The sequence below is a fragment of the Ixodes scapularis genome, unplaced genomic scaffold (assembly GCF_016920785.2).
Source record: "Ixodes scapularis isolate PalLabHiFi unplaced genomic scaffold, ASM1692078v2 PGA_scaffold8__174_contigs__length_109621045, whole genome shotgun sequence".
NCBI classification, from domain to species: Eukaryota; Metazoa; Arthropoda; class Arachnida; order Ixodida; family Ixodidae; genus Ixodes; species Ixodes scapularis.
In genome coordinates this window covers 62,001,072-62,119,223 of record NW_024609883.1, presented here as the reverse complement: position 1 = coordinate 62,119,223, position 118,152 = coordinate 62,001,072, and the positions used below count along the sequence as shown (strand labels likewise).

The following is a 118,152-nucleotide window of genomic DNA, read 5'->3' as shown; positions in this document are numbered from 1 at the left end:
TAAAGAAATGCAGACACCGAACTCTGGACACCTACCGCCATCTATGAGTGACGGCGGCAAGCCACGTGTCTGGTCGCCGCCGTCGCTCATATATGGCGGCAGCCTTTCCACTCTGGCTTACCGACTTGCGGCCGACCATTACTTTCCACTGTACAGCTCCGCTGGTCTTCATTCTTCACCAGAGTAGAAAGGCTGAACGTTTTTCTGATGGTTTGTTTGTAAAAACAAACCATCAGACCATCCCAAACCATCATTTGGTTTGTAAAAAGTTATATTTTTCCGCCTAATGATTATCGTTCGGCTGGTGTAACTGACATTAAGGAAAACTTAGAAGTAATTGCTTACCCTTCCCGCCGTAAAAATGGTCGTCTCTGTTTATTTCACAAGCATTACTACCTCAACTCATTCCTCCACCAGAGAGTTACGTTTGAATAATTTTATAGTTAATCTCGTCTCGATGACATTTACAAGGTTGGCATACCAAGCGTTAACCCATAAACATTCAACACATAAATCCTACCTTGAACTTAAAATATCAAAAATTATCTTCCCGCTTGAATTTCTGCAATAACTTGTGCTAGTCTTCTTGGGAAACTCATGGAGCCCGTAATTTAGTGATCATTTCTGTACTACCTTCCATCTGTAATGTACTTTGCTTCCTAATGGTAAATGAATAAATGAACTATTAAACAGTCAGTGGCATTTGAGCTTTTCAAAGCGGTTTCAGAGGAGAGAGAATATCATCCCGCGTTAAACTTCGCTCTCTTAGGCTGACACTCCAATCAACTGAGTAAGGAACTGCCAAATATTTGAAAAATAATCCCAAGCTTCTCTATACAGTTTCTCCGTTATCCCTGCAAAGATGCTGGAGAAAAACTGACTTTATCAAGATTTACAGCAATATTCGATAAAAGAACTGTGTTTAAGGAAACGAAGATATTACATTAAATAAAGAACAACATTGAATCACACTTTAAAATGCTTTCAAGTCTGGCTCCTATTAAGCTTTAAAACATAGTTTACACAAATCAATATTAAAACAAACTCAGCATATCCAAATCAAAATGACTTACGAAGATGCTATTTTGGTCACGTCGAATTGTAGGTGCTGCAGAAAGAAATTTTTGATTAAGTGCAACAACAGACATTATATTAGTTGCTTGTTTCTGCTCAAAGGAATACCAAATTCCCAAATTCCTTGATTTTATTAGAACAAAATTTCAGTCTCTATATAAACGTTTTAATATTACGTTCTGACACGAATAAATTGCATGAGCACTGTAAAACTACGAGTACCTATAGTAATGTACAGGTTAAGAAGGTTGCGGCAAATGCCCCTCAAACGGAATCATGTATCCCTCCGCCACCTACGCATCCGATAGCGTCCCATCCTTTCCGTGACGTCGCAGCCAACGCGCGTTCAGGGTTTTGCCTTTCTGTATATACTTGCTCTATCTTTCGACTTTGACTTAGCATTGTGGAAGCCACAAGAGGGAGATTAGAGTTTCGCCCCTCCGATGAAAAGAAATATGACTTTCGGGGATTAGCTTGCACCTCCGATGGATACAAAGGCTGCTTTCAGGGGCTCGGTTCCCCCTCCAATGAATGCAAAGGTCGCTTTCTTAAAGAGTGGGGGTCGGAGACAAGTTGGCACCACTCTGTAGCCATTATCTATCCATTGAAGCGGAACAAGGAGCGTTTCCAGTGAACCTTTTCGACTGCGGAGGGATTTGAAACGGGCACATCACGCTTGTGGGAGGAGCTTCTCCTACCTTCTTGACTTGAATATAGAAATATATTTTATCACGAGGACAATCATGCAAATAAGGCTAGATAAGCAAAGGTAAATTTATCATTGACCTGAATTTGAATTTGCGATAGTTAAAATTGGGATTTATATCCAGTAGACGCATGATGCACGACGCATTGAAAATAACATCTCAATGATTACTTTTTTAATAGCTCCTACATTTTTAGAGCGTTTGGCGACTATGCTGCACAACAAATGTCACAATGTGTTTCCTTCTATGAAACCATGCTAGCATCTGCTATCTATTACCTCAAGAGAACTATTGCAACAATTGCCTTTTTAACCTACAAGCGGGTGCCCGGGTATGGTTCGGCAGAAATACTGAGACAATCAAATGCATATATCCTCTCGACAACTTTTCGAAGCGTTTCAATAAATATCCGAAATTGTAAGAAACAATTCAGAAGTCTTTCCAGTTTATTTTCTCTCAGTCGACAACGTGTATATTAGCAAAATGTGTGATTATTGGGGCACATGCTTTATTTAAGTTTTTTATGAAATAAAAAAACGCCAGATATCGGTTAAATTTTTCTTTTCTAACACTAACACATACACTCAATTTATACTGCACTGAGCCTAGATATTAACCTGGAGCACTGGTTTATATAGTCAGAAGTGAAACATAAAAGGACGGAATACTAAATCATGTGGGCACTAAAGTGTGATAAACATTTATAAAATGTTGTGTACAAAATTATGAAATCCTACGCCGAAGACAATTCGCTTTTTATTTTTAGCTCAACTTCCTAGGGCCCGGCTGTTAAAATTCAATTCCAGTTACAGTACACTTACACCATTTTTGAAGTTGAATTTGTCTGTGGAAGGTTAATGTTGTTTTTATAGGGCAAAATGTTTTTTACTGAAGCTACACATAACTGTTTATTCTGTCTCTTCTGTGGAATTTAGAGTTTAGTGTGCCACAAACTTACTCAAAACACATACCAAATTCTTTAAATATTTATGTAGACGTGACAAATTATACTAACTAACACCAACAAATTCAACAAGAGCCAAACATTGAATTTGAGCAATAACAACAACCAAAATGTTTTCAAAGGTTTTGAACTGAATGTCGCCTTGCACGTGAAACGTCGCTACCCTAGAGTGCTGTTTCATCAGGCGTCGGTCACCAAGACGTGCGCGAAGAGTCCGATATCTTGCCCAATTTCACTCGAGAAGCAGGGCACAAACATTCCGAACGGTATGTTCATAGCAACAATTTTCTTTCACAATATTTCTGCTATACTCAATCTGTCCTGACTGATGATTCCTATAAATTGAAATGTTCAGCGAAACCAATTGGTAAGGTGACTTGACATGAACCAAGTCAAATTCAAGAGTCTCCGTAAATATCTTATAAAGTCCTAATAGTCAAGACACCGCACCCGACGAGGGAAATTAGGAAGACACTAATTTTGATATTTAGGAAAAAGGTGCATGGCTCGTAGGATTCAGAATATTCAGGACCAAAACTTTCTAACCGATTGGGTGAGATTATTGCCCATTAAGTAGGAGTGTCATTTCTGTAAATGTTGAAAACAAATACAAAATTCACAGTTACTGATCAGATTGACTCTCTTTGGGTAATTTGGTAACGTGGCTTTCCGCCATTATTGTGAAGATATCGGTGAGGAATAAATCGCCTCGAATACTACTTCAGCTGGTAGAATGCCCGCTTTTTTCGCCATTTCACTGAACAGCGACTTTTCATCGGCAAGCAGCTGACACACTGGCCCGTATTCCAGTACTCTGCCGTCGCCCATAACCAGGATCCTGAAAAAAACAATGAGAGTTTTGCAAATTCTGGATGTGGGATTGATTAACTCACGCTCTTGGAACGAATCTCTCCAACATATGTCGTATTTGTCTCGGGGAGCTACATATCAAGAAAATAGAAAAGGCACTCACTTATCGTAGTCCAGGACGGTGTTGATGCGATGCGCAATGGCCAGAATTGTGCATCTGGCAAAGCTTTCTCTCAGCGTTGCCTGGATCAAGCGGTCCGTGTCCCCGTCCATTTGGGATGTGGCTTCATCCAAGAGCAGCACCTTCGTATTCCGGATTAGGGCCCTGGCCAGGCACACCAATTGTCTTTGTCCGACGCTGCAGAATAATTGACACAACGCTTTTTTTGTGTTGAACAATGTACAAGCAGTTTTGCTCGCCCTAATCTACATTGTGCTACCAGCACGAAAAAGCACTACTGTATCCGCCGCCGCACCATCGAAGAAGTCACTTTCATGTGACTTGTGCGCTTGACCGGCATGTCTGGATAAATGATTTGGGTTAAAAATAAATATGTGCAATACAAAAAACGCATGCGCTAGGTCTGGTTACGAGCATCAGTTAGAAAGCTCGAGGTCATGAAAGTTATACCGTAATTACTAACGCCAGCATTGTAAAAAATTGTGGATGCGGTATGAGACGTGTTTCCGCGAATACGTCGGTGATGGGACTACCCAATGAAGTAATGTATTGGTAGATTAGCTTAAAATTTATAAACGTGAAAGCGAAAACCCGTTCTCACTAGGATGCCCAAGCTTGCTATTAACTCGGACCATAAAACGCTAGCCCTGGTTACGCAAATCGAAGTTTATCATGAGCGTTTCTCTGGAGAAGTTTGAACGCTGTGTTGCTAGTAACGTTTCGTGTTGTCTTTTTTTAACATGTTCTTTCAGTCGTCGTGGACGATTACAAATTCTGCGGCTTGCAGGTCTTCATCCCAGCCTTCAATACTGCTGACTGGATTGCAGTGTTTTGGTTTCACGATAGATGGCGGCACTTTCCACTCATCATCTATCTTTTTTCAGTATGGTGTGTTTCCGCTTATTAACAGACGGTGCCACGTTCCCGCCATCTCTTATTTCGGTAATGTGATTTGCGCTGTATGTTTTCTCTGTTTTGTGTTACGACCCATAATGGAGTTCTTTAATTGTCCACACCGGAGTATTTTCTCTCTTTCTTTGACTCTCTGAGCCGACCGTTCCATGACGGTCGGCTCAGGTTCGGCATTGACCACCGGCATCAAACGATGAAATCTATAACTAGGGTCTTTCTATCGTAAGGCGGTCGCCGGGCGCACTGGTAATCTTCTATTCAGTTTTGGGGGTTCCTTCGCTATTCTTAGCGGGTAATTACAAGTCGGTACACGTCCTCTCCGCTCACTTCTGCGGTGTATCGGAACTCGGACAGGGGCCTCGAGCACGGAGGAGAACTGTTCTGAAATACAAAATAAAGTATTCTTATTTTTTTGTCCCGGGCAAAGCACGGCGAAAGCGCTTACTTTTAACTGGCTAATGTTTTAAATTTTCAATTTTTCTGACTTTAATTCACAGTTTTAGAAGAATTCAGTGTACAACTTCCTTGGATGAGAATCAAAGGCCGTCGTTTCCTTCATTGAGATAAACTTACTAGTTCTATGTCCCGATTGTTGCATCTTAAAAAAAATTAGGGGAAGTCTTATACGCATTTGCTTTTAAACACAGCCTGGACTTCACCGGGCTTAATAAAAATCACCAGGAGCACCACGTTTATTATTTTAGTAATTGCAGCCAGTAAATGAATGCTCCCAGCATATAAAATGGGTATGAATGTGTCTTTACGGTGTTAATGCAAAACAAAATTATGCAGTCCTAAGAAGCTCATAATTTATAAGCCTAACTCAAATTTAAAAAAAATGAAAACAAACCACTATACACAAATAAAATAAACTTAGGCAAGCTTCTACTGGAAATCATTTTGTCAAATTATCCTTGACAACGAGTCATTTTGTTAAGATTGTGCATTTAAACTGACATATCATTTGATCGATAGCTAACGCTTCAATGACAGCCATTTGAGACATTGCGCAGATGTAGATGTGACGCGATGACCGGAATGACATTAACTAAAAAAGAAAATTTTGTGATATCCTTTACATCTGATGTGCGAGTGAAAATATTACTTTTGCGGTTCAGTTATAATTTCTGCCAATAAGACGCAACAAGCACTGGGATCACGTCCAGATTTTGGGACGCTACAGAAAAGCCGGTGTTGTCTGTAACCATCTGTAGCATCGAAACGGCAGTTGAATTCCCATTGGCCAGAAGCACGGCAGTTGAATTCCCATTGGCCGAAAGCACGACAATTGAATTTCCATTGGCTGAAAGCACGGCAGTTGAATTCCCATTGGCCAAAAGCAGAGCAACGGGGATGAACCGTCACGGAAGCCGTGGAGCCGGCGGGATTCGCCACGCCTGCGCAGTGGGGGAGCGTGATGTCACCGCTGGAGCGCGTATGGCTCCGTAGCAACGGCGTCATCGTATCTAAGGAGTCACCCGAACTGCTGGCGGCGCATTGGGAGGTGCGGGACGCTGGAGCACCGTGTGCGAAAGGAAGACGTGGCGCGCTGCGTGTAGAAATGCTTTAGCATTTCTACACGTAAGAAGTCTTAAGTGTCCTGCTGTAAAATTTTTTTTTCTTGCTGGCCATAAGCCGTCTAGAATAATGAACACTCATAGTACTGAACATAAACGTTTAAAAACGTACTTTTTGTTACGCCGCAACTATTGCACCTGAACACATCGCGGCAGCTAGTGCGCCATAAGAAAGGCAAGACTTCTTCAAATGTGGGATCCTCGGTACTTGATTTGTTGAACAGACACAGAAGCGTTCTTTTGTTTCGGATCATCATAAACAAGGATGTTCGTTCTTTCAACTTTGTAGCGCGGCAGTTCACGCGAACGACAAGTAGAAAGAAATTTGGCTGCGGAGGAAAAGGAAGTCGGAATACCGGATTATCATTGGCGCCGAGTCCCACCGTGCAGTGGAATCCGTACGGGGAACGAAACAGACCATCGCGAAGAAAAGCAAAACATAATACAAAATGCAACATGATTCGTCGGTAAATTTTCTGCGAAGTGGTTCAAGCACACAATCGCACTTGCATACCCCTCTTTTGCCTGTTTTAGTACAATATGTACTTCCCTATTTGTTTTTCTCTCGAATATGGAAGCAAAAGTATACCTTTTTTCCGTTGCGTATGTTGTGTTAACGCTGAGAAGAAAAAAACAAACTACCGCACCGCGTCCGGAAGTGAACAATCACCGTACCGCCATGGTGCGCACGACGTAAACAAACCGGGCATCCTCACAATCCGTGTATCACGTGACATTTACGTGCTGCTCAGTGATACCCCCCAGCGTCGTTCTCGTCGCAAATTGGCTTCTAGCCAGTCTTACCTTAGGTTTGAACCTCCGTCACCTACTTCCAAGAGGAGATTGCTCCGTTGCGAGGCCACGAAGTCAGCCAGGTGGGCTTCTCGCAATGCTTGCCACAGTTCTTCGTCTTTATGGCTCCCTGTGGCATCCAGGTTATCTCGGAGGCTGCCCCGCACTAGGCTGGGGTCCTTTATCAAGCAGAATAAATGCGCCGGGAGGTACTAATTAGTAAACTGACATTCCAGTTTTACCGAAGGGCACATTTTTTTAACACCGCGAAGAAAGCCTAGATCAGGTAGAAACAGAAACAAAACAGAGAAGCAAGCAAACTTGTTGTTTGGTCTCCAGTTGTTTTTCAGCTAAAATTTGGGCAGTAAACCTACACGCGCGGTGCTGTGTTAAGTTTCAGTGTTGGGCAGTATCATTGTATGAAACCATCTTGACATAATTTTATAAATTTATTTTATTTGTTTTTCTATATCGCGACACAATCTTTAAACCGTTTCTTTAGTTATCTAGTGAGATATATCTTCGGGAGCTTCTCAGTAATCGTGAAAGAGTATTCGGGCGAAATATTTCGTTACAATTTTCAAGGATAAATGGCGGAAATAATAAAAATTAAGCTCTTAATGGTCCGTGAAAACATTTTTACGGTTCATGGAACTTTGTAATGACCCATCAGATATTGATCATCCATCGCACTTCCTTGATGATTAATTCAATTATTTTATGGTCCGTTAGATTCTAGTGACGGTGTCTAATGGACCATACAATTATCTTATTGTGGCTGACATACAATCAAAGGCTTTTTATAGGGTTGGCGAACCCTCCATGCAATACTGGTGGGGGCTAAAATACCATAAAAAAAGTGAAAGCCGTTTACAAATCCCTGTAACGCCGAATTGGAGCGCAGCTCTTGAGGAGGAGGAGTGAAGGGTACTGAGGGGAGGGTAGACCCCTCCTCCTCCCCTCATTCTTTAATATGCTCCGGGGGGGCGGTCACGTGACCTCGGGGGGGGGGGTGTCACGTGACTTCGGGGAGGGGGGTCACGTGACCTCAGAGGAATCACGTGACCTCAGAGGGGTCACGTGACCTGGGGGTCACCTTGGGGTCACGTGACCTTGAGATGACCTTGGGAGGGGTCACGTGACCTTGGGGGTCACGTGACCTTGGGGAGGAGACCACGTGACCTCGGGGGTCACGTGACCTCAGAGGGGTCACGTGACTTGGGGGTCACGTGACCTTCAAAGGGTCACGTGGGGTCTTGGGGTCACGTGACCTTGAGATGACCTTGAGAGGGGTCACGTGACCTCAAGGGGTCACGTGACCTTGGGAGTCACGTGGGGTCACGTGACCTTGAGATGGCCTTGGGAGGGGTCACGTGACCTGGAGGGGTCACGTGACCTTGGGGGTCACGTGACCTTGGGATGACCTTGGTTACGCCGACGGCGACGGCGACGGCGACGGCGACGCCGCTCAAGCCGGGAACGGGCCCCTAAGAGCTGCGCTCTAAAAAACTTTTCTTATATCGCATGCATGAGACCACCAGGATCCTCCACTCCGGAGTTGGAGTGATTCTGGAAACATTCAGCACTACCATGAGCCCAGAGTGGAATTGAAGTAGAAGGGCGGTAGCGCAGGAATAAATGGATTGAGAGTCTAATTATATGCCTCTTGCCCGAAATGAAGTGGGAAAAAAATGGGCTTGCTTCTAAAACGGCGTGCTGGAAGAACTCTAGCCCACGGTCAAAGTGGTTATTTAAACAGCATCCTTGAACTTAATTATGTGACCGGCTTATGTTCCTTCGATGATGAAAGTGGCGGCCCTGTCAACAACTAAAGCTTAAAATTTCCAAACGGAAAGATTTTCCTGGTGCCGAGGGACGTGACGAAATGGCGGTTGTTACAATGCCAGATCACAGCATCGTTCATAGGCCATCAGGAAATTAGAAGACCACTCCGCCCGCTTTTCTCGTATGCCAGGCTTCTCGCTTTAGAGGCTCGCGTGGAACAAAAACTGTCGTAACTAGGTTTTTGTGACACGAACAGCCGCTGGCTGATTCCCCGACGAGCGTTTCATCACTAAAGCGCCCATGTACGCTTTACCTTACTATTGGCCGCAACGGATGCTACGAGTGACCTCAGTATATTCACGACTGTGAATGTATCACGTAGAAAATGGAGCAATTTAATAGAAAAATTCAGCTACTCCAGGGAGTTGAATATAATTGAGTCATCGGACAGTCAAATTCTCCGGAATAAAGTTGAACTGGAATGAAATGCTAATTCCGGAACTCTGCAGGATACCTGTATACCTTGATGGACTTTCATAACCTCCAAAATCTCAAGTTTCTCCTCACAACGTGGCGCGTGCTGGTAGAAGCCTGCCTATCATCATGATGCGCGGTTCCGGGCCGAGAGGTGGCGCCAAATCTTTTGCGGTGACGCATGTGTGAATTACTTCCGCCATGGAAACCTAACAGCTGTGTGTCTGAACAACCGTGTTATAAATTCTTAATGAACCGCCAAAAATAATATTCTAGGATATTCGGGACTCCTTTTTGCAACCGAAGTTTGGTTTTTAAAGATAGCTACGTTTGTCAGTGAAACGCATTGTCAATCCGCTTTGTGTGTCAAAGACATACTCTGCTCAGTCGCAAAAGGATTTGCTTACAGACAGGTTGTGTGAACTAAATATGCGCGAAATAACAACGGTCACACGGATGTAGATTCTAACGGCAAAACGAGGCTTACCGGGTTTTTTTAGCGTGACAATGCTAAGTGCGTTTTACTTTGTCGCCCAATGCAATCACGCCCAGAAATGTGGGCAAAGAGAGAGTGTAGATATCGGTACCGCTAAGCTGGAACATTGCGGAGCCTAGAAAGTACCTACTGGATTATGCCACCTCCTGTTTTTGTGCTGTTTATTGCCTGCAGAACTTGTACATGCAGCTTCAACCTGTGACCCCAGTATCACCTTGCTTCTGCAGTAGAATCTATTCGAAATTTCTCTGCTTTGTTTTTCTTTTATATGACCGCACGGTTAGTGTTACCTCTATGAAAGCAACCATGTTCTTGTCAAAAATATCCATTCGTAGAGAATTATCTCGTCTATGTTTCTTTCACACGACATATCAATCTAAGCTAAAACTTTGAAGAGCGCTATTCACAGTATCATCCTACAAGTCGTCACGCACCAATCATAGACTAAAATTTAGGATTCCTCTTTTCAGCACATCTACTGTTATTCATGGTATCTAAAACCTGAGATCGGGAAGGAAATTTGAAAAATAAATTTTAAGGTACAGAAGAAAGGTGACTGACAAGCGTCTCAAACTCAGTTAACAAAATCTATTTTATATAACTCTTTCATACACCTATCTCAATGTCGTTCACAACGACAAAAAGAGCAAGCTTTGTTTTCAAGGTGACCCAACTTTTAAAGTGTGTTCGCTGCGAACACACCAACGCAGAAACAAAACAGCCAATGTAAATGGAACCCGGCCGAAACAGTCCAAAGATAACTTAGTGCTTTGGCACACGGTCACATAGAGGAATGGAAAAAAAAAAGTGATTTGAGATCGCCGAATTCTCCGCATAGCCTCCCCCCCCCCCCCCCCCCCCGCCAAAAAAAAAAGATTTAAGGCGCTTTAAATTTTAAGTTAGTTTGTGCATCAGAAAGCACTAACAATAGGCCGAAGTAGGTACCGAACCGAAACAATTGAACAAAATTAAGCCCTTTGACACATAGGTACACAACTAAATAGAAGAATGGCGCTTGCAATTCCCTGGTTTATCGCCTAAAGATAATGCAAACCCACAAAAAAATTAGAGTCTACTTTTAATCCTCAAATAAAAAAACAGCAAAATAATAATAAAAAAAAACATGAGTCAAACAATTTAGTTACTATCTGAGAAACATTATAGAATACGTTCCGAGTTGCATTCAAATTGTCTGATGCAATTGCCTGACATATGTAACCTAACCGTTTCTTTCGCTACACGTTTCATGTCATTAGACTCTCTGCAAAGTACCTCTGTTCCTCGCCAATCAACTCTACAATCGTTATATTCCTGAGGGAACAGGTCCACTCGTCTCAGCCAACTCGTAATAGAAAAAACTGGTTGTAGGTGAACTGGCAAACCAGGGTGTCTCGTTCTTGGTGATCCCGTAGTAGGTAAAGTGGTCACACTGACATCGTCATAGGAAAAGTGGTCCAACATTTCCAGTTCGTTCGTCACATTTCTCATTTCATTTTCACGTTTTTCGCTAAATAGTCTAGAATCCCACAAGGGGGCGCACTTTTTAAGGGGAATGCTAAGGTTCAAACGAAGAAATGTTTTTGTTGGACTGATTAAGGAGAGCGTGTTGAAATGTAGATACTAGCACTTTAAAGAACAATTAGACGTAGGACGAGGACGAGTCAACAACACTTTTATTTAGCGATGACGTCTGACTATTCAAGCAAAAATCCGCACTGTGCCTGAGATTACCCTGATAAGGGAATGTTAAAGAGAGGGTGAAATGGTGGAGGGAAACATGGAAAGGTAGTTAACGAGGAGGCAAGAAAGGAGGAACCGGGATTGCCCAATTTCTACGCGGATCTATGGCTGTCCAATTTCTACGGGGAGTTGCATATTGTTTCCGATTCCGGCCTGAGAAATGTGACTTCACGTCTTAGTAGAGTTAATTATCCCCATGAGACGTTTTTGTTTATTTTTTAATGAGGAATGACTCTATTTCGCGTCCATAGCGGTCTCGGTGTGCCCCCTTTATCTTGGTACTGGCCAAGTCAGGTGCGAATACGAAGTAAGCTTTTGCGTAAACATTCATGGTTTTACTCTTCCAATTTTAAGAAATGATTTTTTTTATTTTTGTTCACCTCTTCGAATTTGGACAAGCGAAGTGCACACTTGGTAGAGCGCGGGCTTGAAGCATAATTACCTATAAGAACAAGTGTTTTAACTCTCAACTGAACACCAACAGGACGTACGATAGAGCTAACGAAAATCCAGCGCGGAGCAACCATGCTGCTGTACAAAAGCAATTCATAAAGTACGTGTAGCCAAAAAGACTCGGAGGCTTCGTACTGGGTCTGCAGAAATAGCGGATACTGTAAAGCTAAAATCACCACGGAAAAGATGATTTCCCGTGTTACAAAGGAACAGGAGACTACTCTCATCCCGGAGATCCGACCACCATCAATCTTCTAAATGTCCGTTCTACGATGAAAGTAAAAGCTGGCAAGTGAACTTGTTTTGGTTTCTTCACTATCTGTCACGTTTTAACAGCATAAATTTGATGTAGCCGTTTACCGGTTTTATTTTCTGAAGTTCAAGGAACTCCAGGATTCCAGCAGATCCTGTTCGAGCATGCAGCTAGTGGGAGGGAATGCATGGCTTCACAAATGCAACAAACACGCACGATGCGCCGAACCATAAGGAAACAGCGGCAGCAGGGTTGCGACCCATACTCTACAGTTGCAGCACGCGAAGAAGTCGCCCGTCTTTCTTTTAGTCTAAAAAAACACTGTGCTAATTTCGCCTTTGTATTCAATCTGGGTGCAAGCATTATTGGTTTTCTGTTCGCAGGTTTCACTCAAGCGAGAAGCTTTCGTCGCCCACGACAGCGGATTTCGCGACCGCAACCCATCTTAGTTTTTTTCCACTCAACGTAATTTTGATTCTCTGCGGAAGTTCAAAGCTTTGTTTCTGGACGGAACGTCAAAAGTTACGCCATCTCTTTTATTTCAAGTGCGTACTGTGCATGGAATGTAGAAGTACGCGGAAATTCCCTTTCTGTACGCTCGCCTGCCACACAAAATCGGATAGACCTTTCAAATGTATAATTCGTAATAGGGTTAAGTTTAAAAGTGTAAATCGGTAAAATCATCTGGCTCATTAAGACGGCAGACGCTTTTTCAGGCTTTTTGCAGTACTTGCAAGTCTTATGACAGTCTGCAGTGAAGATGGTGTACTGTGACTTTGAGTGTGCCACTATCATCGCCACTGGCAATATTTTCCCGCAAGTACGGATTCAAAGATGTTTCTTTCATCTATGCCAGGCCGTGCACCGCAAACTGTGCAAGTTTAGCTTCCAAACACGCTATGGTAGAGGCGAAAATTTCGCGGTTTTGGCAAGTTCGGACATTCGACCGCATGATATAAATACTATATTAATTAATATATAAAAATTCGTACTCAATCTCATATGATGATGCTGCCTGCGTTAGCACTTCTGCCACCTGCAGAGGTTCCAGATCCATTCGAGGATTTCGTGTCACTGTTTTCAACGGATGCGATGTCCCTTGCACTAATTGAAAGACACACACATCGGACGTCGTCGACGGAACGAATTGATATCTGCTATGTTTCCGACAAGTGTCTGGTCCGTCGACGCATCTCTCCTGGAAGGCGTTAGAAGCATATCCAACGCCGCCGAAGCTTGGCGCCGCAGCTTCCAGACTTGCGCGATATACTATGCCTGGAGCAACCGTTTTTTATTAGTAGTGTTTTAACCACTTTGATTCTTTTCAGAAAACACCAACAACAGCGGGCCCAACGGTCGTTCCTCGGATGTCCTCAGAAAGAGTGGTCTGTGCATGAAAGGAAGATCGCCCAGCTGGACGCTGGTGAGCCTCCGTCCGGCTTGGTAGCAAAGTACCGTGACCTCAGTTAGCACATCGCACAAATCGTGTTTGATCACGCCGCAGCTCAGCCGCTCTCAACACCGAAATATATCACACGCAATGTATGGCTCTAAGTCAACTTGGGACATTCGTTCCCAGCAAATCATTTGTCACAATTTCCAAATAAAAGATGTTTTGATTGAGTTTTTATAGATTTGGCAATGATCAATATTCCTGCGGCTTTGTGCGCATATTATGCACCACGTTTCCCGAAGGGTGTACTTAAATTTGTATACTCACCAGCCATGTAGACACTATTTCCTTGAACAAAAAGTCCCAGGGGGAGGAATCACTAGCGGAACCGTCATCGCGCAAACCGAGTGCAAGGCAAACGCCGCAAGAATAGCACACACGAGCAGCATCATCCCACTTCTGACACCATGTCGTGTGCCTTGCGGCGCGAGGAAGGGAAAGACAGAAACGTAGTTCCCAGCAGCACGAACCCCTTTGTTTATTCCATGCGCCGTATATATTGCCACCTGCCGTACATCCGATAAGAGGCTAGCGAACGCGGGCATGCGCACAGGTCGGTTAGTATGACAGATCAGTGATGACACAACAGCGTGGCAACACGGTCAGGATGACACCACAGTTACTTTGTACCAGAATAGCTCCTGGGCGCTCGTGAGAAATATGAACATGTCATTCAGCTTGTGATTGAGCACCCCTCGTCTAGTTTTTTGTGATCCGCCGTTCACATGGTGAAGGGCGAAGAAAAATAAACGATAGGTGACTGGCACCCATGCTGCGACTATCGCGACCTCAACGGGGATACAGTACCTAAACGCTACCCTATTTTAAATGTCCACAACTACACTTTATTGCTGCCGGACATGAATACATATTTTAATATCAACGCCACTAACGCGCATCATTAGATTTTCGCTGAGCCCGCCAATATACAAAACACTGCAATAACAACAATTTGTTTGTTGTTTCGAAAATGTTCGGATGCTGTTTCGGTTTCATAATACGGCCCGAAAAAAATGTATAACTCTTGTGGGAGACAAATTCCCACTCCCTCCACGCAGTTCAACATCTAATGCTCAAAGGGCCATCCTGCTTGCACGCTGAGACGCGTCTCTGCAATAGCAGTTCTCACCAGTTCAGAATGCAGCCGCAACCGCCCGGCCAGAGCATTTGAAAGAATGGCGCTCAGAACCATGGCTGTAATGCGGAAGTTTGCGCTCAGAACCATGGGGAATTGTGTGCGTAAGAGCGGCACCTACTGCCAGTTCCCCAACTGAGCCGGTACACTAACTCTGTTCAAACCTATTTTCGCGCGATGCATTGGGTGTTTCACCTGAGGAATCACGGTGACCGCGTTCCTGAGCCTCCTCAGCGGCACCGTGTTGATGTCGACGCCATCAATGCGGATGCTGCCCCGCGAGCTCCTGAGGACCCGGAGGAGCGCGAGCACCAGGGAAGACTTGCCGGCTCCTGTTCTTCCTACGACACCCACCTTCAGAAAGAAAGACACACAACTCCTTGGGTTCTAAAGTAAATCAAACAATTGAAGAGCTGCTTTTCCGCCACCCTTATCGCTGCATGTTTGAGGTGTTTGTTTAGCTCGTACCTTATACACATGGGAAAAAAAGCACGCACCGTAAGGAACTAACGTCAACGATTTTTCTTCTGCTACGGAGAAATGGCGGAAAATAATTGAAAATGATTGTGGGATTGTTAAAGGAGCACAAGAAGCTGTTACTAGAGTTATATCATTGCGAGACGAACCGCTTAACCTCCTTCCGTATAAAGGACAATCTCCTAAAAGAAGAATGAGTTCGTGTTACAAGCCACCTAAATGCTCCTTTTCCAATAGCATCCTTTTCGGGAAAGGACCTCGCTAACGTCTTTTAGTCCAAAAAAAATATACTGTTGACAGTAGGCGCTAACGGCACTGGAGGTGAGGTGGTGCATTATTTCGTATCCCTGGGGTCATAACTTTGAAAGGCTGATCTCAATAATGTTTTCTTCAGGCATCGTCTGACGATACTGTACCCTTGAAAAGCTTTCGTTGATAATTCGGACCTGAACTGTGTCAAAGACACTGATTTCTATGACTAGTTTCTGGGTTACGTTTGCACGTTTCGCGAATGACGTCACGGTCGGCCATTTTTTTGGTAGAGATATCATCTCTAGTGATACCAGAGTTGTGTGGTGGCGCAATGTATCGCCCGTTAGATAGGGTACACGTTTTTCACCCACAGATGAAGGGTCGCGGTGCGACTTCGTTGAAAACTTGGGAAAAGGCAAATGTTTTTCACCGAGCGTATCGCTGCGCGCCAAGGTAGTAACAAAACACTGAATACTTACTGATGGTAAGTTGTAGTGTTTTAGCGATCGGGGAGATTTGAGCAGCGCGCCACACAAAATGATGGCATAGTCGACTTTCCTCGGTCGCATACCGTGTTTAAAAAATCTGCTTTGTCGAGCGTCTTCAATGAAAAAGTAAATATTGCCCGCGGCACAGTGTACTAGACCCACGGATATTTTTATGGCAGCCTGCAGCCGCAGCGCTGTCCGCCATATTATTATGATTGCTATAGTTAATATAACTCTACCAAAAAGACGGGCCACCGTGGCCACATTCTCGTGCATAGGCAGGGCTAGGAAAATGTGACCCAGCAGATAGTCACAGAGGTCAGTTGTCATATGAAAACTGTATCTTCTTCCTCGTCACGCGTTTCGGGTTATTCAACAACTCGCCAGCGCGCTGACTCCTCTTTCGGGTATTGCGGGTATAAACCCTTAAAATTGGATGTAAATAAGTTTGAGATTTTAACTATGAGAAGATACTAGTTTCAAATTATTTAGACGTTGCAGTAAGGAGGCAATAATTCAGTGCACTGTAAATTTAGTATACTCTCGTGGTTTCCAGTGTCTGGCTACGACACGAAAGCGTCTTGTGAATGTTTCCTTTCATTATTATTTGAGTGATTCGCGCTTCAAAAGTCGCCCGTAAAAGAAGTATTAACTTCTAATGTTTTTAACGATTATAAATCTTCAGAGTATTATTTTGAGTTTCGGTTTTATCTTCGTCTGCCCAGTCCCAAAGAAATACATAAAGGTGATGAATAGCATTTTGCCGGCCGTGTGACAGCAGCTCCTGTATCAGAATGTCCTTTAGCGGAAAGCATAGTTCATGAAAAGAAGGTTTGACGCTCGTTGTCTGACAGGGGAATTAGTGTCACATCGCGATAAATTGTTTTAGAACTGTGTGACGAATATTGTTCCCCAACATCACGCAGACAAAAGCAAATGCCAGCCACTAGAAACCAAAAGCGGAACGTCATCGCGTAACAATTTTAGAACCTTTCGATGGTGAGATATACGCTAATAAAACACATTTTTCACGCAGAACGCTGGCAGTCAACAAAAGCGTCACTGCCAGTATTGAAAAAATAAAAACGGTCACCTACCACGCTTTGTCTTACGTTTTATCAAATCACGCAATGCTTTATAATAAAACACCCTACTTCCAGAATTCTGCACGTCCACCTCTCTGTCCGTATGTCCGCGCATACCTCATGGCAGGGCGTGCCAGAACAATTGGTTTGCATGCAAAAGCAACATAACAAACAATGTGTAAACATAAACAGACATACTTGTATTTATTCAAATATACCCATTCTCACAAAGCACCAGAAATATAACACAATATCTCGGTACCAGCCCGGAGCTCTACCTCTATGTAAGCTGGAGAACTCTCTACGTGCGCTGGCGAAGGTATGTGTCCTACATCTCTTTTTAAGTTAACATATACTAATACTATCGGTAGTGCAAGGTCAACCTGTAGAAAAAGGTAATCGAAATCAATTAAGAATACACAATTCTTCACTCCCTGATGTAACTCTTTGATGTTTTCTAAAACAAAATGGTCGTCCATGTATTATGCAGTTTATGCTATATAGAAAACTTCGCAGATAAATTACGTAGCCAATTTTAACGTTTGGTATATTCGCCACACTTATAGATTCGTTTCGTTTCTTGTGCATTTATAAGACATATAGGAGCCGGCAGAGAGTCAAGGTGGAGTGGTAGAATGTTTAGCACACCCCACCGGACATTTGGAGTGCCAGAGTTCAAGCACTGGCTCCTCCGTTTATTTTGGCTTTCGGCGGTTTCGTACAACATTCATTCTTTTGAGTACGGTTCATTCATATTCATATTTCAATTATTTTCTCTTTGAAGACCACGTACGACGATAAAAATTTCCCGTGATATGTTCAAACGTGGTTCTTGATTCTCGCAAATGGTGATTACACCGTGTCTCTAAAGCTCATAAACAATATTATTACACGTACACGTGACGAGATAAACACTGAGAGAATTTCTGGAGCACAACGAGCCCGTACCACATGCCGGCAAAGATAAAGTTGAAAATGATAGGGTATTTTTCATAGAGGTGACGCTAGCATTACGGTTGTAGTTCGTGAAAATGAAAGAAGCGTATCTTTTCTGATTGGCTTCCAATGCAGATACAAGAGTGACGACTGGAATCCCAGAGAGATGTTGCATATTGTAAATTCAAGCGAATTCAAACTTTGTAAAGCGAATTCAAACTTTGTGTGTTTGTGATATTGAGTGAAATTGGGACAACAAAAAATTTCGCTTGATATAACGTTACGTGCGGTTGGCATTATTTGAGATACGACGAAGAAGTGTATTGCACGCGAGGTCAAAAGGTATATCCTCACCGAAATATTTGTATGAAGACAAAGGTTCTAAACTAGCACTATTAATGAACTAGCTATGCGTTTGTCTCGCCAGTTTCACGTCGGTGAAACGGGCGAGACTTACGCATAGCCTTGCATTTGTTAGTGTTAAACTTTATAGACCATGAGTTGAAAAAAATTATAGGTAGAATTAATCAGGATTTGGAGTCTGTTAGCATCTTTATGATATAGAATCTCCCCGGCAAATTAAAGAATTATCACTCAAAAGAACAATAGATAAGAAAACTATGGTGGGGAGGTAGTAAATATAAATTGAAAATAGTAAATGTCTTAAGACTTATCCTCGCGGACCCCCCAAGCAACGAAAAGAGGGTGTGTTATTGATATTCACAGCGACGGGTTGTGACTGGCGAGTTGAGAAGTATTAAATCTATGCAAGAACGTTAAGTTATAGGTTAAGCTTGGAATGTTTTAGAAGCAGAATATAGTGGGAAACTTTGTCAGTGCGTTTGTAGAATCCAGGGAAGGGCAGACAACATGTGATCCTAGGTCTGAAATCTAAATCACAAGTGAAATTAAATTAAATATTTATTTAGAACTGAATAATCACAAGAAAATATATTTTTCGAAAAACAAGCTGAGTAATGCCGAAAAGTTTGCTTTCAAGAGACTGACAAGGTGTGAACGTACGAGAAGTTTACAAGGAGCACTGGTTATTGAGATTGGACGGTTTTTAATGAAATAATGCTTATCACCGCCCTTGTGATTGAGTACCACCTTCTTTACCTTCCCGTTCGATAAACGAATATCATCTTGCTAAGATAATAGAGAAGTAAGGCTTAGTATTTTTTTTAATTTCGAAACATTACCGTTTGCCCCTGCTGATGAGGAAAATTTTAGTTTTTAGATAATAAGCACAATATCAACATAATCAGTAAAAATTGGATTCGTGGGAAAATAATCCGGAAAATCTAACGATGGGAAGTCAGGCGTATCATCTGCAAAAAATGAGTCTGCCAAAGTACTAATTCAAAAAATGCACACAGTCTTCTATGGACATACTATCACCGCTTGCTGTATTTTGCACAATAGAGGACTGCGGTATTTTGTTCATTATATTCTATAGTTGTTTTGTTAACCAACATTGCTGGTAACATATGGGACATTCATTCTTGTTTAGCATTATTAATACCGTTATTTTACACTTTGGCAGCCGCGCGATAGCGGGACCAATGATACTGCACGTGGAAGATTTCGCGGTGCGAAAAATATTATTTTTATCAGAAATGCTTTAGGGTTCTGGTGAACCAAGTGACTGAGAGCTCCCATAACTGTACTTAAAAATGTGGTGGCTGAGTAGTTTGTTGAGTTAAAGTTTGATAAGGTGCCAATTTTCTTCACTGAACGCCAAGGGAGGCGTGAAAATATTCGGAGAGTGTTGCAAGGTCGTAATTGATTTTCTCGGAAGCAACTTTTGGCGTAATCACAAATTTAGTTAATATTAGGATGGTTTGGGCGCTGCTACTTTTACATAGACATGTAAAATAGAATGATCGCTAAGTTATGAAATATATGTTATGGTGAAACAAGTTCAAGAGGAGTTGTCAGGACAGGACCCAACACGGACGTTTGCTGATAATGGGGTCACTCTGGTGCGTCTCTGTCACTCCGCGACAGAGACGCACTGTTAAAAATGTTGGTAAAAGACAGTAACTATAGCAGGTACTGATAATCATAGCTATGCGCGAGCCTACTTTACATGTTCTAAAAAGCCACAGAATGTTGTTCGTGAGTATAATGTTGCAGCGGAAGAGCTATGTTATGGCCTAAGAAACGCAGAGCAGCAGGTAGGTATATCGACTGTGGCAATTAATTATAGCGGGAATGGTTTCTTTTTACTAAGAGTCATTCCTTGAGCCTTCAAAGCAAATTTTGGCGAACGACGTTAGTGAAAGAGAATCAGAATTCTGTTAAAGCTTTTTATTTCTGAGGTGATCATTGTGGAAAGCGACGACTTAAAAATGGCGAATATACGTAAAAGGCGGAAAAGTAATTGACTTATCTATAGTGATTGGTGTAGCGTGTTTTCTTATTAGTGTTTTCGTCTGCTCCGTTTGTACGTATAACCTGTATATGTGATGTGTTTAACCAATTGGCGACGCCTGTAATGTGTTCGTAATAAACGTGTTGTGGATGTACCAATTTTTTATAGAACATGAGACGGTAGAGAACAATAATAATTCAAAGTGGAAGAGAAATAAATAGAATTACAGATGGAAACGTCCTAAAACTCAACTGTCTTTTTTATTCAGTAGCATCTTTATATATACATCACTCTCAAAATTTCCCTAGCAACTCTCCACATAAAAACACGCACACAAGTTAAGAAAACACACACAAATGATCTGGCATGCATCCTAGGACTCTTCATCCACTAAAACGCTACAGTACATTTGCTTTCTCTACTCTAACTACTGCACACAACAATTACACTATGACAAAAAAATACTTTAGTGACACAAAAATATTTTGAACTTGTGTTTACTTATGTTAGCGACCTTGAGATTTCATGAATACACAAATCAGCTTAGTTTGGGACGTTGCTTCCTGTCGCTCTGTTCTCTTCTCTCCCGCTTTTGATTCTTCTCGCTCGGCACCCGCTGTGTTAAGATTTTTAAGAATATGGTAAATCCAGACCAGCTCGGCTGCGCCATTTCTGTTTTATTGTAGGAGACGGGAATCTATATGCGTGAGCAATGCAAATATTTTTGAAGCCCTTAAATTCGGAAATAGCTAGCGCCACCTAGCTTCTTAAGCCAAGTGGCTACAAAACTTTTATTTTTATTTTTTTGCGGCGGTTGGTATCCGTTTTTCAATCAACGTAGTGGTTTTTACGAGGTTTTGAGATTCAAGCTAGTTCCCCTTACTAACTCCCTTGTTTAGTAACCATTTCGAACCCTCCCGTTACAAGCTGCATTTACCACGAGGTTTCTAACATATGCGACAAGCAGTTACTAACCTTCAGTTATTAAGTACTGTGACCTTTTTTTACTAAAAGCGTGGGTTGATAGGTGGAAGCAAGCCCGGCTAATCTTACACCAACAATGGCGGCTCTTCGGCACCATCCCCTTTCAACTTTTCTTCTCCACTCGCCCCAGCACTCGGTTGCAGTGTTGTTTCGGCGCGCAAGCCGGAAGCAGAGTTACGGCGAATGTTTATTTGACAGTGTTGTCACGTCTATGGATGTAACTAAAGAAAATAATTCAAACACGTATATTTTATGCTGCCTTCATCCGAGTTCTAGTATTTTAATTTTCGGTTCCGAGAACCTGCACAGCTATTCTACATGCATATTTTCTTCTTAACCAAAAAAAAAAAAAAAGGGTTTGGCTTGTGATCGAATTTTCGCCATGTTATGATTGCAATAATCGTGTTTTGACGTCGGTCTAGCAAAGGAAAGTCACATGCATGAATTAAACAAAATTTACCGTACCTTTTCTTGCGGTTGAACAACGAATGTGACTTCTTTCAGGACATCTCTTAAGACCCCGGGCCGGTAAGACGTGGCATAGTCCTGGAACTCCAACCTGCCTTCCGAAGGCCATTTCTGATTCACGGGCAGAACCGAAAGGGCCTCCGGTAGATCCTTGTTTTCCTGGTCTTGTTCTTGAACGTCCACAACGGGCTGATACCAATAATAGACATCATGACTGATGGAACATGTTTTACTTCCGTTTCAATTATACTTTTATATAGTTTGTAATACTCGAAGAATTTGACCACATCTGCTCGGTTACCCATGTTGCATAGAAATCAGCTTAGTTACAAAGCGACGAATCAATCCGCACCAATTAATAAGGACGAGGTGCCGCATCTTCTAGAAGTGCGCTCTGATAATTGATTGCTTTATTAGTCATTTGAAAATTTGGACCACCCACATAATAGCGTGTTAATTTACCTTTGGAAAGCAAAGCCGTTGCAAGGGTCGTCTGCTACAGACTCCCAATCCAACGAAGTCCGATAAGCTGTGTGCTCAGAAAAAAAACTTGTACCTTGATCTGCATTGTATCTAGCTGTCGGTTGAACCCGCTTCCCCAAGAGGGAACGACCCGCACCTCCGCGTTCTGTGATAAGGCATCGATGTACAACACCTAGGCGTCTACTGCAGTTTCACGGTCATTCTTCCACTTTTACTTGGTACTAATGACGGCAGCTTGCACACCCATGACGAGCTTTGCAGCTTCTGAGACACTTGTTGCAAGCCATCATGTCATCACGATCTGCCCTTTGTCAAAGTCGCCTAATTCAGCAGCCTTTCCAGCTACATGCTAACCAAGCCAACAATATCATTCTTCTGTATCCCTAGCATCCGCATCAGCCGGTTGTGGATAACGCGGATGGTGCGTCAGGGAAGCACGCACATTTACAAAATATAAAGGTAGTCACGATGTTTTAGGTGAATTAGCAAGTAAATATAATATAAGTGTGTTTTCGTTTGTAATTAAATATGGGTGTCGGAGTTAGTATGTTGAGATTAAATCAAAATTCTACATATAATAGTTCCCTTTCTGTAATGAACAAAGACACACTTCAAAGCTTTTTAGAGAAATGCTTTTCTCCGAAAATATTCCGAGGTTGGGCAAGGTGAAATGCTACACTTTGTAAAAAAAGTGGAAAGGAGATGACGACCGACTAAATCGCGTCTCGCACCGGCAATATTGCTCTATATATTTATTTTTTCGCGTAAACTAATTTATTTTGACACGCGTGTTTCAACCAGGCGTTTTAAAGTTTGACACGCAATTCTGTTGGTTGTTATAAATAGATAAAAACGAAAACACTTACTGTAATTTTTCTTGTAATGTATGATTTCTGGCCTTTTTTTTTCTTTTTTTTTACAATTTACTGATTTGACATATATCATGCCAAAAATGAAATAAATGACCAAGGTCGTATTTTGACGCTTTGGTGACATATTTCGAGTTTTATATCTTAGGACTCAATATGCATATCGCATACGAAATTTTATTCGTCTGTAGGCGAACACATGTGCTATCGACTGGTACAATACTAGTCTAGTGGTCTATTTTAGATAACATTTAAATTTTGTAAATACTAAAGTGAGACATAATTTGAGCCTGCTATTGCTAAAACGGGTCATTTTTTTTTTATCCTTTCTACTGATCCCAACAATCTTAAATGTCTATCGGCCTAATCAAGCGTGTTCCCCCTTTTTGTTGTGTATTTCTTTAAGTGCTCAGAAACATCTGCACGCACCCGAATCAACACAATGGTACTTTCGCAAGTTGGCTTTACTGCAAGGGATTAGCCGTAAATGTTAAAGTTCTGCCCCCATTTAGTGAAATAATGTTTGCCCTTAGTTTTTGGCTATGCCGACAACATTACTGGTAACGCGTGTCATTATTTTTTTTTTTGGGGGGGGGGGGGGGGGGCAGGGGGTGAGGGGCTTTTTTAATTACGACGCTTGAGTCGGTCTGAATATTTTGGTTTCTCTCAAAATATTCGTTTATCTCTCATTCGCGGTATATTTTTCCGCATCTTGTATTTTCCCCTTCCGAAGACCACACCGCCTCTATCTTAAGGGATGCAAATACAATCAGGCGGGATCTGCAACAGGCAGTCTTTGTGTTGCAGCTATCTTCCAGTCCTCTGCTCGAGCGTTTTACATTTTCAGTTTCTTGAGTCCAGCTTTATAAATGGCTGTCGTTCACAGATGTGGTCGAGTCTGCTTAAGATGTTCGACATAAAAAGAAAAGATATATAAATGAATATTTTCATTTCTTGAAAAAGCGTTTCGACATGGGTCTGGCGAAGTCATTTTTGCACTCTCACAGCGCTGCTGCGATGAGGAATGCTAACGTGCCATGGTCAGAATTACTCCGGATGCCTGGCCAAAAGCTTTCTGTGTGACATGCTAGTCAATTGAGCTCATGTTTATGCCCAAGTGTATTTTCCGAGCATGTTACTTTTGAAGAGGCTAACGAAGGCATTCTTGGCGGCGTACTAGGCCTGACTCCACGTAGATTCCTGTCGTGTAATAACTAAAAAAGATCTAATCCTCAGCGCTGAAAATAAAGTAAGAAAAACGAAAAAGTCGCATCCAGTTCAAAATTGTTTTGAAAGTTTGGTAGTGCCTATCAGTCAGAACCAAACTGAGTCTTATCACCCATATTGATCCTCCTTAGCGTGTGGTGAGTCGTGGCTCAATGTCCGTAAAGGTTTTACAAATCCTTGCCCAGTCACGTGAGATGGCAGCTTCATTATACACAGTTTGTCAGCGTTTAGTGAACTTAAGTTATATTACCCTAAGCATAAAAATACATGCTGTGAAAACGGACACAACTGTAGACTAAATTCGGTGTGTGAAATTTTGAGATTTTTACCGTGGGTGGAAGGTTGGCGTGTGGATACTTAACTTGGTCAGTGAGTACAACACAATGACGATCTTCAATGTTTTATTCTTAGCCCAGACATAAAACTTGCTGCGAAAGCCATTAAGGACCGCAACAAGAAAGTCGCAGTCAGAATATACATCATAAGATTTACTTTGGTGACCTACCGGTGTGTCCGAAAGGCAGAACGGAGATTGCAGCATTTTAATCACTCCGTCTAAAATAACCCCTAAGCAAACAGTATGGGCTTACTTGAGATACTGCCACTTTCTGCTACAGTCTTTGCATTCGCTCAAGTATAATATGACAAAGCCAGAAATGATCTCCATGAGTCTTTCGCGAAGCTTACCGCAGCTGATCCACGTTGAGGTGATTCATGAAGTGAAAGCGTTCATTCTTATATACCGTATTTTTATGTCGACCACTAGACAGACGTAAGTTCAAATGCAAAATTCTGGAGCAGCTAGGTTACTGGAAGGCTAGCAACGAAACGAGGTTTCCCGGTTCTACATCTCCTTTACTGGGTTTACTCAGTCAGCATTTAGAATCGAGTTGGTACACTTTTGGCAGAGACTCAAAACGTTCGTAGATACTAAACTGAGATAAACAACAATATGCATACCGAACCAGGTTACGTAATATAAACAATATTAATAAAGCGTTGCCAGTAACGTTGTAAATGCAGTGGGGTAGGGACAGATATTTGTTTCCTAATGTTTCCCACATAACCCTCTGCACTCCCCCATTCTCCACCGCCACACACCGTCATCCCCAAAGGCTCCCAATATGACACCAATACTTCGAAGGTGCGATACTTGTACCTTTTTATTTCTGGCATGAAATTTGCCAAAGCAGTTTAGTTTCAAGGAAAAATAGGTGATGCGTCATATGTTTAAAAGAAAAATGACTGTGGGTGTTTCCGTATTTTTGTATATATTAAATCAACAGAACTGGACAGAAAAATCAACCAGTCAAAATGTGGCATTTCACCTTGCTCCACTTCAAAATTGTCCGGGAAAAAATATATTTAAACATTTCAAAAATGTTTTTTATTACGAAAATAAGACGATAATCTATCATTTTCAGGCAGATCAATACACCCATGACAACACGCGTGTTGGATTTCAAATAAAACCAACCATAAAAGACCAGGAACGCTGCCAAGGCGGAAGCGGTTTTATATGTAATGGACAAAACAATAACAGCCCGTAGGCGCGCTAAATGAAGACGTTTGGTACAAGTCGAGATGAATAACATTGTTCATCAAAAATCTCACGATAGTGTGGAACTCGAGCCAAAAAAGTATTAAACACCTCTTTTTAAGGTAAAGCGTACCTCTTGCGGCAGTTCTGTGTACTCCAGAGCCCGTTCGAAGGCCACCAAGTGTTGCAAGGAGGGGAAAAGCGCAGTGCACAGAGTCATCATGATCAGAGGAATCTGCACGAAAGATGTTTAGCCAGGTGATTTATTAGGGTGTGGGAAGACTACCCAATGAATGTTTTGCTACAGAGTCAGGTATATTTTTAATAAAGCCAAAAAAACGCAACTGTTCCAAACCAAAACCGAAATCTGCGCACGGAGTTCAGAGGAGTAGAAAGGAGAGAGTGAGTGGCGCAAGTCACGTGGCTACACCCGACTGCGCGCTTTTTTGTTTTCCCCCAAGTTCTTTTTTTTTAGATTTTTTTTTTGGGCCGCTCACAGCACACGGCAATTGGCAATTGTTGGGGGAATTATTTGCCGTAGGATTATTTTGCAGTTGTGTTTGTTCTGCTCGCTGTTCTGCGCTTCAAGATCTGTTGTTTTGTACATTGAAGAGTTGGAAATGAGAAATGAGTCCCTGTGGTGAATTCCCGTGATCGGCTCCGTAAAGAATACTCCCACGATGTTGCGCGAAGAGCTGCCTACATGTCCTGCATCCGAAAAAAGTGGGATTGTGCGGCAGTCTGTGCAATTTTCCGAAAGATCAGATGGGTCAGGGCCAATGACTGGCTGCAATTCCTGTAGAACATTTACGGGCACCTCGAAAAGCGGACGCTACCCGATTTATATGCTCCTCACATTTTGTGGAAAGTGATTACATTGAGTTTGCAGGTGGCTAAAAGGAAATTTCATAACATTTAGTTCAACGACGTTTCGTCCACATTTGTTTTAGTGATAAGTGTAATAAACGAATTTTAAACATCGAAAAATGCTCGACACACAAAAAAAGAAAAACAGTACGGCTACATTTGGGATTGAACCTGAGCTCACTGCGTGTGAAGCGGACACCTTTCCACTGAGCTACTGGGGCAACTCCCGTTCGTAGTAATGAAGCCGGTCGACTGTAGGTTGGAAAGTGAAAGTTTGCTGCCGATTTCTCTCCAACAAAAGCGCTCCTGGGTCGAAGTCGGGCACCACTACGCATTGGTGACATTCGCACCTAGTAAAGAAATCGTACGCGTGCATATTCAACTCGAAGCACGCACTTCGTGCTTGACGATTGCGCGAGTGATGTCTTCAGCCACGAGAAGGGGGCGACGGGCGACGTTTTCGCGCAAATCGGCTTGGTGGTCGGGGATGGCGTACCGGATGAATACCGATACGTTTGATCGGTACAAAATCCCTCGTTCATAAGAAGACAGAATTCGCCGGTAACGCGAACGACAGCTCTGATGTAGAGGTCCCACGCCGTCGTTCGCTGTCATCGCCGTTTAGCCCGCGAGCACCGCGAGTCCCGCGATATGCGAAACGACGCCATGCTGAGAGTTACACAGTGAACGCAGAGAAGTCTTCCGGTTCTCTGTTAATTTTTTTTTTTGAAATCAACGCATTTGCAGTGCCTAAACGCCACAAAAAAAAAATCTGTTTAATTTTTTTTTTCTATTTTAATATTCAATGGTCCACGAATTTGACTAAATTTGGTGGTTGTGTCTAGACCTTAGAAAATGGCCCGTGACCACGGAAATGAGTGAGTGCGACTCAAACTGGGCAGTTTTCGGTCGGCGGTTTTCGGGCGGAAAGAAACCAAATTCGAGCCGCAAAATCTGTTCTGGGTAGTTGGGCTCTCATACGTCACGTACAACTAAAAACCTCGCCGAGTATAAATGCCCTGTCAGTGTCCCTTTAAAAACTTACCAATACTCTTCCTGGCGTCCTTAATTTTAGTATCGTTTTTCACGGACGATATCATCAGCGACCTATATGCATACTTCAATGCTTAAATTGTACGCGGTGCAGACTTTCTGCTGACTCGAACTATGCAAGAATCTTGATTTTTCAAGATTGTTTATTACATTGAAACATAACGATTTTTGTTAATGGCAGGGTATATAAATGATGACTTTTTGTGATGCAGGTCTTTTTGTGATATAATAAAGCAGGCATTTCTTAAGGTGAGCAGTTCATGACACTTTTTTTACATGGGGATGGCATACCAACTACGAGCTACCTAAGAAAAAAAATTCAAATATTTTTGATATTATAATTTCTAAATATCTACCATAGACTTTGGTGCGAAAAACGATACCTTATTATTTAATCCTGTCTGGTTTTAAGGTTTTAGTCCAGTTAGTTCAACTGAAACTCGCCGTTTTTCAAGTCCTTTTAATCGGTACACCGGATATACAGAGGCAATAAGAAACATATAATATGCTCAATTAGACTCGAGGGTGCCATTATGTTTCAACATATGAGATAGTCTGCTGCATGTTATTTAAAAGCAAGCTTAGGAAGGAAATTAAGCATAACGTCGTTTTTGTTTTTAATTGGATCCTTATAATATTTGGAAGTGGCGACCGAATACCTCTAACTCCGTTTTCTTCTTTAATTGAAATTTATTACGGTAAGAATTCGTATTTTAATTTCAATTAAAAGTGTTCAGCTTTCAACAAAGCGCAAAGTTAGAAAATATTTTTTGTTGTTGTTTCTGAAAAAACTTGCGTTTCAAGCTTTACTTTTCAATAAAAGAAAATTGCGAGATGTCGCATCATTTGTTTGAAAGTTGCATCATTACAAAATTTCGATTGGGAACGCATTGAAGGCCTCTAGTTGATATTTGCATTTTAATAGACGATTGAAAGGTGTAATGGTCCATACGACAATGCTTGATTGCCCTGCGAAATTCCCTCAGGTTTGAGTGAGATCGCACAAAATTAAGAACTGGTTGATTTTTCAAAGGATATTTCTTTCTACATATATGAGCTCCTATTTCTGAAGAAAACTGCCCGCTCAATACTGCACTTCTGACCGGTTTGTAGGTAAACGCAAAGCATGTTTGTTCATACGATTCTCCCCCCTTTCAATCCTCTGCTACAATGCCTTTCTACCATCACCTCCATCTGTCTTTGTTAAATCGCCTATTGGCGGCTTCTTTTCTTGTCTCAACGCCCACCTACATCCTAGGGTGTCGGTTAGATTGGGCAAGATATCTTTTTTTTATTTCTGCTTTTTTCTTCAGCTACGGGAATATTTTCTACGGGCGTTTACGGAACTAGTGATAATATAGGATAAGTTTCGTCGCATCTGGCCTCCGCTATAGGGTTGCAGTCTGTTTAAGCATTTCGTTGGTCATTTGGCATAATGATCCTTTAGGAATGCTGCAACATATTGTGTCAAACACCAGGGACTTGACATCAATCAAGAAATTCGAAATTATTAACGTTGATGATCGTCTTCAACGCTGCTTGGAGATTGTCATCTAAAACAAATATGGAGCGCCTGAAAATAGAGCGTTTCATTTGATGAGCACGAAATACCCAACTTCAACAAAGCAATCTTGACATTTTTTTGTTTGCTAATTTGACAGTTTGTTTGTAAACAGTCATCAACGACAACACTATTAAATTTTTTATTTTCGCTCGGAGATTGAAGATTTTGTATCCATTAAAAACGAGGTTGTCTAAAATTCCATGCTAGCGGAAACTGGCCACCTTCATGACTACGCGAGATCCCGCGAATTATTGTTTTTCGGAGTAGTGAGGCACGCACTTTGTCAACGAGAACAGGAATCGTCAACATTACCTTTGACTGTAGCGTAAACACTCCATATAAAATAAGCTACCATCCAAGGTCCAGCTCGAGAGTGTCCATGGTGACACCGGTGCATAGTAGAGTATGTTAGAGCACTTCTCTTATGAAGTACACAAAACCAAAAGAGCTCTGAGATGCCAGAAGTTTTAGTATTCGATGAGACCCGTCAACAGATACGCAACTGCAGCTATCACAGGTATTCTAGCCAATGACGACAATTTACAATGACGCGATCGAAATTCCTTCTGGGCAAGGTGACGGAACAATCATCAATCAGATCACGTGGCGAAACCACTAAAACATACACAACATTGTCAAATGAAACGCACATGTCTACGGCTGATGCACGGTTATATCTAAATTGACATGTGTGAACTAAAATCTTTTGCTGTTAGAGCGGACACATATGTTAGGATTTTTTAAGTTTGCTAAGAATAGAACGTAGGAACCAATTTTTTACAGACGTTTTGCCGGAAGGTGAAAACTGCGCATTGTCTGTAAGAACTGAGCAGCTTCAGCGGGTCTCCCCGATTAAAAGATCAACAGAAAGTTTTGGTGGTCCATAAAACTTTCTTGATGACCTATCAGACCTTTCTCATGGACCATCAAACCTTCTTAATGGACCAGCACACTTTCTTGACGGACCATCACACATTCTTGATCGTCCAAAAGACCCTCTTTGTTGGCAAAACAGACCTTTTTGATGGCCCTTCAGACTTATTTGATGGTCTGACAGGCTTACTTGATGGTGTCTGATGGGCCATCAAACATGTTCTGATGGTGGCTGATGGACCATTAAGGGCTTATGTTTGTAGATCAGAGACCATTATAACGATTCTTGTAGTGACTGACGAACCATCGAAATGTTTTGATGTTGCATAAATGAGACCATCAGGATATCTAGATAAACTATCAGAACACAAAAAGTCTGATGGTGCTTCTCATGATATATTTGGCGACCCTATTGAAAATTCCATCAAGCTACGTAATTTGGGACACTGACTGCCAGTCAACAGCGTTGGTGGAACGTGATGGACCATCAGACGTCATCTGATGGTCCATCAGATGACGTCTGACTGCTACTGCCAAGGGAATTTCATCAACAAGGGCAGCATTTATATAAGAGTAAAGCTATACGCATTCATAAATATCGCCAAATGCCTCGATAAAACAAAATGTTCGAAAAAACAAAAAAAAAAATAAAAAAAAAGCACCACCGCGCATCGAACCCGCGACCACATGCGTACAAATCGGATATCTTAACCGCTATGCTACGCCACCGTTAGAGAAATTCGATTTGACTATTCGTTTTATACGAAATGCTTTGGCTGCAAATGCAGTTAAGTCGTCAGCATGTTATGCAAAGCACACGTACATCACTCGCCGTACTTCAGTTCTACTCACCTGCCATGTAGAGTACTTTCGCGTCGTAGGACGATCCTTTTGTTCGCGCATCACCGGCCCAGTAGACCTGGTACACCCTGTCGTCTTCAACTACACCGCTAAAGTCCCTTACATCGTCGGAACTCACAACAGGCTGGGTCTTGTCGAGTAGAAATTCTACTAAAACATAAGACATTGTAGAGCCCGGGCAGGATCGACAGGTTGGAGCGAGCGGGCAAACAAAACGAGTCGAGAGCGATCGTTCATGAAAGCTCGGCGAAGCCTCTATGGGCGAAGCGAAGTGCGAAGTGTCGTGTTCGGCGCTTTGGCGGGCTTCTGATCAAGGTTGTCGGTCGGTTGCGTGTCATATCTCTAACGTCAGCGGTTTTATGGGCTCACGTCCCAAAATCGTTTTCTCGTGCATAGATTACTTTTCGTATTAATAGATTTGACGAAATAGTGGTATCCGAACGAACTTTACGTCCTTTGACCGTACGTCTGTCTGCACGTCAAAGCTTTCTGACGTACAGTCAGAGACAATCGATGTACAGTCAGAATCACCACCAAGACATCCTGATGGCATTTCGCGGCGGCCGACTGCCACCAGAAAACCATCAGAAAGCCGACAAGCGGGGTCTGACTGGAGTTTGACTGTCGGTCAGAGTAACTTGTTGGCCAATCAGACATGCTTGACGTACAGTCAGGCACAGTCAGCGGTCCACTAGAAAACATTGACTGCCAAACAGGGTTACATTGATGGATTTTTCCTTCGGGGATGCAAAGAACCTAACTATATTCGGGAGGTTCCAGCAGTGGCCTAGAGGAGGCGCTACTGATCTCCCGTCGTCGTGCATGCGTGAATTACATTCGGTGTAGAAAGCTGACAGCTTCGTGGCCCGAAAATAATGTGTTCAATTCGTAATATTCCGCCTCAACAATTGTCCTAGTACACTCGAAGGGTGATGAAGACACCTTATAGATTCAGGTATGTTTTTCCAACCATAGCTTTGTTTTGAATTGTGTTTCTGTTCGTTGGTGAAACAATTTGTTAATCTGCTTTTCTGTCAAGTGGATCATGTTTACGTCCTAAGTGGCAAAGAATGTACCAAAAAACCGCACTTTGCTTGATAGTAAATTCATGTACTAGGCGTACGTGTGCGGTGAACTAAATGTTTGCGACAACAAATGTTTGCAAAGCCGCGAATGCGGTAATACGAGGCTTACAGTATTCTCGGGCCGATGTGGTTTTGTGTATTCGTCGCTGTCACACGAAGCCCTCGTGCCCAGTATCGACGATGGGGAAAAAGTGTAAATAGCCACGCAACGGACACCGATAGAGTTGCTGCTCGTCGTAGAGTCTCGAAAGCGGCGAGTGAATTAATCGCATTTTCTATTTCTTTTGTTTTTGTTGTTTAATAATTCAACGTTCAAGTCTTCGAAATAGAAATATTAACCTTCCATGACCAAAATACAAACTTTATTTCAGGCTTCTACGGGGATTGCGGAAGGTACCCTAAAGCTCCCGTGTTCCTTTTTTGAAATCATAATGGGCGAAGAATAAAGTTTATAGTGGACGCTAATGAATTATATTTTTTTTTCGCCGGTACATATGTCTGATTAGAAATTCAAACCGGAAATTAGACAAACAGACCATCAAACCATTAGGCCGTCAGATGTCCCCATATACCACAGATCATTGCACCATCACACCATTAAGCCATCAGTATCCCAAAATACGACAGACTATAAAACCATCACACTACCAGGCCATCAGACCATCAATGTCCCAAAATACGACACACCATCAGCCTGATGAATCCTCAGAAATTTTTTTATGGTTCTTTTTGATAGGATCTCATTTAGCGTGAACTTTTTTTTTTTTCTAGGATAGTGTTTGAATTTTTTTTTCACGCTTACAATGCTTAAGTGCATTCATTTCGAGTAACAGGACAGCCGGTTACGACTCAACCGGACTTAGCAACACGTACTAGATAACAAAGCCATTGTGCTGTATGAGATGACGTCATCAGCGAAGGCCAACTCTGGTCACAGATCGGACACGCCGATTGCGTCACCGTTCGGCTCAAACATGACTCAAAGCCGAGTGGTGACGCAACACTCGTTTCCAATCTGCGTCCAGCGCTGGTCTTTGCCGGTGAGGCAAGAAGGGCAGCACTACGGCCTTGTCTTCTGGGCGGTGTTGGCCTTAGAGGCGTACAGCGACGCAATCTCTTCCTCATCATTACTGAACACACACATTTAGCCGAGTCGCGATATGGAAGACAACCACGGCGAGTTTCAGCTTGTCATCCCAAGCATTATGCACACTCACTCTGTGGAAAGTGCGAATCCAGCAGTCATTACATTCGCTTCAACACCGGCGAAGGTAGGAGAATCACACTCACGGCAAGAAACAGGGATTAAGTAAATACCGGGGCGTACCTACTTGATCACCGACGGACATGACGGGAATGAATAGCAGACGATTGCTTCAAAGAAGCGTAATGAAAAGGCGTGCAGAGCTGGGCAGAGGAGGATCAAACCTCCGCCGAGATATGTTAGGTTGTTATATGGATCGAAGGCAAAGGGAGGGATTTAAATGTTTCGTTCAAAAATCATCAGCCATTCCCATTTGTGAAGGTGGATGGCTAATTTAGCCGATGACAGCAAGCACCCAGACAATAGGCGCGGCGACGATAACGTTTTGGTGCTGCTTGAGTTACGTCACTGGTTCGTGGCGTCGCCTGCATTAGGACTTATTGTGAAGAAGAGTGTAGCTGCCTTAAAGGGACACTGACACCTACCCATAATTTATTTTAGAGCGCAGCTCCTAGGCGCCCGTTTCCGGCTTGAGCGGCGTCGCCGTCGGCATCGGCGTAACAGCGCGCGTTGCATTATGGGAATAATTCTAGTGAGCGTAACCGCGCGTGGCATTATGAGAAAATTTCTCCGCTAAAATTAGCAGGGAAATTTTTGCCAAATTTAGCGGGAAATTTAGCGTAAAGCTTCCGCTAAATGGGAGGGAAGCAGGAGAGGAGGAGGGGAGGGTACGGAGGTGAAGGAGGGGCATACCCTCTGCTTCGTACCCTCTTGTCCTCCTCCTCAAGAGCTGCACGCGAATTCGGCATTACAGAGAACTGTAAACGTCTTTAATTTTTTTATCTTTTTTTAGGCGATTCATTTTGGTGTAAGAAGACTACCTAATAAATATGTTGCTACAGCGTCATGTATATTTTTAATAAAGTAAAAAAAAACACAACTGCTCGAAACCGAAACCCGACTGCGGTGGAAGGAGAAATATGGAGGGGAAAAGTGTTGCAAAATCACGTGGCTGTGCAACTTTTTGTTTTTTTCAATAAACATTTTTGCAGCTTTAAGAAACCGCAAAAAAAAATTAAAAAATCATTTTTTTTATATTGAGTGTGTGCTTTCAATGGCCCACGACTTTTTTTTACTTTTGGTGGTTGTGTCTAAACCATAGAAAACGGCACGTGTCCACAGAGAAGAAAGTGAGCGCGACACAAACCGGCCAGTGCTCGATCGGCGGTTTTTGGGTTCAAAGAAACCGAATTTTGAGCCACAAAATGTGTTCTGAGCAGTTGGCCTTTTATATATCATGTAAAATAAAAACCTTAGTGAGCATAAATAACCTGTTAGTGTCCATTTAAATCCGAAGAAACTTTTTTTTTTGCACTTGTCACATAAGGGGCCTCCTCAGTCAAACAGATTTTGGTTATGCTTGGCGCATTTGCGATTCCAAACTCTAAAATATGCAATACGAACAAATATGGCTACTGTGACGATGTCCAGATTGTTCACTCACGGACAGGGAAGAGGTGAGAGTGAGACCAACGCTACTCGCGTCGTTCGTGGTAGAAACCACAGCCACGACGAGGGTGGTCAACACGATGGCGAAGCCGACGATGCCGACCAGTGCCCGGCTGACCCTGGAGCAGCACATCCAGGCGTTGTAGGCCAGCATGCTGGAGTCCACGAGGCGACAGAAGTAGCCGCAGAAGCGTTCCACCATATCGTAGGACCGGACGCTGCTCAGAGAGTCCACGGTCTCCGTGACGTGTTGTAGCACTCTTGACATGAGCGCGCCTTCTACGAAGCGGGCATTGTTGGTGGCCCGGATGATGAGATGCTGCTCGAAACCAACGCGAAAAGGGGAATAATCAGTTCGCGTACGAGCCGGGAGATACTATGGTCACTAAACTCCGTTTCAACTTACGTCCAACCGAGGCCCACGCTACCATCCATTACATCCAACGTTACTCAAACACTCAGTTGGGAAACTCGCCCTTGAAATCCGGACCGCTCGCGTCCACCGAGACCAAACTAAATACGATAATAGCGCCACCCTTTAGCGACTTGTCAAAACATGAAAGTTCTTTTATATTGCTACTGCGAAATGCCAGTGCGCGATGGCGCCACCGGCCCTTGCGCGACACAACCTGAACCAATACGTGCAGACGTGCAGTTCCTGAAGTGGCCGCTGCAGGAGAAATGGCGGCGTTGCGATCGCCATTAGTTCTCTTCTCGGGTACGGATCGAAGCCACTTTTCATGTGAATGCATTAACTGTCCCATGGAGCAAACCGACGTCATCAGCTTTGAAGCAGGGACTCAAGCCGAAAAATTTAACGTTTGGGTTACGGTTACGGTTACCACTTCCTGGTGATAACGGTTTCGTATCGTTTTTTTTACGGTTTCGGTTACCGGTTGCACTTTTTTCAAATTCATTTATTTCGGTTTTTTAGCAATTTGTTCAATTAAAATGCTAGGGCAGCCGTTTGATAATAAACTGTCTAAAGTAGTCCTAGATCCAAAAAAGGCAACATTCAAGGAAGTTTGAAATGTCTTAATACTTCTAATTTGTCGAAAGTTGCACATGTTTCTAGCTCCACCGCGTGTTCACTACATCTACTTGAATTATATACTATGATGCCCGAGCATACATGTTACTTCCACCACTCAGAAATCATTGCATTCTATGTAATAAAAATGTTGTTCGGCAGTGTTTGTAAACAACCCTAACAAAGTTCCCATTGGCTGCTGGAAGAACCATTCGCACCTTTTCGTCGCCATAGTTTATTCAACCTAATACGTGCAGACGAGTCTTCGCCCACACTGAAGGAAGGAACAAAACTATAGCCATGCATCCTTTAATAAGATACTGCTAAATTAAATAAAGTAATACAATTGAGAGCTGGGCTAGTTGGTGAAAGTCAAACATAATGTAAACGCAATAGCCCGAACAAGAAAGACTAAGGAGTGGGACGAACAGCACAGTAACAACACAGAAAGCTGTAAAAATATGTCATGTGTTGATTGTTCGTTTCCATGGTGTTCGTTCTTGTGCCATGCTACACCTTCGTCATGTTTTCTATTTCTAAGCTATTGCCTATGGTTATCCAAGCGCACGTTTCTCGCAGGCCGATTCCGTGTGCATTTATATATAAAAAAATGGTGCATTTCTATATAAAAAAAATAAAAAAGGTGCGGACGCAAAAAATGTAAACAAAGTGCGAACGTACATTATATATATATATACTTGAAAATATGCAGATGAATGAACAGTACTTCATAGAATTAATTAATGTTAACCGCTGAAAGCCAAAATAAACGGCGGCGCCAGGATTTGAGCTCTGGGCCTCCTTGTGTCCGGTCGGGTGTGATTATATTATTATATTATAGTATAGTATAATATATGGGCGGCGGGATACTTGGCCTTTCACATTTCTCTTTATGACTCTGGGTTTTTTCTCCTTCGTCCCCTGTTAAACAGAGTTTTAGACTAAATTCCTCTTTCACCCAATTGACTTCCCTTTCTTCTGCGTGTTAGGTGGACTTTGCCGCACTGCCCACCGCTCCACCTACCCTCTCTACCCGACAGCGCATGGGCAGATGCCTCCGAAATCTGTTTTGGAGTATTTGTAGGGACTGTGCGCAGGCAATCATAGCTCCTCTGCCGAGGCCAATACGCCTCTGGGAAGGACTCGCCGTGTTCTGGTGCGCGTGCAATGGCGAGAAAGGGACTCTTCCTCACACGGACAACACAGCTTTTGCTTTAGCGCTGCACCGCAGCCATGAACGAGCTTTGTCTTGGGCTAATGCCAGTGGCGTATCTCTTATTTTCTTAATTAAGATATGTCAATAAATTGGGTACCGTCGGTCATGAGCCCCGTTGACCTGCCGTTGCGCGCTTGCCGTTGCGAGTGCGAGCCGGCGGGCCATCGAGTCCTCGTGCTATCGGCGCGAGACATATTTTCCTTCTCGTGCTGAGGGCGGCGGAAGGATCGAGGAGTCGTCAGAAAGGATTCCCGAGGTTTTTCAATATATGACAATAAAGAAATTAAGAAAAATGACACTGGCAATAGCCAAAGGCAAAGCTCGCTCATGGCCACGGCGCAGCGCGAGAGCCGAAGCTCTCTTCTCCGTGTGTAGAAGAGTCCCTTTCTCGGAAATACACGCGCACCCCAACACGGTGAGTTCTTCCCGGAGGTATATTGACCTCGGCAGAGGGGCCGTCATTGGCTGGGCACAGTCCCCAACATCTACGTAGTAGCCAACTCCATGCGCTGTTGGGTAGCAGGGGGAAGGGGGAGCGGTTCGCAATGCTGTAAAGTCGACCAAACGCGCAAAGAAAAGGAAGTCAGTTGGGCGAAAAGGAATTTCATCTCAAACTTTGCCAAACAGGGGATGAAGAAGGAAAAAACCCAGAGCCACAGAGAGAAAAGTAAGATGCCAAGTAGCCCGCCGCCCCCTGGAGCGCCTTGAGGGGAAGCGGACGCTCCAGCGAGCGAAGGGCACAAGGAATGACTCAGAGCCGTTCTGGCGCGTGCGAAATGGTGTAATCGACTGTGTCGAGCCTGAACCCAAGGAAACCCACGCGTCGCGTGGGCTCTGCCCGTGTCTCTTAGGCTTAAGCGAACTCCCGACCGCAGCAAGTGCTCTGCGAAGAGGCGCACCGTAGACGCCAACTTGTCTGGGTCAGGATGGGCGCACAAGAAGTTGTCTATGTGAGACCAAGCCCAGAGCCCAAGCGCGCGCATTTCCCTGGCAACGGTTGTTGCCAAGAGATGCTTGTAAAATGGCACCGGGTGTATCACGTAGGGCATACTGCAAAAACGGTAGTAACTGCGGCCTACTATAAATGTGGTCAGGTTACCAGAGGAAGGATGAATCGTAATATGGAAAAAGGTCTCGGCAATGGTCGAGCTTCACCATATACGCTTTGGGCGGGAGGGGATTTGCTTTGATGGCCTGGGGTAAGCTGAAAAAGGCGGAACTTAGGTGCCTGGAGGTAAGGAGTCAGTGCGGCGCAGTGTAAAACTAACCGGGACCCCATGGCTGACTGGGATACGGAGAAGACAGGGTTGCGGTTGTGGGCGGTTCTTTAACACCCCTTCCTCAAGTGGACACGACACTCGCTCTAGGTTAACTGTTTATTAGCCCAACAATGTTTACGAGGCAAGCCTTACGTCAATGTCCACGCGGTCAGCGGGTGGCGCGCAAACGCCGTCATGGGTTGGCTTCCCGATGATCTCGCGGCAGGCAAACGTCGTTCATGGGAAGCTGTGGTTCCGGGCAAGTGGCCGTGTTGGTTTTGACGGGCACTGTCATCCGGGGGGGGGGGGCGTAGCTCCTGGCACGTCGCTGGCTTGCGGCGGCAATCAAAACACCATGGTGCAGAAGCCAGGCAGTCATCTTCCATCGGGGGCCGCAGTTCCGGGAAGGCCGCAATTCCGCGGTCAAGAAGCTAGGCATCCGTTGTCGTTCGTCCCGCGCAGACGAGAGCAGTAACCGTCGTCTCCCAGTCTCTTTTGTAGCTTGAAATCCTCGGGCAGCGCCGCTGTGGCCACGAGATTGTCCACTTCGGCAACGTCCTTCGGTGTTATCGCCACATAGCGTCAGCAACGCACGATGCGGTGGGAAGGAACACCATGGGTTCCCACAAGGTACGGACCACGTGAGGAGCGTTCGATGGTGCCACCATGTTGGCTACAGTGGCATTGATCGTTGGGACTTGGTCAGGGAGAGGGGAGTGGGCCGTGTAGCAAGAAGCCTTTGTGCAGCGAATGGAAAGTGCGCCGAAGTCGGCTGGTCCATGAAAACTACATTCTCACTAAACACTGCCCAGTCGACTTGAGGTGCCTGCTGGGTCGGGTGGACAAGCGGCGGAGGTCCCGTCGTTTCTGACTTGTAGGCAGCGCTACCAAGGTCCAACTCAGAGTCTTTGACGTCGTTTTGTTTGTTTGTAGTGTATCCCTTAGAAATTAAAGATTAAAACAGCGCAAGGACACGGACAAGAACAAGAAGGTCCGTGCCCTTGCGCTGTTTTAATCTTTAATCATGAAATACCAACTAGCCCAAACTTCTACTTTAGTATTCCTTAGTGTTGGTGTGGTTTTCCGCCTAGCCATCGTACAGATCGCGACACTGTTAGCGCGAACACGACATCGGCGCATATTCGCATTTTATTTCTGCATAGTATCAGCGAGCACGAAATTTTATTGCTTACGTTACAGAGCTAAATGAGCTCCTTCCGTAGCAATAATAACTTGGATGACATTTCTTGGTTTCATAGAGAAAAACTGGAAAAACCGGCGATCGCTTGTTCGCGCTAACAGTGTCGCGCTCTGTACGTGTCGAAGGGGTCGTCATCGGCGTGGGGCTCGACGTGGGGCTCGATGACACTGTCGGTCCTGCTTAGCCACTTCAGGATTCGCTCGGCGGCGGTGACCGTCGAGTCCGGATCCAATGGGTCGTTTTCTTCGGTCCAAGATCAAACACGGGCAAGGTCGGCCGAGACGCTAGCCTTGCAAAATGCATGGGCGAGAACGTCCTCGACCAGGAAAACGCCCAGGAGTGTCGAGGAGACGACTGTGCCGTCGTTGACGGCACTGGTGGGTCTCGAAGACTCAGGGTAGCTGCCGGACTCAGTTAGGACTAGGGGACGCGGACGCCGCACGTCTCGCGCGACCACGAGTGTGCGGCGTCCGCGTCGAGGCTGGTTGGGCACCTGGTCGGGGGGCCTTCTGAAAACCTCGAACTCGAGCCTGAACGTCTGGGATAGGATAGCCGTCCTCCAGTTCCCCCTGGCGACAACGTGGAAGAGTTTCAGTCTATCGAAAATGAGGTGCTTGCGCTTGGGGAGCATGGCATCCATGGCATCCCAGTAGAACCGATGCGGGTGGAGATGCCGGATCTCATGGACATCTTTCGTGGACAAACTTCTGATGTTCTGAGTAAAGTCGCACAGAATGCCGTTGGCCTGACGGACCCTCACGACGGAAATGGGCGGTAACGGCTCCACCGGAGGTTGTCAGATCGCGTTGGTGGCTCCGGTAGAAGTGATTCCCCTAGAACCCATACCACTGGCGGAAGCTGGGCGAGGGCTCCGGCGATGCTCGAAGCGATCTCTTGGCACATCTGTGGATGTTCGAGCTCGCCGTGCCGACGTTCAAATAGCTCTCGTTCAGAATTCTGCGACAGGGACTGCTGAGATTGCTGGCCGTGTGGGGGGAGGCCGGCCAGGGCATCCACGATTGAAAGCGGGGCAGCTCCCAAGGTTGAGGCGAAGGAGGCAGAAATGGCATTCCCTGTCTGTTGGACGAGGGCGGCTCCGTCATCGGCGGCCAAGTGCGGTGGCGCTTTCGACGACGAGGCATCCTTTCCTTGGCTTTTTCTCTTGTTGTGCTGAGATGCATGGCGATGCCGGCGGCTGCCACGCATACAAAACGCCAATGTCATGCCTCTGACATTTTCTTTTCTCTTTTTCTGTTGTTTCAAAATTGTCACTCGCGACAGGTTTCAGACTAAATGAATACCAGGTTTTCTTTTCCGCCAGCTCTGCATGATGGTCAATTTACCTCGTTTCTTCATGCAGGCTACTGCATGTCAGGAACATCGGTGGTTTTGATGGAACCGAGTTGAATGGACATCTGAGAATTCTAACATGCAGCGATGTAGGAGTGTGGCAGATTTACAAGTAGACTTTTTTATTATAAGCATGACCACTGATTTCAACTAAGTATTCTTAATCGTAAAGTTAGATGTAACGGAAATGTATTACCGGGCGCACCACTCGCTGACAATAACTCTGTCAAATGGCCACGACGTTTCAAGATCACTCCTCCAGGTCATACTTGAAAAAAACTAATATTTCTATTTTTCGGTTAATATTGGTTAAAATCGGTGACCGGTAAATAATTCACAGTTACGGTTACGGTTACGGTTTTTATAACTTTCAGATAACGGTTTCGTTCCGGTTCCGGTTACTGAAAAAATTTTGTTTCTAAACGGGTTTTGGTTTCGGTTACGGTAGCAGTTTGAGTCCCTGCTTCGAAGCCGCGCCAGACGTGCCCTTCAACTGTCTCAACGTCGTCTGTAGCAGAAATATGATAGATAGGCCCCCATTGGCTGGCGCGCGTCATCAAAGAACGAGGCTCCCATTGGATCTCGTGCTGCGTAGTTCCAAGAAAGACCACCAGAGAAGCCCTTTCCGTGGCGGCGCAGGGCACGCAGCGACCAGGCCGCCGGTAAGAGGGTGCGGTGGCCGACGGTGACGGCAGAGTCTGTTCGAGCAAACTCCGGAGCGGGTGTATGGCCGAGCGCGGCACGGCCACTTGATGAGAGCGCGCTCTGGGCCGTCGGCCGGCGAAACATGGCCGTCCATGCCACCACGCCGCAGACAAACTAGGGGAGCGGAATAACGGCATTCGTGCTTTCGCATTCACAACTAATAGAACGTGCTTAAGTGTCCTCGGACTTTTTCAAAGCAGGCTCTATGGCAGTTTCCCAATGGAGTTGTTCTAGCAACGTTCGTTAATGCAACTAAACGGTGCGGAAAGTGAATCGTCATGGTGCTCCCAATTTACGTGCCTTTGCGATGGCGGGCTATCCCAATCGCCCACAACGCGGCCAAATTCTAGGTTTTTTTTTTTTGTTGTTGTTGCTTTAGCAGGTCATACCAAACGCACAAAACGGACGAGCGAAATGACAATGCCCATTCTGGAGCTGCTTGAACGATTTTATTGAATCGTTGGCTATGGTCGGACTTGACGTGAAACGGTGTACAAGAACTGAAGGCAAGCGAGGCGTGTCAAGCCTAGCGCATCTCTTAATCGCTCCTCTGCTAATGAGATTTCTGCGTAACTCAATGAACACCAAAAAACAAATCACAAAGCAAGAAGCAGGACCGTAATCAGTAACGCCCTGCGTCTATCCAGCTGTTATTGAGTCCCTAGAATTTCGGCGGCACACACATGCGGTTCCATCTCGTGAGCCAAGATTTGCCTCGTCGTTACTGGCAGTACTGGACTCGCCGAGAGCCGACCCATGGGCAGGCATTACCGGTATAGAGGAAGTCATTGTTTGGCCAATCGCAAATGCTAACTGCTGCGACGCTTTAAGTGGTGCACGTCGGTAAAGAATATTATGATCATTGTGATACATTTTGAACGTCACCTATAGAGCGCGTAGGCATGTGCTCTAGTAGTGGTTACAGTGGTTACAAAAAAGGTGACAACTGTTAATTTTTGCTTCATGTATTGAGAGTCAACTGCTTGGTAGCTCACTTAGGGTGTCCCTCTAGTCTATGAGATGTACCAGGATTGAATTCCAGACTAGGTATATTTTTTCAGCTGCCAACCTAGAGGGCGCGAGGGGAGCTTAGTTTTAGGAGCAAGTCAACATTATTTTTGTGAGATTCTTCTCCATCACGGACACTTTCTCTAGATTGTTTTATATAACTTTGAGGTGTGTTGACATACCATTCCGAAGACAAAGATGACGGCTCCCACACCGCCTATTCCGAGAACTACAGGACTCTGGGTTGCGACGACGGACAGCTTGGAGATGGCCAGGAGGGCGTTCTGGATAGACGTCTTCAGAGTGACGTAGTAGCGGACGTCGATCATATCAAAGTCGATCGAGAACCTGTTCAACACCCTTCCTCGAGGCGTCGAGTCGAAGAAGCTAACGGGGCTGGACAGGACATGACTCAGCATGTCATAGTGCAGGGCCCGGGAAAGTTGCCGGGTGCTCACAGCCAGCAGGGCACCGCCAGAACACCGGAAAAGCACTGCGATGAGGAAAGAGCATCCCGGTTACTGAGCCCTACGCAACACTAATAAAAATAAGCCTGCCGAAAATTATAATTTGGCAGTCGCCTTTAGAGCGTTAATTCAGGTCCTGGCAAAAGAGGAAGGTTCTCAAAATTTGTCCTCACAAACTTCACACAGAACCTCCCGGTAACTCCAAATTGGCACTAGCAGAATTGCTAAGAAGGTATTAAAGGAAACACAGGCTTCAGCTTGCTGACCTTTCAGACGAAATTATTGGAAATATCGAGTTTTTATTTTAAAGATACTAAACAAAGTTATATTTTCATGCAACGTTTTTCACTGGTAGCGTTTAATGCACTGTACTCATACTACTTTTCATTCAAGACTGGACACGAAAGACGCAGCATAATTTCCGGAGAGGGCATGGCTTCTCCTTTTCTTATTAATCTCTTGTAAGCCGCTATTTGCTAAATATTGAAGTAAATTTTTAATCGACGTTAAGAAGAATGTCAATATTTGTGAAATTAACGGATTGTTTTTTTTTTCCTGCCACCACGAGAGAACAGAACACGACAAAACACTAGGCGACAAACCAGCACCTTCGAAACATAATTCGTCAAAACACCACCGCGTCAATACACCACAGTGACATAACAGCACGAGTCAAAACAGCAGGCGAACAAACAGTACGGCGTCAAAACAGCAGAGCGACAAAAGAGCATCGGGCAAAACAGCAGGCGACAAAACCTCGCATCAGCGAAACAGCGCTCACGTAAATGCGTGCATGTGATTTCGCTCTATGACACACTTTTAGCAGCACGCGCCTGAATTAAGTACCTGCTGCTAACGTGCTGAGCATATCATGTCTATGGACGTTGTAATTTATTATCCACCGTTTTATGACTTTGTAGTACTACTTACGCCTATTATATTTTATTGCATATTTATAGCTTTTCGTGCATGTTCCAGTAATATAAAAAACAAACTTCACACCGCTCACACCGTAAGCCACTTTCAATTTCGTTTCTTGATAAAAACGAATGCTCGATTTTCGCAGAATCTAAAGACATCTAGGACCATGTCAGCAACCAGGATGACACCACGTCATCGTTGTTTAAGTACTTCAGCGTACGTCTATTGGCGTACCCTGCGTGAGAAACGGCACCGAGCTAGGAGGCACACTTTAACGGCAGAGGCGATGGAACCTCAAGCAACGACGCTCACGCCGGATTGGCCGGTCGGCTACGCGTGGTAACTGAAATTTTGGATTCGGACGGCGCGTGTGCCACTCAGGAGCGTGTTAAAAGGATACTGAAGCAAAAAATTTTTTTCGCGAAATAAGGCCGCAGAGGCGTTGAACCGGACGCCACGGACTCCAAAACAACACTCATATATCGATATTTCAAACGGATGGCCATACTTTTGGAAAAGAAGGGCGCGATCAGGCGAGGTCTTGGACTTCTTTGCCCTCCGGGAGAATTTGAGAATGAGGGAGAGCGGCTTTGCTTCCTTCTCTGCTCCTCGCTTCGATCCACCAGTTCGAAGGGACGAACGAGGAGGAGAGGGAATGGATATCGTAACGTGACTTGTCTCGTCGGCCTCGTCGGCCGTGTTCAGTCGCGCATTTCTTTTCCAAAAAAGCAGCGATCCGTTAGAGATACCGCTATGTGAGTGAAGTTTTTTGGGGTTTGGCAGCGTCCCGCCTATCTGTCCAGCATTGTTTTGTGAGGTCGAAATTTCGGTTTAGTATCCTTTTAATCCATCCCCATTCATTTGACGCGGCGAAAGTATGCGGTTGCTAATTACAAAATTATTAACCCCCTTTCCCCCCTCCATATAATAAAAACTCCATATAATAAAAAAAGTTTTGTAGATAATACCATGTTTTTGAAGTAGATATATTTATGTTAGAAAGATAAGGTTTACAGAAAACTTACGCTTTATCGAGCAGTTTTTAGCGCAATCTCCTATCTTTTTACAAGTCCCCATTGACATCACGCTGCGTGGTTCTTACGGCCGCCCTCGCTGCTGCAGGGCGGAAAATATTCTAATTTTTTCCTGGCGATTATGCGGTGGAATCGCAACATTTCTAAGGAAGGAGTTGTGTTTTCTGTCCTTTGGGACAAGATTAACAATGTAAAAAGTAAAAGATGCAAATTATTTCAACGTTTAAATTGTTGCACAGCTCCTTGTATGGGTGGTACGTTTCTGTCTTCCCGATTTAGAAGAATATACACTCCTTGTCAATATATGAGAGCGGAACTTACTTACAAGGAGTCGCCACTTGAAATATTTCCCTTCCGCCTAGGACGCAAACTAATTCTCTTCTCACAATCGCACTATTTGACGCATTTCCGGTCATTCCTCTCAAGGAGTATTCTTCCCAAACACCTGAAGAGCCAAAGTGCTTCTACATTGTCACACAAGGGGGTAGATATTTGCTGGGCAGAGGAACCACCAGTTGGGGAAAGGGATGGCGCGAGCTTACTAAACTGTGTACTTTCCCAACAAAGGACTGGCGATATCTGCTCCTAGGCTTATATCCGAATGAACTTCCGAAGGAAGGCTGCGGGGCACATCGGGAGCGGTACCTGCCTTGTTAGATCACCGTTTTTTTTCCGGCTACAAAAAACACCTTTACTTAACAAGGCCAAGGACACACGAAACGCTCTGCGGGCTCCACAAGGTATTTGGGATTAACCCTTTGTTCCGGTCGTTTGTTGTTCACGACGGTCGATGCTTACGGTTTCACCTTGCTTGATGAAAGAGCAAGACGGCTGGGGTCTATGTTTCCTGTCCTCTCAGGCTATCAAATGTGTTGACCTCACTGGTGATGTGCCCCTAGCCTTGCAGCCTATAAGCCATACATCCCTCAGCTGACAGTGCGCTGAAAGCTAAGTGCTCGTTGGAAGGGTCACACGTCTACCTTTGGCCACATAACCATGCCCTCTTTCATACGAACGCAAAGAAAAAGGGACGGGTCGGATCGATAAGGGAAGGTGGTTTATTGGTTCTGGTAAGCTCGAAGCCTCCGCCACACCGTCAACTTAGGAATGAACAAAATATAGTGTCGTCGTGATGACGTGACTCCGTGAATCTCTCTTGCCTGTTACTCGTAATCAGCCGCCTTCCCGCGATCTCTTTACTCGTAAGCGTTTTTCCTTCGCCTGTCCACCCCACCTTTGTGTGTCTTTCGAGTTCTTCCTACGACGTTTTTGAGCTCAGACGGCCGTCGTTTATTTTCTCTGATGACTCTTTTACGAGAGTTCACGATGCAAAATTATTTTTAACTTTTTTTAAAAAAGCTTGAGAACTTATATTCCAACTTGGGACAAAAGTAATTCCAAAAGTAATGAGCAATTTTCTCGAAATTACTGCCTGAAAAGAATTCGTCGCATTTCTGGATTGCCAGCCTAGAAGTGCAATAAACTACAATATGTATTATCACACAAAATAATTTAATTACTGTAATCTCAGTAGAGTAAAACTATTCCTGCCATCTCTGCTGCATGTAACTTACATTTAACCAAACGTGTGTGTCAACGTAACTATATCTTTAGCACTTTTAATAAACTTGTAATTTTGTGATCTTAATTTTTTTTTTTTGGTAAATAGGGAGTTGTATTTGTATCAACATAAAACGGAAACAGATTAGCCATTTATCAATCATTAAAAAGACGACAACAAATTTAGATTTAGTAGCTTACTGTAGAAAGATTTTTTGTTAGTGTACATGCACGAAAAGCTATAAGTATAGCTGATAGAATATAAGGGCGCTGGCAGTCATATAAATTTTGATAAGCGTGGATAATAAAATGCAACGGCAATACACATATTCCGGTGACCGCTTTAGGAGTAAGTTCTTAATTTAGGCGGATGTGGGTAATAATGTGTCCTACAGTGAAAAACCAGCGCGCATTACATGTGACGTGTTTTCTTGTTGTGATGTACCGTTTTGACGTCGTGCTGTTTTTTGTCGCGTGCTGTTTTGTCGCTGTGCTGTCTTGAAGCGTGCTGTTTTGAGCGTGACTTGTAGTCGCGGGTTCTTGTTTCGTGTGCTGTTCTGTCACCTTAAATAAGTATTTTTAGAACATAAAGTCCTCAGTAAAAGCTCGAGCTCCACCTTTAGCATTCTACCCCCGTTATTATCAATTCCAGGACAGTATTGTTCAGTGGTTATATGAGACACTAATAAATATTTCGAAGACACATTCCAGGCGCAGTAAAAACGGGAATCGGTACATACCGTCGGCAAAGCAGAGCCCTATCAGGCCCTTGAGCCAGCTGAGATTGTAGGAGCCATCGTCGGTGTCCCTGGAGTTTGCGTCCGTCCACTGTTTGATCCAGAGCAGTTGCCAGGCAAGGGCAATTGCACTGGCGATGAATAAGATCAGTGCCACCGGCAGACAGATACCAGAAAATCTGAGGAGGGCCCGCGAGACCTCCCAGGATCCCTAAATTATGAAAGCCGTGGGAATTTCAAGGACAGTTAGAAAAAGGGCTTGTCACAAGATGAATGCATCATCGTTCCTCTTTGCCTGGTGCAATTTTCTGTAGCAGTAACTTTTTGTAATGGCACCTTTCAACGAAAATGTGCGTAATCAACAATAACTTTGAAGCGCCGACAAGAGGTAAGAGTGCGAGCTTCGAGAGGCTCTTACGCATGCTCAGGTGCAAAAGGAACAAACAGAAAAACTTGTGTTTTAACATGGCATGGTGTTTCCACCATAACACAGGCTCGTGTTGCAGCTAAACTGCAGGACGCCGTGACACTGACAGAAGTTAGCAGTCGTAACGCATTGGCCAATTTGCGCATCTACAGCTAATACACCAGATACCGTCTCAGGGCATAAGAACTTTCGGCCGTCTAAGACGCCATACAATAAACTTCACTTTCCGCTACCCATAAAATAGACGCGCACATAATAAGGAATCCTACTGAAGACACCTAAATGAACAAATTAATTTTATTCGAACTTATTCTTTGTTATCCTCTTTGTTACTCAAATTCTATCTATTGTATTGCTTTGGCACCTCATTTTATTTTCGGCCTTTGCGCCACCATGCTTTTTGTTCGGATTCCTTATGCAAAAGCGTCACTCTACAAACGACGCACAATACCATTTTCCGGATGTATCGATGACATCATTCATAATCTAAGCTTTAATACGTGTCTGCTACACAAGATTGTCCTGAATCTGTAATTACTAAGATCATTCTCTTGTTCACAAAAGTAACAAAGTTATATATTTTAAAATATTCAAAAACTAATTCTGCACACAATAGGTTACAGGCAAAAGTCCTGCCGACTTTCGCCATGATGCCACTTCGAGCAGCCATATTCAAGGTTTTGATATCGTTTATATTAGGACAAGGCAGATCTCCATTCAACTCGGTGTTTATAATATTAGGACAATGCATTTGTATGTTCAGTTGCTTACTATTTAGTTTTGGTGCAACGAAGAAAATAAGGACTGCCGCGATATAATGGAAAAGAAATTGTCAGCAACGAGGGTGCAACACTCCTCGCTGAAGCATTGAACACCGCCAACTAGGTATATGAACGAGCGTGATCAAAGGCGCTGAGTGAAGGCTTCGGACTGCGGGCAGTACGTGATCCTATCTTAGACCTCCGACTCAGATTTTTCCGGAACTGATGTTTCTCGTTCCACACTCTCGGTGTTGAAGACAACCAATACGGCGTAAACTTGATAATTGATCATGAGTTCGCTATTTGGCACGTCTTCTTTGTCTATTACGTCTTTAAGTTATACGCCCAACTTGCTTCAGTGCAAGGTACCTATTTTTACCTTAGAGGACGTTTGGGATTCCAGTTTGATAAGTCGTCCATTTGAACCTTCTTGCTCTAACAGTGACGTCTGAGTTCTGGAAACAAAAACGAAATTAAGCAATTCAACCAAGATTTCTTCTCTTTACTATTTTGAAATCAGGCAATTATGACAGGTTCAGCAAATATTTAGGTAGATTCTTGTTTTACTTTTCAACATGCGTGCGTTGTAGTTTAAAAAACATCGCTAAATTTCGTCACCCTCAATCTTATGCATTTGGGAGCTTTTACATCTTACGAATTTTAAAATAATTGAACGTCTCTAGAATGGTGTAACACAGACCGCGTAGTCTCCACATAAGTGTTTCGATAGCGCTAGACTGATTTCGCAGCTGCGCACATAGCATATCGTAATGACGCAAGCCGGAGTGACCACATTATTGAGGCAAGTGTTATCACTCCTACATATTTGAAGACCTCCTTAGTTTTCAGTTCTTTCAATACTGAAGAGCCCCTTCTCCTCTCCCAACCCGGATAAGACTGCTAGGACAGAGCCAGGCTTAATTTTCTCTTCTTCACCAGTAATTTATCACTCTATTTTGGTGACCCGAGAATGGTTTGTCAGTAAAAATATTTGAAAAAAAAAAATTATTAATTACGCATGCGTCCCGATTACAGAACCATCCTTACTCGCTGTCGGCAGGTCCAGGCTGCCCCCGACCAGCCATTCCGCGGCTCAGGGTCTTAGGAGCTCGTTCATCTTGAAGCAGGTCTTCGAGGTTTTGGTAGACGGTAAGGGTATTTCTATCCATCAAAATGAGGTTGTTCATGTGCTTCAAAATGTTGCCCTGGTTGCTCACAAGGATCCGGGTCTTCAGAATAGAAGCATTAGAAAAAGGAAATAAGAAAAAATGAATACAGAGCAACAAATAAAATTAAACGAATAAAAAATGGAACCACCATCAACATATTTTAGATGTGTAGTATAAGCATCCGAACAAGTTAACTTAAACGCTATTATAACAAAAGGCTAGCACAGAATGACTGCCAAATAAGCCAAAAATCAGACGAACAGAGCAAAGGAATGAACGAACCTAAAAAAAATATAAAATTATTATTAAGGACAACAACCAACTAGGAGCAAGCCTCCTAGCCTACAAATGAAAAACAAACAGATATTCGTTTAAAACCGAAAAGGGTTTTGGAGGGTACAGTGAGGCAGATGAACTAGAGCGCCATTGCAAATAAGCTCCCCAATACATTGGTACTGCACCCATACATCGGTGCGCGTGTGGGGAGAATGAATGAACAACATGAATACATCCATTTTATTCGAAGCTCTCAACAAACCACAATTAAAATCAGGATTAACTTGCCTCGTCTCTTTGCCTTCCGTGCTCAGTTTTCTTTATCGTAAAATAAACACCCTGAATGTTTCAAAGACACGGCCGACGTTTGGTAGTGAATCGGATTCTGCGGGATGGTGAAGCTTTCTTTATTTCCCGTATTGTTTTAGAGTTTTCAGGTTGGAAAATAAAAAAAAATATCGGTTGCTTAGAGTTGAAAGAGTTTAGTGTGTTTAGTTGGAGTCTGATTTATGTTAGAAAACTGAATATTCGAAACAATAATGTTTCCACAAAATACATTATAACATTTTTTCTACATCTCTAAGCTATACATATTTTTAGAAATTTGAAGGAGCTAGAGGGGAGCCATCTGCGTGTTTATTTTCTTATCAAGACCATACCTTCTTCTTGAGGAGTCCGTCATGTCCCAGCACCTGTTTGAAAACCTTAGCTGCAACGTTGGAGTCCAGGGCGCTGAACGGGTCGTCCAAAAGGTAGATGTCGGAGTGACTGTAGACTGCTCGGGCGAGGGAGATTCGTTGTTTCTGACCACCACTCAACGTTTCGCCCTACGACATACAGAAAAATTTATCAGCGGCAAAATAAGTGCTGAGATATTCAAAAGAAAACGTTCCTGCTATCTACTACCACGCAATTTTCTAAATATCAATTTTAAACAGACTGCGCTTTATATTTGCGAGTGTCTTTATATCACAATATACAGCGTGGCTGATTTCCTACAAACAGATTTATTTTATAAAAAACACATAAAATGTACACTAAAGCGGTCTAAGCAGGTGAGTTACGCGGCCAGGAGTACAATGCTAATCACATTTGTCTATAACGCGCGAGCGTGCGCCTTTCTCCGGGGAGCGTTAGACTGGTGGCATACGCGGAAACTAAGCTACTCACGTGGCGCAACAGGGAGTGGTCTGCTCTGGGGCGCATTCATGTGCGCTTCGCATTCAGTGATGCCAACTGCCTGTTTTCCTTTCCCACACCCTCTTCCACCGCCATTTTGTTCCTCTCATTGTTTCCAAGTGAGCCGGAAAGTGGCCTTTGTGTCCATCGGTCCTCCCTCCGGAGGGAGGGGGGGGGGGAATGCTAATCTTCCCTTCGTGGGTTCCACAACGCTGCTCCGAACTTGTGAGATAAGGTGCTTGTTTCCGGGAGGGTTATAAGCCCCACGGATTGTCGCCGAGAACCAAAATGGCTGCTGGTTTGTCGGCGAGTGGTATTACAAAGGGTGGCATCACCCTAGCAAAGCGCACATGAAGGCTCCCTAGTCTGCTCGAGAGGTGGCCTGCCCACTATATTAGCTGGAGGCGGACGGGGAAGGCTGCTTGCTCACACGCTTTTTACGAACATCATTGCTCGAACAGTAAACAAACTAAAGCATGAAGACGTATCAACGATGCCGTCATTAAAAAACGCAAATATATCATCAAGCACATTACTTCTATCGCTTATCAAGCTGATAGAGTGGGCAGGACACCCCTCAAGCGGGCCGTTCCATGCTGCGCCACGTCACTAACTTAGTTCCCCCGAATGCCACCAGTCTAGCGCTCCCCGGAGATATCCGCACGCTCGCGCGTTATAGACAAGTGTGATTAGTACTGTACATTATGTATGTGGCTAAATGTCACAATATGCCAAATAATCAACTAAATTTAGCTTAAATAACTTTTTTTAATTAGAGAAAGTTCATACGTGATTCCAATATATCAGTTTTCCAAATTCAGTCTGGAAACTTTGACCACTATCATCATCTCAATGTATGGCTTCTGTGCCTAATGAATGGCGACCTTTCTGAGGATAAAAGAAGAAGGCCTTTACTTTTAAGACGTCAGTTCAGCACGACGCACGAATTAGATACGACGACTGCGTAACTGCCTTTTAAGGCGCAGCTCTTAGGCGCCCGTTTCAGGCTTGAGCGGCGTCGCCGTCGGCGTCGGCGTCGGCGTAACCGTGAGATCACGTGACCCCCCCCCCCCCCCTGAGGTCACGTGACTCTCCTAAATTACTAAGTCAGTAAATTTCCGATAGACTTTCACCCAGTAGGAAGCACTTGAGTGCGCATAACGTACGGCTCGTGCAACATGAGCATGGCTGGCGTTGAAAAACGTTGGTATTACGATTATCATCTCGTTTTCGCACCCCTAGACTCACGTCTGTTGCATGTGTGGTAACGTTAGTGCACTACCGCCCTTCCCATGCGCTCAGACATAATACGTACTGATTTAGTTATTTTCGATGAAGTCCAGGAAGTTTTTAATGGGAATAATATATGTATCTATATACTAATATTTTCTCAGCGATTTTAGTTCATGAAATGACTTATGGTGTCGACAAGGCCCATTTATAATGTATCCTTGACTGTGTAAATCACGTGAACAAACCTAATTTGTGGGATTTCAAAGTTTTCTTAATAGATATGTTAAAATTAAAATCAAACACGCTATATGATAAGTGTTAAGCTCATTATACTCTTTCTCAATTTAATAACACATAATACATCTTTAGCCAATATCAGATTTCACGCTTGAATCACAGTGCCGATTCTCTTTTTCAAGGACCCTAGATATGGTATTACAGAAAACAATAAATAATGGCGTGGCTTATCGAAATATTGATAATATTTCTAGATGCCAACGAGCAGTATATGAATTATATTAGCTTACTTGTAGTTTTTATGGTGAAAATTATGATAAATATTACACGTTTGCGCGTGATGTGTGAACTGTTTGGAATGTGATACGAGAAATCACTATTTTGTTGAGCATACGGTTACAGAGCTAAATCAAATTTCTAATACACAAAAGCTGTGGGTGTGAAATGTAGACTCCCTGCACCACCGAGTGGAACCATATTCATCACTAATAGGACCGTAAATTAGAACGTTGCTGTTTCTCTATCTCCGCCACACCGCCGAGGGCAGAATGAGAAGGGGAAACTCAAGAAACTGGCGTCATCGGCGGTGTAAGGGAACCTGTGGCCACCTTTTGGTTGGCTTGGAGACGCCGACAATAATCACGGGACCCCTCACTGGTAACACGTAGCAGATAGGTTCGCCGCTTGCCCTGTGGTAATGGCTCCACGTTCATCTTATTTTTCTTTTTTTTTAAGAAACGTCGTAAAGCGGTTTAGGCGAAATGTTGTTGAATTTAACTGGGATAACTTAATCCAGAAGACAATATTTGTTTGTATGTAGAGCAATGTTCCCCAAACTACGCCCAGCATGTGACTCGTCAAAAATAAATATAAAATACAGCATTGAACCCCCCCCCCCCCCCCCCCCTTCCCGGCCCTGCTCTTCGCGATGCCTTGAGTTTTCAATCTCAGTGCAAGAACAGTAAGTAATACATCCAACTGCCAATGAAACTTTATTTAGGAAAAAATAAAAAAGTACAAGCCACAAAATATTACTTTTTCTAATGACTTAAATGAGCTTGTTTCTTAAAGCACAATTTCTCAAAACGAGGTTGAAGTTTAGACAACGCAACTTTTGTTTACGGCTTGTTGTTATGAACCGATCTGTGCTTTGTGTTCATCGACGGTAGCATAGAAAAGAGACGTTAAAATCTGTTGAAAAGCTCGAGCCGCTTCACGACGCCGAGTTGAAGCTCTCATGAACCTCCTTGGGGTCGCGGCTGATGGTTTGGAAAATACTGCTGTACAGGGTAGAACACTTTCGCTTCTATTTCGTCAGCTTAATTTTAATGTACGCTGACCAGAGGTTAGCACATATAGGAAATTACAAAGTGTATTACCCATTCAAGTTATCTGAGGAGCTTCAAAAATGCAAGACCAGATACTGCAAGTCTAGTATTCACTCTCGAAAATTATAACTCACTTTTTCTCCAACTTCGGTCAGGTCCCCCGCGGGGAATGTGCTGATGTCGTTGAGGAGCTCGCAGGCTCGGAGCACGCGTTGATAGCGGGATGGATCAAACTCTTGACCAAACACAATGTTGTCGCGGACGGCCATGTTGTAAATGCAAGCCACTTGGGGTACATATCCAATCTTTCCCTGCAACACATCAGGCATATTACGCTTAAAGTATCACGGAAAACAAAGTCGGGAGTTCATTGCTTTGCGTCCACATCACGCAGGAGGGGGTAAAACCTTTAAAAGACCTGTTTTAAACTGAAATAAACATTAACCAAACATCACCTTGTAGGGGTGTCTGTGAGGCTTCAATAAAATGTCGTGACGGCATCGGCCGCGGATGGAAGGGCCACTATATGGGAAGTACGCTCACTAGTATAGATTACTATTACCTGTGCCAGAACAAAAAAAAAATCCTAAGGTTTGGTAAAGAAAACCAAAGCACAGTTTGCCACCTTGAAATCAAATGCGCCGGCCAATCGCTTCCACTGCATCTTTGACGTCACTGACGTTATGACTTTATGAACTATCTTTTTCAACATGGCGCGCGCTACTTTCCACGTCGTTTTCATAGAGGGACGCCGACCTCGAGAAGTGACCCAGGCTGACGTTGCAGAGATGTTCCGGTGCCGGATTCGTGCGCGGTAGTTTCTGTATTACGATGTGAGAATTCAGCGATCGTCTCGCCGTCCAACTTAGTCGCCGTCGACGTGCTGATTGTCCCAGCTTTGACAATCGCGTAAGCCTCGCTTTACGAGTCTGATGAAAACGGTACTGATGTCTTCTCTGTGTTCGTTTAGTGTTCGCAATTGAGACAAGTCGCGCTGAAAACTTCTGGCGATATGAACGGTTTTTTGTTTTAGTTTTTGTCTGACGATGTAAAAGTTCCATAGTCGCGTTTTATGTGCTCTGTGTGTTCACTAGGGCAATCGCGTCTCGTGGAGACCAGCGCAAGTTTCCTCTACGCCGATGCATTACCTTCGTTCCTTTAGTGTCTGTCTTTGCGACAATAAATGTCGCAAAATGATCGGGGTGTACGTGTTTCTTTGCAATGGCGTGACAATGCTGCGGTCACACCACTATCGATGCGATGCTCCGTGTGAAATACTCGAGTGATGCCTCCGCCGTGCTGCTTCACCAAACTCGGTCTGCTGCCGTGCTCGCTTTATTAAATAAATGAAGGATGTCCACTGGTACGGCCCCTTCAAAGCAATATTTAATTACGTGAAGCTGGTGCCTTCCCCGAGTTTAACCGTTGGGATTAGTTGCTGTTGAATCAGGAAGGCAGCAAATGCCTCGTCCCACTGAATGTCACACATGATCCTGCCGTCGCCTTCAACAACACGAGGTTGGAAATCTTCCAGCATCTCGCATCGTGCATGATAACAGAGGTATTCTAGCCGCGCCGCGACGATGTCGTTACGTACAAAGTGCAGCGAGCTCGCGCCCGAAACCGACGGGGCCGATGTCGCCACATCGGCCAAGTTGCGGAGCACACGACGCACTACGTGTTTTCAAAACGCCCGCTACTCCGCCGGCCCCACCTTCTCCCGGTGACATGTTGCGGCCCTCGGGCACACTGACTAATTCAGGTAGTAACGCGTCAACATCACCAAGTGTCAACGCCCATAAATACGTTACGCTCGGCCGTAAGGAGGCAGATGACGTCGCGTGATCCCATGATGCACCATGCTTTTTGATGAGTGATTTTGGAGCGATCGAATTAATCGAACATCTAGAATAAATGATACAGCCATCCGTTTGAAATAAAAGCGTGCGCTTGTCATTATCATAGAGAGTTCTTCATGTTTAACTTATTTTGGAACATGAGAACAGTTTTTTAGGTTTTGATTCAGTATCCCTTTAAGGATCGTGTTACTGAGGCTCTGGCGTGTCAGATGTTTGTAATGGGTCCTAAATGATGCTTAACCTAGACTTCCAGTGTTACGGAAGCGCGTTACGGAAATGTACTCTTTGGAGGGCGAAGCATCGCCAACCAAACTTAGTAAACGATGGTTACATGACGTCATCAGTGCGATGGTGGTCATGTGACATCATCACTGTGGTGTGGTTACGCGACACCAGAATCGTAAACATGTCACGGAGTCAACCTCTTCAGTCACGTGGCACTACCGTGTTTCACAGGGATGTCACGCGATCTAAGTTTATGCTACATGGTCACGTCATTTGTAGGGGCACCAACCACGTGACCACGAGACCCATCGTGGCACCAACTACATGCCTTCAGGGGATTTGTGCCATAATACGACGCACCCTAAAGCTTCATCAGTTTCATTACATTTGTACATGCAGTTGGCACTAAAAATATTTTTAGAAGTGATCGCTATTCGGACAGGGTAAATAGCGGCTCTGTGATGCTGCAAGGACACCGAGGCCGAGAGTCTTAAAACCATTGTCGCTCCGTTCCCGCCTTTCCAGCTATATTAGTGCCGCTCAAGAGCAAGCTGTCGCCCTTTCGCCGGCCCAGCAATCAGTCGCTTGTCATAAGCGTGTGCTGATTAGTGCACAACGAATTTTGACTTATAACTCCTTTTTGGGAAACATTGCGGAGCAGTGATTTTCATAGAAAATTCAGTATATACCAACGCACTTTTGTTTTCGAATAAAACGCTCAAATAGAAAAAAAGTGGTGCTCCTGTGTTGTTATCTTTTTTTTTTTTTTTTTGAGCTCCACAAACTAAATATGTTTTCAGATTAGCACAGATTTGATCATCACGGAACGCTATTTGAAGCAATGTTTATTTTCTTCATGAGCGATGTAGGTACTGAGAAAAAAGATGCTACTGTGCAGCTTGCCGGGCCTTCGTTCCCCCACAACACGACACAAACAATAAAACAATATTAATAAAGACTCAATAATTATACATACTATCTGCGCTTTTATACAATTTCAAGTATGACAGTTTTGCTAACTGAGGTTACATCTATTTCTATGGATGCAAGGGGTTTGAGTGGTTCAGGCAGCCTATATTTAACTTTTTGGCGCTCAAGGTTAGTGCTGTAGGCCATGAAGGTTTTTGACGAGTTATAAATGATTATAGTTAAAAAGTGATTTATAAATAAGGCGGTTTACACTTGTCGGTAAAATGTTTGCTTTAAATATTTATTGGTTACGCTGCTCTTCTAAGAAGTGTACCCTGAACGTGTGCGATAGGCCCACGCCAAAAATATAACAAGAAACAAAATAGCAAACTTTGTACACAATCCACAAAGTGATAATCTCACGTTAATACTTTATCAGAACGGACGAGTTAAGTTGACTTCTTGAATGTAAGTGAAATGTTACATCCTTGATTTGCTAGCGTTTATATGAAGATGCTTCTTTCTGTCAAACCAAATTTTTTTTTAATTTTAGCAGGACGCGATATCTGTATTGTTAATAATACATATTCACTGTTTATCCTTTATTAATTCAAAAAAGCTCTTAGGAAAATGGCAAATGAGAATATGTCAAAACAAACATTCAACCACTTTTGCGCTCTCCAGTAAGCAGGCAATCTAAAAATACACACTATATTGCGCGTTTTCTTGTTGCGTGCATTTTTAATTATTCATATCACATTATGATACTTTTTGTAACACGTCGAAAACAAGCTGGAGTGCCTCTCGGGCCCCTAAAACCAAATTAAAAAAAAAAAAAAAGTTACAAAAATTTGCCAAAAGGAAAACGTATTATTACTTATAATTTTGTTTACTAATTCAAAGGTGTCTATTAGTGTGCTGAACCAATTTCGAGGCAAGTAAGTGATTTGTTAAAATTCATAAATGATTCCAGCCACGTCATTGCAAGATGGCCTGTGACATGTCGTAGCCCTTGACGACAATGACACGTCACTTGAAGAATCCCGTGATGTCGTGGTATTGCAGTCGCACGCAGGAAAGAAGAGTAATCCGCCTGGCCGCACAAAACATTTTCTTTTGACAAAAAACTCACCTCGTATATTTCCTCACGAGTCCCGGCGACGCCCTGTACCATCTACTCGCATTCAAAAAGCTACGGCATGACCTCACGGCACTGGGAGATCAAGCGTGGTGACAGTCTAGAATACAAAGGTTCGCGAAACGCACTTGATTGGCCCTGAAGATTCACCAAAAACCAGTTCGTGGTGTGCCCTTTATTACCTCTCCATTTAGAGAAAAACGATTTTGGCATCTGGCCTGTTCTTTAATACTCCTTATGTCCCGGAACGTGGAATAGTGAGATATTCGTTACACAACAAACGAAAGGAAAATAAACCTTTAACAAGACAGACTTTGTTAGAAGCGAGAAAGAAAAGCTATGTTGTTACTCGGTTTTTGTCTCTGAAATATAAACTATCATATTTCCACTAAGTCGCGCTCGAACTGCTAATACATACACAAAAGGAAGTCTTCGGACACTGCCTTTGGCGTGTTTCTCCTTGTATGACTGTCTAGTCGCATGTCTCATGCAAAAGCTGTCTGCAGTCACGTTAGAAAAATAGGTCTGAAGAAAACATGCCCTGAACAAGCTTCAGGCGAGTTCGCGCATGCTTCTCTCATCCTATATTTAGCGTACACCGTGTTCTTTATATGATGTATGACCAGTGTGACTTTGGCCTAAAGAAACTAAATGACGTGGTATGTTCGTACCGAGATTCTGACGCTTCCCTCGAGACGATGCATGTCTCCCAAGATGGCAGCCAGCAAGGATGACTTGCCGCTTCCGACAAAACCGGTTACGCCAACGAGGGCGCCAGATTCGACGTGCATAGAAATTCCGCGGAGGAGGGCCTTGGCATGGTGCCCCTGGCCTTCTGCCCATGCAAACGAACACTCTTCCAAAAGCACCTCGCCTGGGGGAAGCAAATGGGTAGTGACGGAAAAGGGAGGGAAGGTTAGGAACGTAAAAATCCCTCTTGTTATAACAGAAATAAAGTAGGGAATAAAACGAGCGTAGATTAAGTTGCACATATAATGCCATTGTTTCTAGAAACTGCATTAAGAAAGGGCGGAAGGGGGGCGGGGTCGCGACAGAATGACCGGAGGTTCCTGAAACGGCTAAGGAACTTGAAACAAAAAAGAGCGAACTTGGCTTCTTCGCGGTAACTACATTGAAAACAAAGTACAAGTCAGAGCTATACATCGATCAGGAACAGAGAGTATAGGTATGTGCAAGCGCCGTTCCCGTCTTGAGAAACTGTACTCTAACAAAACAAGCTCACTATTTTTATTAGGAGCAGCCAGCGCGGCTGAAATTCACCTTTTGCATCTGTTTTTGAGTGAGCTGATTCTCCCTGACTATCTGAATTTTAAATGAATATTTTAATATCTATGTCATGTAATATCGTTGCTCGTGCGAAAAATAGAAGTTTATGCCATCGCGAAAGGCCGATTAACTGGAGGGGGGAAGGGGAGGGGTAGCGCGCATGACAATTTATATTTCGATGGGTTGCAAGATACCAGCGTTAGGGAAGCATTGCACCCCCCCCCCCCAATGCGATACAAAAATATACCAATATAAATAGGTTTTGGTGTTTTCAAGGGAAGTATCAAAACCGAAAAGAATATTCTGAAATAATATTAAAACATTATTTACAACAATTAATATCAACACCCTTGCTTGGGATGGTACAGCAAGCACTAGGTCGTCGGAGGGGGGCACGTAAATGACTTCTAGTTTACCCTATGAGCATCTCCATTCCGATTTGTCGAAGGGGGGCTCAACGTTAAACAAATAAAGTTCTTTGTTTAACGTTGAGGTCATGCGGACGCACATGATTGTAGTTCTCCCAGAGTCGGCCTGTGGTTTTCCACCCCCTTTTGAGAACAATTTTGGCCTAGGCTCGCACGAACTCAGTAGCCAGGGAAAAAAAAATGTGTACACTTTTTCCCAAGGGTGTCTTTGTACGCATGACTCAGTTGAGGTCATCCGTTGTGAGCATTTTTATGCTTTGAAGGAAGTGCGTGCGTGTAGAACGTGTCTCTCTATGACCACCCCACCGGAAAAGGGGGGGGGGGGGGGGGGGGGGCGAGGGTTGTTAGCTCGGAGACCCTGGCCGCAGATGTTTCCCTTGAAGACGTGTTAGTTACTGCCAGGTTGTTCTAGTTCCTCGGCATTGCTGGCTGTTTTTAGAAGCAGTTTCTCTAACAATGTATTTGGTCTGATATAGACTACAGAGGTGACAGTTGTTTCGTTTTTTTTCGAGAAGCAGGGAGCTACACCTTGGAGGGGCGGGGTCTGCTGGCCGTGACGATCGTTCATGCACCGTGTGTTTCTTAATCTTTGATCTTCGAGGGCTGAGGCCCTCGTTTCGCCAATAGCTGCGTGTCTGCCCGCGGCCGTTTCATTTTTCTTTTTGGGAGTGTGTGCCCGTGCGTGAGTTCAGTGTTGCGTCAGCCCCCCAGGCAACCAGTCGACGACTTGGGACTGGGCTGGTTCGGCATAACCTTTCAATCTTTAAGACCTTGGCCAGCTCCGGACTCCGAGAAGACGGCAGCGGACAGAGGAGTATTGTTTTGGGGGGCTTTTCATTTGTGCCGGCCAACGCTTGTTCTTGGCCGCGTTTGTGTTGAGCGGTTGCGAGCGATATAGAGTAGCACTTGTTGTGATAGGCGGAATTTTACTGAGTTTTAGTGAGTCGTGGGTTAGATAGACTGATTTTAGTTTTAATGTTATTCTTTGCTGCCGCGCTGCCTGAAAGTTCTCTTGAGTTTCTTTTTTTTTTTAAGTCGATTGCTTTATAGCGTTCTGTCTATCCAGTGTGTCTGTATCGTTGCATGAGACTTTTCATTACCTTGTAATTGTTAAGGTGTTTTGTACCTCCACGTGTCATCGTCTTTGTTTTACTTAAAAGAGGGCATGGACCTGTCGTCTGCCACCAGTCTGAACATAAGCCTTTCTATACTTCTAAGAATTTTAAGTGTTTCACACAAAGTAAGAATTTCAATTGGAATACTTTCGCACACTCCATGATGGGGGCAGGGGGGGGGGGGGGGGGTTGCATGCGGGCGCTCGAGAACTTCTATATCTCAAGATTTCCCAACAGATCTTTGAAAAATATTAGTTAAATTCCCTTCCCTTATGCGAAAAAAAAACCTTCCGCATATCAAAGAGGCTCAACTAAGTTTTCATGGAATCTCATATGTGACCTCCACCCAACCTTTTGTAAGTATCTAGTAAAACATTCCAAGCATTATTTACAGTTTAATAGTGTTTTCAATGTACGCACAATTTCTTTAACAGTGAAGATAAGGTTGTTCGGCAGACGATCAGGTTGTTAAGTGACATACTAAAGCCCTAAACGTACCTTTCCTTAGAGTGTGATCCCTGCTATAGGTGGGTGCAATCTCCTGTTCCTTGACAGTGCAGAACTCTATTACCCTTTGCAGGCTGAGAGACATCTGAAATAAATGAGGTCAATAAAACGCATTTAGTGCAGCTAAGCTCTTGTTATAATGTCTAAAATATTATCCTTTGTATGTAGATTCCAAAACCGTATAAGATGTATAGTAAAAAAACTGTTTAGAACCGACCTTTTTAAATAGTTTTTGTTCCATTGGAAAAGCAGACTTTCTCAGAAGCCCTAAGGTAGACTATATTGATACCGAGGCGACTAATCACTTGAAAATAGTTTATTTCCGACATGATGGATTTTGAGATTCAGATATAAGAAAGACTTCGGAAGTGTACATTTTGAAGAATTTGGGTGAGGAATTCATTCAAAGCCTAATTTGTAAAATTTTTTTCATTGCGACGACCGTTTTGTGAGGCGGCGCGCTGCTTTGAGTGAGTATACTGTTTGCAAACGATGCAATTATACAGCATAACAGGCTGATGTTTTTATTTGGTACTTCAAGTGGACAATTTGAATGATTCATATGCATTGGCCATAACTTTCTCTGCCGACTTCACAGATGTTCCCTCCTTCGCTCACTTTGACCTGCTACAGTGCACTGTTTTGTTTGAAAATTCAACGCAGGTGTGTAGTGGTGAACCAAACATTCGTCTACATTTAGGAATTTCTGCGGAAAGTCCCGTGGAACGTTATTTAACTCCGTGAAACACCGCATCGAAACGGGTAATTTTTCGCGTTCAATATTACGAACATCTTGATTTATCCTGCGTTACAGTCTCAGAAACTATGCTCATCTTATTCTACGGTCTTCCATAACAGCAAGATTAATTGTTTTGACAAGGTATTCTTCGTGGTACCTCAGCTGGGTGTCTGGAGCGCGCTTCATCTCCAGTGCATGTTTGGCAAGGATTAAAGCGCTTTATCGAAAATTAAGGAGGATCTGCGCCACCGTTCGCATATTTTATCATAATATTTTGCTCACCGCACCAACTGAAAAATGGTTCACTTCACACGTAAAGAACATGTTACTTCAAGCCGAAATTAATTTTAAACTAGTTCGAAGAGCCAAGGATTTCAGAAATGACCTAACCAAATAAATGGTTTCTCTATTTAACGGAAATTAAGCGAACTTGTAAAACTTTCCTCGTATTTGTTTTCTTTTTTTTTTTTAGAATTGACTGTTAGCATTTTTCCCCTCTGATAGTGGAGGGCATAATTAGACAAACCAAATCTGAATTAGCCCTTACTACCTTTGTCTGTCTAAAAGAAGACATGATTGAATATGCGGAATGAGCAGACAAAATAAAAGAAGAAGACCATTGAAACAATTTATGCGTCGGCGCCGTTCTTTCAACCTGGGTCGTTTTTCTTTGCGTACTGAGATAGCATTTTTAGCTACTTTACCCGCTTTTCGCGATACGGGATGTGGCCTCGAATGCGCCATGCGTATTCAGAGCCGTAGTATGTTCTCATTCATAATCGCACCCTCTTCGGAGGACCTGGTGGCCTTCGGGTCGTCCTAGAGGTCGTTCTTAAGATCGTCCTAGATGTCGTTCTAGAAATCGTCCTCGAGGGTCATCCTATAGGTCCTTCTATCGGTCGTCCTTGAGGTCACCCTTAAGATCGTCCTAGCGGTCGTCCTAGACGTCATTGTTGACGTCTTCCTCTAGGCCCTCGTCCTCGACGTCGTACCAGCAAGCTGATAAACCCACGCCCTTCATGCGGCATGGGGTTTCTGCTCTCATGACGAATTGTATCGCAATTCATAGACTACCAGCAATAGTGGTTTCTGCAGCAAATGTTTTCTACCTTACTTTAAATCATCGCCCTGATGCGTATTGATCTATCGGATGGCACAAGCGGATCTATTTCTATAAAAGGAGCCGCAAAATCAGCACTTGCACATAGAAACTTCAACTTTCACCGAAGGGAGACTGGGCAGGTCTGTTTTTCAATGGGAAATTAGAGGGCGTAGTTATTTTTCTTGAAAATTTAGACCAACCAACTTGCTGAAGTCAACGTTGGGCGGGTTCACAGACGATCGATGTAGCGACGCGGTTAACTTGTGGCGCCATCTCTCGATAGGCGCAGTGAGCACACAACAAAGTGCGTCGTGTGCTCAGTGTGCCTATTGGGATATGGCGCTATAAGTAGCTAGCGTCCCTCACAGGGTCTTCTGCGCACGCGGCCGACGCTGACTTTGGCGAAATTGTTGGTGTAATTTTATCGAGGAAGAGAGCAACGCCTTGAATTTTTACACGGTAAGACTGACTTGCTCACTGCTCATTCGGTGAAAGTTCGATCTTTTCGATGTAAAGGCGCAGATGTCACCGGCTTGTTTTTTAGCGTGGGATCCGCTTTTGCCACCTATACACTGCTGATTCGTGTTTCAAATTGTTGTAGGAATGATCGCATAGAAACCTCCGCAGCCATAGCCGTGATGAGAAAGTCAGACCAGCGAAATTTATAGCAATAATACATGCAAGGTGCCCTTGTTATTGAAAGCCTTTCTAATAACTCCCGTGCTGCTGCTGCCGCTGCTGCCTTTGCCCTTTTCCTGTATTGTGTTCGCGTCACGATGAGTGATGAAGATGACGATGTTTGTCCAAAGTGCCATGAAGTGTTATCAGATGACAAACCTAATATAACGTGTCCAGAATGTCAATTCACATATCACTTTGGAACTTGCTGTGGCATCGCGGAATCAACCTTTAAAGCGAGAAATGCGAAGTCTCAGAAAGCCTGGCGGTGCGAGACCTGTAGTGTCGCGAAAAGAAGTCAAACCGGGAAGGCTAAGAAAGATGCCGAAATCGATGTGAACAGCTTGCTTACAAGCATGAACCTGAAACTTAACAGTTTGTTGAGTATGAAGGAAACCGTATCCGCCATTGAAACTTCTGTTCAAAACATGTCAGACCAGTATGATGAATTACTGAAGAGTGTTGGCCAGCATGACAAAGACATAAAAAGTTTAACAAAACGTGTGGAAAAAATCGAGAACGCCGGGACGGAAGGACAACTTACAGAGTTGAAACGGGAACTGAATGGACTGGAATGGCACAATAGAAAACAAAACCTAGAAATCCACGGGGTCCCACAAACCGCAAATGAAAACTTGCTGTCCCTGGTTAATGAGGTAGCTGCTAAGTTAGATGTTCCGACTCTCGTCCCATGCGAAATTGTTTCAATGCACAGGCTCCCTTCTAAACCAGAAAAGATCCCTGGTATAATTCTGCACTTCACGCAACAACAGACTCGCGATCGCTGGCTGGACAAAAGACGCAACCTTAAACGCCCCAATGATACCGAGTATATTCTGGAAAATATGACTCGTCAAGATAAAGCGCTCTTGTGGTCTACGAAACAATGGACAAGAGAGCACAATTTTCAGTATGTTTGGCACCGAAATGGTAACATCTTTGTCAGGAGGAAAACCGGTGACCCTGCCAAAACAGTAAAGAGTGAACACGATTTGCCAAACATGAGCTAAGCAACTGGTGTGTGCACCCTTTCTCTGCATTTTTTTTCTGTTTATACTTTCTTTTGAAATGGCAGTCTCAGAATATGTATTGCCTTCTGAGTTTAAAGCTTTTATCGGAGAAGAGTTTTCCTTATCAACTCACTGTTTACATATTAATATTCGATCAGCGAAAAATAAACGTGTTGATCTTGAGTGTTTTTTTGCTGAGCTTTCCGATTTCGAGATTATTATGCTTTCTGAAACGTGGTACACGGAACATACCGATGTTTTCAGATTGCCTTTGTATCAATGTTTTTTTATCAATCGCAGCGAAACCCGAGGGGGCGGTGTGTCAATTTTGATTAAAGAAAGCGTTGATTGCGAGTTAGTGCCTTCGTTTACCGTTATCACTAAAGATTACGAAGCTTTATCATTGCGAACAAAAAACGACTTTGTTTCGGTCATTTACCGCCCCCCTGGATCCGCTTTGTCCCCTTTCTTGGATTTTCTGAGCTCCCTTTTCGATTTCGCAAATGAAAACAAGCTGAACATTATATGCGGCGGCGATTTCAATGTGAATATGTTAAGTAATACTGTTTCAAAAAGGGAGTTGGAAAATTTAATACTTATAAATGGTTGTCGTACTGTAATAAACTCTCCGACCAGAGTTAATGTTACCTCAAAAACCTTGATTGATTGATTTATAACAAATTACGAGGAACGTCGTATAAGATCTGGCATAATTACTTATGACCTCAGTGATCATCTTCCTATTTTTTTGTGTGTCAAAATGAATAACGCAAAAAAGAAGGATCCAACACCTTCTGCGCAAGTCCAGTGTGTTACGCCGGATGGTTTGGAGAGGTTCGCGGAATGTGTGGCAAATGCAAATTGGGATGATATCTTTTCAAAGAACGATCCCGATGAGGCGTACAATTTTTTTCTTGAGCGTTTTAAAAGTCTTTATCAGAGCAATTTTCCTTACAAACTAATTAAAGTGAAGAAACGCATTCGGAAACCATGGATAACTGTAGATCTACTTGAAAACATAAAGGTTAAAAATGTGCTATACAGAAAGTTCACAAACATTAGAGATCCCAATGACCTTCGGACTTTTAAATCGTACCGTAATCAACTGACAAACGCCCTGAGAAAAGCAAGGGAGCGCTATCACCATGATTCCTTTAGAAACTCTGTAGGCCGTTCTGACCTTATGTGGAAGAACTTAAATTCAGTTATAGAAGGCAAAACGTCCCATTCTGTAGAAGGTATTATTTCTGCAGGGAAGAAATTAACTGGCGCGTCGTTGGCAAACACATTTAATGACAGGTTTGTTGATTTGCCTCAAATTAACTGTAGAGATGCTGCATGTGATAATATAACCTTTAAGACTAGGGATTCTGTTTTTCTATTGCCAGTTACTGATACAGAGGTGTCTACTGTCTTTATGGAATTAAAAAATAGCCGTAGCTGTGATGCCGATGGTATGCAGATTCGGCCGGTAAAATATGTCTTACCACTGATCACTCCCTTCCTTACTTACATTTTTAATTTATGTTTTTCAACTGGGGTGTTTCCACAGCTTATGCAAAAAGCTAGAGTGTCTGTGCTTTATAAAAAGGGAGACAAGAACGACATAAATAATTATAGACTATCTCTATCTTACCGGTTTTTTCTAAGGGCTTAGAAAAACTTATTCACATTCGTCTGTCAAATTTTTTTTATAAGTATCGCGTAATTACTAATGATCAATTTGGGTTCATGAAGCATCGTTCGACAGATCTAGCATTACTAGAACAAAAAGAATTTATTTTAGAGAGTTTTGAGGCAAACCAGATAGCTTTAGCCGTATTTATTGATTTTACGAAAGCATTTGATTATCTAAACCATAATTTATTGCTAAAAAAACTTTATCTTTATGGAATTCGGGGCCAGGCACTTACGTTGCTTCAGTCATATTTGAGTAATCGTAAGCAGTTTGTCTATTTAAATGGGTTTTCATCTAATACAAAGTCTGTTTGTTCCGGTGTACCACAGGGGAGTATCTTGGGACCTTTGCTATTTAACATTTATATTAATAATATTGTTAACATAGATTCTCTTGCTAAATTTGTTATATATGCAGACGATACAACCCTTTTATTTTCGGCTAAGACTAGTGATGAACTTATCAACTGCGCAAATGATACTTTAACAGGTTTGCAAAATTGGACATCCGACAACGGGTTTAAAATTAATAGTAGTAAAACCAAAGCAATTTTATTTCGAACCAAAAATAAAAGCGTTTTTATAACGAAAAGTCTCGTAATAAATTCAAAGGTTATAGAGATAGTGGAAAATTTCAAAAGTCTTGGCGTTATTTTTAACCAGTATTTGTCTTGGGACGACCATGTAAGCTATATACTTCCTCGATTGTCCAGGGTCATCGGATTAGTCTCACGAAACCGTTTTATTTTACCAAACAACGTTAAACTACTTATTTATCAAACTCTATTTGCATTTCACTTAAACTACTGCCACCTGGTATGGGGTACAACCACCAGTTCAAATCTACAAAAAATACATCTATTACAAAAAAAATTTGTTCGCCTCATTGCTAATGTTTCTTATATTTCAAGCTCCAAGGGCTTGTTTGAAAAATATAATTTGTTGCGTGTTTTCGATATGTATACATATAAACTTATGGTCCGTTTTAAGGTAGAAAAAAAAAAGAAACGTGGATATTCTGGCAAAACTTTCTAAACTAAGGGAACATGTTACCTCCTATCCAACTCGTTCGGCGGCACGTTGGGCTGTGCCTCTTTGCCATAACAACTATTCCATGCAGTCTCTAAAGTATATGCTACCTACTTTACTAAATTTCCTCTTAAACAAAAACGTTGATATAATGTCTGTCACAATGCAAGATTTATTTTCTTATTTGAATTGAATATATTACTTTTCTGCGATAGGTTATAATCTATTTTTGTATACAATGTTGATATTTTTGCTGTTGCTTTGTATTTCTAATCTGTCATGTGGAACTGTAAGGGAGCAGGGGGCTTCGTCAAGCTGTTAAACAGCTTTTTCCCTCTGTTTCCTCCATTCCTGTATCGAATGGGAAATAAACTTTATTATTATTATTATTATTATTAAGTGTTAGATGACCGCCGCTTACCCCTGTTTAGGGGTAAGGGGAAAGAGCGGCTCTGACGGTCATTGATTTTCTTGTAGTCCCAAATCAAAAAATGTCTCTACTGAAAAAAAAACAAAAAAAAACAACATTGGCGCCTATATGAAAGTAAACGGGTTCATACCGGTAACAGTTTAGCCATAAAGGTTACAAGTTTGTCAAAGGGGTCACTCGTATGGCTCAAAGAGGTCCCCCGTTCGAGCCATAACGGTCACCTATTTGGGCAAACAAGTCACTCCTTCGGCAAATGGGTCACTCGTCTGGGGAAATGGGCTACTCGTTTGGGCAAAGTTCTCGCACGTTTGTTCAAACCGGTGACCATGTTGCACAAGCGGGTGACCGGTGACCGTCAAACTGTACCGGTTTAGTCAAACGGCTCTCCGGAGCCGGATTGATACTGTTGCGAAAGGCCCGAGGAGTCGACCTTGCCGTTCCATACCGACCGGCACGGGTAAACGCCCTGGAGCAACGTCGCCAGGTGGCTACGGTCAGCCGCGCCTGGAGACAAAGCGAGAGGTGCCTTTGAGTCGCCAACGCACCTTGCTTAGCGGGGACGTCGTGACCTTCTCCGAGGGATCATCGGGTTGGCCCACGCCAGTGTCATCTGGTGGACTTTGCCGTCCGACCCCTTTCCTTGCATCTTCTGTCTGACCTCGACGCACGGCGACCCGGCAGCCTTGGGACGACCTCGACAAAGGAGGGGGCTTTACTCAATTTCCCCAGCTTAGATCGCCCATGGAATTATCCCCTACCACACGGAAGCCAGGACGCCTGCAATTATGGATGTCTTCTGCCTTCTTCGACTTCGATGGCACCATTGTCCGCCGAGATTGACCGGCGACACCGCGGTCAAGGATGTCTGGCCCTTCCGTGTGTGTGTCGCGTGTGGAAGTGCGAGGGAGAGGGAAATGGCGTGCCTGGACGTTACGAACAAATGAACCCTGGGGATTCCTTACTAGGGATGTAAGGAAAAGTGACGTTATAAAAGCTGCAACAGGCGGCTGCTACTTGGTGTTCCCGACAGTGTTCTCAAGTGTTCTTGAGTTGATATAACCTGTTCATATGTATATATAAACAGTTATATTATATAAGAGACAGCCCTCCCGCTCCCTGGCCCTTCCCGAGTCCGGCCTCCACATGAGTTCCCGCCCTGGCTCGGCTCCCTGCCGCACACCAAGTTCCCCGACCAACCACCGGTCCCAACAATACTGAACGCAGAGATCGGTGGCATGGGCACGCCTGTTTCAGCCGTGGCAGCCTGTTTCCGGAAGGCTGGGAGTGCCGGTTCATCGATTTCAGATCGCCCACGTGATGCAAGTAATTTCATTTGTATTTTAATTGCGCTGATGTTCGCTTTACCTACCACTGCAAAAAGATTTTTTTTTTACGTAAACGCGTGACGTTGGCGAGCCGATATTTTTGACAGAACTTTAAAACTTCGGCGTTTTTGTTATTTCAATTTAGTTATTCAGCTCAAATCTCTCTTGCAGAAGACGCAACCACGTGAAAGAATGTACCTGTAGACTCCGTTTCACTTCAATTCAAGACGCAACGAAGGTAGCGCCCGAACACGTGGCTGCAAGGACATCAAGCATTGCCAGAACACGCCCGCCATTGCAGCAGTCAAACTACGAGCTCGCGCTGAGGGCTTTCTTCGCTCGGCCGCAACCCGAGCAGCCGGCGCCATTTCCTGCGTTCGAGCGTGCTGAAATGCGCGTGATTCACCTGCTTTCCGAGGCTGTGCAAACACGTTGTGCTGGAATGCCTGAGGAGAAGGCGCGGGGGTGTCTCGGTGTCCTGCGCTGCGTCTTAAGGCCCGTTCACACTCTTGCGACCGAGTACGACTGAGAGCGACCAGACCGATTTTTAAGCTTTTTGCGACTTCTTAGGACCGGATGCGAGGCAGCGGAGCTGGTCTTAAGAGATCGCAAGAGGCTTAAAAACCGGTTTGGTCTCTCTCGGTCGTACTCGGTTGCAAGAGTGTGAACGGGCCTTTAACCTCCTTGACCGCGCCCCCTCCCCCCTCTCTGGTCACCTGTCATTTGACCCGAGGGAAAGGAGGGCGCCAGCGCGGGCGAGCTAAAAGCTGATAAGCATCGCCTGCGAGATCCAGTAGCGCGCCCGCTGGTAGCCGCTTTTGTTTTTGTCTGCTTGCTGTCCGTTGCAGTTTGAACTTCATTCGTCCTACCTGTTTCGATCTGTCGCCTTACCCTACGGTCTTATTTGGATGTCTCGACAACGTATGGGATGTGCACCAAAGCTATCAGTGTTCAAAAAGTCCTTCGCGTATATCGGCAACAAGCGCTTCTTCAAAGAAGTCAGGAATTCTTGTGGTTTGGTTGGGTTCGGCAAAGGACAGCTTGTGCGCCGCGTCATGTTGAGACTTCAAGGAGCCTTCCTTCTCGTTTTCGCGTTTTTGTGGTTTGAGCTTTTGTGCTTTGACCGTGTGAACATGTATCTCGGATTACATCTTTTAAGTCCGCTATTATTATGGTAATTATGGTTATTATGGTATTATGAACAGAGACTAAAGGCATTTTCTGCCTTTAGTCTCTGTTCCCCTTTCGGTTTGATCCGAAAGAAATAAAGATTCAAAGTACACTGCATCCTACTTGTTGGCAACGATTGACCATTCTTCTACGCGTACTCTTCCAGATTATCTATAGAATTATGCAGCGCCAATTCTTGCGGCAGCCGGGAGAATAATTTCGCCGAAAGTCTACGATTATACTCTAGAATTGCCTCGGTTCTTCTTTTTTTTACGATCTTTTCAGTTGTATAAACGTTAGAGTGCAGATCTCACAGACCGTTTGCACGTTGGTATTTGTCTCCTGAATAGGTTGTAATAAACTTCTAGAATTGAAAACACTACTTCGTGTCTGTTTTCCGGCCCATTTTCAAGCACCTGAGCGAGCACATTTCTTCAACGAGTTTCCTGCATGTTATAAATAGGTTTATGAGTTTCGGGACGTCTTAAATAAGTTTAAGGTAACCAAGGTAACCAACCTTCCAGACGACACCCATTTAGGGCTAGCATATAATTTGCCTATCCGAATGGCGCGTTGAAATGTGTGGTCACGTGTAGGTCGAACGGTCACCCGTATCAAACGGGCACTCGTATCAAATGAGTACCGTATCGAACGGGTACCGTATCAAAATGGTACCCGTATCCCATAACCACGTTTGATCCGAACGGATCGACAAGTTTGCCACCCGTTTAATTCAAACGGTTCGACCAGTTTGCCACCCGTTTGAGTTTCAAATGTTTTACTTTTTTTCCCATAGGGGTACTGAGGGTTTATTCCAATTCAGCAGGTCGGAGGGGCACGACCAGCTGCCAGGATTCCAGCTCGCCGAAGAACGGAATGCACGAGCTCGCCTGTCTTAGCTCGTGCTCTGCTGACCAAGACGACGATCATCTTTTGCAGTCATCACATTTCCTTACCCCTCAGAAAGGCTTGTAACGGTCCGGCTTGAGAAGGCTGCGGGTCGGATATCTCCTACTGGAGTCTGGCTGTAGTGCAGACCCCCGAAGCAACTTGTGTGTCGGTGGCCTCCTGCTGGGTGTAACTCTGAGAAGGCCCTGGAACATCGATTGGGAAGATTGAAGTGTCGGGATCGTCATATGTCAACCTTGGTTTCAGGTGATCTGCGTGGACCCGACGGGTTTTGTTATCTTCATCTGAAACTTCGTAGATGGTGTTGCCAATTCTTCTTGTGACAACGCCTTTTATCCACTGCTGTTTGTGAAGAGGATGTTTTTCCCACACTTTCTGCTTGATTGTGAATGTAGCAGTTCCTTCGTCTTTCTTTGCCGTTTTGTTACCGGCCCGTACCTTGAGAGGCTTCAATAAGTCGAGAACCGTCCGGTGGGGCCTGCTCGTGAGCAGTTGACACGGGGTTTTCTCTTTGAGGTGTGGGAGGTGATCCGGAACTTAAGTAAGAAGTATCGGATGGCTGCCTTCCTCTCTCTTCTGGAGGAACGTCGAAAAGCAGTCTTCAAAGTCTACACAAAATTCTCTGCTTGTCCGTTGGACTTGGGGTGATACGGCGGTGTAAAGAGATGAGTAATTCCACCGCTGTCCACAAATTCTTTGAATTCCGAGCTGATGAGTTGTCGCCCATTATCGGTGACAAGTTGTTGTGGCAGGCCTTGATGAGAGAAAATCTCCTGCAAAGAGTCGATGATACCTGCCGTTGTTATGGATTTCAACTGTATAACCTCAGGCAATTCGCTGAACGCATCTATGACTATAGGGAAACTCTGTCGATCTAGTTGTGCAACCTCAGCATGAAGTCTCTGCCACGGCAGTTCCAGAGCTTCCCAGCGGTGAAGAGGAACGTGTGGTTTGTTGTCGGAAACACTGCTGCAGTGCTCGCATTGCTGCGTTGTGCGCTCAATGTCCATGTCGTTATGTGCCCGCCAGTGGTACGACCGTGCCAACATCTTCATTTTTGTTTGCTCCACTTGTCCTTCGTGAAGAAGGTTCATTACTTGGTGCTGAAACTTGCCTGTAACTACGGTTCGCGAATTCAATAGGATGCAACCGTTGGGGATGGTTAATTCCGATCTCTGTCTATGGAATGGCATGAGGTCGGAGTCCGTCACCTTTTCTGGCCAGCCCTGACAGATGCACCGCTGTACTCGGGAGAGGGCAGGATCTGACGCAGTTTCCGTGGCGGTGTCCTTTGCCTTCACTGGTATCTTAGACAATCTCAGGGTGTGAAGCGCAAAGACATGTTGTGTATCACAGGAGATGGTGAAAATTCCGCTCGCCATTTCCTTGCCGAAGTCCTCATCGGGACCTTGTGCAAAACGCGAAAGTCCGTCAGCGTTTCCGAACTTTGCCGTTGGCACGTACTCAATTGTGTAGCTGTAGTTCATTAGTTCTGAAGGCCCAACGCTGGAGTCTGTTCGCCAATGTCACGAGGATTCCCTTTATGGGTCCAAAGATGGTTGTCAGAGGTTTGTGGTCAGTATAGATCACAAACCTGCGTCCCCAAAGGTACTGGTAAAATTTGTGGACTCCAATGATGACGGCAAGTGCTTCCTTCTCTATTTGTGCATAAGCACACTCAGATGAATTCAGTGTCTTAGAAGCATGTGCTATAAGACGTTCCTTGCCATTGATCTTGTGGTATACCACAGCGTTCACGCCTTCCGGCGATGCATCCGCCGCGAAGTGAATTGACAGATCAGGGTTGAAGTGGACGAAGGCCTCCGTAGCCGTCAGTTGTTGTTTGATGTTTTCAAACGCATCTACGCACTCGGAGCTCCATATGCGGTGTTTTTTTCAGTAGCTTGTTCAGCGGCGCACATTTGTAAGCAAGGTTTTAAAAAGGAACCTGCTGTAATGCTGCACCAAGCCGAGGAAAGATCTTAGCTGGCTGATGTTCTTGGGCTCTGACATATTCAGGATAGCCGAGACTTTTTTCATGGAAGGCGTGAAGCCGTCGGCGGAAACGACTTGCGCGAGGTACTCGACTTTTTCTTTAAGAAAGGCGCATTTTTTACTCTTGAGCGTGAAGCCGTATTCCTGCAGCCGCTGGAGCACTTGTTGAAGATTCTGAAGGTGTTCAGGAGTATCTCTCCCAGTGACGATGACGTCATCGAGGTAACAGGCAACGCCTTCAAGCCCTGCAGTTACCTGATCCATCGTGCGCTAGAACACTGCTAAGGCGGAGGCGACTCCAAAAGGCATCCGCTTAAATCGGAATAGACCTTTGTGTGTGTTGATCACGAGAGCCGTTCTTGCCCCTTCATCGAGTTCCAGCTGGAAATACGCTTCTGACAAGTCCAGCTTCATGAATTTGTTGCCTTCATTTAGTTTAGTGAAAAGTTCTTCTGGACGTGGCAGTGTACTGGGTTATGTCGAGCTGAGGATTCACGCTGACACAAAAGTCACATCAGACTCGAACCGAGCCTTCCGACTTTAGGACGATTACAATCGGAGTGGCCCACTGCGAGAAGTTCATGGGCGTGAGAACGTTGTTCTTGACTTGCTTCGCCAAGTCTTTCTCTACTGCTCTAGTAGCAAATGGTATTGGGCGTGGCTTGAAGAGCTTTGGTTGCGTGTCAGGCTTGAAGTGAAGTTGGACCTTGAGTTTAGTGCAACAACCCAAGTCGCCGGAAGACAAGGTCGGAAATGTTGCCAACGTTGTCTGAAGCGAGGCTTCAACTTCCAGTTCCACAGATTGAATAAACAATTTGTTTAGGTCGATCTTCAGCCTGTGGATCCACGTTCTTCCTAGCAGGTTGGTGTGTCGCTTGTCAGTCAGCAATGCTTCTAGCTTTTCGGAGCGTTTCCCAAGCGTGTCCTGAAGCAAGCACCGGCCCTGAACCGTGATTTTTTTTTGTTGAAGCAGAAGAGGTTGTATTCGCATTTATGCAACCTAGGTGTCCCTATCTTCCGCCACGTGTCCGTGTCTAGGAATGTCAGCTTAGATTCTGTGTCGACCCGCAACCTTAGGGGTGTTCCTTGAACAACGCAAGCGAAAAATTCGCCATCTGATTCTGGAGTGACGAATACGTTGGTGATTGTTTTCACCTTTTTCTTTTTCTTGCCAGCTGTCCTGTGACGCTCCGCTGATCGACATACTTTTGCAATGTGGCCTCATTTGCCGCACGCATTGCGCGACTCAGTTCGGAAGCGGCAGGAACTCTCCGAATGGTTGGAGTTGCCGCATCGAAAACACTTGACAGGTGCAGAGGTGGACGGCTTCACCTTTTCAACGAGCAGCGCAGCGTGGTCTCCCCGGTCCAGGCGTCGGGACCCTGCTTCGGCGGTGAGGGTTAACTTGGCCAAGCGAAGTGCGACGTCCAGAGTGAGGTCTTTCTCGAGCACCAGACGTGCCCGGACGCGCGTGTCACGGAGACCCACGATGAATGCCGTCAAAAGGGAGGAACTTCAGGCGTCGGCTTCAGATTCGTAGTCACAGTTAATGAGGATTGATCTAAGCCGCGTTATGAAGTCTTTGATTGCCTCATTTTCTTCCTGGTGAGCCGTAAACAACTTCGCCCGTTCGAATTCCTTGAATTTCTTTGGTGCGAAATGTTCTCAGAGCTTTTTGAGCAACTCTTGATGCGGCGTCTCCAGAAAGCTCCGTGGCTGGATTAGGGAGTAGAGCAGCTTGAATGTCTCGGGACCGATTGAAGCGATCAATAAGTTTCTCTTGTCCGCGTCGGCAGTGACCTTAGCGACATCGAGACTAGATTGAAATCTTATCTGATAAAGCTTCCAGTTCTCCTTTTTGGCGTCGAATGTCTCGGGACCATAGAAGCGGTGGGTCTGGTTCTCTACCGTGCTCGCTGCTGCTCTGCCGTGCTCCTGTTGAGCCCGCTGTGGTCTTCACCTTCGTCGCCAGTGTAGTAGTCCCGAGTCGAAGGGTGTACTGAGGGCTTATTCCAATACAGAAGGTCGAAGGGGCACGACTAGCTGCCAAGATTCCACCTCGCCGAAGAACGGAATGCACGAGCTCCCGTGTCCGAGCTCGTGCTCTGCTGACCAAGAGGACGATCGTTTTTTCGCAGTCACCACATTTTAATGGCGACTGACCAGCTTGAACAAAAAAACGCGTTGGGATGATTCAGAGCGCGCGTCGACACCAGAAAAAGTGGGCAAGCACGCGACCAAACCATTGGAACTGCTACTACCATGGTCGTGAGATCACGAGCTGTGCCACTACGTCGAGAAGAGAAGAAAGAAGACACGGCTCGCGAACAATGTTACATTATCTACCCTATATCTGACCAGTGAAGTAGTTGGTTTTTATTAGACTGAAGCGTTGACCTTCGACCAAAAAAAATTCGTCCAAACGTATTAATCAACTCCTTGTTCGCGTCTTTTATACAGTTCGTATAATAACCTAGTTACCATAACGTATTTTATTTATTATTTTATGTTATTGCTGAGTACTCAAGTGTAAATGGTATGTTTATACAAGAAAGTGCGAGAGAAGCAATTTCTTCTTTTTTTACCTAATACCAGACTTTTTTTTAAGTTAAGCAGAAATTTTAGCAGCGGTGTTGTTTGAACCCCAAGTGATGTGAGGCGCAAAGCGTGAAGACACCTAGTGGTGAGGTGATGCAAAGTGTTTGCAGCACATTGGTTGCGTGAAGCCATTAAATTGGTGTTTTTGTACGAACCTGTAAAAATGCAAAACAGCACCCAAATAGTTGCACGCACATCAAGCGCATTTTGTGTCTCCATCATCTGTTCCTCACCCATTTTTGCAGTTTTGTTTTTGCAACGTTTTTGCTTTATAGTAGTCATCAGTTCTATTTATTTTTTATTTAGGAATTTGCGTTTTCGCTTGTAGGCTTACCATGACGATCATCTTGAGAGTCAAGGAGAACGAGTTGGTCACAATATCCGTCAAAGACAGCATGTAGACGCAGGAGAAGGACAGCGCCGGACTCAGTGTTCGTGTTGGGTCTAGGGTGGCCAAGGCTCCGAAAAGAATAACAATCATCTGCCAAGGCGTAAGTAACAATAAGAAGTGCGACTAAAGTTTCTCAACTTGAACTGTTTTAATATTTCTTTGATATAGGCGAAAATAAATTATGGCTCACGGAAAAGCCAGAAGACATTGTACATTCCATAGGGCGTTAGTGGGAAATGCCAACACTTAAAAGAAATAAACAAACTATATGCTACATATTTACACCTAGCCTACATATTTCGCTAAAACAATGGCACCTTAATTAACCTTTTTTTATATAACAGTGACAGGCTGAAGTCCCAGGCTCCCGAGACAACACAAAATGTAAGATATGTCTAGGTAAAAGAAGTAGTCGTTACATTACTCTGAGAAAACGACTATGTAATCAGTTATCAGCTAGCAAAAAAATAACACTAAGGATTTTTAAAACGGCGATGCAAAAAGGCAGTTCCGAATATCGTCTGTGTTTTCGCATCACTTGCCTCGCGCCTGCTCCACGAGTGGTAACTACTGGTCCTGAAATTGAGTGATGTATAGTGTTTCTTCTGCGCTCAGCAAGTTTTTCCTTAGTACCCTACGCTTTTGTGTCACCATATAAAAATTTAATTAGCAAATTTTACTTATCAATTTAGATATCCATTATGCTCTGTGCAATATAATAACGTCCGACGTGACTGGCAGTTTGTTTCTGAAAAGCGCTTGTATAGTTCAACCGCCCTAGACATATATTTTTATTAAACCTTAGCAGAAAGACCAAGTATGTACGTACCACAGAACTGGATGCGCTGTACAGGGAATCGAGGAAGCCATCCAATAGGTTAGCTTTGAATAAGGGAGCCATTTCCCTTTCTCGGATGACAGACACGGCATTCATGTAGGCCTCCTCCCACGCGTACATCTTCACAAGTCTCACCGAAGACAAAAGGTCCGTCATGAGTTTGAGCCTCTCGTCCCGAGCTTCCTGTACCCTTCGCTGTATAACAAAATTGTAGGTGTTTTAAATATATAGTCAATACGCTTTAAATACTTAAGGTGACACTTTAAAGGGCCTAAATGGGACCCCTATTTTATTTCAATTTCTCTACGAAAAAAAATAACAAATTCTGCAATACTTACGCCGTTTGACATAATTAGGGGGAGGGGGTGGGGGGAGACCTGCATTAGGTCCCGCCTAGTGCTTAAATAATTAAGGAGAGTTTTTCGGCTCTCATTGTTCGGAGAAATGATTGACGTGTGAAATATTGGCTGTAAAATTGTATCCGTGCCGTAATAGTATTTCAATTGAATGTTTTTTAATGTTTAAGAAACAAATAATCTAAATAGAGTCATTATAGTTTTCAAAAGTGTCTCAAGATTGCCTCTTCCTCATCGGTGTGAACCGATAACAAGCATGGCTGCCGGCATCTGCGGTTACTCAATGAGCGCAGATCGTCGAGCTCTTCTATTTCCAGGAGTGCGAGTCGTCTTGCGTTTACTGAAGTGTTTATAGGAACATCCCCTCAACCGACGTAGTTTGCAACAAACAACTGCCGCAAGTACGCAACTTCGGAAGCGCTGTGCGGGTACTCCTTTTCGTAGCGGGACTGGCCTAACACTAGCGGCCCACGTCAACTATATGTTTCTCGACTGGCCTTGATTTGTTCGTTTGCGCGTGTTGACACTAAATAAAGATTTTTTTCTATAAAAGCGGCCCCGGTGCTCTGTGAATTATGCAACCGTAGTGATTGCAACCATGGTTTCAGTACCGAGAAGGTATCTACCAAGGTAAGAATTTGTGAGCCAATTGGCTGGACGCAATCGAGCGTTCGTCTCGCGTCAAGTTTGTTAAGACTTGTTCCCGTTATTTCGCTTCGAAAGAAAGGAATCTATCAAATTCTGTAGTGCACCTGGCTCGCGACAGCGAATAATTTTAGGTCGCATTTTAATTGTGATCACTACCATGCTCGCGGATGCCATGCGAAAAAAAGAAAAGAAAAGAAGAATAACAAAAAATGGTGCAAGGACAGCATATATTTTGTTAATCGTTTTATTCCTCTCTGTTGCTTTCGCTTTTTCCCCGAAATTGCTTCAGTCGCTTTCTACCAAAAATCGACAGACGCTGACAGACGCTTGTATTGGATAGTGGCTTATGCATGATCATAGCCTCCTCTATACCTACAGAGCCCGGAAGTTCGACGACGGAGCCATACAGCGCCCGGTCGCAGATTTGAAGCGCGGGGATCTGGCAGTACAGAGCACCAAAGAGCCATTTCTCGGAGAACCTGGACGACAGCGCACAGCTTTTTCAGTGGCGATGACCCGAAACGCACTCGTTCACTCGGGAGAAGTTAGTTTCGGCGTCTCGCCGCAGCTGGGCGCCTGTCGCGTGGCTCTCCTTTCATACGTTGTCTGCCGCTCCAACCTTTCGCTTTCGGCGGTCGCTTCTCGTTGCGATCTTCCAGGCTTTGTCAGTATATGGCCTACGGCATGATGGAAGGCCGAAACGTAGTTTTCTGGCCACTTTCATGGTTGCGTCTCGCGAGCATTGGAGAAGATTTTAGACGAGCGTCGGAGAAGTTTTAGGAGACGAACGAAGGCGAGATCGGGCTCCGACGTGCAGCTTTTATATCCGCGTCTGAGCATGGCAGGCGAGGATAGTTGGCGGTAGTCTAGCAGACGATGCCGGAGGCTGTATAGCGCGTGAGCTCGCACGACAAGCAGGTGGTGTCAAGCGCCAGACTATGGTGCCTGGTACGCGTCTCCGACTGGTGTGTTTACTGCGTCCAGAAAAGGGGTCCCGGATTTCGGCCTGATGACGTCATGGATGTGCCGTGCTGTTGTCGGTCGCAGCCCTGGCGATGTCACAGCAGCGGTGGTGGATGTGGAAGACGCCTATTATGCTGTGGATCACGCTCTAGCTTGGCAGTCCCTGGAAGCTTCGGCAGCTAGGGTTTGAGACGCCGAGACGACAAGGGCAGTCCTGTCTGCTCGTGCCTTTTGCCAGAACTTCAACGACCACAAACCAGGATCGAGACATCCGGCAGCATGACACTACGACTTTCGTGACGTTAGTTTTTGCCACATTGGGACCCCTTTCAATGCATGAGCGGAATAGGACACGAAACACATCAGTCGGATGCGCGTTCCAGTCACCGTAGCCAAACTGGATGCACCGGATGTCGCGAAATTGAAGACACTAGGCTTCCAAGCATGTTCGGTAGAGCAGCTAAGCCATTTCAGTAGTAATGGGCGGGGCCATGAAGTTATTATAATATACGATAGAGGTTCAACTGGCGCTATTGTAAATGCGACCCGCGGGAGGCAAATTGAAGCAGACAGCAACCAGTCTACTTTTGTAGTGGTTCTGTACATTGGTACGGGGAAACGCCCGTGCCTTTTGTCTCTTCGACATAAAATAACATAGATAATATTTGTAATTTGGGTCGTACCGAATAGGTTGTACCTTTAGTAACATTGTAGATGGGTAAATGCTTTAAGTATAGCATTTTCCTTACCGCTAAATGATGTTAAACCGCTATATTTTAGGCCCAAACCTCTGTTTCATGGCAGGTACGCAAAACGAGCGACGATTCTAAGCAAAAAACCAATAGAAGGAAATGTAGAGTGTGTTCAAGGTTCGCCAGCATTCCGGTGGTGCTTATATATCGTTAAAATATGACCGTCCTGTCACTATATAAAAATGACTTCGTCATGCATCTTTTCGAGCGGTTCAAAGAACATTCGAAACACAAAACATAATCTACACGGGCTATGAAAAGTGAGTCCTTTTATTATCTTCTATGTCGGGCAGCTTTTATTGGGCACCTAATCTCTGGCTTCTTTCTATTTTCTAATATTCCGAGCATGCGCGAAATGCTGTGAACACAGAACAATCATATTCGCACATATCCATGTGCTGAAAAAAAAAAGCGGTGTTAATTTATTGCAAACTGGACTATATTACGTGATTTTCAATTCATGTTGATCGCCTGCATGCACAGGGAGTTACTTATCTAGTGTTACTGCGTAGTTCTTGCCTTCTCTCTTGGTTTTCCAGGTTGAGAAATGTTCCAGGCTACCTAGTATGTACGAATTATTCGTGATATTTGTTCTCATTATCAAGTGCAGAGTAAAAATGACCTCGCTTTTTACAATAGAATTGCCTTACCGGGAGTCCCCTCCTGACTGGTTGCTGTATGCTTCAATTTGCCCGAGCACACTAGCGCCAGTTGAACCTCTAGCGTACATAATAATAACTGTAAGGGTGGGGTCATTGATTTTTGGGCAGAAGTATCCGGGCAGCGCCGTATAACTAAATTGCGGCTAACGGTGTAAATATTGCAACACAAACTTACTTTAATGAAATCTGTTTTAACTATACGCGCTTCACGTATACCCCATAATTTTTTTTTCGTTTTGTGATTACTATAATGTGTTACATTGCTTTGTTTAGGTTCGAAGCACTCATTCATGGTAATAAGAGACACGACTACAGAAACCAAGGCTTCTAATTTAATGCCAGCTTTTTTAGAGTTTTGTTTCAATAAATCTCCACAGCGACGTGGGATTGCCAATAACTATGCAGACTTCTGCAGAAGAATACCAAGTGTCACAGAAACAACCCTTACTAAACTTAACCCTCGAACAAAAGCAAAGCAAGTATTTATATTAGTTGCAGACTTGGCTGTTGAGCGTGTTGTGGACTAAATAATGGGAACGAAACTATAGACGACATGGTCTTTCAACTTGCATCAACATGTTTTTTGCGAGCTGCGGTACTGCGATTCGGTGGCGTGGATATTCAATGTTAATGTGTTAGACAAATTATCTAGGGGAAAGATAAGCAAACAACGAAAAGTTTGTATCGCCAGGTGCACGAGACATGTTTTGCGTGTTTTCCACTAACTTAAAGGGTACTGAGGATTAAACGGCACTTCGAGAAATGACAAATTTCAACGCATTATTACGTTGGCAATGAAATTATAAATCAACCACCGGTATAACGCGGAGGGGCGCTTATAATGATTAAAAAAAATTAGAACGCCCCCTTTGGATGCCGTTGCCCCTTGCATTCCACGACGCTTTGGCGTGGAGCCAAAGCGTGGCGGAAGCGTTTTCGAAACTATAAAGTTTGCGCTGGAGGCAAGACAACTAAAAGATTTCCCGGTCGTTCTCATCCATCCAGCGACTATAGCTACATTCGCTTGTCAAGGGAAACCTCAACAGTAAAGGTTGACGATTTCTTCTATTTACGCTCTTCTCAAACGGGTGTTCCGGCAAGTTTTGGGCAAGGCGTAAGAGAGATAAAAAAAGAATCAAGGTCCATTGAGTTCATTAAGGCAAATATGAGGAAGCCTGCAAGTGGTCATAAAGATTGGCGATGCATTTCTGATGACTGCCATAATCATCGCATGTAGATTGCGTTTTAGGATCCATAAATGTTAGTGCAACCGTTTCACATATACCACCATTCTTTGAGACGGGATTTGGTCTTTGCCTCAAAATTTCAGATCATGAAAGCCATAAAAAGGCGAAGTAAAACCAAATATTAAATTCTTTATCCACAGACCAGGAATTCGGCCCTAAATCACCAAACGTTTACTAGAGGTATTGGTCACTGCTTGGTTGCTCGGTTGTAATGAGGTATCATTAAAGTTTAGTCCTCCAACATATGCAGGTGTTAGGCTTCAGTGGTCTTAGTTGAGTCAATTGGTTTTTGCTTTCGTTTCCGCTAAGATCTTGGACGATTTAGACGAAAACACAAAGTTACAAAATGGGTTAAGACACCACGGGTAGGACTAGTTGCTTGACTGCTTTTATTAGATATCGAGAGTTTCGATAATTCATACATATTCACGAATGTCGTATGTAGACGTAGGGGCCGCTGATTGGACTACTTGGTTAATTGTTGAAGCTGTGCACATTAACGAAATTAATAAACCAACTAGCTCAGCAATAGGCCGATTTCGTCCATTTACAACATTCGTGTGTTTTCTCTCAATTGTTAGAGTTGCCCACGTTAATGAAATAGGCTAATCGACAGGTGAACCAGCGTTATCTTTTACCAATGTTTGCCTTCCTGAATTGCCTTTGAATTAAGTTCATGTCACTCGCATTAAGGTTACGGTTTACCGCTGTTTGTGCGGCGGTAACCTGGCTTCCCTTGATTATATATGGCAATTCGGTAACCTCGTGGAAAGCCTCAGAAAAGCTTTACTTTTACTTTTCTTTGGCTAGTTAGGGCCAAGGCAAATTATCTTGGCTTCAAATAGCACTTTGCGGCAAAGCCCAATAGGAGCCAAGAAAGGATATTTGGATTGCCAAACTTCAAAAGTTAGCTTTTTTCTTTGTGCACAATTCCTATGTCACGGTATGTCACTCATACCGCGACTTCCAAAGGAGAAAGACATTGGTGGATGCTATAGTCATATTATCGCGTACGCCTAGAAAAGGTATTTGGCACCGCACACGAGGAAGTCCTGCTGCGCGGGTAGGCTATGGTGTCTAAAAAGCGTCTGCGACTGACTTGTTTAACGTGTCCTACAAAGTGGCTCCTAGATTTCCGCCTGACGACGTCATAGAAACGTCGTGCTGTCGCTGCCCGCGATCCTGGTGGTGATACAGCAGTGGTGGTGGATATGGTAGACACCTGCTATGCTGCAAGTCGCTCTCCCAATTCACAGTCAGCGGAAGCTTCTGCAGCCAGGAGTTGGGATGCGTCGATGTGAGCGAAATATACGATATCTCGTGTATTTTTTGAGGAACTTATGGGCCCAACCACCAGGATTGTGATATCTGACACAAAGATATTCCGGCTTCTGTGACTTCATTTCTTGCCACCTTCAGGACCAATTTCACGCACATGCGTAATAGGATGCTAAGCACACCAGTCAGAGACGGATGTACTATAACGTAGTGAGACTATAGCAATGTCCTCCAAACTTTCGGCATGTACCAAGATCAAACGAGTGCAATAAATACGGCGGGCCATACGTTTCCTTCAAATTCAGGGGGGGGGGGGGGGGTGATTACTTGACCACACCACCCCGCTGACGTCGTCAGGTGACTATAGTCCGGATGATTATAGTCAACTAAAGATAACAAACGATATATCATCTGCTATATTTAGAGAACCATTTTTATGGTTTTGCTTTTTGTTACGCATTTCTGCAACGCTAAAAAGTGTATAGTCATCCCTCCGAAAGAAGTTTGTCGACCAGTTTTTTTAGTATATCTTGAATCGGAGAAACAATAGAACTTAGGTCACCCACTCAACTTGTTTTACGTAGTTTACTAATGCATACTTAACTGGCAGATGTGTGTCGTGCTGCTTACCAAAAGCGAGTTTTGAATCTTCGTCGTCGGAATCGTCAACAGAAAGGCTAAAAGGAGCCATGTGGCGCACGTGACGGTGGGTCCCACTCCCACACGCACCGAGAGCATGTAGAAGATAAGCGGTGAGCAGATGATGCCTATGAAGGGCATCGCAAACTGCATGATGCAGTATGAGACCAGAAAGCAGTCTACACCCAGTATGGTCACTACCTGACCTGCAGGATATTGGGTCCTTGAAGTTGGCGACAGTTGAGTCATCTGGGGAAATGAATGTATAGATGAGGTTTGTTTTATTTATGGCATCTGTAGACTTATTTGATGCACATTAAACCCTAGGTTGGCTGATAGTGTTTAGCGAAGTTTTTAAACAACATTGACCTGCATATATTCTTGTACTGTATTGCGATTTGACGCTCAAAACAACTCACGACTGTAGCTTGTATCACACGAATCCCATAGATCAAATAGTGCTTTTATAGATTGCACGCAATTTAGTGATTTTTTTCTCAAGACTCGACGAAACAAAAGTCCAGACTGTATGACGAAGTGGTTCAGTTCGCTGTTTCACCGACCGTGGTCAGACAGATATAATGATACGAACTATTTTACTGATCTCCCAAGAAATATAAATAGAGAAATGAGAACAAAATTCGGTGCTCATTAAATATGCAAAAAACAGAAAGATTCATTGGTGGATTTTTAGCGAATGTGTTGCCATGACTCATGAAAACGCCACACACGTCTTCCTTTGGGAAACGCTAACGCTGACCCCTTAACTTTTATTTTTTACTTTTTCTTTTGTCCTTCCCTCTTGGCTTTATCTTTTGCTTCCAATATTTTAGGCTGCCTCTTTTTGACCTCGTGACGGAGTCAATGTTAGCGTTTCGAATGGGTGAACGTGTGTGGAGTTTCCCAAGCGTCATGCAAACGGATTCCCTAAGAATCCGCGAATGGATCTTCGTGTAATTTTGTCCACCCCTTTTCTGTAGTCTGGCTGTCAGAGTACGTCACGCCCCGTGATAGGCCCTTCAATATTAGTCGTGGAAAGAACCACATCCATATCACTCGTGGAGTAACCGCATCCATGGTTCTAACTACACGCACACATCACAGCCCACGCAACTGAGCACACCCGCATTCCACTGCGTCGTGGCGCAACACCTCCTCGAAAACAAAGCCGTAGTGCAGAATGGGATGGTGCCATCAGAGAAGGCCAACGCAGTACACAGATTGGACACGACGATTACGTCTACGTTCGGCTGAGGCTTCAGGCGAATCCGACCGCTGACGCAGTACTCGTTTTCAATCTGTGCCCAGCGTTGGCCTTCTCTGATTAAGCCATCTGGTTCAGTACTACGACTTTGTTATCCAGGAGGTGTTGCGCGCCACTTTCTCCTCTCTGGCTCCGTACCAGCTGTGCGCGTGACTTCGACAAAAACCAAAAGGCTCGTTTTGACGAAACCCCGGCGGTGTCTGTCAGTTTATCAGCACCGGAAAAAGAGGGAGAGGTGGACGCGTGCTGACGTCAGCGCTTCGGACCAATGGGAGCGTCGCACGCGCCACCCTCTTTTCTGCTCCCCCCGCCCCGACAAATGTAAGACATAGCCCGGTTTTCGTTAAAACGAGCGTTCTAATGATAACGCACTACAACATGAAAAAGTATAAATACATATCCTACCTTTTGAAAGACGGCCGCCTGTAGGATAGCTCGAATTCGTAGCCCGAAGCGCGCGCACAGATGCAGCTGGTAGCACGACAAAAGTCCCTCCCCAACGCAGGTAGCCAGGAATATGCCAGATAGCGCGCCCAATTGGGAGCTGCTGCTATCGCTTATCAGGTTCCTGCAGAAAAAAAAATATTTATTGATCACTACATGTATACACCACGAACATTAGAAAAACTATATCTAGCGGACTCCAATCTAACCGGCGAAAATCAATACCTGATTAGACAAAGCATTAGTTTGTGGTACAATCCTGTGACTTCAATTGTTAAACAGCGGGAGAATTTACCAAAGGAACATGCGCGGAGAGGGACAGCGGCTGATTTCAGAATTATTATGTTCTTACTATATTTAGGACTGCCTTATCAAACTCATTACCGCCCAAACGGAGACCAAACAATTCTGCGAAACTGACTCACAGTCAAATGCAAGGCGTTTATATACTGACAATGCTGTTTCGGCAAACAAGTGGAGCCGACAACGGGTGAGTCTTACGAAAGAAACAAAATCGCAGGAACGGTGCTTACACTTCCAAGACCACGTTAGTTTATGAAAGGAAAAGTTCGGCGCTAGACATGAGGCACTTTGCCTCACCAAACCAGTACTGGTATAAAAGGACCGCCAGAAGGGATGACATGTTACGCCAATGTGCAATCTGCTCTGTGAGACACCATCACCGGTTCAGGGAGTTTAGAAAAAGATTGATAACGTCCTCACTCCAGAATGCTCAACAAAGCTCCAGATACCCAGCGTTCTGCTGTACATTTCTGAGCAAGGGTGCAACTTCCCATTGCATTGCTTATATCCGCTGTATTAAGAACTATGGAAGCCAGGCCACTTTCACAGGCGAGGAGTCACTCAAAAAGCGCAGCTTGTTAAAAGCTGTAAATCAACAAAGTATGCAAGCCAGCGTCTTTGTCAATAGAGGTTTCCGAGTGCTTAGAAAGAAGCTCACAGAGGTTAGACTGCGACCAGGACGGCAATATACGACGACGAATTTTGTCTTGGATGTCGTTGTCCATTTCGTCTGAAATGACGTCTTCGAAATACCCGTGAAGCACTCCATTCTCGCTTAAAAAGGTGTTCCGGCTGTTTTCAGAGCTAACCAAACAAATTGCATTTTCCTTCTACCCGGGCTTTAGTCTTTTTGGTATAGTATTTATTATCTCGAAATTTATTATAGCAATTACGAAAACCGTAAATGAAGATGGTACCAAAACCAGAATTCAAATTTCTGTGCGCTCTTTAGTGGTAAGACATCAAAAATGGTACAGACTTTCAGGTCGTGCAGGTCGTCATAAACAAAGTATGTCAAGTGTTTTTTTTGTGCGCTTCTAAGTGAATCAGCGACGAAGCAATCTTATCCCACCATCAAACTTCTTAACTTCTTGTAATCAGTTGGAAGGAAACATGGCTTACTGCCAACTTTGCACCATTTCTTTCGTCACACTTTAATGTTGCCAGTAGGGGTTCCCGGTTTGAGAAACACAATGAAAACGGAACTCGAAAACTATATAACTTCCCGAAATGTTTTTCTTCTCATACAATACTTGACAAACTGACACAGCCGTGTCTATCGGTGCGTTGAGGCAATTTTGAGACAAATCGGCGGCCATGAAAAAATTGCCGAAGTACCCATTTAAATCTATCACAGCTTGTATCGCTTACAAGTATATTGCCGCGCGCCAAGTAGGCAGCGCGGCCGTAGCCTAACGGTTATCGCGCTTGCCTCCCACGCGAAGGGCCAGGGTTCGATTCCTGGCCGCGACTATGCATTTTTGTTAACACTGTAATATGATGTTCTGGTGAAATCGAGAACCGTCTAGCTGATTCGAGGTCAGAATGTTCTACGCGTCGAACTTTCCACGCCGATTATTCCAGAAGCCCACGCATGTACATAAGGGGCTCCGCGTGGCGAGCCACATTCAGTTTTCGCCCCAGCGTTCGACTGTGCTGCTCCGCCGACTTCGACGCCCGCGACGCTCTGTTATTATCGTTGTACCCCTTTTATTTTTTTGGCACAAGTTCGCCACATTAAACGTTTATTTCTTCCTGTTTATTTCCTATTTTTTTGGTCACCACCCGTGACATTTTGGTGGAGGTGCTGGGTAGCAGAAGTCCGTATTCCGGGTGTAGACCTTGGGTGCGGCGACTGGTCCGAGTTTCAGGTTCCGCGTCGGGTGGTCTTCTCACCGGGCTCGGAATGGGGCTTGCACTGCGGGCCCTGGGAGGGGAACGCTGCACGGGCATGCGCTACCCCGCACCTCTCGAAGGGCCAGGGTTCGATTCCTGGCCGCGACTATGCATTTTTGTTAACACTGTAATGTGATGTTTTTGTTTGCGCCCTGGGTTCTCATTCGAAGAAGGTCCTCGGCCCTCTCCCGTCGATACTGGTTAGTGAAAGTTTGCCTCAACTCATTCTTGCAGGCGGTCCACGAGATCAACGAAGTCTCCCGATTCTCGAACCAGTGCCTGGCCGTTCCTTCGAGCGCGAAGTAAAGGTTCTGCAGGCGCTGGTCGTCCGTCCATCGGTTGTGCTGGGCCACCCGCTCGTACTGTTGAAGCCAGTCCTCGACGTCTTCGTGGGCGTCCCCGTGGAATGGCGTCGGAGTACGGGGTGCGACGGGCAGGTAGATGAAGGCAGGAGCGGCCGGGGTCTGTGACTGCTGGCCGTCCATCGTCGGCTTCGTTGGCTGCTTTGCGTACCTTCGACGACGTCGCAAAGCAGTCACGGTATTCGGCGAGGAGGTTAATCAGCTGCCGTCGTTTCGGGTCCGGAAGCTTAGGGTCGATGTCGAGTTGCGCTGGCGACGTACCGTCTTGCTGAGGTGGCGAGGATTCATCAGTAATGGCGGCGATTTCGGCGGAGTTTCGGAGTTCCTCGACGTGGCCAACGGCTGCACCTTTTGTGAGGTGTTGCGTTTCATTCCGGAAGTTCGTCACGAGGACCACAGTGCGGCCATCCTGAAGTTCAGCTACTCCCCGTGCGACGCCTATTCCTCTTCCCAGGAGCAACTGGAGGTAACCTTCCAGAAGAACTTCGCTACGGGTAGCTGCATCGGTCACGACGGGTACGACAACACTTGATCGCGGCGGCAGATTCACGTGGTCGGCAGCGACTCGGACGGCGGCTGACGCAGTTTGGAGTTTCTCTGAAGACGGAACAGGTGTCCGCAGCGTCAATCTGTTTTCTCCAAGGTCGATGACGGCGCCGTATTCACACAAAAAGTCCATGCCGAGAATGACGTCTCTGGAACAGTCTTGTAGAATGACGAATTTCACAGGACACGTCTCGCCGTGAATTTCGACGCGAGCGGTGCACCGTCCGACAGGCGTGATGAGGTGTCCTCCGGCGGTTCGTATCTGCGGTCCATCCCACGGCGTTGTGACTTTTCGAAGGTGGCGAGAGAGCCTCCCACTCAATACTGAGTAGTCTGCCCCGGTGTCAACGAGTGCCGACGCGTTTTGGCCATCGATAACGACGTTTAGGTTGTTGGACACCGTTGCAGGCGCGTCGGTGCAATGCGGGGCGTCGAGAGAGTGGGAGCGCTCCGGCGTTCTTGGAGGCTCTTTACTCGGGTCGTCTTCGGCAACGGCACCTCCAGGCGTTGCCGCACTTAGTTTTCCCGACGAGATAGGGGGGACAGGCTGTCACGGCGCGACCGACGGAAAGGCGACGCGGAACGTCTGGGGGATGGAGAACGGGAACCTCGTGGTGCGGTGGGCGCTGGTGACGGAGGGCGACGGAGGTATTCCTCGATGTCCCTTGGTCGTTCTCCAACACGAGGTCGACGGTCGTTTGGAGCGAATCCTTGCAGGCCGAGCTGGCGGTAGGGGCACCTCCGGTAAACGTGGTCAGCCTCCCCGCAGTGGAAGCCCCATTCCGAGCCCGGTGAGAAGACCACCCGACGCGGAACCTGAAACTCGGACCAGTCGCCGCACCCAAGGTCTACACCCGGAATACGGACTTCTGCTACCCAGCACGTTCACCTATACACACGATCATGCCACGAGTGCCAGCGACGCAAGAAACCGCCGACGAGGCCGGCCGGACTTCTGCAGCCCATTTCTCCTCCAACTACACCCTTCCAGCAGATCGGAATGGATCTACTTGGTCCTTTTCCGCCTTCGATGTCGGGGAACCGCTGGATCATCGTCGCCAATGATTATCGCACGCAGTACGCCGAAACGAAAGCTCTTCCCTCAGGGACTGCTGTGGAAGTCGCCAAGTTTTTCATCGAGTCCATCGTCCTCCGGCACGGCGCTCCCGAAGTTCTGATTACAGATCGCGGATCTTCGTTCATGGCCCAGCTGACGCAAGAGATCCTTCGTCTCAGTGGCACCGGCCATCATCGAACCACTGCATACCACCCGCAGACCAACGGGCTGACCGAGCGACTCAACAAGACAATCGCCGATATGATCTCTATGTACGTCGACGTAGAGCACAAGACGTGGGACGAGGTGTTGCCCTACGTCACGTTTGCCTACAATACGGCGGTTCAGGAGACCACTGGATTCACCCCTTTCCAGCTGGTACATGGTCGGAAGGTAACGACCATGCTGGACGCAATGCTGCCCGATGAACCATCTGACAATGAGAGCGACGACGCCCAGGTGGTTGCTCAACGCGCCGAAGAAGTCCGCCAGCTCGCCCGACTCATGATTCAAGACCAACAACGCGTCGACGCGGGCCGCTACAACCTTCGTCGCAGGGACGTTCACTTCCAGCCCGGAGACAGGGTGTGGGTGTAGACACCCATCCGTCGCCGCGGCCTCAGTGAGAAACTGCTGAAACGGTACTTTGGACCATACAAGGTACTTCGTCGCCTCAGCGAGCTCAACTACGAGGTGATGCCCGACGGAACAAGAACATCATCACGCCGCCCACCACGACCTGAAGTCGTCCACGTCGCGCGCCTGAAGCCGTACTACGCTCGATAGGACTGTGGATCTTATGTGTTTCAAGTGACTCTTTAGGTTGCCGTTCTTTTTATGTGCTTCGTTTTGTTTTGGGATGCATCGGGGCGGTGCACTTTTTAAGGGGGGAGTAATGCCGCGCGCCAAGTAGGCAGCGCGGCCGTAGCCTAACGGTTATCGCGCTTGCCTCCCACGCGAAGGGCCAGGGTTCGATTCCTGACCGCGGCTATGCATTTTTGTTAACACTGTAATGTGATGTTCTGGTGAAATCGAGAACCGTCTAGCTGATTCGAGGTCAGAATGTTCTACGCGTCGAACTTTCCACGCCGATTATTCCAGAAGCCCACGCATGTACATAAGGGGCTCCGCGTGGCGAGCCACATTCAGTTTTCGCCCCAGCGTTTGACTGTGCTGCTCCGCCGACTTCGACGCCCGCGACGCTCTGTTATTATCGTTGTACCCCTTTTATTTTTTTGGCACAAGTTCGCCACATTAAACATTTATTTCTTCCTGTTTATTTACTATTTTTTTGGTCACCACCCGTGACAATATTTCCTATCATCCGAGCTGAGGTTGGCATAATGTTCTCGTTGGATCTGATCGAATATTGCGATTCTTGGCCGCTAAGACGACCACGCCGGTTATCTTCCAACACCGGGCTGGTGGCTACCTCTACTGCCCTGGAGTAGACATATCATGGGTCCACAATCACAGCGCACGATGCAATGCGCGATCGGAGCCGTGATATGTACCGTACACACCTGTCCTACGATGGAGTCCGGCACCTACCGAAGACAGTAAACAAGCCGGCATGCGTACACTCAGTGGTTCACGGTTTGCCTCTCATGTACATTTTGGAGCGTACCTGAAGAACACCAAGTAGTTTCTGAAACTGGTGCTTCCGAGATACATTTTATCCTTGAAAAGTACAAGTAATAACCGGTTCAGAGGAAGATGACGAGGCGGATTGAGGGGGACGCATTAACCCAACAAGCTACACCCAGATGACGCTGCTGATGAAGCGATAGCACACGATCCTTGAAGAGCAGTCAAACCTGACCATGAACAACGCGATCTTATTTGAGGCGCTACTGCTCCCGCTAGAAATACCCGAGAAGACACCAAGATAGTCACAGTGCCGATATCCCTCTTTAGAAACTATATGATATATGAATGTTAAAATTATCACCATGTGATGGTGAGAACGAATGTTCATTGCTTTAAAGAGTTGCATTATTTGGAGCTTGGCAAAAGAAGACGATTGAAAAAGCGGGAGCTCAAAAAGGCGAGCGAGTATGCTAAACGGTTTTCTCTGAGGCCGGTTGTTTTGCCCTTTAAGCTACCTCAATGCTATCCACAAGGTCGACGAGATAGAGAAGAAGCTGTCAAAGACTCAACAGTGGTGTTCGCTTCGTTTCAACAAGTGCCTCGACAAACCCCAGTCAGAGAACCGACGGATGCGATACACTAGAAGCCACATAAACGTAAAGGAATGTAGACAAGCGCTTTGAAAGGTAACATGTCTTTAGTAGACTTGTCTTAAGTTGTATAGCGCAATAAGCAAGCAAAAATATAGTACTCCTAGTGAAAGTATTCGTTCCGGCATAGCTCGCGCAGGGCCAAGGAAGGCCAACGTTGTGGCGTAGTAAAAACTCAAGATGACTTCATAGATCCTTTCGCCGCGCTAATGATATTTCCTTTAAAGTAACTAAAAAGATAAAAAAAAGTCTTTTTATGCTGATGTGAGGGGTTGTCATAAGAGTCTAAAAACGTTTAGTTCTCCCTCCAAGGAATGCTCCTGAAAATATTGAATAATCAAAATAAAACTCGCACAACAAACGTTTTTATTTTGCGGTTGTTCCAGAAACACCTAAGACTACGCAAGGTCTAAATAAGGTTATCTCCAACTTACTCCAAAATGGGTATCCTCGCAATGAGACAGCCGTAGTAGGCAAAGGTCACCAAAAACACCCAGAAAATGTCCATCCAGAGGATGCCAAATACGGCCATGCTGAAACGGGTGCGGCTGGAGGTGACCTGACTGTAAGCAATAATCGAGTTTGTTGGCCCATTTAAGTTTTCAGCAAGCGCAGAAATGGCTGGATGGACACACACAAAAAAAGATACCAAAATACAGGCAGCCTAAACCTCGCGATCCGGTTGGTTGAAGAAATATTTATTAGCATCGTATCACAGATACGCTATAGCAACCGAACCCCGAAGGCATATTGCAAAGCCGACTTTCGCTACCTTCGTGTACACAAAGAAACCGGTTCGCCCATCGTGTCAGGAACTGTTAATGTCCAAGAAGCTGGGGCTGATTGTGCCCAACCATGATATAGACCGACACGCTGGTTACAAACAAGCCCGCGTTTGCCCACACCAGGTGTGGGCACTGCTCGTGCGCACAAACCGAATTTGCGTGAAGCGAAGCGTCTGCGCGTGCGCAGTGCCGTCGACAGCACCACCACAGCTGCATGAGGTCAGGGCCGCGTGTTGGTTTATACGTTTGGCAGTCCAAGGGAAGGAGCATGCGTGACCAACGACCCCGTCGCGATGGGCCACAATGTGACCTCTACAAGAAAAAGTATCCAAATTACACTTTGTCTAGCAGAGGTGCGACCATATTGGTGAGTTTGAATATGTAATTGCCAATTTTGCTTGTATTGTCAAGATTCCTTATGTTCTTCCATTTCATTTTTAAATACTTGAAGCGAAACATTTAGTTTGTTTCTTTTACTCCAGATTTGTATCGTTATAGGTATTGATGTTACAATTGAATTGCATTCGTCAAATCAAGTGGTGTTTGATATGAATGTGTCTCGCGTGCTATATTTAGTTGCTGTTTTTAAATTAATTGCCTATTATCGTCGTGGTTATAGTATTATTTGATAAAGGTTAGCTCTTCAATCGATTTTTTTTTTGGTCATACACATATGATCTTGTTATGGGGATATATCAAGAACATAATGATAATATTGACGCCATTATTCCTTATATTTTATACTGGTCATCATACACTTTCTGGTGTATATATTCCTTCACCGTAAGTTACGCCGGGCGACTGACTTTTGCGATAAGATGAAAGAACATAGACGTTGTTAAATGTCTTACCCTCCGCAAGCCAGCCTAGAGCGTAATTTGGCAACCAATAAAGAGCTCGCCAGTCGCTTGCTCAGCCTGGGAAGATCACTGACCACCGCCTTTGATAGAACAAGAGTGTTTTTCATATGTCTGAAATGTAGATTTGATAGGCAAAACAGCAGATTAACACTTTGAGAACTCTACAAGTCCTGATTGGATCGTATCTATAAACTTTGAATAGACGAAGAGACAAAGAGCAAAATGGTAAGGAGGTAGCACGGCGGCAGCCATTTTCTACCTCCTCTGGCACGCGAGTTGCCTTGGGCCTAGAACCTAAGGTCTTCTCAGTACTCTGTACCGTCGTTTACATGTAGTGACAACTAGTATGCATAACAAAGCATATTTTGAGCAATAAAATTCGTTTCGTATGACATGCTATCAAGTATTCGACTTCACCCAATCTTCGTCATAAGTCACCTGCAGTCTCAAAATTATACCAGTTTTTCACCTTAATACATTTTTTCGCATAAAGTGCCGCATATGAATGCAAGGTCGGAAACTTTTTGAGAAGGCAAAAGATTGTGATTTTTTACAGATCAACTTATATGAGCCGCAATATATTTATATAATTCGCTTGGACGGAAAACGTTTAGGTCTCTAAGACAAAGCAGACTTGACGCTTGGTTGCTAGGTACAAATATTTATGACTTTTCATGTTGCTGGATGAGGTTATTCTTTACATGAAGGGTAGTTATTCTATACTGCCTGTTGCTACTTTCATTGCTATACTTACAACTACATCATTCATCGTTCAAGTGATTATGTGTAAAATATATTGAATATGCACTATTTTCTGAGAAGCTGTTTCTATAGATTTGTGAACATATTTAATTGACAACGACCTCAATAAAATAGTGTGTTATAAAATATGTATGGTGTGGATACAAGCTAAACCGTCCCCTCCTCAGGCAAAACAAAACACTTCAAGGTATGGGTGGAAACTGACAATGCAAGAATGTAATATCAGATGAAAGGTGAATGGTACGTGGCACTTAGAGAAAGATATAACTTACTTGAAAATAACGTTACATATCAGTATACTGAATGGTGAGTTAGCGTCTTCGTCCGTCGACTTTTTTACCTAGACAAAATATTTCCAAGAGCCTTAGACAAGAATGATGATTCACGACAACAAATTTAGAAAGGGAAGTGGTAGTTAGCACCTTTACTGAATTCAAAACAAAGTAAAACATGCATACCTAGACAGTCTAATTACTCTAACTAAACGTAAACATTAAAAGCCATTCCTAAAATGCTCTAGGTCTGAGCGTTTTATAGTGCTGCACAAAGAGAACAAACAATAACCAAAATTCTAAGGTGTAAAGAAATACAGAATTCTTAAGATGCATGACATATATGTTGGATTCTGATCTGTAAGCTGACATCTAAAAGGTGATTCTAATGTACCCGGCGAATTATTCTGCTGTAGCTTGAACATACTTTAATACTGGCTTTGCATTCCACAATATTTGAAATGGAAGAAACGTTGACAACGCATGATAAGAACTGCTAATAGTTTTAGCTTGTTTTGGAATAGCATTGTACGTGCTTGAATATTGCCGCGCGCAGGGCTGAGAAAGCAACGCTCGGTCACGGACCTCCAGAAAGTTCTCGTTTATTCATGTACCGCACGTAACTTCTATCATTTATCCCTGCTTTTGTTTTCTAGAAAGTGCGTGTTCATTCTCGCCCCGATCACGCGACGCTCGAGCCGCTTTCGCCGAATCTTCGAGATACCGACGCACTCTAGATAAGAGGCCGCCCGCGACTTTGTCGAGTCAGTTTTCGCACCAGCGTTCGACTCTACTGACACGCCGACTTCGACGCCCGCGACGCTCTGCTTTCTTCTGTTTCCTTCTTTATTTTTGGCACAAGTTCGCCACATTAAACGTTTATTTATTTCTGTTTATTTCTTGTTTACTGGTAACCACCCGTGACATTCTGGTGGAGGTGCTGGGTACCGCATGTCCGTGCAGCGCACCCCTCCAAGTTCCCGCAGTACAAGTCCGAACCGAAGCTCCAGAGAACCCGACGAAGACCAGATCGAGACCCGGTCAAGTCGCCGCATCCGAGGTCTACCCCCGGAACACGGACTTCTGCCACCCACGACCGATCCGAAGACGACGATGGCCAACCAGGCGCAGACCCCGGCCGCTTCTGCCGTTGTGTACCTGCCGCTCGCACCCAGGACTCCAACGCCTTTCCACGGAGACGTCCACGAGGACGTTGAAGACTGGCTGCAACACTATGAACGTGTAGCCCGCCACAACGGATGGACGACTGAACAGTGCCTCCACAATCTCTACTTCGCGCTTGAAGGAACTGCGAGGAATTGGTTTGAAAACCACGAAGCGTCCTTCAGTACGTGGGAGTCCTGCGCCGCGGAGTTGAAACGAACGTTCCTCAACCACCATCGTCGGCAGCGAGCGGAGGACCTTCTCCAAACAAGGGTACACGGCCCCAACGAAAGCGTGACCAGCTTCGTAGAGGATGTCATGAGCCTATGTGCCCGAGCCGATCCGGAGGCAGCCGATGAGAAGAAGCTTCGCGTCCTCATGCGTGGCGTGAAGGCTGAAATTTTTGGGGGCCTTGTCCGCCATCCCCCGACAACCGTTGACGGTTTTGTGGCTGAAGCCACTAACATCGAGCGAGCGCTGTCGGCCCGAGCAAGCCATTACCATCGACTCGCCGGCGTGCCTGCTCCTCGAACCGGCGCATCTTGCCGACTAGACCTGAACGCCACCGGTGTCGACGGCCTTCGGGAAATCGTCCGCGACATCGTCCGGGAGGAGCTCCGGAAGCTGCTGCCTGCTGCCAACCAGCCGGCTGAGCTGTCGATAGCCGAAGTGGTGCGCGAAGAAGTCATGGACCTTTTTCCAGTAAGCGTCTGCGCACGCGCGCACCCTTTCCACTTGACCTTGATCGCCCTTTCGCCATTTTTGGGGGGCACTGTTTTCTTGCGACACTAATCTGTTCCTATGGGGGAAGGCTAGTCCGGTTGCCCTCCATTTGTAGTAGGCGGCGAAACCGTCATGGGGCACTCCTTACTGGAAAAAGGTCCATTCAACCGGAGGCTCCTGCCTGCGTAGCACCACCCGAAGAGCCCGCTCTGACCTACGCCGCAGTGGCCCGACGGCCACCGCCTCCTCCTCCAGCCTATGTTGCGCCGCCCCGACGTCGTTCTCCTGCGCCGCAGCACGACCACCGGCGCGACGACCAGGTGCAGTACGCCGCCCAAGAGCCCCGCGCACCTCGGAAGACTGACGTGTGGCGAACGCCCGACCGACGCCCACTGTGTTTTCACTGCGGAGAAGCAAACCACACCTGCCGCCAATGCCCATACCGACGACTCGGGCTGCGGGGGTTCCACCCAAACGACCCGAGCCCCCGGTATGGTGAACGCCCTCGGGAGATCGACGAGTACCTGCGACGACCCCAGTACCCCGAGCCTGCGTCCCGCCGAGTGTTCCGGTCGCCGTCGCCGCGACATCCAGCTTCGCCGATGCACCGACCCGACGTGAAAGCCTGTCGCCCCTCGCTCCTCGCCGGGGAAACTAGGCGCGGCAACCCCTGGAGGTGTAGTTGCCGAAGACGACCGACGTAAAGAGCCTCCAAGAACGACGGAGCGCTCCCACTCTCCCGACGCTACGCATCACAACGACGCTCCTGCTTCGGTGTCCAACAACCTAAACGTTGTTATCGACGGCCTCGACTCATCGGCACTCGTGGACACCGGAGCAGACTACTCAGTCTTGAGTGGGAGGCTCTCCCGCCGCCTTCGAAAAGTCATGACGCCGTGGGATGGACCACAAATAAGAACCGCCGGAGGACACCTGATTACACCAGTCGGGAGATGCACCGCTCGCGTCGAGATTCACGGCGAAACATGCCCTGTGAAGTCCGTCGTTCTGCAAGACTGTTCGAGGGACGTCATTCTCGGAATGGACTTCCTGTGTGAATATGGCGCCATCATCGACCTTGCGGAGAACAAGCTGACGCTTCGGAAGCCTGTCCCATCGGTGGAAAATACCAAACCGACGTTAGCTGCAGTGCGAGTCCTCGCCAGCCACGTAAACCTGCCGCCGCTGTCGAGTGTCTTTGTGCCCGTCGGGACCGAAGGAGCCACCTGCGGTGTAGCACTGTTGGAAGGAAGCGTCCAACTTCTCCTCGGACGAGGGATTGGCGTTGCAAGAGGCGTAACCGAGCTCCAGAACGGGCGTACCGTAGCCCTTGTCACCAACTTCCGGCAACACTCAGCCGCGATCGCCGTGATCTCAGAAGACGCCTCTCCGACGCAGAACAAGACAATCACGTCCTCAGAGCTCGACATCGACCCATCCCTCCCAGCCCCACAACGACGACAACTTCGTGACCTTCTCGCCGAGTTCAGTGAGTGCTTCTCCGCGTCGTCGAAGGTGCGCCAAACGACGGTTGCGAAACATCAGATAATTACTGATGACGACGCACTCCCTGTGCATCGGCCGCCGTACAGGGTCTCCGTGAGAGAAAAGGAAGCCATCCAGCAGCAGGTACAAGAAATGCTTGACGACGACATTGTCCAGCCCTCAAGCCGTCCGTGGGCTTCACCGGTAGTCCTGGTGAAAAAGAAAGACGGGACTCTTCGGTTCTGCGTGGACTATCGCCGACTGAACGCCGTAACAAAAAAGGACGTCTACCCGCTGCCACGCATCGACGACACCCTGGACCGGCTACGCCACGCCCGATACTTTTCGTCGATGGACTTGAAGAGCGGGTACTGGCAGACTGAGGTCGACGAACGAGATCGTGAGAAGACGGCCTTCGTCACACCGGACGGACTGTATGAGTTTAAAGTAATGCCGTTCGGGCTGTGCACAGCGCCGGCAACCTTCCAGCGCGTTATGGACACCGTCCTTGCCGGCTTGAAATGGCAAAGCTGTCTCGTCTACCTCGACAATGTTGTGGTCTTCGCAAGCGAATTCGACGAGCACCTGAGACGACTGCGAGCCGTGCTACAGGCCTTCAAAGCTGCTGACCTGACCCTCAAGCCTTCCAAGTGACGGTTCGCCTATGGTGAGCTGAAATTCTTGGGCCACGTCGTGAGTGCTCAGGGTGTAAGCCCTGATCCCGCCAAGACGTCCGCTGTCGCCGAGTTCCCGAAGCCATCAGACAAGAAGACCGTTCGAAGATTCCTTGGGCTGTGCGCCTATTACAGACGTTTCGTTCGTGACTTTGCGCAAATTTCTGCACCGCTGACGCATCTGACGAAAGACGACGTGCAGTTCCAGTGGGGAGAGGAGCAAGAGCAAGCGTTCGACGAACTCAAGCGAAGGCTCCAGTCGCCCCCTATCCTCGGACATTTTGACGAGTCGGCGGAGACTGAAATCCCCACGGACGCCAGCAATACCGGTCTCAGTGCGGTACTCGTTCAGCGACAAGAGGGGGCAGAGAGAGTAATCGCTTACGCAAGCCGGGCGCTGTCTAAGGCAGAACAAAACTATTCAACGACCGACAAAGAATGTCTTGCTGTCGTCTGGGCGATAACCAAGTTCCGCCCGTACTTGTACGGGATCCCGTTTCGCGTGGTCACAGACCGCCACTCCCTCTGCTGGCTCGGAAACCTCAAGGATCCTTCCCGACGCCTCGCTCGCTGGAGCCTTCGACTGCAGGAATTCGACGTAACCATTGTGCATAAGTCCGGCCGCAGGCATAATGACGCTGACTGTTTGTCTAGGGTTCCAATCGAACCTGCAATCTCCGGCGTGGACGACGATGACGACGCCCGTTTTCTAGGCGCAGTTAACGCTACCGACATGAGAGCACTGCAACGCGACGACGCGGAACTTAGCTCCGTGATCGACAACCTCCAAGGTCGAGGAGGCTCTGTCCCACGCGCCTTTTCTCGGGACCTACCGAGCTTTGTCCTGCGGCGAGGCGTGCTCTTCAGAAAGAATTTCGGAACCAGCGAAACCCCCTTGCTACTGGTTGTCCCTGCCAGCCTCCGAGAAGAAATTTTGTAAGCGTGCCACGACGACCCAACGGCCGGACATCTCGGCTACAGCAGGACCCTTGCCCGGATTCGTGAGAAGTACTACTGGCCAAAGCTTCCGAAGACCGTCCATCTCTAGACACGGTAGTGCCATGAGTGCCAGCGACGCAAGAAACCACCGTCAAAGCCAGCAGGTCTCCTTCAGCCGATTACCCCGCAAACCAAGCCCTTCCAGCAAATTGGAATGGATTTGCTGGCTCCTTTTCCACCGTCGACGACGGGAAACCGCTGGATAATCGTCGCCACCGATTATCTTACTCGTTACGCCGAGACGAAAGCCCTTCCTTCGGGGACTGCTCTCGAAGTCGCCAAGTTCTTCATCGAGTCCATCGTCCTCCTGCATGGCGCCCCCGAAGTACTGATCACAGACCGAGGGTCATCGTTCATGGCACAGTTGACCCAAGAGATCCTGCGTCTGAGCCACACGGAACACCGTCGAACAACGGCATACCATCCGCAGACCAACGGGTTGACGGAGCGGCTCAACAAAACAATCGCCGAAATGGTCTCTATGTACGTCGACGTGGAGCACAAGACCTGGGACGAAGTGCTGCCCTACGTCACGTTCGCCTACAACACAGCAGTGCAAGAGACCACAGGAGTGACTCCCTTCCATCTGGGGTATGGCCGGGCGGTGACGACTATGCTAGACTCTATGTTGCCGCACGAGTCAGTCGACGACGGGAGCGACGACGCCCAGGTGGCTGTTCAACGGGCAGAAGAGGTCCGCCAGCTAGCCAGACTACGAATTCAAGACCAGCAACATGTCGACGCTCGCCGGTATAATCTTCGTCGCCGCGACGTCCACTTCCAGCCCGGAGACAGAGTTTGGGTGTGGACGCCGATTCGTCGTCGCGGTCTCAGCGAAAAACTCCTGAAGCGTCTTTGGGCCCTACAAGATCATCCGACGCCTCGGCGATCTGAACTACGAAGTTCTACCCGACGGAACGCGCCCATCTGCAAGACGTCAGCCGCGACCCGAGGTGGTGCATGTCGTCCGGCTGAAGCCGTATTACGAACGATAGGACTCTCCACTCTCGTCGACAAGTGAACTGTGGACTGTGAACTCCGGCTAGCAATTCTGCTGTCCTTTTGTTTTTTGTTTTCCGTTTTTGTGCTGCATCGGGACGATGCACTTTTAAAGGGGGGGATAATGCCGCGCGCAGGGCTGAGAAAGCAACGCTCGGTCACGGACCTCCAGAAAGTTCTCGTTTATTCATGTACCGCAAGTAACTTCTATCATTTATTCCTGCTTTTGTTTTCTAGAAAGTGCGTGTTCATTCTCGCCCCGATCACGCGACGCTCGAGCCGCTTTCGCCGAATCTTCGAGATAGCGACGCACTCTAGATAAGAGGCCGCCCGCGACCTTGTCGAGTCAGTTTTCGCCCCAGTGTTCGACTCTGCTGACACGCCGACTTCGAAGCCGGCGACGCTCTGCTTTCTTCTGTTTCCTCCTTTATTTTTGGCACAAGTTCGCCACATTAAACGTTTATTTATTTTTGTTTATTTCTTGTTGATTGGTCACCACCCGTGACAATATAATAGGTTGGTTTAAATGAAAACATCCTTAATGCAGATAAACGTTATAAATTAATTATAATTTTCACCTCCAGAAAAAAAATTAGCGCGTTGCTCATGCGTGACGCGATGTAGTTCTTACAAGACTTGTATAAGATATTTAAAAAAAAAACTTATGTTCCCTGTAAATGTATGTAGTTTGATAAAATAACAAATAAGGGATATTAAATCAACATACAAGTAAAATGTATTGCATAAACGGGAAATTGATAATGTTACATGAGGATTCGAGCATGTCTTTACGGTTCTTTAGGTGTAGACCAGGGTACAAATGGCAGTATTCTGACGTGCTTCAATGAAGCGATTGTTTCCAGTAGTAGTGCAACTAAACAAAATTAGTAACTAGAGTCAGAAAAGGGGAAAGGCACAGGTCATTTGACATATTGAGGTACTCGTAATTTAAAACGACACCCTGACGAACGAACTGACGAATAGGTTACATATGAACGCTTCTATGTTAGAACTAACGGCTTTTGCCAGACACTTCTCATTTTTTTTAATTTGAATATGGGTATGGTTTATCAGCTGCACATTTAACCAATATCTTTGAGAACTTCTGAATTAAACTACACGGTACAGTCCAGAAGTTATTTCAAGTGGCGTTAGGAAGGAAAAATTTTGTTAAACAGATGTGGATATATGAACTACTTGGGTAACTAAGGAAAAAACATGGCGCAATTTTTTAGAAAGTTTTTTATGGTACGATGTAAGGACAAGATGTGAAAGTGGAATACCTCGGAGTGCCAATTAGCAAAGACTTGAGTCGACAAGTTCATATTGCCAGTGTGTACTTTCTGCACTCAGGACTCAAAGGTGTTTAAGGTGAAAGCTATTCCTTGCACATTTTAGCGTTATTCGTAAAGTGGTTGCACCAAACGTATGGGCACATTTTGAATGCATGTGTGTGCTCTGGTACCCACACAGGCGAAATAACACCCAGGAATAAAAGCAGACGCGAACACTCGAACCGGCGCTTTTCTGCGCATGCGGTCGCCAAAAGCTCTACTTCACCTCAGAAGTCGAATAGTCCAAAACATTGAACCTTAACCTTGCATACCGTTCCTAGTGTGAACCACAGCTTTCTTAATATGACAGGTATGCCAAAGAAGCATGAAGGACTGTTCTAGCTCATGTTGTCCGCTATAGTACCCCAGATTCGACGATCTTTCACGCATATTAATTTCACTTCAACTGGAGTAGCCCAAAGACACACCCGAAACTGCCCAAATATAACTTTATATGCGTATTCTATCATTCAATTCTGAAAAGTCGCACTGCCTTCTAATTAAAAGCTCTTTACCGTCGGAAAGCACAACTCATTGATAGCAGGCAAAGCCGATACTGTTCAACAATAATATTTTTAAGAACTCTTTTTTTTAAACAACCGAAAGGAATTGTTTTGTGAAAAAGACGGTTGGCACTTTATCGCCGGGCGATATTCTTCAACGCTGGGTGTTTCTATAAAATTTACGGTTAAAGTTAACACTCTTGTTTTGATTCTTCGTGTTTTTGCACTGAAACTCTCAACTTTATTACGCCCTGTCACTTGTAAATTTTTTGCACATCTGAATAGACTGTAACGGTGCCTGGAGCATTGTAAAATCAATAAAATATAATAAATATAAGGCGAGGAATAAGTACTTAGATATCACCTTTAAGGTGTATCGGTCGTAGACAACAATGTCTCGAAGTGCGTAGAATAAGAAGCAACCCAATGTGAAACAAGCAGACAGCCCAGTCAGGTGCACGATGGATACTTGATAATATAAATCTGAAACAAAAATTTCCTGTAAAAAGAAAAGCGGAGAGGCCTATAGTATACTTCCAATATAATAGTCGAATTTATTTCACAGGTTTGTCTTGCGTTCAACCCTGATACGCGTTTTATGAGATAAACATCTAAGTTTAATGGCAACTGCATTTGCGCCTTCGTCATTTCTTGGTAAAAGAACCCCTGGAAGCCTCAGACTGGCGGCCGAAATTTGGCTACAAGACATAGCTGCAAGCCATGCACTGGGGTTATGAGAACTAGAAGATCGGCGCTACACAACGAACACGCAGAGGCACAGGGAACTCGGCAGGGACCCAAAAAGGAAAGACATGCTTTCAGGGACGCCCCCGAAGAGTTCCTGAATAGGGTGATCAACATCTTTGGCGGTGTCAGAATGTTAGCTGCGTCGATCGGTGCCCCCGATCGACGCGGCCCCACCGGGATCTAAATATTAGAAGGACATTGAAGGGGATTTGTAATTCAGTTTAAGAAATGAAATAGAAGTCAAGGGTATTCCAATTGACTTTGAGGAAGTTTTGACAAAAAGTTCCAGTAATAGTCACGCCAGCTTATACGACAGCGACACCAAAGATTGCGAAGAAAGCCAGCTGTTGAGTTACGTAGGGCGTTGGACTTGTCACAAAATCGGCGAACGGGAATGGAGTACGCTCGTTTTCGTTTTCAATGAGGAGTTGCTAAAGAAATTACGTTTTTCAGTGACGCCGGTTAGTTCGAATCTCGCCCGTAAATTGCATATTCCTCCATCTCGAAAGCTTCCGGTGACATCATCAATAACATGATCGCTCCCAGCCGTCGCCGCCGCTGATGAGTTTATAAGACAGCAAAAGCTTCCGCCAGTCGAACCGAATTCGAACCGGCAACCCACGTATGAAAGTAATGGTTTCCTACACAGTCAACCGTTCTACCAACTGAGCCCTCGACGGGAAAAATATCAGTTAATTAAAGGCCTTGCACATTTAATTTTTTCTCGACCTTCTATAACACTTCACGTATCTCCGGATTCTCGAGCGCGTACGAGGCGCTATAGCACGGCAAAACGCCACGAGCGCGTGCTAGATGTTGGGCGTTCAAAAAAGACGCCATCCCCTTTCCACTGTTCTCAGTACGTCAGAGGTGTTGGCTGTAGTCAACGTTACTAGAAAAATTCAGTTGGGAAACTGCCATAGAGCCTACTCTGAAAACGTGGCACCGCTCCGTACTCGAGAACCGAACTAATGGCAATCACAATGCCGCCATTTCTCCCGCAGTGGCAACTCATGGGAACTGCACGGCTGCACAAGGGCCGGTGGCGTCATCTCGCAGTAGTCAGAGTATCGCATTCAATAGCGCCCGCTGTCACTACTTATTTAGGGTTTTGATCGGCCATTGCGCCGCCGAAACGTATTCAGTGGAAAAGGTTTCCGGACTGCCACGCCGCGTTTCCCAAACAAACTCGCCGCAATTAATAACCAAAGTTAGGACGGACCCAGGGCGGGACGAGCTACCTTAATTTACCGGTGAGACATGGCTGTATAAAAGAGTATTAATTGTGCCGAAAAGCCCTGTAAACTATAATTTAATGCAAACATCACGCTCCTGCCATTTTGTACATATATCCAATAAAAGTTCCTACACAAAAAGCTTTCTACGTTTGTTTTTAGACAAAAACATGATTACTAAAGCTCATTGTGACCACAGTAAAGAAAAAAAGATTCAGCCTCCCTCTTGGCACCTCGAGCCTGGGGGCGTCGGTACTCTTGGAACATTCATTGACTCTAGGAGTTGCCATACAAAGCAACTTTCATGTTTCAACTCGTCGCTAAAAGGCGGCGCTGTTATCGTATTTAGCTCGGTCTCGATGAACGCCAGCTGTCCGGGTTTCAGAGGTGAGTTTCTCTACTGAATGTTTTAGTAATGTTGGCTGTAGTTCACACTAATTTTACCTATAGTCAGTGACGGAGTAAGAACGGTAGGGCTTGTTTTTTGGACGCTCGGCCCTCAGCACGCGCTCCGTGCCTTGGGCCGCGTTTCAGCTGGGGCCGCGCGCTCGAGGTGCACAAGACAAAGCAGCGCTGTTGAACGTAGGCAGCTCGCGTTGGAGGTGTGAAAAGTGAAACTACTCCGTGGCGTCGTCACCTCGTCAGCGGTTATAGGAAGTATTCACTGGCGGCCATGTCCGTGCGCGCTGCTGCTGAGCGCGTGCTGACGGCGAGCTTCCGCAGTCCTTTTGGAGCGTGCATTTAGCACCATCAAGGTAGCCGGTTTTAGCAGGCTATTAATGTGAGCTCGTTTTGAGCATGCGCTCTAAACATCGCCCTCAAATATGGCGTCCAGTGAATACCTCCTATATATAGTAACGTTGGTCGACACCTCGTTGCGGCGCAGCATGCGCACGACTATAAGAGCAGACGAAACTTGCACGCTGTATAGCTAGATCTCGGAAAATACGCAGCGAGTTCGAAGATCAAATTTCAATTACGGCGCGCTCAGCAAGCTCGTCGTAGGCAAAGCGCGGATGTGGCACAAAAGCGGTATGGAGAGCGGAAGCGAAAATGGCGGGAAGATCTTTGGAATCATCCTTTGGAATTACACGAGCGCCAAATCCGTGACACACGTTACGCGGTAGCGTAAATGCACTCCGACTTTTAAATGCGATATTTAATGCGCCCGCATTTTCTTAAGCGACCACCCCCCCCCCCCCCCCTTCCCCATGTTCCCAACAAAAATTCTGCTAAGTTTCAAAAAACGAGTGCGCAACCGCGGGGCAGTGGTAAGTGTATAAATCCTGAAGGCAAAAAAGATCTCCTAATGTCTTTCAAGGGCAATTGAACGGAAGTCCACAAGATTCTGAGACTCCACTAAATGATGGCGTTAACGGGGAGAGAGAGAGAAAAAAAAATTAATTTAGCACGCTTAGTCCGGCGCTCGAATATAGCGTTACCACTCTTCCCCAAGTGCGTTGTGGACGTGCTGGATCAGAAGTGGCAGTAGGAGGTGTTGGTGATCTTTAGGTGGAGTGATCCAGCTCTCCCAGGAGTTGGGGTGTAGGTCGGGGGGCAGTTGGTGTAGGCTTGTGATGTATTGAATGCGAATTTTACTCCAGCTCGGAATTTTACTCCAGCTTGTAATGAACCGACCACTTTGGACAAATCTCTTCTCCATGGGGAATCGTTCGCTGTCAGCTCAGCGAGCCAGACGACACACTTCCGGGATGACTCCTATCCTTCTTGAGGCTTGCAGATGGAGACGTTCGTCCTTACCCGTTCCCAGCCTGGAAGACCACCGAGTCAGCCGCCTAGCCACGGCCGCTCCTTCGTGCTCGGGTTCGGACAAAGAAGCCGGAGAAGGTCAGACGCTCCTTCGTGCTCGGACCGAGAAGCCGGACATGCTACCTCTGAGATTCTTTCTACCCTTCCCACCCCCTCTCTGTCGGGCGTGTGGTCGGGGGCTGGGTATGTACGTGAAAGGGAGGATCCTACGGAGCCGACTCGAGGGAAGTGCGTGCCTATAAAAAGAGGGAACTTCTGCGGGAGGGATCTTCCTGCATTGGTATGCGACTTGTACAAATGTAAATTAAACGTCTGTCGAAAAGTTACCCGGCTTCCGAGACCCATCTTCCCGATGTTCCTTGTCGGCGCCTGGCTCCTGCGGTGCCCGACAACCAGTATACCCTGGGTTCGTTACAAGCTGCATAAGGGCTTGTGCAGCTGAAGCACAATCTAGTGTAATGAGCTCGCGATTGTGCTCGCCATTCTGCAGCGATCCCACGGCGTTCGATAGGCGGCACACTTTTGAAAGGGGTTATTGTACATAGTACTCATGATAAATATCCGATATACATTGCCGGAACAAATTGGCACATCTAGTAACAAAGAAAACATCTTGGGCCTGAGTTTTAGTAGTGACAAGTCTGGAGTAATGGTAATGACGAAAGTAATTACGAAAAAAGGGAATCCCTGTATTACGTTTAGCGCAGCTCTACACGCGCTGATGACAACAGGAGAACAAGGTTCTTGCGAGAACACGTGGCCTCCGAGCGAGACTCATAGACAATAAACTTCGGATGGCGCAAGTCAGCGCACGGATCGCTCAGTTCGAGGTCTAACAAACCCCAAGCACTCGTGCAGTGGTGATTCCATATAAGCGAACATGACACTGGCGAAGAAAAGTAAAGGACCTCCGAAGTTCATAACCACCCACCACGAGCCATACTCATGCTAAGCAAAAAAAAAAAAAAAAAAAAAAAAAACCTTCTCTGGCATTATGAATGAAAAGCTTCGGATTTTGCTTTTTGGAAAATGGCACTGGCGCCATGGACAAGAAGCGAGCGTTGTTATTAACCTTGTGCGGTCAGGATACTCGCTAAACCTTACAGGCATCATTGGCACCCAAAGGACCTGAACTCGTGAAAGTCCGGGGCGCACACTTTGAACCTAGAGCTTCAGAGCTCTATAGCCGGAACACGCTTCAGCGGAGGAGACCAACCACCATCTTCTTCCTGTGAACAGAGAGGTAATCAGCACAAAAAGCTCCGAGTGAGCTACGTGCTGCGTGCATTAGGTGCACAACGGCGACGTCTGCTGCATGTCCAGTTGCTTCGTCTGCGCCGCCAAACCAACTGAAGCCCGAAGGTTTCACAATGCTGTTGCGACCGAGGACTTCCGCTGCTGACGACCGACGCCACTGGCCAAAAACCAGGCAGGGTCAAAGTTCACGTGCAGTGAAGCTCTGCATCTGTGCACTTCCTGGGCATGAACGCACAAACACACGAATGTCCAGATGACATCACTGACGCGCCAAAACCAACTCTGTCACCGCGTACTCAAAAAGAGTCTGATCTGTCGCAGTTATCCACCTTGATGCCACTCAGAGTTGTGTATTCTCCAAATATTCTTCAAGGGGAGGCATTGACGAGCCATTATATTTAGGTCGTTGTTACGTTTTTGGACGTAAGGAAAGAAGCTCGTGGACAACTGTGTGTGCCGGAGTTAGGCTGAAGTCTGCTCGAGTCTCGTTTATTAAAACTAAAGAAAAAGGCACGACGCCTCGGGTACAAGGGTAGAGGGGTGCTTATGGTACGGCGGAGCCAAGGGGGATGTGTACGTTTACTCCGCGGTAAACGTGAGCTCACATATCTTACCACCTCCTGACAGCGACAGCGACGGCCAACCACGTATACCGCGTGGCAAACGTAAATAAACCTCCTCCTTGGCTTCGCCGTAACATAAGCGTCCCGTGGCCTTGTAGCCGAGGCGTCGTTCTTTTTTTCCCTCCAGTTTCAATAAACGAGACATTCTAAGTCAAAGCGCGATCAAGAAGCGTAAACATTCATGAGTGCCTGTAAAGAACCACAAGAAAGAAAATGCACAAACTGGAAAAATATTTTTATTACAGCAAGCTACAACACGTACATTTTTTTTTTAATTTGTGGCAAAAAAAAATCTTTTTTCCAAAAGAAAGAGAGAGAGAGAAAAAAAAAAAAAAGATACCAGCAGCGGGGTGAAGCGAAAAACGCCGGGGTCAAGACGCTTCGCAACCGCCACCTTGCCCGCTTGGAACCTTTGTACCCAGCAGATGGTGCAACATGTTTTTGTAAATTTTTTGGACTTGCCTAAGGAGAGTTGTACCCCAGAGTTCTAATAAAATAAGGAATGTTTTTTTTTATTTGTTATTTTCAGTATGGATAACTTTTTGAAAATGTTTTTTTCTAAATACTTTTTCCTGTGTTTATATTTTTATTGGAAGTTCATTATTTGCAGGCATAATTTAGATGTTCCGGCCTATATCAGGTATTGTTTTCAAAGTCGCTAATGCACACATATTTAGGTAGAAGACCTGAAAATGAGTGCATTTGTGGCACCAGGTGTAAACTTAATAGGTTTTTATATATATTTTTTTTTATTTCATAAAGCACATAATAATTAGGTGCACTTGACTGAAACTTTGGTGTGTTACATGATTGAGGAAATATTTTTGGCCTACCACTCTTTGCCTGCCTTCCACAGGACCGCAAAGGTGGCAGCTAATGCAGTCCGCAAGGAGTGGGGCCGTCGCGCAATCTTGAAACATTTTCGTTCCTGTAGTGAAAACGCGTTTCTTTTTTTTTTGTTTTTAAGTTCAGTTTCGTGCGATTCATTTGTGTGTACATCACATATAAGAAATCAGAAAAAATAAAAATGCTGAGTGGAACTGCAGGTTCGATCACTCGTGGAATCACCCAGCAGTGGGACCAGGGGCTTATGGTAGGTCTGTAGAACGAACCCCTGTTTTCTGAAATAATCTTAAGATCTCACAGCCGTCAATATCAGACCGAGAACTTCCTTTTCGATCTGCGCGGGGCGCTGCTCCGTTGGAGTAAAAAATAGAGAAGCGAACGCAACTGCGTTGATTCCACCATCTCGCTGTTCTTCAAGGAGCACCGCTCTAAACACAAGGAACGGGGAGTCGGCTGAGACGATGATTCGAGCTGAACTCTCGTTCCTTGCAAGGTATTTCTCCGACATTATAATTTGCTTGACCTTATCAAGGGCTCGTTGCTGCTCCAATCCCCAAGTCAATTCGTCGTTCTTCGAAAGGAGTTCACGAGGTGGTGCTGTCACTTGTGACAGTGTGGGCAGAAAACGAGCAACATGGTTCAACACACCCAACATGGTTAACCACACCATACACCATACCCAGGCAGAAGCGGGATCGGCTCGTCTTTCTTCGGATCTGCACGGAAGCCATCCTTTTCGAGGATCAGATCTAGAAACGACACCTCAGTGACGCCAAGTTGACACTTCTCGGGGTTGAGCGTCACACTGGACTAGGTGAGTCGCCGCAGGGCTGCTCTCATTCGGTGTTCGTGTTTTTCTCGCGCGGCTGCCTAAACCAAGACGTCGTCAATCAGGTCCTTGATACCTTTAAGTCCTTCCAGAATTTCTGTCACCTTTCTCTGGAAAACATCTGGACCCGAGGCTATTGCAAAGTGTAGTCTCCTGTAGAAATATCTCCCGAATGTGTAATAAACGTGATCAGCACTTGAGACTCGGGAGACAAGACAGTCTGGTGAAATCCAGACTTCGCATCTAGTTTAGAGAAAACCTTTGCTTCACCAATGTTCGCAAGAACCTCCTGCATGACGGACATGATATGTCGTTCTTGACGCACATAAGTGTCGAGCTTCCTAAGGTTGACACAGATTCTGATGTTGCCCGACGGCTTCTGAACGGGTACGATAGAAGCACACCAGTCGCGTGGGCCGTAAATTTTTTCCAGTGATCCCGACGGCCTCGAGTCTTACCAACTTCTTTTGGACTGCTGGTCTCATCGAAAATTGAATCCGTCTTGGAGTGTTGACCATAAACGGTACCGCGTCAAGCTTGAGCTGAATTTCGTGTTCCCCTATGATCGTTCCGAGACTTTGGACCACTTCTGGGCGCATACTTCCGGATCCGGATTCACTGTCGGAGACGTTTGGAGATCTCGAACAACGTAGATAATATTTTTCTAAAACCTTACATATCCATTCGACCACAGCCGTGAACTTCTGCACTACGTCCAGGATTTTCTTGTTTGGCCCCTTCAAATCCTTGTCTTGCAGACTTCTTGGCGGCTTGCGAGCGAAGTCTTCTCCGACGACTGTGACGTCAGCGCTTGAGTCAATCTTTGCTCGGAGTGGGTGTCACTTCACACTCGCCACAGCAAAACGCGCGTCGCACACTGGGTTTGCTCTTTTTGAGTAGCCTTGACCGACATTTGTTTTGTTTTTTATTACAAATTAGTTTACTAGCAATTTCAAATCTTAGACCCTTTCCATAAATCGCGATGTTGAACGACACAGATTCTACTTTCTAAAACACCAAAGGAACAAACCTATATAGAAGTTTCCTGAAAACAACTTTGCGCGTACTGTTAACAGGCGGTATTCCAAGACAAAATATTGCTTTGCACGTAAAGAAATTACACCAACCGCGCAGTTGAGAGTTAGAAAGAAAATAAAAACTGGAAATCTGCATGGGAGCGCGCCCGCGTGTACTCAGGCGCGGCACACAAAGGAATCAAAAGTGAAAAAAAAAATTATATAGGCGCTTTAAACACGCGCCAGCTTACAGCCACCATTGCTGACCTTCTCTTCTCTTACCGAGAGGCCGTGCCACTGAAACAACCGTTTCCGAGCCTCCAGAGAGCCCATAGCTGGGGAGAAGGACGCAGTAGAATCTAATATGGGTATGAACTGTCCTGTTGTCGTAATCCTGAAGTTAAGTCAACAGATTGAAATGAAACAAAAACTGAAGATCGTTTCTGGAGCTGCATGAAGTTGTCCATAGTTCACCATAGCTTGCATGGGCGAGTGTGAGCGCGGCATGGCAATCTAGCCTCTAACAACGGCGGTCGTTAGTTTACCCAGACCATCCCAACGCTGATATAGAACGTGCTCTATTTCGCGCCCGCCGCGTCGGGCGGCCAGGCTAAGGTGCAATCGTTCTCTTAGGACCTGCAACAAGGCGACGCGGGCAGTGTTTTATGATGTTAACGACTGACGGCTCGTTTGTCACGGAACATGCTGTGGATACATTTGGGGAAGCGAGTGACGTTCTAGGCTGAACAAGTTTGATCCTGGAAGTATTGTACTTCAAACTGGCGTACCGTAGCCAACGCAATGTGTATGATGTCGACTACTGCGCGCCAACGCGCCGGAAACGACGTATTAGTTATGTTGGCGCAGCTACAGGTGCAACCAGTGAACTGACCCAGTCGTGTCAGCGCTCACGGGACGTGAATTGAGACAACTGCAAAAGTAAACATGCACATTTATTTATAGTTACGCCTTGTTATCTCGATATTGATTGCAGTCTAATTTTACATATTAGCGGCGTGTCTAACATTGGTTAGGTCTGAACACCGCTCCATACGGTTTCATTATCTTAAAGAAGTTTAAGGCTTCCAGTGTTTTTTTTTTTGTTTTTTTTTTTTGTCATAGCAAATTACATTTTAGAATTGCCGCGTCTTTAAAATAATATAATGGTAATTGTATCAATGCAGGCCTCATAAAGCTAAACAATCACCTGTTTCGCCACGAGCTGCTGATGCAGTGTGAGTAGATCCACGATGGTAGCTGTGAACGCCATGCCCAACACGAAACAGATGAATCCTGAGGCGCCAAGTCCACGCCTCCTTCTCAGCCTCGAGATAACGCTGAGGCCGGCCTGTAGTTCCGGCACAACGTGCATGCATGATATTTATTTATTGGTTTAAATTAAACGCTCGAAGACATGTTCAGGCTGCAGAAAAGTCCATCGACGCACTGTGTATGAGGATTTATTGTGCTTACCAGACCAATGCCTGTTCCAATGTGTGCCAAGGAGTCTATCAGCATTGGGGTACAGCGTCCTCTGAAGAGACTTAGTTCGTGAACCATATGGGCCCCCTTTCGAATAGCGGAGATCGACGAGGCGATGCTGAAGAGCTAAAACAATAGTGCAACGTCATTAATAAAGCTTTTACAGGAAGATTCACGGAACACCGTATCGTTTTCTATTGCGCTCAGAACATGTTCAGAACTTGCTACCATTTTCTTCTGACAATAACAAAAAATATGATTGCAAGGGATGAATTATTATGCCCATCCAAAATGCCTTCCACTCAAACAGAATCGTGTTTTTTTTTTTTTTATTGCAGACGATACATGGCAGCTGCTCTGAGCACGCTTGGAAAAAAACAAGAATATGACACCCCGTGATTACCCTCTACACACCATTCTAGTGCCCCTCACCCAGGCGAAAAACGGCAAGTCATTGGGCTGCAGACGCATGCGCGTTGTCTGTAATCTGTAAAGAGAGTTACTACTAATGCTCTGAAAACGTTTCAAGACTCGGCAAACAAAGATGGCCTGGCGTAGAAGATGACTAGTGGAATATCCAACGAGATTGTGGTAATAGTCGGTAACAAACTAAAGGAGCAAATCACAAGGGAACAAGCGCGAACATAATATTACGTGACCTTCGGTTTCTAAGACGTCAGTGACCGAAAGGCGATTTTGGGGGGTTCGACAAGCAGCAAAAATAGTTCTGATGGGTAACACCGAAGTTTGAGAAACCACGGACTGAATGGACAGGTACTATCACGCTCAACGTAGTTTCTTTATTCTTCTTACTTTTAATGCAAACCATTTTATGCTACTTTTGGAGCTTGCAGTGCGCGTTTTACGACGGCGTCGTGAGAGCAGGACATATGCACGCAAGTATAGGTATACAGGTGGTCGCCGTTTCTTGTCTTATATATTTTCTAAGGTTCTCTACAACTAAGCAACCAAGTATGAATTCCGAAGCATGAAAACCCGGTCTGCTAGCAACTTTTTAAGGTGTGCTTTTTTGCATGAAAGATTATTTTTTATGTTTGCTAATATAAAATAACTCAAGATGTAAAACGAAAAGATATATTTTAAATCTGCATAATAATCTATTTTTAAAGGTCGCAGGCTGAAGCATCATTAGCCGACATGAATAGCTGCGGTACGGTGCCTGGAAAGCTTCTCCAATTGGTGTGTTTGCCAAATCCTAAAAGGAGGCCTCTTGATTTCCTTCTCGTGACCTCATAGAAGTGCTATGCTGTCGCGTGCCGCGATCCTGGCGGTATAACAGCTACGGTGGTGTATGTGACAAGCACCTGTTCTGCTACAGGTCGCTCTTCGGCTTGTCAGTTCACGAAAGCTTCAGCAGCCAAAGGTGAAACTCTGCGACGACAGCGACGCTCGCGTTCACTGGTACTTGTATCCGGGACTTCTGCTCCCATGCCCCCGGATCCAAATACTCGAGAACATGACACACCGGCTCGTCGGAGATCATTTGATGACTCTTGGTGCCCACTCTCGGTGTAGGGATGGAACAGGGTGCTAAGCGCACCATTCAAAGACGCGTTCAAGGCACCGTAGCTGCAGTACATCAATGCTTACCACGCAGGCAATGTCTCTCAGTGTCCACGGGGCTGGCTGCTTAAACCGTGTCTCGTTCTTCTGCACCGCTTCCACCCAGCCAATCAGGAGCGAGCCAAGGACTCCCCACTTGAGAAGCACGGAGGCTACCGAGGATAGCCCCTCATGAAACGACTGGGTTGAAGGAAATGTGCAATTAATCAGTAATTAGACTCATGAAGAATTTATGCATTTAGACCAGGGTGGAAAATAAGAATAAACATGATTTAGATCCTGATATAAGTCATGATTTAAATGGGACTGATTTCGTCATGATCATTTAAATCAAGCACTTTCCCCCAAAACAATATATAATATATTCCCCATGTACTGTTTGTCGATCAGTGTCTGTTTCCCATGTCATATGTTTTGTATTTAAAGCAAGTAGCGATCAAACAGAAAATATTTAAATAAGGCAGCCATAAAAAAACACATCTGGTGATAGAAAACCAACTATTTTCTAGATGAAGTGATTTACATAGGGTAAGTTTTATTTAATGAATAAAATCTGATTTACATCACTTAATTTTTTTTTTTCTTTTTTTTCATTTTGGTTTAAAGGGGCCCTGCAATCATATTTAAGCATCTACCTCTTTTGCGGTTTCCACGTCTCTTGGGGTTCGGGGAAGCCAGCGGGCACGGAGAGAGTAACAAAATATCAGTGCGTCATATTTTAACCGGACGACGCGGAAATCTCCTCCACCGACGGGGGCGACCCGCGGTACCGAAAGCGCGCGATATGTCACGTCTTTGCTGCCGGGCTTACTACTGGTCAGAGCCACAAAAAGCTTCTTTTTAGTCGAAATACAAAATATAACTGGCGCAACATGTTAGAATTATTTATGAAAGTAGTTTTTATCCAGTATATTAGATCAGAAAAGAAACAAATACAGTTTATAGGGTACGGAGACAAGAAATAACCCGTCGACATACCCGCCACTAAGGGCCGGTTGCACCAACGTCGCTTAGCGCAAAGCGGAGCTTAGCCGGGAACTTAAGCTTAGTTTCGGTTTCGTTCGGTTGCACCAAACTCGCTTATCGCTAAACCTAGCACTAAACTACGTTTAACTTGAGCGCTCAACATTGGGCGCTTTGCTTCTGATTGTTTCTTAATCCTGGATTAAAAACATGGCGGCTGGTTTGTCACGGTCGACGCGGTGGACGAAATTGGTTGTGCAAAGTGTTTTAGGCTACATCAGCGTGAAAGTTTCGACAAAATGACTTTCGATTGTGACAAGGATGCAAAATATTGTCGCGTGAAGTGTTGATCGACCCCTGTTTTCAAGTTGGCTCTCCACTTTCAGGGCGTGTTAGCCCTAACCGAGAAACGTACGGAGCTGTGGGGCTCACGTCTGTATTCCCGTTGGTTCTTCTGTCAACGAGCTTATTCGTATGTACAGGGTGTCACAAAAGAAAATTTACACGGTCTTTTTTACCGCAAAAATGAACTAGGCATCGCCGAACGCTCATTCTCCGCCCAAAGGTAGAGCTAGAGGTCACAACCAGATGCCAAAGTTTCAGCCCGATCCGATGGCTTAATCAAAAGTTATTAGTGATCTTCTGAAAATTTCAATGGGAAAATGGAGCCCATTTTTGCCCGTTTTCGGTTTCTGGCGCCATAGAGCCCCATGTGTTTGAAAACTCCGTCGGCCGCCATTTTCCCATTGAAATTTTCAGAAAATCACTTATAACTTTTGATTAAGTTATCGGATCGGGCTGAAACTTTGGCATCTGGTTGTGACCTCTAGCGCTACCTTTGGGCGGAGAATGAGCGTTCGGCGATGCCTAGTTTATTTTTGCGGTAAAAAAGACCGTGTACATTTTCTTTTGTGACACCCTGTACTTACTAATTTTCACATAGCTGTAACGTATTGTTATTTACCACCTTGTTTATCTACACTTGCAGCGCGTATCCTTCAATCTGATCAGCGCGTTGAATAGTGGCAGTACATGATCTCGGCGATCAGCTGATTGTCGACACCTCTGCCGTTTGCATTAGATTGCCGCGCTTTTAAGTAATAAAATAGCGAAAATTCAATTTCTTACGTTTTCTGAGTTTTGAGACAATCGTCAGTGAATTTTCCTTATCTCGCGAGTAGAATCTTGGCTTCAGAAAACTGTATCGTTCCATAACTGTAACTTTTTTGGTGATCGCATTTTTTTTAGATACTTTGCTTTATATCTTTCATTCGTTTCCCGAGAACGAGATACTGTTGTTTCCGAGTTGTGCTCTGTGATGGTGTTTTCCCTTTACTTTTGTCGTTTGTTGTCATTGTGACGATGGTTGAGACTATATACCGGAACACGTTTTCAATAAAATTCAGTTGAAAGTTGCGCCTTGTTGTGTCCTCCGTAACTTTTTTGGTGATCGCGATTTTTTAGGAATATTTTGCTTTATATCTTTCATTCGTGGCGACGACAAATCGTAACGACTACTATGTTAGATTGGTGCGTTGCTGTATCGGGGCAGGCTGGGGCAGGTGATGCGAAGAGACGACCGCTCTTATCGGCACGATGTGATGTACTAGTGGGAGTTTTTTTTTTTTTTTTTTTTTTCTGAACTCGACAGTGTAAAACTGAAGTCCGTTTGAGGCTGCAGCGGATGTTCAACGACGGTACAGTGCAGTTCTGTCACCTTGCTGATAGCAACGAGTACCGTCGATGCAAGGTCTCGTGACCTGACCTCTCGACGACTTTTTTTCGACGATTTCCGGGCATTTTCGCAGCTGCCGTGGCGAGTTCGTCACTGTTTTGAACTTCATCGGTCTCAGGCTTGACTTGGTTTCAGTAGTCATCTTACCTGCCTACTTATATCCATGATGTTTTGTCTTCAGCGACGTAGCGAGTAGAGTGTCCTTCTCGCGTTCGGTGAGATTTGGGGCCCCGATGGCTCCTTCGCCTCAAAATGTGAGCACGAAAGCTACTACCACTGTCAAAATATCCTGTTATCAACCGATATTAAACACACAATCACAGATGTAAAGAGCATTCGTGTTTTTATGAAGCTTTGACTTCTGTTATTGAAAGTTAAACGAAAAAATGATTGAATTTGGAGACCTTTAATTTGTTACTCACCGAGGAAATACAGCGAAAAGCAGACGCCGACGACAACTACTACGGCAGTTTTTTTTTTTTTTTTTTTGCTTTTTTTTGTTTTTTTTTGTTTACATCACATGATTTCTCTCCGCCAATCGTAATCGTCGCTCTGAGCGTTCCCTAGTTTGCTCTGTTTGTCCCTAGATTCCCTACGCAAATCCAGCGTTTAGCTAGGGGCGCGTCTGTAAAGCCGGCTTAACGTTGGTGCAACCGGAATTTAAACCCGTGCTTACCTAAGCTCGGTTTAGGGCGCTAAGCCGGCATAGGAAAGTGCCGCTTTGGGTTAAGGTAAGCGGCGTTGGTGCAACCGGCCCTAAGTGGTGGAAAAGGTGGCGCATACTAGAAAGGAGCAGTGGGATCAGGCATAGAGTTATTATAATGTACGCTAGAGGTTCAACTGGCGCTAGTGTCTATGCGACTTCCGGGAGGCAAATTGAAGCAGACAGCAACCAGTCTACTTTTGCGGTGCTCCTGTGCATTCCTATGGGAAAACGCACGTGAATTTTGTCTATTCGCCGTAAAATAACACGAATAACTTTTGTTATTTCGGTTGTACCGGATAGTATGTACCTTTATTGATATTGTGAAAGTGTAATTGATTGAGTTACAACATTTTTCTTTAACACTGAACGACGTTAAACTTCGCTCTATTTCAGGCTCAAACCTCTGTTCAACAGCCGGTGTGTAAAAACAAGCGACGATTCTAAGCAAATTAACAATCGAAAGGAATGTAGAGTGCGTTTAAGCTTCAATAGCATTCCGGTGGCGCTTATATATTTCTAATATGTCCGTTCTGTCACTATATGAAGACTCCGTCGTGCATCTTTACAGTCTGCTAAAAAAATAAAGTATGTGGGCTACGAGAGGTGTGTCTTTTTATTATTTCCTATGTCGGGCAGTTTTAATCGGGCGCCTGTTCTCTGGCTTCTCCCCATTCGCA

The 118,152-nt window shown here is 45.2% G+C and overlaps 1 protein-coding gene across 1 annotated transcript; it reads right to left on the bottom strand.

Annotated features, from left to right (window-relative positions):
* Window positions 1-3,377: 3,377 nt before the first annotated feature.
* On the bottom strand, window positions 3,378-92,654 carry LOC8033033 (multidrug resistance-associated protein 1). The gene is made up of 20 exons (XM_042287006.1): window positions 92,557-92,654; window positions 85,680-85,842; window positions 84,002-84,259; window positions 77,457-77,660; window positions 76,571-76,717; window positions 61,566-61,659; window positions 58,909-59,111; window positions 54,241-54,417; window positions 50,789-50,956; window positions 49,732-49,913; window positions 49,064-49,139; window positions 47,500-47,707; window positions 42,960-43,270; window positions 35,004-35,327; window positions 26,126-26,227; window positions 21,871-22,062; window positions 15,002-15,160; window positions 7,030-7,196; window positions 3,719-3,913; window positions 3,378-3,583 (listed from the first exon to the last, which is right to left on the bottom strand). Exons 1-20 carry the CDS (start codon window positions 92,652-92,654, stop codon window positions 3,421-3,423), a joined length of 3,591 nt encoding a protein of 1,196 aa, XP_042142940.1. The 3' UTR covers window positions 3,378-3,420.
* Window positions 92,655-118,152: the final 25,498 nt, after the last annotated feature.

What these genes read in the sequence shown, in the direction of transcription:
- LOC8033033 (XM_042287006.1), bottom strand. Translation starts at nt 92,654, where the DNA reads ATGGCCGTATTTGGCATCCTCTGGATGGACATTTTCTGGGTGTTTTTG. An exon ending in TCATCTTTGTCTTCGGAATG is followed by an intron (nt 35,328 to 42,959) that starts GTATGTCAACAC and finishes GGTTTCGAGCAG; the next exon opens with CATCTCATCATCCGGGCCAC. An exon ending in TTGTTCAACCGCAAGAAAAG is followed by an intron (nt 15,161 to 21,870) that starts GTACGGTAAATT and finishes TTCTTTCTGAAG; the next exon opens with GTGGGTGTCGTAGGAAGAAC.